The sequence below is a fragment of the Chiloscyllium plagiosum genome, unplaced genomic scaffold, assembly GCF_037043375.1.
Source record: "Chiloscyllium plagiosum isolate Xiang-an unplaced genomic scaffold, Cpla_swu_hap1 HiC_scaffold_14, whole genome shotgun sequence".
Taxonomy (NCBI): Eukaryota; Metazoa; Chordata; class Chondrichthyes; order Orectolobiformes; family Hemiscylliidae; genus Chiloscyllium; species Chiloscyllium plagiosum.
The window spans coordinates 69,612,583-69,756,761 of NW_028270152.1; the positions used below are offsets into that span (position 1 = coordinate 69,612,583).

The 144,179-nt window shown below is 44.3% G+C and overlaps 1 pseudogene; it reads right to left on the reverse strand.

Moving 5' to 3' along the window:
• Positions 1-8,610: 8,610 nt before the first annotated feature.
• LOC148147984 (uncharacterized) lies at positions 8,611-121,361 on the reverse strand (annotated as a pseudogene).
• Between the last annotated feature and the right edge of the window lie 22,818 nt (positions 121,362-144,179).

A 144,179-nucleotide genomic window follows, 5' to 3' on the forward strand; every position in this document is an offset into this window, starting at 1 on the left:
GCACACTGGAGCTCTTCCAGATGTATGGTGTAGTCTTCCTGAAGCTATTGTAACCGGATATGGTGACTTTGGTGTGTGTGCGTATGTCATGCTGTGTATGCAACAGCAATTATATATCAAAGTTATTTTATTGTTTTGGAAGTGCTTTGTGATGTGAGACATGACATGATAGGGTGCCATCTGAATGAAAGAAGATAACATACAAAAGTAAATTGAGGCTTGATGCGCTGAGATGACAAGTGACTCAGGGTCTCTAGTTTTTGAATCTCTTTTCTTCCCTAATATATGTTTTACTAAGATGAGGTCTACAGTCTTTTGGACTCCAGTTCTCATGGTGTCTGGCACTGGGGTTCTCCTTGTTTCATGTTTAGGTTTCATGTCATGTTCTGTGCGAACTGATTGATCACTCTGTTTAGCCAACACCTATATCATTGCATCATTCATTATTGAGATGGCAAACCAGCTGGTCTTTGGTCCTTGTTAATGCAGCAATTCCTATGTGCCTACATTCCAACTTCTTCTGACTGGCAGAATCAGAGTGAACTGAAAATGAATACTCGCCCCAGATACCCAGTGAGCTTTAATTAAATTAAGAGTGGAGAACTTGGACTGCTGAAGAAGTGGGAATGTACTTTCAATTTATTATTTCAGATGAAACATTATGTATCCTACATCGGGATTGTACTCACATTGGACAATTACTTATTGAGGCAGGTGTTCCATTCTGCACTGAGCTTCCCGCTGCTCCCCTGCTTAGTGTGAAAATTAGTTTCCATATCAATTAAATATTCCAGTCGCAAAACAGCTCTATTAACTGTGCTATCATCACAGTTAGACATGAAGGCGAAGATCGAGAGAAAATGAATTCCATTCAGCACAAAGGAGTCAGAAGACAGCTATCATCACACATTAATATTTCCAAACCATCATTGTTAGGTAGCACAAACATTCTTTATTTTGTTATGAGTTAATCAGTAGTCACATAGTGGTTCAGATTTGAATCATTTCATTAGCTGACAAAAATACATAAAGTAACTCTTACAGTCTTCCTCATAAGATGTATGGTGGATCTGTGGATAAATCAGTTGATGCTAATCTTGCACTGAGCCAGAAAGCCCACTCTAGAATCTATTTTCTTCTTTATGTTTTGCTCAGATGAAGTCTATCAACTCACTGGTTGCTAATTGCAGGTTTGTTATTTTTGTCATATAAAAGAGCAAGAAAATGTATTGTCTGTGATTAAAAAGGCATATTTAGCCTCAGCTACAGTCTTAAAACCCAACTGGAAAACCTTGTCTCAAATTAAAAATACAAACTGTTGTTGCTTTGTAACTTTCTCTGGATAATAAAAAAGATTCTCAGACTGCTAGGCTAGAAAATGAACGCTTTCCCTATGTCCATAGCCATCTTTATTTCAGCCAATAGTATTGTACAAGGGCATTCAGACTTCCACAATCCAAATGATGAGGGGCAGACATGTATTCACTGATTGACAAGTCAGAACCTGAGTTCCAGTCTTCACTTGCTGGGACTGCCTTGAGTGCACTTTGAACCCTGCATGTTCCACCCCTGAAGTGGCAGTGCCACAACCTCAGGCAACAGTATAGTCACAGAGGACCATTCGAGTCCTCTAGCACTAGAGAAAGATGAGTGGCAGTGAGTTTAACTGGGAGGGTCACCATAACTCAGGCAAGAGGTGAGATCATAAATAGAAGAAAATAACAAAACTGACCAGATTACTTCAGTGGTTTTCACATTGTGTTGCTCCATATACAGAGATGGTGGTGCCTTGGTTAATTTGCTGAAGATGTCAAACAGGTTCACCTTTTCAGGTAAAGGCAGTAATACTTATAATTTGGTTTTCTACTCTCTGAGCTTCCAAGAGCTGCTCATGGGACTGTGAGGCAGGGACTGTTCAAATCTGTATCAATAGCAAGATTGGCTTTGTTCTCACTGTCTAAACACTGTCCAAAACCAACTCAGCTCTGACTACTCCCTAACAGACTGATAATCTCCTCTACCAGGTCCCAGATACCATTCAATATCTTCCATCTGCTTGAGTGTAAGTGCTTTTCCACACTTGCTGGAACCAATCCCAGGTACTGACCTTGTTAATAACCAACTTCTACTCTCTATTTAAACACTAAACTTTTCCCCAGTGACAAAGCATCTAAAAAAAACTTCTGATCAGGAACTAAACCTGCAATTAACTGTCAGGCCTGGTCTCATGAATAAACAAAAACTTGTTTTATCTGTTTCCCTTGAAGCACAAGCTATTGCTCACAGTCCAAAGTTCTCTTTAACTTACAGTTCCCAGTTCAGAGCTCCAAACCAAAATGGATAAAATAATAAAATCAAAGTGATGAAAAAGCAGCAAGGGTTCTAACAAAGGCTATTCATTCTACAGGCCAGTGGCTTAATTGTCCCAGTTTAGGGAGATTGCACAGCCAGTCCTCAATATTAACGAGAGACTCTACAGCTTGCTGTCTAATAGAGATTTCAGAACACCCAGTGTTGGTGAGACTCCATTGGCTACAGTCTTATAGTGAACAGACCGGGTCTCTTTTACAGTCTGGCCCTGAGGTGTTATCAGCATATATTCTTGCTGTCAATTCTTTTAAAATTAGAAGTACCTTGTTCCTGGCAACATAATGAGTATTAAAGTTAACTAACCACTCTGTCTTTGTCCCACTTGTTATCGCTTCTAAAGGATTTTACATTTACTTCTGGTTTCCCTAATCTAAATTATAAGAAGTTTAATGTAATATGAGCCTTTATTTCAAACTTCTCAGTCAGACAAGCAATTTGTAATTTGATGTGTTTAAATCCCAAGATATGAAATAAACCCATTAAGGTATTAGTCGGTGTCATTGATGAGTGAAACAACAAATTCAATGTATTTTAAATTTCTTTCTCTCTGACAGAGGACTGTGAAGATTTATGTTCTTCATTAATCCTGTGGATAACACCAAAACGATATCTTTGAGTAATTTACGTAGGAGGTACTTTAACACTTACAGCAATGTCTGGACAGGTGACTGGAATGATACCCAACATCTAAGGCAAGGCTTTGCAAACAACTTGTCCAGTCAGAGAATGGCAGTGAGGGACATGACAATAACAGGGTAACTAAGAGTGGGGTGATAGTGAGGGAGGTAACCATGACAGGGTGAAAGTGAGGGGGTGACAGTGAGGGATGTGAAAGTGATGGATGTGATAGTGAGGGACATGACAGTGAGGGATGACTAAAAGGGGAATGGCAATGAGGGGGTAAAATGACAGGGTGAAAGTGAGAGTGTGACAGAGATTGTTGACAGTGATGAGGTGGCACTGAGGAATGACAGCAACAGTGTAACAGTGGGGAATGTGACAATGCGGGATGTGATCGTGAGCAATGTGATAATGCGGGATGTGATAATGATGGACATGATAGCGAGGGATGTGACAGTGAGGGATGTGATAATGAGGGATATTATAATGTGGGATGTGGCAGTGAGGGATGTGATAATGAGGAATGTTATAGTGAGGGATGTGATAATGAGGGGTGTTATAGTGAGGGATGGGATAATGAGGGATGTGACAGTGAGGGAACATGATAATGAGCGATCTGATAGTGAGAGATGTGATAATGAGGGATGTGATAGTGAGGAATGTGATAGTGAGGGATGTGGTAATGAGGGATGTGACAGTGAGGGATATGATAATGAGGGATATGATAATGAGGGATGGGATAATGAGGGATGTGATAGTGAGGGACATGATAATGAGGGATGCGATAATGAAAGACATAATAATGAGGAATGTGTCAGTTCTCGTCTCTGGCACCAGCTCTGATTAGATTAGATTACATTACAGTGTGGAAACAGGCCCTTCGGCCCAACAAGTCCATACCGACCCGCCACCCACCCATACCCCTACATTTACCCCTATACCTAACACCACGGGCAATTGAGCATGGCCAATTCACCTAACCTGCACATCTTTGGACTGTGGGAGGAAACCGGAGCACCCGGAGGAAACCCACACAGACACGGGGACAACGTGCAAACTCCATACAGTCAGTCGCCTGAGGCGGGAATTGAACCCGGGTCTCTGGCGCTGTGAGGCAACAGTGCTAACCACTGTACCACCGTGCCGCCCAGCTAGTTTCTCCTTATCTCCAATCTAAAAGGTCTTCCCTTTACCCTAAGGCTGGGCCCTCGGCTCCTAGTCTCTCCTGCCAATGGAAACAGCTTCCCAACGTCCACTCTGTTCTGCAGCTGGCAATGCAAGTCCCTGCGTAACCCTGCCCTCAGTGGTGACAAGGGAATTCCAGAGTGATTGAGGGGCCTCCTGTTAATTTGGGGTGGGCCTCCAACAGCCTCTCACCCTAGCAGGCTGGAGTCAGAAGCGGTTTGACCGTCTTTAACCACAAAGGCACTGCCTGGACCTCAAGCCTCCCTCTCAAAGTTGTCAAGAGCACTTACTTGTGTTATATTTCCTTTTAAACAAACAGATGAGTTTTCTTTCACATAGTAAACATTGTACAGTGTACACGCACAACTCTATTGACTTATAATAAAATCTTTCAAGATGCATCCTAATGTAGAACCAAGTGATGGAGGTTGATTGAGTTACCTGCTCTTTAAGGCCAATTCATTTTCCTGTTAACGACAGAAAACATTGCTTTTTTTGGCCATCCTTGCAGTGAGTAATTTTGTGCAGTGCAAGGAAGCAATTGAGAGATCAAAAATACTCAGTTAATTAGCAAGTTCATGGAAGCTTTACATAAAGGACCTTCATGTGTCTAAAAATATGACCTAACCACTTTCAAAAAGTCAACTTTGTGCTATCATACCTGATGTTTACTGTGATTCACTAGTGTTCAGTTTTGCAAATAAATATTCATTAAGTGTAGTCATATTTAATAGCAGTGTATAATTATAACACTCGCCTCATACAGGAGGGAGGAACGGATGTCATTTTACACAATAAGTTCTGTAACTCCATTCCTTGATAAGAAAGTGTTGCTATTTTCTTCCTCTATATTCATACTCCTGAGCTTTAGATTCTGTTTTCATTTGCCTTGCTGCAATAAATAATGACTGTGCCATCAACCACAAATTATCGCTTAATGAAGGCGCTGTGGTTAGGTCACAACTTCTCATCTGCGATTGGAGGACTCATCGGCTGTCAACTACCTTCAGCCCCCTGTGGGCCCCAGTCTGAGACACACTCCCCCGTCTGAGGCAAAAACAGAACACAACAATGGACCAGGAGCTGCCTTGCCACTTCATCCTGAACCGACCTGCTTAAGTTGGATGGTGTTTCTGTCTTGGTGCAGCCTTGGCCAGTCAGGATGTTGTCAGGATCAGGATAACAAGCTGGTATACCAGCCTCACCGGGTTAGTCACTGTGAACTGCGAGCAAATCCAGAGGGAGCTGCACAGCCCTTAGCCTCAACTGGCATCAGTGCCATCCCAAGTAGTTAGTGGAATGGAGCGGGGGCAGTAAAAAGGAACTACAGTAACTCATGGGTTTAATGTAGATCTGACAGAGGCTTCCTGCTGTCTCGCACCTATTCTAGAGAATGGCAAATTTACCATTCTGATGGCCACCTCAAACTCTCCCTGGGTTTGATCAGGTGCAAACAAATCTTTGGATATACGGAGGTCCTAGCAGCATCTTCAGGCCTGTGTCCTAAACATTTATCTAGGAGGAGGATTGACCAAATGGCATGGAGCAGGAAATGAGCACAGAAATTGCCTGAAAAATAGTGGCACAGTGACTCAGTGGTTAGCACTGCTGCCTCACAGTGCTACGGACCCGGGTTCAATGGCAGCTTTGGGTGATTCTGTGGAGTTTGCATATTTCCCTGTGTCTGCGTGGGTTTCCTCCGGGTGCTCCAGTTTCCTCCCACAGTCCAACATGTGCAGGTTCGGGTGAATTGGCCATGCTAAATTGCCCATAATATTCAAGGTGTAGGTTAGTTGCATTAGTCAGGGGAAATGTAGAATATAATAAGGTAGGGGAATGGGTCTGGGAGGGTTACTCTTCAGAGGGTCAGTGGGGACCTGTTGGGCCAAATGGCCTGTTTCCACACTGTAGGGATTCTATGAAACACCATCCACAATACTGGATGTTAAGGACTTAAGTACAGTCCAGTACGTCCTCAAGTCTTCAACCTGCATTGAATTTGACAGCCAACTTTCACACTCCTCATTAGGTAAGTCTTGACGTTTTCACCTTTTTAGCTTGGTGCTTCCTGTTTTTAATCAATACCTTGCTTCCAAAACCTCAGCTTTCGCCCCGAAACGATTTGCCAAAAGTAGTTGCTGTGACAGTTTCTGCTACAAATGTTGACATAAAAGGGCGTTTATCACAGAACAAGCAAGACAACTTTCCCTATGATTGTCAGTTATGTGCGTCACTGGCCTCAGAACCATCCTAGACATTGAATGCACCTTCCTACTTTGTATTGTGCCCTGCTAATGTTGATATTGGTTAGACCTCTTTGGGAATACTGTGTGCAATTCTGGTCTCCCTGCTGTAGGAAGGATGTTGTGAAACTTGAAAGGGTTCAGAAAAGATTTACAAGGATGTTGCCAGGGTTGGAGGGTTTGAGCTATAGGGAGATGCTGAATAGGTTGGGGCTGTTTTCCCCGGAGCATCGGAGGCTGAGGGGTGACCTTATAGAGGTTTACAAAATTATGAGGAGCATGGATAGAGTAAATAGTTAAGGTCTTTTCCCTGGGGTGGGGGTAGCCAGAACTAGAGGCCATAGGTTTAAGGTGAGAGGGGAAAGATTTGAAAGGGACCTAAGGGGCAACATTTTCACACAGAGAGTCGTGCGTGTATGGAATGAGCTGCCAGAGGAAGTGGTGGATGCCTGTACAATTACCACATTTAAAAGGCATCTGGATGGGTATATGAATAGACAGGGTTTACAGGGATATGGACCAAGTGCTGGCAAATAGGACTAGATTAATTTAGGATATCTGGTTGGCATGGACAAGTTGGACCAAAGAGTCTGTTTCCATGCTGTACATCTGACTCTATGACTCAACGAATAGGGAGAGCTTAGAGGGATATGTCAAATGCTGGCAAATGGGACTAGATTTATCTGGTCAGCATGGGCGAGTTGGACTGAAGGGTGTGTTCCCATGCTGTACATCTCTAAGATTTCTATGACTCTATGAGATATACAATCTCTAATTTCCCTTGTTATGTCACAGTTGGGTCATCTTTGCCACTTTTCTTTCGTGTCAGACAGGAATGAACCATTACTGCAGTTCGTCCATGGACTCTTTAAATATTTGCCATTGCCACTGACGTCCTTTTAATGCTAGCTGACCATAGCCAGCTAGCATGAACCCCTGGATTAACTAGGCCGTGACCATCCCCAGCCCACCTCGCTCACTCTGTCCCTGTAAGTAACTCAATTATGGACTTTGGCACAGTTTCTGTTGTGTTTCACCAAAGACAATGAGGCAGGTCCCAGCAGGAAGCCTCTAGCTCAACCAGATTGAATCCTGTGCTGTTGGTGCCATTTAAAACCACACACTTGCCACATGAGTTAACCTGCTCCCCCCACCCAACTCCATCCAACATCTAGAGGCAATGACGAGGTGAAATCGAGTACTCTCATTTTCAGGCATGGGTTTCAGGTTTCCGTACATTCAACTGTGGGTGTGGGTGGATTGTTTCATCTAATCTGCATTTCTTAAAAGCAGCCTGCTCCTCTTAAAGGGGTCCTGTAACCTCAAACTGAAACTGCATGCTCACTGTCTGTGAAGGAATTGGCTACATGAGGAAATAGAGCACTGAAGGATAGACAGGCTCACAGGTTTTCAGGTATGGTGCTAGATGCATTAGGACAGAGGTGAATAAAAGGAGACATTGTTTCCACAGCAAGGCAGGACATGTTCAAGGTACCCACATTGCATTAGTATACAGCTCTGAAACAGGCTATTCCGAGGATCAAGTCATCAGGCAGTGGGATTCCTGGAATCTGACCCACGAGTCTGATTTCAGTGTCACAAAAGGTTCAACAATCTCTTTTGAATGGTCAAGGTCAATGGATGTGGCGCCATCACGTGGTTTCAGCTACCCAGTGTTCCAGTCACCTCTAACACTACTCAACAGTAGCGGAATAACGTTCTCCCCCACTCCAACCTCTGAGTATTGCAGAGGGACCTTGGATCAGGTGATCCGAGCTTGGTGTCAAGATTGCTGCCAATGCCAAGGCTTTGGATCTCTGCAACATCCAGGGACCTACCGCCTGGCACAGCCATCCAGAAACTCCAGGATGGCCAGGATTCCAGAGCGGCGGTGACTCCAATATGCACGAGCGCGCCCTGCTCCCTCAGGAATGACAGCGATCATCCCCCCTGCTACTCCAAGACTCTTCTTGCTGGTGGTGCTCAGTCTGACCTGCGGCTCCCTCCAGTGAAAGTCAGGAGCTCTCCATCAGGCAGCTACACTGCAGCAGCCACTGGGGTGGAAGCAGTGGGACAGGCAGAAGTACCCACTGGACAGGCACTAAGGCAAGTGGACATTATTCAGCTTTGTGTGTATTACTGGATAGTTACTCTATAACATTGTCATGGAATGATTGTTTTGTTTGTGATTTCATCTCAGGATGTTGGCCAAAGTGGAACGCTGCAATGAAACATAACAGAGGAATTCAAAAGTGGAGAACTATGGAGAAAGGGTGAAAATGCAATGATGATGTCAACTACAAGATAATCTTCTAGGACTATATCTGGATCAGAACCCTGGAATTCCCTCCCTAAAGATAGTGTGAGCCATGGACTGCAACGGTTCAAGAAGGCATCTCCCCTCCACCGCCTCAAGGGCAACTAGGGACATGCTGGCCCAGCCAGCAATACCCATGCCCATGGGTGATTACATAAAAAAAGGAAGGGACTTTCTTCTCTCATACTGGACCAAACAGGACCTGGAATTTCTTATAATTAAAGCAGATAATGGCAGAGACCCTCATCACAAGCACCAGCTCATAAAGCGTTATGAGCTGACACATGTATATGTCAGACATTGTGCTTGGCTGTGGTGGAGCTATAAATTATGTTCCCTAAAGACTCTGGTTGTATAACCTAAAAATACCCAGTGTCAATAGCCTTAGCACCCATTTTACATTAACAGTGGGCCCACTGCTACTTAGGTAGGTACTAGCTTCCTGAAGGATCTGATTGCTCCGGAGAAGAGCCCTTTTAAACAGGGAAATCACATCCTGTCGGGTAAACGGAAAACAACTGATGTTTTAGGTTGCAAGTGTTCCAATCCTTCACTACCACCAGTGGCACATGTAATAGACCTAAAGACGGTGAGTGCCAACTTAGCTTCACGGGGGGGGCATGGATGAGCAGAACTATTTCATCGGAACCCACAAAACTAATCTGCATGGCAGCCAATTCAGGAGCACCCTCCCAAACGATCACAACACCAATGTAAAGCAGGGATAGGGCTGTGGGGTGGGGTGAGGGAGTGAGTGTGGGCAGGATGGTCGGTGTACATTCGATGGGCCAAACTGGTCTGCTTCCTCACTGTAGGGATTCTATGGTTCTACAATTCTAGAATCATAAAGCTTGGAAACAGACTTTCCGGCCTAACTCATCCATGCCAAGTAGGGGTTTCCGAAACTAAACTAGTCCCATTTGCCTACATTTTGCCTATATCCCTCTAAACCTTTCTTATCCATGTAACTGTCCAAATGTTTTTTAAATGTTGTAATGGTACTTGTCTCGACCACTTCCTCTGGCAGCTTGTTCCATATATTAGATTAGATTATATTAGATTAGATTAGATTACAGTGTGGAAACAGGCCCTTCGGCCCAACAAGTCCACACCGACCCGCGAAGCGAAACCCACCCATACCCCTACGTTTACCCCTTACCTAACACTACGGGCAATTTAGCATGGCCAATTCACCTGACCCTGCACATCTTTGGACTGTGGGAGGAAACCGGAGCACCCGGAGGAAACCCACGCAGACACGGGGAGAATGTGCAAACTCCACACAGTCAGTCGCCTGAGGCGGGAATTGAACCCGGGTCTCTGGCACTGTGAGGCAGCAGTGCTAACCACTGTGCCACCGTGCCGCCCAAAATATGGTCTGTGTGAAACAGATTAATAACCTAGCAATAATACCCACCCTGCCATCACCAACTTTAATAATACCTACTCTCACCATCTCAAGGCATCTCACAGTGTCATACTATCATAGTGAAACAGTAACCTCATTTTTCGAATGTAGGAAGAGAAAGTGTTGAAAATAATTAGCAAGTCCGCTAGCATCTGCGGAAAAAGAAATAGAGTTCGTATGTCAAGCCAAATATGCCTTTTCTTCAGCGCAGTCTACAATTTTTTATTTATTCACAGGACAAGGGCATCACTGGCCAGGCCAGTCAACCACCTTGCTGTGGGTCTGGAGTCACATGTAGGTCAGATCAAGTAAGGAAGGCAGTTTCCTTCCCTAAAGATCATTAGTGAACTAGATGGGTTTTTCTGACAGTGGTTTCATAGTCATCATTAGACTGTTTATTCCAGGTTTCTTTTTAACTGAATTCAAATTCCACCATCTCTTGTGGCAGGATTTGAACCTGGCTTCCCAGAACAGTACTCGGATTAACAGTCTTGTGATAATGCCACTGGCTTGTTCCCTCCCCCCTTTATTTCTCCTTATTCTTCCAATAACTGAAGTGGGACTTGAACCCACAGCCATCTGACTCAGAGCCAAGAATGCCACCCATGGAACTAAAGCTGACAAATAAAGAGAAGGAAGCTTCCCCATGGACTCTTTGGTACACCAGTTAACAAAGAGCAATTTGCATTTTTGACACAAAGTAATGTTAATTTGAGAGTCTTGCTTCTTGCTCTCTGTCATTCTTTATTTTGCATTTTTTGAAAGGAAACCAATTGAGATGCAACCAACGCAGAATAATTGATCAAAGAGAGAAATGGTTGCTGTGCAAAATACCTCTCAGTTGATTGGAAGCTCTACGCAAAACATGCGAGGTGGAATTGTACAGCTAGAGAATGATCCAGTGTATGGGGCCAGGCTCCGAGAGCAGCAGGTCAGGTGTAACTTTTCCAAAGCAGACAGTCCTGGTTGTGAAGTCAGTTCAGGAGCCGACATCCATCATTTGATTGAAGACATGGTGGACAGACAGTTGAGACAAAGGTCAGAGTCTTGTCCTGCCCAGGCTACGTGACTTTAAGAAATTAAAGAGAAATCCAATGAAAGAAATCACTCAACACTTCGGCTCAGCATTGAGAAATGGCAATGTCACTATTTGCTGCCTGAGGGAACAGGTGGAGAAAAAAGTTGTAAAGCTATATTTCCCACTGGATCCTCAGTATCACTGGGATGGTATGCAAGGTGCTCTCCACTCTGCTCTTGCCCATTCTGACAATGGTCAGAAAAACGCTGTGTTAAAGATGCATCCTTCCCACCAAAGCAATCACTTACTCGGATAACATTGTCAAAGTGTTGGTACAAGCACAATTGGCCAAAGGGCCTTCTCTTTGGGTGCTTTAAGATCCTAGGATTTTGAATGAAAGTGCAATAAGGCTGTAAGCAAAAGGGCAGTGGGAAGCCAGAGGATTGGGAAGCCTACAAAGACCAACAGAGGACAACTAAAAAAAAAGAATTAGGAGGGCGCAGATCAAAGATGAGGGTAAGCTAGCCAGTAACATAAAAGAAGATTGCAAGAATTTCTTTAGCTAATTAAAGGGTAAGAGAGAGACAAAAGTGTAGATTCGGCCACTGGAGAATGACACTGGAGAAGTAGTAATGGGGAGCAAAAAAATGGCAGAGGAACTGAACAAGTACTTTGCATCAGTCTTCACTGTGCAAGACATGAGTAACATCTCAAACATTTAAGAGAATGGGTGGGGGGGGGGAGGTGGTGCAGACATGAGTAGGTAGCCATCACCAGGGAGAAGGTGCTAGAAAAACTGAAAGGGCCAATTGGAGTGCACCCCAGAGTACTGTAGGAGATAGCTGAACAACTCGTAAAGGCTTCAGTGGTGTTAGTTCAGGAATTACTGGAGTCAGAGAGGGTCCTAGAGGACTGTAAAATTGCTAATACCACCCTCCCTCCCCAACCACTTAAGAAGGGAGTGAGGCAAAAGACAGGAAATTACAGACTGATTAGCCTGCCCTCACTTGTTGTTAAGATTTTGGAGCCCATTATGAAGGATCAGTTTTATGAATACTTGGATGTGTTTGATAAAATAGGGCAAAGTCAGCGTGGTTTCACCAAGGGGAGATCATGCCTGATAAATCTGTTAGACTATTTTGAGGACATGATGAGTTGGTTGGACCAAGGATAGCCAAAGGATGTTATCTACTTGGACTTTCAGAAGGCCTTTGACATGGTGCCTCACAGGAGGCTGCTGAGTAAGATAAGGGCCCATGGTGTCAGAGGCAAGGTGCTCGCATGGACAGAAGCTTGGCTGTCTGGCAGAAAGCAGAGAGTGGGGATAAAAGGGTTCTTCTCAGGATGGCAGCCAGTGAGAAGTGGTGTTCCACAAGGCTCCGTGCTGGGACCACAACTGTTCACTTTATACATTAACAATCTAGATGAAGGAACTGGGGGCATTCTGGTTCAGTTTGATGAGACTAGGATAGGTAGAGGGACAGATAGTACTGAGAAGGCAGGGAAGCTGCAGAAGGATTTAAACAGATTAGGAAGAGGTGAGCAAAGAAGTGGCAGATGGAGTACAACGTGGGAAATTGTGAGGTCACGCACATTGGTAGGAAGAACAGAGGCACGAACTATTTTCTAAATGGGGAGAGAATTCAGAAGACTGAAGTGCAAAGGGACACGGCAGTCCTAGTCCAGGATTCTCTTAAGGTTAACTTGCAGGTTGAGTCAGCAGTTAGGAAGACAAATACAATGTTGTCATTAATCTTGAGAGGACTTGAATATAAAAGCAGGGATGTACTACTGAGACTCTTATAAGGCTCTGGTCAGACCACATTTGGAGTATTATGTGCAGTTTTGGGCATCATATCTCAGGAAGTAGGTCCAAAGATGTCCTAAGAATGAAAAGCTTAACATATGAGGAACGCTTGAGGACTCTGGGTCTATACTTGATGGAGTTTAGAAGGATGGGGGGGGGGGGGGGGGGGGGGGGGGTTTGGAATCTAATTGAAACTTACAGAATACTGAATAGCTTAGGCAGAGTGGTCATTTTGAAGATGTTTCCATTGGTAGGAGAGATTAGAACCCAAGGGTCCAGCCTTAGAGTAAAGGGAAGACATTTTAGAATGTAGATAAGGAGAAACTCCTTCAGCCAGAGAGTGGGGAATGTATGGAACTCATTGCTACAGAAGACTGTGGAGGCCAGGTCATTAAGTATATTTAAGACTGAGATAGATAGGTTCTTCAGTATCAAGGGGATCAATGGTTACAGGGAGAAAGTGGGAGAATGGGGTTGAGAAACTTATCAGCCATGACTGAATGGCAGAGCAGACTCGATGGGTTGAATGGCCTAATTTCTACTCTTATGGTCTTATGGGAGTTGAACCCATTTTCTCAGAGCTTGCACATCCGCAATACAAGTTTGGTGATGTTACTGCGATGCTGCCATTTCATCAACAGCACCTCCTATTCCATTCACCACTATCCTCCCTTCTAACCTGTCACAGGGAGGCCAGAAGGGGTATAGGCAAGTTAGGTCAGTGGGCAAGGATCTGGCAAACGGAGTATTAAGCAACAAAATGTGAAATTGGCAGTATTGTCAGAAACAAGCATGGAAATAATGAGAGATTGCAGAGCTCTGAGTTTAGAGGGACCTATGTGCCCCCGTGCATGAATTGTGGAAGGCTGCAGGTACGGCAAGTAAATAGGAAAGCTGATAGAATGTAATTGTTTATTGTGAGGGGAATTGAATGCAGAACATAGGAAGTTATGCTTCAGTGATACAGAGAAATTGTGAGACCGCATTGGGAGTATTGTGTACAATACTGAGCTCTTTATTTGTGAAAGACTGTAAATGTGGTGGAAGTAGTTCAGAGAAAGCTCATTAAACAAGTGCCTGAAAAGGGCAGGTTGTCTTATGAGGAAAGGTTAGACAGATTGGGCTTGTAACTATTGGCGTTTAGACCAGTAAGAAACAATTTGATTGAAACCTATAAAACCCTGAGGGATGCGTGTAGAAATAAGACCTAAGGAGCAACATTTTCACGCAGAGGGTGGTACGTGTTTGGAATGAGCTGCCAGAGGAAGTGGTGGGAGGCTGGTACAATTGCAACATTTAAGAGACACCTGGATGGACATATGAATAGGAAGGGTTTGGAGGGATATGGGCCGGGTGCTGGCGGGTGGGACAAGATTGGGTTGGGATATCTGATCGGCATGGACGAAGGGTCTGTTTCCATGCTGTACATCCCTATGACTCTATGACTCTTGAGGGATGATCAAAAAGTCACTGTTTAAATAAAAGTTGTCACCCATTTATGAGACAAAGATGAGAAGAATATTTTTCTCACAGAAGAATTCTCTTTCTTGAAAGGGAGCAGAGTCTTTCAGATATTTTAAGACAGGAGTAGATAGATTTTTGATAAGCGGGGGGAGTGAATGATTTATTGTCACTTTTACTCTACAATGAGCAACACAGTAAAATATAGTGAAAAGCTTTGACTGTCGCCACAATCCAGCGTCATTTGAATACTTCAAGAGTAAAAAGAATAAAAAGGAAAAGCCCACCGCAGCCAGGAGTCTCCCTTCTCCAGGCCCACCACAGCCAGGAGTCTCCCTGCTCCAGGCCCACCACAGCCAGGAGTCTCCCTGCTCCAGACCCACCACAGCCAGGAGTCTCCCTGCTCCAGGCCCACCACAGCCAGGAGTCTCCCTGCTCCAGGCCCACCACAGCCAGGAGTCTCCCTGCTCCAGGCCCACCACAGCCAGGAGTCTCCCTGCTCCAGTCCCACCACAGCCAGGAGTCTCCCTGCTCCAGTCCCACCACAGCCAGGAGTCTCCCTGCTCCAGTCCCACCACAGCCAGGTGTCACCTGCTCCAGGCCCACCAGCCAAGAGTCACCTGCTCCAGGCCCACCACAGCCAGGAGTCTCCCTGCTCCAGGCCCACCACAGCCAAGAGTCTCCCTGCTCCAGGCCCACCACAGCCAGGAGTCACCTGCTCCAGGCCCACCACAGCCAGGAGTCACCTGCTCCAGGCCCACCAGCCAAGAGTCACCTGCTCCAGGCCCACCACAGCCAGGAGTCTCCCTGCTCCAGGCCCACCACAGCCAAGAGTCTCCCTGCTCCAGTCCCACCACAGCCAGGAGTCTCCCTGCTCCAGTCCCACCACAGCCAGGAGTCACCTGCTCCAGGCCCACCAGCCAAGAGTCACCTGCTCCAGGCCCACCACAGCCAGGAGTCTCCCTGCTCCAGGCCCACCACAGCCAAGAGTCTCCCTGCTCCAGTCCCACCACAGCCAGGAGTCACCTGCTCCAGGCCCACCACAGCCAGGAGTCTCTCTGCTCCAGGCCCACCACAGCCAAGAGTCACCTGCTCCAGGCCCACCACAGCCAGGAGTCTCTCTGCTCCAGGCCCACCACAGCCAAGAGTCACCTGCTCCAGGCCCACCACAGCCAGGAGTCTCTCTGCTCCAGGCCCACCACAGCCAAGAGTCACCTGCTCCAGGCCCACCACAGCCAAGAGTCACCTGCTCCAGGCCCACCACAGCCAGGAGTCTCCCTGCTCCAGGCCCACCACAGCCAAGAGTCACCTGCTCCAGGCCCACCACAGCCAAGAGTCACCTGCTCCAGGCCCACCACAGCCAAGAGTCACCTGCTCCAGGCCCACCACAGCCAGGAGTCTCCCTGCTCCAGGCCCACCAGCCAAGAATCTCCCTGCTCCAGGCCCACCACAGCCAGGAGTCTCCCTGCTCCAGGCCCACCACAGCCAAGAGTCACCTGCTCCAGGCCCACCACAGCCAGGAGTCTCCCTGCTCCAGGCCCACCACAGCCAAGAGTCACCTGCTCCAGGCCCACCACAGCCAAGAGTCACCTGCTCCAGGCCCACCACAGCCAGGAGTCTCCCTGCTCCAGGCCCACCACAGCCAAGAGTCTCCCTGCTCCAGGCCCACCAGCCAAGAATCTCCCTGCTCCAGGCCCACCACAGCCAAGAGTCACCTGCTCCAGGCCCACCACAGCCAAGAGTCACCCTGCTCCAGGCCCACCACAGCCAGGAGTCTCCCTGCTCCAGGCCCACCACAGCCAGGAGTCTCCCTGCTCCAGGCCCACCACAGCCAGGAGTCTCCCTGCTCCAGGCCCACCACAGCCAGGAGTCTCCCTGCTCCAGGCCCACCACAGCCAGGAGTCTCCCTGCTCCAGGCCCACCACAGCCAGGAGTCTCCCTGCTCCAGGCCCACCACAGCCAGGAGTCTCCCTGCTCCAGGCCCACCACAGCCAGGAGTCTCCCTGCTCCAGGCCCACCACAGCCAGGAGTCACCCTGCTCCAGGCCCACCACAGCCAGGAGTCTCCCTGCTCCAGGCCCACCACAGCCAAGAGTCCCCCTGCTCCAGGCCCACCACAGCCAGGAGTCTCCCTGCTCCAGTCCCACCACAGCCAAGAGTCACCTGCTCCAGGCCCACCACAGCCAGGAGTCTCCCTGCTCCAGGCCCACCACAGCCAAGAGTCACCTGCTCCAGGCCCACCACAGCCAGGAGTCACCTGCTCCAGGCCCACCACAGCCAGGAGTCTCCCTGCTCCAGGCCCACCACAGCCAGGAGTCTCCCTGCTCCAGGCCCACCACAGCCAGGAGTCTCCCTGCTCCAGGCCCACCACAGCCAGGCGTCTCCCTGCTCCAGGCCCACCACAGCCAGGAGTCCCCCTGCTCCAGGCCCACCACAGCCAGGAGTCTCCCTGCTCCAGGCCCACCACAGCCAGGAGTCCCCCCCTTCCCGGGCCCACCACAGCCAGGAGTCCTCCCCTTCCCGGGCCCACCACAGCCAGGAGTCCCCCCCTTCCCGGGCCCTCCACAGCCAGGAGTCCCCCCCTTCCCGGGCCCACCACAGCCAGGTGTCTCCATGCTCCAGGCCCTCCACAGGTTCGAGTTCCTAGCTCCCCCACCAGGCCAGGGTGCTGCCTTGGCAAGAGTCACACTGCCCTCTACAATGTCACTCCCTCTGTTGCCACCGACCCATGAAGAAGACGAAGAGAAAGAAAAAGAACGGAGACACAAAGGGTAAGGAAAGATGGGAGGAAGCGGCCGCCTGGAGCGAGCAGACCCAGGAGCCTGAGTGCTGCCTACCTTGCTGGCTCCACCATCTTGTGTGAAAAGTTATTGTGGTAGCTGGGACTGTTGAGTGAACAGGTCAGGTATGATCTTGTTGAATGGGAGACATGAGTTGAGGGATTGATTGGCCTAATCCTGCTCCTAATTAGCATTCTTTACTCTACGCAATTACTGTCCTCAGTAACCTTCTAAAACCCCCACTCCACCTAGCACTGTGCACCCCAATTACACCTGCTGTCACCCTCCGTTACCATCTGAGTACTTATTTGAGGCAAGTGACACCATTTTCAAGGACATTGTCAAGTGAGATGTTCAAACTGTTAAACTGCAAATTACAATGTGACAGGAAAGCTAGGTATATGACACTGTCAATGGAAATATGACACCGTCACTGGAAATATGACACCGTGGCCAGCAACGTTCCACTGTGGCCAACAATCTAGCACTGTAGCTATAAATGTAATGCTGTCCCACGCTCCTGATCTTTGGGCACCCGGTACGGAGGAAGGAGGGCAGGTCTGAAGACCTCCTCGCGGGTCTGCTCCTGGGCCTGGCCAAACTGGCCATCAACAGGTCGAGGCAACGGGCCGTGGAAGGGGTCGTTAGGGCCGACTGCCTGCCCCTCTTCCGCGGTTACGTTAGAGCCCGGGTGTCTTTGGAGAAGGAGCACGCGGTGTCCACCAACACCCTGGAGTTGTTCAGGGAGAGGTGGGCGCCGCAGGGAGTGGAGTGCATCATTTCTCCCTCCAACTCTATTTTGATTTAGTCCCTAACCTCCCCTTCACTGTTTTGATCACACAGCACTGCCCTTTGATGTGAAGGGCAGTGTTTGTCACTGGCCACCCGGGTGTTTTCCTATCTTCCTGGTGGTGGAATTTGAATAAAGATTTGTGCACTTTGTGTCTCTTACTGTGTCTCACACCTACACACACACACCATGGGTGCTGGGGAAAAAATAAGCACTACCGCACTTAGGCGGTAGTGTGGGGGTTAAATAAAAGAGAAAAAAAAATTTAAAAAAATGTAATGCTGTAGTTGGCAACGTGCTAGTCTAACTGCACTGTGACACTGCATATGACAACATGGCACTGTAGCTAGAAATATGACCCCTGGAAAGGTGACACTTACCAGCAATATGACACTGTAGCTAGAAGGCACCTTCAAAAACCACTACCACTACCATCTAGAAGGAAAAGGACAGCAGACTTTTGGAAACATCACCATCTGCAAGTTCCCCTCCAAGCCACTCACCATCCAGATTTGCAAGTTGACTGCCATGGTTCAGGAAGACAGCTTCCCACCACCTTCTCAAGGGCCACTAGCTGTGGGCAATCAGCACTCTCCACATTCCATGAATGAATGAAAAAAATGTGACCTTGCAACTGGCAATGTTCCACTGGAATCAGTAATATAACACCATGACAGGCAATATGTCACTCTAACTGACAATGTGATGCTGCAACTAGTGATGTGACACTGTAATCACGATGAGACAATACAACCAGCGATGTGACATTGTAATTGTAAATGTAACACTGTAGAAATGTAACACTGTAGACGGAGCGCAGCATAGATACACCTGGTCACGGGCAGACGGGTCTATCCGCTCAAGGATAGATTACCTGTTTGTGTCCCGAACGCTCTCGGTCAGATCCACCGACGTCAAGCCGGTGTTCTTTTCCGACCACTGCCTCCTACTGGCCGACTGTCACCTACAGGACGAGCAGCGTGCTGGTAAGGGAACGTGGAAATTGAACATCAAGCTATTGACCCCGGGAAACATTGAGGAGCTCAAGAGGGACTACGCAGGTTGGAGAACCGTGAAGCACTTGTTTGAGTCTCCAGCAGACTGCTGGGAAACAGTAAAAGGGAACATCAAGAGGTTCTTCATCCTCAAAGGTGTTCAGGAAGCGACAGAGAGGTGGAGAAAACTGTCCCAACTCCAGGAAAGTATGCAGAACCTGCTCCTGCTGCAGATGATGGGGGTCGATGTCACGGAGGACCTCAAGGAGGTGAAGGGCCAGCAAGCCTCGCTCTTTGCTTCAGAGGCCTCCAAGAAAATCTTCCGGTCCAGAGTCCACTCCGTGGAGCAGGACAAGACGTGCTCACGCTTCTTCTTCCAGAAGGTGCAGAAAGAGAGCTCTGTGCTCAGCAGCCTCATCGCCAGAACTTTCCAACAAGCACCAAGACATGGCTTGGCTGGTGGTGAGAAGGGCTCTGCCTGTGAGATCCTTTATGCACGCCTGCACTGTCAGCCGCACCGCATGCTGCCCTCGAAGCGGCTGCGGGGGGGACGAGACTGTCACACACCTCCTTCTGGAATGTGCCTACGCAGAGGAAGTCTGGAGAGGAATGCAGTGGTGTTTGTCGAGGTTCGTCCCGAGCAGCGCCGTGACGCGGGACTCAGTGCTCTACGGCCTGTTCCCCGGGACGCACACCGAGACAAACCTCAACTGTGCCTGGAGGATCATCAACTCGGTGAAGGACGCTCTCTGGGCGGTCCGAAACCTGTTGATCTTCCAGCTGAAGGAGTTGACCCCGACTGAGTGTTGCGGACTGGCACATTGCAAGGTCCAGGACTACGTGTTGAGGGACGCCTGAAGCTTGGGGCAGCTGCCGCCAAGGCGCGGTGGGGAAAGACCACCGTGTAATGTATGCCTGCCTAAGAACAGGGGGCCTGCCCAGTTACTGGGCTCCGCTGATGCCTCAGCTAAATATATGCATTGTAAATGTACAGACCTCTATATATGAATGATTACTCTATCTCTGTATGCAAAGAAATGGAATGTTTACGTATGTATGGCATGACCAATTGTACAGATCATCAAAATATTTTTATGAATAAAGTATATTTTTGAAATAAAAAAAACTGTAGAAATGTAACACTGTAACTGGCAATATGACACCAGTAATATTCTATTGCAATTAAAAACGTGACTTGGTAACAAAAGTGTCACAGCAACCAGTAATGTCGCACTATGACCAGCACTGTGACCATATCCAGAGGAACCTCGATTATCCGAATATCAATTATCTGAATTTCGGATTATCCGACGAAGATCACAAGGTCCCAATAGAAACATTACATCAAAGAGGTGTTTCAACACTGATTGTGTCTTTTGTTTATAGTGATTAAAAATGAACTCAGCTTACTGAAATTCTGGATTAGTGGTGCTGGAAGAGCACAGCAGTTCAGGCAGCATCCAAGGAGCAGCGAAATCAACGTTTTGGGCAAAAGCCCTTCATCAGTCCTTCATTATTCCTGATGAAGGGCTTTTGCCCAAAACGTCGATTTCGCTGCTCCTCGGATGCTGCCTGAACTGCTGTGCTCTTCCAGCACCACTGATCCAGAATCTGGTTTTCAGCATCTGCAATCATTGTTTTTACCTCAGCTTACTGAAATGCTCAGCAGGTCAGGCATGATGATTCCTAATGAAGGGCTCCTGCCCGAAACATTGATCCTCCTGCTCCTCGGATGCTGCCTGACCTGCTGTGCTTTTCCAGCATCACTCTAATCTAGATTCTAACCTCCAGCACCTGCAGTACCTACTTCCGCCTTGCTGAAATGCTCGGCTCACGGGTGCTGATGGGGAGGCGGGGGCAGGGGGGCCAGGTCAGATGGAGGGAGGGGCGAGAGAGTGGGTGAGGGGCAATTGGAAGGCAGTGTTGGATGGGGTTGGGGGGGCCGGATGGGGGCAGGGTTGGGTGGGGTTGTGGGGACAGATGGGGGCACGGGGGTGGGGGCCAAAGGCGGGGTGGACATGGGGCAGAGAGGGATGGAGCTGACGGGACAGATATGGGGGCGGGGGTGGGTGCTGAAGGCAGGGTGGGGTTGGGGGTGGAGAGGGTTGGACAGGGTTGTGGCAAGCAGGGAGTGGGGTTGCACAGGGGGCGGGTTTGGACAGGATTGGGGTGGGCAGGGGGACGGGGTTGCAAAGGATTGGGGCAGGCAGGGGGGCGGGGTTGGACAGGAGGTGGGGTTGGACAGGATTGGGGCAGGCAGGGGCGGGGTTTGGTAGGGGGCGGGTTGAACAGGATTGGGGGACAGGCAGGGGGCCGGGTTTGACAGGGGCGGGGTTGGACAGGATTGGGGCAGGCAGTGGGGGGGGTTGGACAGGATTGGGGGCAGGCAGGGGGCTGGGTTAGATGACGTTGAGGCTGGCAGGAGGTAGCTTTGGAGGGGTTTGGGGGCAGATAGGGGCCACTGGGGTTTGGGGGCTTGCGTGCAGTGTGTTGCAGCCTAGGCGCCTGAATGGGGAGCGGACTTTGCAAGTGCTCACTGTATCAATCCCATTGAACTGATTTGGTGGTTGGGGAGGGTGGGGGGTGTGATGCTGCTCAGCAATGCTGCAGGCTCCTTACACACGTGTGTCTGCTCAGAAACAAACTCTGAGACAGAGAGAGGGTGCAAGGTAGGCAGAATGAGGAAAAAGAAAACTTCGGAAAACTCTGAGCCCCAGAGGAGAGGCATTGAATCAATTAACCAAATAATCAATTATTTGAATGAAATAGTGCCTGCCCATCTCATTCGGATAATTGAGGTTCCTCGTCGAATAATGGAAATGTTGATCTCTAAGCAGAAAAGCTACACACTAACTGAAATACCACAGTCTAACTAGAAATGTTGAATCGTAACTAGAAATGTAACCCTATAACCAGTAATATGGTCCTGGAACCAGCAATGTCATGCTATGACTGATAATGTAGAACTGTAACCAACAATATCACACTATGACTGAGAATGTAACACTATAACTAGCAATGAAAAATTGCATTGTTACTGGAAATGTGACACTGTGACTAGAAATGTGACACTTTAACCAGCAATGTGACTCTTTAGGTGACAATATTACACTGTAAATAGCAGTAAAATGTCACATTGAAACCAGAATTGTCAGACTATAACAGGTAATTTCACACAGTAACCATTACTATCGATTTAAGTGATAATGTCCCTCATTCCCGGCAATATCACAGAATAACCAGCAATGCCACATGCTAACTGGCAATGTTGCCTGTAACCAGAAAACCATCCTATAGTGTAATGTCACACTGTAACTGGAAATAAGACACTACAATGACCGATGTCAGCCTGTAACCAGAAATGTCAAATAATGACTTAATGTTACACTTCAAGCAGCATCTAAGATTGGAGAGGCTTAACTCAAACCTCTCTTCTTTCTCCAGGATTCTAGAGCACGTTCGCTATTTAGTTCACTCTTTGAATTTGTCAGCTTCCTTCTCCCTGAACATTTGAAACGATCTTTATGGTGGCCGGACCAATCCTACTGGCACATATACATTCTATTTTCAGATAACAATTAGAAGCGTGAGCATTAACTTGGTGTAACTTTTGCCCAAACCACAGGATGCTGCAACCAAGTGTAAAAACCCCCTTCCCCACCTACTCCCACCCCCTCCCCAACCTTCAGCAACTTCCTAGGATCAGCAAAGTCAGCACAGGCCTTGAATGGATCTCGGAACCTTACGACTTAAGTTACAGGGGCAGTCAGTTGACTTGTGTTGATTCATTTATTTTCACATCTGTGTGATAATAATAGCAAGTCAAAGCATGGGAGCTGAGAGATCACGGGGAACAAATTTGCCCACTGTCCTCAAATTTCTTTGTTCAGTTTATAGATACAAGGAAATACGGCAGCAAAGTACTCAGGGTCTGAACTGCTCTGTGTTTGCAATATGATAAATATGAAACTCATACTGTTCTGGTGAAGTGTGTTCCCCAGTGAGAGCATCAGTTATAATGAAAGTGCAGGCGGTGCACAGACTGTGTGATAGCAGAGGCACCAGAGCTCAACTAGGCGAGTGCACAATTTAGTAGTGTCTAATAAAACGCCTGTCAATCTTCTCGGAGGCAATTATAGAAATGAAGCTCTTCTGAATGTTGTCTGAAGCATTCTTCCTGAACTGTGTTCATTTAATCTTTAGTAACTGAAAGCATAATTGGGAGTGCAGACCAGTTACCTGCAGTTCTGCGAGATCGTAATCCCACTGTGGTAGTCTAACAATCTCAACGAATCTTAGATACAGCACCGAAAGAGACCATTTGGCCCCTCATTGAATCTCCTGCCAGAATTGCCACTTGACCACTGTTTCCACTATCTGCCCTCTGAATGTTGAAGGATGAAGCCCCCTCCAGCCTTTTTAGGCCTACTCATAGACTCACTACCGTGTGGAAACAGGACATTTGGCCCAACAAGTCCACACTGACCCTCTGAAGAGTAACCCACCCAGACCCATTCCCCAACTCTATATTTACCCCTGACTACTGCACCTAGCCCACACATTCCTGAACACTACTGGCAATTTAGCACGGCCAATTCACCTAACCTACGCACCTTTGGACTGTGGGAGGAAACCCATGCAGACATGGGGAGAATGTGCAAACTCCACACAGACAGATGCCCGAGGCTGGAATCGAACCCGGGACCCTGGCACTGTGAGGCAGCAGTGCTAACCACTGAGCGACTGTACCACCCTCATCTCAGCACTGCCTTGGGTGGGGAGGAGGTGGCAGCAGGGCCGGAGTACTGGCAGGGTGTGACAGAGGGCTCCTCTGCCTCTATTCCTACTCCAGAAACATTACCCCTTTGTGGCTCAGTCTGAACTAGGGCCTGGCATTGACTTTCTTTGCCAGGGGTGCTGTTGTCAGTTGGATTCCTGCTGTCGGACGAATACATGTCGTGTGCAAAACAAGATTCATTTTGCTGGGAAGATCACAGAGAGGCAATACAAAACAAAGGTACAGCTCTAAAGAGATTGCAGGAGCACAGGGACTTGGAGGTACAAGTGCCAAAATCATTGAAAATGGCAGGACAGATTGAGAGAGCTGTTACTAAAGTATACAGTACCATAGGCCTTGTTAATAGGGAGCATAGACCAGGTAGCTTAAAATTGTGTAGAGCTCTACAAAACACTGGCCTAGCCTCAACTGGACTATTGAACCTGGTCCTGGGCAGCCCACTTTAGGAAAGGCATTTTAATGAGTGTGTAGAAAAGATTAAAAAAAAGTTGGTCCTGGAATGGAACTTCACATAGGAAGGTAAATTGGAGAACGTAGCACTGTTTTGCTTGCAGAAGGTGAGCGAGAGGAGATTTGACAGAAGTATTCAAAATCAAGGGATAGAAAGAAGCTGTTCCCCTTGGTAGAAGGTTGAAGAATAAGAGGGCCAAGTTTTACAATAATTGGCCAAAGTAGCCATGGCAACACGAGGAAAAAGCTTATTTAACACAGCGAGTAGTTAAGATCTGGACTGCACTGCCTGACAGTATGGTGGAGACAGCTTCAATCGAGACACCCTAAAGAGAATTGGATTATTATCTGAAAAGGGAAAGTATTCAGAATTATGGGGAAAGGTAAGAAGTGGCCCTAGGGGAATTGCTCCTTCAGAAGGCTAGCACAGACATGAGTGGTAGAATGCTCTCCTTCTGAGCTGTAACCATGCTGTGACTCATGGTTCCTAGCTGGAGGATAACAAGATGCTCAGTGGTTAAAATGAAAATGTTTGAAAATCTTTTGATAATGAAGAATTTCCCGAAACTGAGCAATTAGTAAATCTTTTGATAATGAAGAATTTCCCGAAACTGAATCAAATCAATGAACACTGTTGGAGATCAGGCAGCGGGAATGAAAGGCAAGGGAAAAGAGAGGAGGGTATTAGGAAGGACAGAGGAGAGAGAAGGATTTCCACATAACTGAGTCAGGGATAAAAGAAACAAACTTTGTTGTGATGGTAACGGGAATGGGAAGATTGCTATGGCGGGGGTGGCGGAGAATGTTCCAATGGGAAAGACCCTAATAAAGGAAAAGTGGAAGCTGGAGGAATGATAGGCAGAATCTGATCAATTTGTTTGCCCCCATTTCATGGAGCTTGAAGCAACTTGGATTAACACGTAGGCTACTTTCCACCTTGCTAAACCCGAAGTTGGGATGGAAGCATTGCCATCTGCAGGAACACAATAGAAAGTCAGATCAACAAATTGGTTGAGCTAAGTTTGCTTTGATTTATGTACAGATTGTAATGCATATTGTGGAAGAATCTTACATGTACTTGAGACCTGATATACATACTTAACATGAAGTGAGTTTCCCTTGAAACATTTTCTGAATAAAAGTGCATAAACAAGGGAAATTTTCAGTAGTCTTTAGTCCTGATGAAACCATTCAGCTTATATGAGCAGGATCAACTCCTGAGAGAAAGTGAGGATTGAAGATGCTGGAGATCAGAGTCGAAAAGTATGGCACTGGAAAAACACAGCAGGTCAGGCATCATCTGACAGGCAGGAGAATCAACTCCTGAGAACTACAAGTACCATTTTAGCCCAGAAGACAATGACCTAGGAAACAAACCAACTTTCTTGGAAAGAATATCAAGCTGCTGCAAATAACAGTTTTCTGACAAGCCATCTTGAGCTCTTTGTAAAACAATCCCATTTCACTTCCATATTTTGGTGGAGTCACAATGTTTCTTTATATAGCATTGATCTGTAAATAAATTTGGGCAATAGTTTTAGCCTGCATATAACAATCTAGCAGGGTAACATTGTCATGTCAATTGAGCTGATGGGAAATTGCCATTTATTACATCCCAGCAAGCTTTATGCCTCATTTTAGTGTCACATTTTAAACAGGCTAATTTGGATTCTAGTCCCACTCCAGGGAAAATCCAGGCAAGCCCTTCTTATTTGAATAGTTGTCATGTCATTCTTCAAAGAAAAATAGAAGCACCATGCCCAGCGTCTATATCAGTATTTAGCCCTCACAAAATAACATATCATTTGGTCATGAGCATATTTTTGGGAACTGGTTGTGTGCAAATTTAGCCAACACACTTCCTAAATAGCAAGAACAATTACACTTCAAATAATGCTCCACAAGCTGACATTGTGAAAGCTGCGATTTATACAGAAATCTTTTTATTTCTCTTTATATGCAAATAAGGCTGGACTATAATTTTAGCTTGCATGCAGTACTCTAGTGAGTAACATTGCCATACCAACTGAGGGGATGGGAAATTGTGGTGGCGGTTCTTTATAACCTTCCGCAAACAATGCAACATGTTTCAGGGATACATGTTAGGCTCGGGCTAATCTAATGAAAACATGACAAGGAATAAATAAAAACCACAGGGTTCAGTTCATATAAGACTCGGTCAACTTAATTATTGTCAAGTAGGGAGGAAAGGAAGGACCTCGAAAACTTGTTGGTTCATAGGGATGTCTGACACCACTGGGGAGCTGCAGTGGGCTCACTTTGTAAAGCGTGTAATCTCATGAGGTGACATGAACAATGCCAAGGGACGTCCCCTCCAAATCACTACAATAAACCTTACACTTAATCTGCTGCTTATTTGCAATGATGCGACACCTCTCCTCTGTAAATGGGTCAACAAAAAGAGAAAGCAATTACTGTCAGCAGCAAAGAGTCTCTCCACAGTCTCGTGGTTTAATCTACACTTAATTTGCAGAGTTAGGCTCATGAAATTAAATGGCCATGCAGAAAATATCGCCTCTTTGCCTTGAGGTTTGTCTCCATGGAGACGGCATGCTGCAAAGTTTGGATTGTAGCGGCGCACACCATGAATGGCACGCACAGCACAGGAGGTGACATGAACTGAGTAATGGGAATCCGGTTTGTACCTCTGCTGGTCCAGCTTCTTCAAGGATACCTCCCCAAGGCTGGCTAGTGCTTATCTGGGGACAGTCACAAAGGGCTTTTGTACTGGTTGTCCAGACTAGAATCTCATTGATGCGTCATTTATGTGATTCGGTCCAAAGGTTTTCATAGTTGGGTTTTATGAGGGGCAGACTCTACAGCATTGAGCTTTGCATTCCTTTCAAATGGGTGACAAGCAGGAATGGTTGGCACGGACTGGATGTGCCAAAGAGCCTGTTTCAATGCAAATGTCTTACATATCCAAAAAACTGGGGTCAGTCAGTGTTAATGCTTTGGAGACTCAATATTTCAATCCAGCTAACTTCACTCCCTGTGGCAGAGTGGTCGGGGGAAAGCAGTACAAATAACAAGATGTCACCCGATACATGGTAGATTGAAACATCCTCTTTGTGAGCGGCGTCCCCACTAATACCCTGACATCATAGGAAGACATTTGAGACCCTTGCCTTCTTGATCTGTTCAACCGTTCTTTTAGATCAAAGCGAATAAATATTTTAAGCCTTTAGCACGTTTACCGCAACAAAAATCTAGCAATCTCGGTTTTAAAATGTTCATCTGAAACCACCCCAGTCTCAGCAGCCTTTTGTGGGGCCAGAGTTCTAAATCTCCACCGGACTGTGTGTCTGGTGATTCCTGAAACCACCCAGAATGCCTGGCTCTCAGCTGATGGTTTGCTCTATGCTTCCCAACGAGAGGGGCTGGTTTCTCTCTGTCTCCTCTCTGTTTTGAATCACCTTAGCACTCCAACCAGATCATCTCTTTCATACCCAAGGGAATGTATGGAAAGCTCCCACGTGGTGAGGTGATCCCTGGTTTACATGGAAAAGGGAAGTAAAATTCATAAAGTGCCTGTGATGCTCATATCAGAAACTTAGCCTGTCGTGAAGACTGTGGTTACATGGGCTGGTAAGAGGTTGGGTGCTCTGTAGCAAGTGAAGACAAGAGCAACCCACATGCATTTTGCACCTCTTATGACCCCTTCCAGCAGACAATCTGAACTTCTGAATGGTGCAGGGTCCGAGGCGAGTACATTACAATGTTTCAATCCCTGAGTGACACAAGCAAACTTGTTGAGCAAATCTATCCAGTGCTCTGAACTCCTACAGGGTAGAAAAGGTGCTTCCAGCATTTAGCAGCTTCAATCAGGCAACACCAGGAGAGTTAGTCAGTGACAATGATTTGAAGTTAGTCTCCTATTTATTGCTGCACACTCAGCCCTGTCATTTTGCTTGAGTGTGGGTTTGCTGATACGTGTTTTTAAAATTTCGAAGAGGAAACTGTGTTAAAAAAAAGACAGAAGGGAGAACATAGGACAAGTCGTATATGCACTTACCAGAATTCACAAAACAAACTGCAAATTTCTGGAAATTCATCTATAAGTTTTGAAAACTAGTCACAGCTATAATGTGGGAAATACAATAGCCAGCTTGAACACAATAAGCAGCTACAAAAGCTGTTTTATTGATGTTAATTAATACTGAGCGAAGACATCAGGAATAAATCCCCTGCTCTTTGAAATAACACCGCAGAATATGTAACATCCATTCGAAAAGGTAGGCAGGGCTTTGATTTAACATCTCATCCAAAAAGCAACACCTCCACCACTCCTACACTGGGCAGCAATCTTAATGCTTAATGGAAACCACAAACTTCAAAATCCAAGATTAGAGAGGTACCCACTGAGCCTGTGTAACACAATAGATCACTGTTTGACTTCCCAAACTCTGTCCACCATCTGAAAACAAAAGACTGGAGATCACAGTGGGTCAGACAGCGTCCATACAGAAAGAGCATGCTAATGTTCCAATCTAGATGAATTTAAACATCGCACAACACCAGGTTATAGTCCAACAGATTTATTGGGAAGCACTGCTCCTTCAGCAGGTGGTTGTGAAACAGGACAATAGACACAGAATTTATAGCAAAAGGATTACAGTGATACAATGATGCATTGAGCAAACCCAGATTATTAAGTCTTTCATCTTTTCGAATGGATTTGCTGATTTCGGTAATGGAGCAGATATTGCACCTTCTGCAGTTACATGGGAAGGTGCCGTGGGAAGGGGAGGTGTGGTGTTGGTGATCGAGGAATGGACTAGGATGCCCTGGAGGGAATGGTTCCTGCAAAATGCAGTCGGGGGAGTGAGGGGAAGATGTGTTTGGTTGTGGCATTCTGCTGGAGTTGTCTGAAATGATGGGAATAATTCTTTGAATGCAGAGGCTGGTGGGGTGAAAAGTAGGACAAGTGGAACCTGATCACACTGTTGTGAGTGATGGGAAGGGCCAAGGGTGGAAGCACAGGTCATAGTTCAGATGTGGTTGAGGGCACTGTCAACCACAGTGGGTGGGAAGCCATAGGCATGGAAGAAGGAAACCATGTTAGCAGCGTTGATTTGGAAGCTGGCATCATCCAAACAGATGCAATGTAGGCAAAGGAACTGGGCAAATGGGATGGAGTCCTTGCAGGAGGTGAGGTGTGACGAGCTGTAGTGAAGGTAGCTATAGGGGTCAGTGGATGGCAGTGGACAGTTTATTCCCCAACATGGAGACAAAGAGGTCAAGGAAAAGATGGACCATGTGAAAGTTATAGAGGGGTGGAAATTGGAGGCAAAATGAAATAATTTTGCAAGATCCAGATGGGAGCATGAAGTGCATCCAAAACAGTTGTCGATGTACTGATAGAACAGTTGTGGGAGGGGGGGGGGGGAGAACCTGTGTAGGACTTGAACAAGGATTATTCCACATACAGACACAGGCATAACTGGGACCCATGCGGGTGCCCACAGCCACTCCTTTGACTTGGCAGAAGTGAGACGAATGAAAGGAGAAATTATTCAGTGAGAGAACAAGTTCAGCCAGGAGGAGGAGAGTGATGGTAGATGGGGATTGTTCAGGCCTCTGGTCAAGGAAGAAGCCGAGAACTCTCAGCCCATCTTGGTCGGGGAATGTAGTTATAAAGTGATTGGACATCCATGGTGAACAGGAGGCAGTTAGTGCCAGGGAACTGGAAATTGTCAGTATGGCAGACAGCATCAAGGGAATCACGGATGTAGGTGGGCAGAGTTTGGACAAGGGGAGGCAGGATGGAATCAAGGTAGGAGGAAATGAGCTCAGTGGGGCAGGAACAGGCTGATACGATGAGCTTAATGGGACAGCCTGGTTTTGTGATTTTGGGAAGGAGGTCTGTCCACCATCTACAAGAGGCCAGTCAGGAGTGCGATGAGTACTGTTATCTAGCCTGTATCACTGCAGACCTAACAGGAAACATAAACTATAGAACACATCGCAGCCGGTTTGGCTGTCATCACATCCACTGTCTTCAATAATTATTCCCTTTACCTCCAATGCACAGTGTCAACAGTGTGTACCATTTACGAGATGCACTGCAGTAACTCATTCAGACTCCTTTGACAGCACAATCCAATTCCCAATATCTCCTACCTACAAGGAGAAGGACAGTGGATATATGGGAACACCATCAACTTCAAGATCCTCCCCTTCCAAGTCACACCAACTCCTGACTTAGAAATATTTTGCCCTTCATTGTAATGAGGTTAAAAATCATAGGACTCCCTCTTTAATAGCATGGTGGGGGCAACAGCACTGTGTGGACTGCAGTGGATAAGATAGCTCACTACCTTCTCAAAGGTAGGTAAAATGACACCTACATCCCATGAATTAATAGAAATATTTGTCCTTATAATTTAACCCTTTTAACCCCAGTCCATTCTGGTGAATTTGCATTATTTCAGGGCCTGAGATGCAGTAAGCAGAACAGAACAGAGTAGCATCTAACATGAACTTTATATAACTCTAATATAACTTCAATCCTTTGTATTGCAGATCCCTTAAGATAATGCCTCATATTCCATTGCCATTTTAATTTTAATTATTTTTCCACTATTCACTTTAGTTATTTCTGGAGGTGGTTCTCTAAATCCCTTTGTTCCGCCACGGTTCCTGGTTTCTCACAATAAGTTCGTCAAACATGATTCACAAATCCTTGCTGTTTGTGCCCAATCAGATCATTTTGATCCATTTATCACATCTCATATGATAAATTCAAACATTTTCCCTGCTGTTGATTTAAGGCTGACAGCTCAGTCGTTTCCTATTTTATTCCTTTGCTCCGTTCTTAAATAACAAGTTTCAAATCTGCAGGAATCATTCCAGAATCTCAGAAAATTTGGAAGATAAACACCAACATATCAAATGTCTCTATAGTATTCTCCTTCAACACTCTGGAAGAGGACTATCAGGTCCCAGGATTTACCAATTTTAAGTACCATTAACTTCTCCAGTACAATCTTCTCACTAATACTAATTTCCTTTCACTCCTTATTCTCCTTAGTCATTTAATCTCTATTTCTGTGAGATTTCTTGTACTTTCCTCAGTGAATACAGGCACAAAGTAATCATTTAGCTTCTCTGCATGTTCTGTTTTCCATAAATTCTCCTGGTCATTAAGTAGTCTTAACAAGAAGTTGCATTTGTCTTTTTTCTTATATTCAATCATGGTATGTGAACATCACTGGCTGGACCAACATTAATTGCTCATTTCTGGTTGCATTTCAGAAGGTGGTGGTGAGCTGTCTACTTGAACCACCACAGTCCATTTGGTGTAAGAAAACCCACAATGCTGTTGGGGAGGGAGTTCCAGGATTTTGACCTGTGGCAACAAGGAAGGAATGGCAGAATGGTGGCTCAGTGGTTAGCACCGCTGCCTCACAGTGACCGGGACCCGGGTTCAATTCCAGCCTCAGGCAACAGTCTCCCTGTGTCTGTGTGGGTTTCCTCTGGGTGCTCTGGTTTCCTCCCACAATCCAAAGATGTGCAGGTTAGGTGGATTGGCCATGTTCAATTGTCCCATAGTGTTCAGGGATGTGTAGGTTAGGTGCATTAGTCAGGGGTAAATATAGGGTGGGGGCAATGGATCTGGGTCAAGTCAGATCTCTTCAGTCAAAAACAAATAACTGACTTATTGCCAAAAATATACTAATGTAAACAAAGAATGTTGAGAAACAATGTGGATGATGCAAATATGTACATCTGCATTTTACACACACACACATATTAGAAATGCACACACACACATGCATACACACAGAGACATAATACTTACACACTCACACACAGAAACTGATCATGCAAACACACAGGCACATGTGTGTGTATACACACACACCCCATTCACAGATGTATTCTCTTACACACATGATTTCGGGCCCTGGATGTCAATATGGACCTGTTGGGCCGAAGGGTCTGTTTCACACTGTAGGGATGCTATGAATGGTGATACAACAGCAAGAAGTGGTGATTTTGGATGAAGATTTTCAGAGCAAAGTCACATGGTTCAGTTTTTGTGTTGAATATGATTATTGCATTTCGAACTCAGTCATAAAGATTTTGAGACCTGACTGAGAAGCATCAGTCCTTTGCTGCCTTTTTCTTTACTTGCAATCTCTCTCTGCAAAGTGTGTAAGGTAAAAAACCCATCAAAGTCATCTTCACCAGTCTTGGTGGATTGCTGGAGCGGACATGTTGGAATCAACCCCATTGTCTCAGACAGAAGGAATTGAACCAGATGCAACAGTTCCAGGAAGATGCTCCAGTGCCAGCAGCTTGTGTGTGCAGAATAACTTTGGATGCTTTTTGGACAATCTGCAACGTTACCTTTGTTCATCCTTTAAAGTTATCACTCTGCAGAATTTTCATTTGTTTTGTGTTTCTCCCCAGATTTGTGAGCAAGATTCCCCAAAATGCTCCAATGTTTCACGCATGAATACCAATCATGGCATTGACATCCAGTGCCTGAAATTGTGTGTTTGTGAGGATACATCTGCCTATGTGTATGTGTGTGTGCACATGTAGGTGTGCCTGCGCGTTTGCATGCATCTGTGGCTGTGTGTGCGTATGTAAGTATTGTGTCTCTGTGTGTACGCATGTGTGTGTGTGCATTTCTAATACGTGTGTGTTTGTGTGCGTGTGTAAAATATAGATGTACGCATTTACATCATCCAAATTGTTCGTCAACAGTCTTTGTTTACATCAGTATACTTTTGGCAATAAGCCAGTTATTTGTTTTTGCCTGAAAAGAGATCTGACTTGTTTCTTAATATCAAACCCGCAGACTTGATTATGTTTAAAATTGATTTTGATCCTTGGAGAAGGAACCTAGAAAAGGAAACAGTGCACATTTCCAACCGAGGTGGTAAAAATAATAATAGGTACAACTAATATTAATTATTTAGGCATTATTACAAGAGGAACCAAGTGTTTCATATCTGTCTCCTAAGGGCTTCCAGGCAAGACTGGTTATTTTTCCCTGAAAAGACAGCATCAGGCTGTGTGGAGATAAATCAACTTCATCATTAATTCTTTCAGAACAATTATTTTCCACATCATTGACCTCTACCTTTAACTCCCTGTCCATCCTGTGCTGCACTTGCCCAGGCGTGCATGATATCACAGCGACAAGGGAAGCTGCCCCGGGATTAATCTGTCCTATGCACTCACTTTCTTGTGAAATCCAGGCTGGTTCTGGGTTGTCTACCTTCACACTGAGCAATTTCAACAAGAACAATGAAAAGCTAGTTCGCTAATGTTCCGTACTTTTCACGAATGCATTTTAACCCCATCCTTCTTGAGCAGGGAGCCTCAAGTTGAAAACGTTTAACCCTGCAGCTCTGTCAATGGCTGCCCATCTGTTTGGGACTGCTTCCATGCTCTGTTATTTCTGTTGTCTGGTTCTCTTGCAGTTACAACTCCTCTGTGTGCTGCCTGCCAGAGGCTGCACACTCGTCTCTCCCTGCACACCCCACACAGTTACAGACAGCAACTGGAACAACTGGGACAGCTCCATACAGGTTGGGAATGTTACTCTGCATTTTAAGCTCAGTGTAAATTGCGAGTACAGCACAGTGAACTGATTCTGTCAAACCTCCAGATATCACAGTCTTTTTTAGTGGACTGCACTCAGGGAAGAACAATAAAACTGTGGAAGGAAGAAAGAAACTTGCATTCACATAGCGGCTTTCACCGTCTCAGTAAGTCCCAAAAGCATTTCAGAGAGAAAATTAAATACTTTGGAAGTGCTGCAAACCAAGAAGCAGTGCAGCCATGCTCTTACAAGTCGCAGTGAGAAAGTGATCAGATTATGTGCTTTAGGTAGTGTGCAATGTTTAATAGAACAGTCCTGCATTTCTGTTAGCAGTCCTGTGGGATCTTTGATGCCAGTCTGAGAGGCCATACAGAGCTCTGAAAGATGGAAGTTATGACAATGCCACAACTCTTTCACTCGTTCCTGGGATGTAGGTGTTGCTGACTTGGCCAGCCTTAATTTCTCATCCCTCATTGCCCAGAGTTGAGTTATGTCAACTGCGTTGCTGTGGACCTGAACTCACGTGTAGACCAGACTAGATTAGGTTACTCTCCTCATTGAACATTAGTTAACCCAATGGGTTTTTGCAACATGATCGCCATTGTTGGTAGATCTTTATTGAATTCAAATCAGTCACGATGGGATTCGAACCTGTGATCCATGTACCCTAATGTTAACCTAGCATATTACCCTAAAATTAGTCCAGTGACATCACCACTCTGCCATTACCTCCCCCTACTGGATTCCAGGATTTCTGAGGGACCTGCACAATTTGTCTATTGATTACAAAGGGTGAAGTGATACTGTCCGGCTTACCTCTGACGCCTTCCACAGTCAAACAGACAAACTCTCAATATCTGGAATGACACACATGTGAAATGGACATTGCAATGAGTTCTGGAGAGCACGCAGTTGTGGAGCATATGGAGTAGCCCCTATGAAAGAGAACAGAAGCGAATATTCAGATGGAAGGGGAAGTGAACTCAGACTGCAAGGTCAAGAGGAATGGCCGGGCACAGAAACAACAGGGGGACCAGGACTCAACTGGCAGGACATTTGATAAAGGCATTCAAAGAGCCTTAGTCCTTATGGCTTATTGATTAAATGCTTCATTTTAGTAGCTGTTTACCTTAGGTGAGGTAAAAGCTCCATGTGCATGATCTACAAGTCGATCAAATGATTAGCAACCCTCTAGTCCTTGCAGTGTTCTTGGGAGTGTAGGCCATTCTGGGACTTCTGGCAGTGCATGAGGAGAGTCACCATGGCCCCACACTGCGAAGTCAATCTGAGGGTGAATGTGGAAAGGGACCAGTTTCTGTATAAGAGGAGTGGCTGGGCATAGAAACAACAGGGGGACCAGGACTCAACTGGCAGGACATTGAGATTTCCTGCCACAGAGAATGTTTCAAAGGTGGTGGGTGAAGGCCCTTAATAGGCCGTCAATTGCTCTCTTTCAGGCCTCCATTATTCTGGGTAACATTCCAATGCTGATGAGGAGATGATGGCCAACATGGCACCCACTTCTGCACCCACCTCCAGTTACCATCCTGTCCCCATTGGAGACTCCATTGCCTTTGGCCAAGAGTTCTAATCCTGATTGTCAGCAAAAAATATTCATCTTGACTGGTCAGCCTGGCAATTTTATCAGTTCAAAGAATGAAACAGATCTCAGGACATAACTTCATCTAATGGTTTTGCCTTCCTGCTCCTAATTATGATGGTAGACAACAGAAGATAATTGGAGACTAACTCAGTGACTTGCTGATGAATTGAGATATAAGGTCACTGGCAGTCAGGTGCATGATTCCAAACATACCTGTAAAAGCGCTAATGTAATAAACTGCTTCTGAGGTTACCCAAGATGGCATGCCAAACTCGCCCATGCTGGGGGTGCAAGTATGTTTAAATGGGCTTGTAAACTGTAGAAAGTGCAGATACATAACCTGAACTCAGATTTAGCTAATCCTTCACCCTCCTGAATTTCCTCCTCTCAATCTCACTCTGAAATACTACTCCTTATGGCTCCATTGGGCTTTCCAGTCCCTCAGTCAAGTAGCCAATGGATCACTCATCAGGTGATCACTCATCACACAAACACCCACACACGCCCCCGCCCCCCACACACATGTACACACACATACACACACACATGGTACACACACACATGCATGCATTCACACAAACAAATATACACAGATATGCACACATATATAATCATATACACATACACATACAAAAATGCATGCACATGGACCCAGACTCTCCACACATGCTCACCGACACATGAAACAAACGCAGAAGCAGGAACCCAAGCAGCTTATATTCAACTCACAGTCACCAGACTGATAATAATAGCAAGGAGAAAGTGAGGTCTGCAGATGCTGGAGATAATAGCAAACCACACTCCAGCAGGAGTCAAAGCACTGGACTGGGTTAAGTTTTTCCTGATTTGTGTGGCAGAGTACAACACCAGACAATGGAATCCTACTGGCTCTAGGGTGGAGTGTGAGGGTCAGTGGGGGGGAGCTCCTGGGCACTTTGAACTTCATTGACATCCTCAAGCAATAGTCAATCACAAGCATGTATAATAATAAATCACTGGCCAACTACACAGCTCTGTGCCTCATGTCAGCTCTATGATCCTCTTATCTAACATCCTATCTGATTGTGTCAAAGCATGCTTCAAGTTAAGGATCAAATTAAGAATTGGACTCCAGTGGATATCTTCAAACATGAAAGCACAACTGGGGGTTTAATGTGTGAGTGAGGGCTAAAGTTATAAGGCAGTCGTTATGACAAAAGGAATCCAAGAGCAACCTCCCTGTGCAGTGAATGGTTGGAATATAGGACTAGGTAGCACTGAAGTGGTTAAGGCAAGTTTTATCAATGCATTTAAAGAGAAACTAGATGTGCAGATTGGGTGAGATGAAACAGGACTAGAGGGTGTTTCTCTGGAAAATAAGCAATGGTACGGAGCAATGGCCTCTCCATGTGCTATTGATTCAGTACAAAAACATTTCCATTCAAGTTATGGTCTGTGAATGAAGATGGAGAGAACTTTCTCATTTGTGCTGAGTTCCAGGTTCAGAAATGCCAAGGAGACTTCTTGAAGTCATGAGCAATTTTCTTTGAGAGGATTTTTGTTTTGAAAAGGTACCAAACATTCTGCTGCCACTGGCAACATGTCAATTAGAACACTCACTTCAAAACTCTCAAAGGATCATGAGGATTTTTGCTTTTTTGAAATAAAATCATTTTTATTGATGCCATGGCTTCTAAAGGGCTTGCATCTCAGTTATGTTGAAAGAGAAAGAAAAGATTTCCTTTCAATTGATGGTGAAAGTCATAGAAATGTCAGATTGTTAATTCGTCAGCGTCCACCCACAAGTACATGCTCAGTAATGTCAGGGCACTAATGTCCACTCATTGACGTCTGCCCAGTGATGACGATTCAGGGGAAAAATTGGGAATCTTGCAAATTTAGAAAGTGGCTCCTTACTCAAAGGGCTTGTCTGGGCTGTGGGAAGGGGAAGAGATGTGGAGAGGAAAGGTACTTCAGAACCTCATCTGTTTTTCTTATTTCCATTGACAACTTGAGGAACTCAACATGAAAATGCCAAACCTGCCATTGCTGTAAAGGGGGTGCCAGTCGAAGCAGGCAGCTCAGAATTGGATCTCAAGTTAGCCATGCAAAATGTTCTCTCTAGGAAGGAAAACAGTGAATGAAAATCTTCCATAAAATGGTGTTGACTCAATTCTCAATCTGATTGAGAAGAGCAGCAAAAACAAGACTGCTGAATTCTGCAGTAACTGGGGTGTAAGTTAGCAGAAGGCTTGCTCAAGCTATGCTGGGCTTTTCTCAGACCATGCTTCGAGGACTGGTGTCTAGTACAATTTCAATATAACCTCCTTACTCTTTTCCCTTATGCCCCTATTAATAAAGCCAAGGATTGTCTCTGCTTTATTAACTGTTCTTTCAATCCTTCTCACCACCAGCAAAGGCTTATACACATATACACCCAGGTCCTTCTATCGTTACAGTATAAAGATAATTATTGAATCAATGTATTAGTAACAGTATTCTTCAAAGTTCCCTCGCTTGTGCTTGATATCTTTTAAGATCTTGGTCAAGAAAAATTCAGCTGAAATAATTTGAACATAATTAACTGAGCTAGTACAGTTGCTTTTTGTCAGTGAATGTTCCACACTTCCACCTGGTATTGTGTGAGAACGTGTCTCTGACTGTACTCTGAAAAGCCCCTGCTCTGATTTTAGGCTTATGGCCTCTTGTCCCAGCTACAAGCAGGAAAAATTCTCTCTATCTACTGAAAGACATCATTCAAAATCCTATAACCCCAATTAAATCAGTCCTTAATTGCTTTTATTTCAAGATTCCTAGACACACTGTCAATATCGGCAAATGTAGCAACTGAGAAAGGACTCATGGCAGACATTCAGAGACTGAGTTAGAATTTATTGGAGCTGATAGGAATTGGTTCTTGCTCTAATGAAAGGATCTGCTTGGCGAGTCTCTGGTGAGGTCTTTAGAGTGATAGAGATGTACAGCGCAGAAACAAACCATTCGGTTCAACTTGATCATGCCGACCATATATCTTAAATTAATCAAGTCCCTTTTGCCAGTATTTGGTCCATATCCCTCTAAACCCTTCCTATTCATGTACCCATCCAGATGCCTTTTAAATGTTGTAATTGTGCCAGCCTCCACCACTTCCTCTGGCAGCTCATTCCATAAACACATTACCCTCTGCATGAAAAAGTTGCCCCTTAAGTCCCTTTTAAATCTGATCCCCTTACCTTAAACCTATGCCTTCTTGTTTTGGGCACCCTTACCCTGGGGAAAAGACCTTGGCTATTCATCCTATCCATGCCCTTCATGATTTCATGAACCTCTATAAGGTCACCCCTCAGCCTCTGATGCACGAGGGGAAAGTAGCCCCAGCCTGTTCAGCCTCTCCCTCTAGCTCAAGCCCTCCAAGCCTGGCAACATCCTTGTAAATCTTTTCTGAACTCTTTCAAGTTTCACAACATCTTTCCTGTAGCAGGGAGACCGGAATTCAATGCAGTATTCCAAAAGTGACCTAACCAATGTCCTGGACAGCCACAACATAACCTCCCAACTCCTTTATTCAATGCACTTCCCTATTCTTATAGTTTACACTGACTGATTTTCAAGGTATTTAACCTATAAAAAGCAACATAAGTAAGTAAATAACATAATAGTAGTTAGGTTAGTTATTAAGAATGGCAGTCATGATTAGATTAGATTACCTACAGTGTGGAAACAGGCCCTTCGGCACAACAATTCCACACTGACCCTCTGAAGAGCAATCCACCCAGACCCATTTCCCTCTGACTAATGCATCTAACACTACGGGCAATTTAGCATGGCCAATTCACCTAACCTGCACACCTTTGGACTGTGGGAGGAAACCGGAGCATCCGGAGGAAGCCCTTGCAGATATGGGGAGAATGTGCAAACTCCACACAGACAGTTGCCTGAGGCGGGAAGTGAACCCAGGTCCCTGGCGCTGTGAGGCAGCAGTGCTAACCATTGAGCCACCGTGCCACCCTCATGGTGTGGGGGAGGGTCTAACATATTTGCATGATTAGAATATTGGTTGGCAATGCATAAATGAGTCTTTGGTTGCCAGAATATGATGAGTGGAGTCTCACAGGTGTCTGTGCAGAGGTCTCAATCTTTTTTCCTTTTACATCAATGCTGAGAGTGGAGGCTTGGTGCTGAATTTGCAGACCTCAGCAAGATAGGTCAGGAGCTATGTTTGGAATTTGAGGCAGATAAATGGTTTTATGGCAATGTCCCTGGATCAGAAACCCAAGCAAATGCTCTGGGACACAGGTTTGAATCCCACCATGGTGAAACTTGAATTTAATAAAAATCTGGGGGAAGGGAGCAGAAAAAGTTGGCCTTGTGGTGACCGTGTAGCCACATTTTTGTTTGTTTAAAAACCCATCAGTTCATTAATACCCTTCAGGGAAGGAAAGCTGACTGGTGAGTCCATATCCACAGCAATGTGGATGACTCCTTGTTGCCCCTTGGTCAATTGGGATGGACAGTAAGTGCTGGCCTAGACAATGAGGCCTACATCCCATGAGTCAATCAAAATATTTATAGACGGAGTGAGTGCAGAAACATCTGGCTGATGGAGCATAATGTGGGAAAATGTCAAAATGTTTCCTTTTGAAAGGAAGAATGAAAGAGCAGAGTGCTATTTAAATGGAGAATGACTGCAGAATTCTGAGGTGTAGAGGGATTTAGGAATTCTGGTGCATGAGTACAACGGGTTAATATGCAGGTTGCAGTGAGTAATTTAGAATGCTAAATGGATTTTATGCATTTTACAAGAGGATATGAACATAAAAGTAATTATAAAAACCGAAATAAATATGGTTGTTGTAAAAACAGAAATTGCTAGAAAAAAGTGACAGGTCTGGCAGTATCTGTAGGAAGAAATCAGAATTAACGTTTCGGGTCAAGTGACCCTTCTTCAAAACTGATGATCACTAGGAAAATGTCATTTTATATGCAGAAAATAGGTTGGGGGGTGGGGGGGGGGTGGAGTAAGGAGTAAATGTTAGGTAGGGAGAGACCGCAAAGAGAGAGAAGAACAAAGGAATGGATAACAAGCTGGCTAGGAGGGTGAATAGCTATTCGTGGGGACTGTTAGTGGCTAACAATGGATTGTGTGTATTAGCAGACTATGTGGGAACAAGGCTTAAATGTGGGAACAGGGTTTAAATGTTTTAGTAGGGTCAGAGGTGGGGGTAAAAGAGGGGGAGGTGTGGCATTGCTTGTCAAAGATAGTATTACAGCTGTGGAAAGGACGATGGATGAAGACTCGCCATCTGAGGTAGTTTGGGCTGAGGTTAGGAATAGGAAAGGTGAGCTCACCCTGTTAGGAGATTTTTACAGGCCTCCTAATAGTCCTAGAAACGTAGAAGAAAGGATTGCGAGGATGATTCAAGAGAAGAGTGAAAGTAATAGGGTGGTTGTTATGGGGGACTTTAACTTTCCTGATATTAATTGGGAAAGCTATAGCTCAAGTTCGTTAGATGGGTCAGTGTTTGTCCAATGTGTGCAGGAGGGTGTCCTGACACAATATGTAGATAGGCCAACAAGAGGTGAGGCCATACTGGATTTGGTTCTGGGTAATGAACCAGGCCAGGTGTTAGAATTAGAGGTACGTGAGCACTTTGGGGACAGTGACCACAATTCGGTGACCTTTACTCTAGTGATGGAGAGGGATAAGTGTGTACTACAGGGCAAGAGTTATAGATGGGGGCAGGGAAATTATGATGCTGTGAGGCATGACTTAGGATGTGTGGCCTGGAAAAGTAAGCTTCAAGGCAAGGGTATAATTGATATGTGGAGCTTGTTCAAGGAGCAACTATTGAGTGTCCTTGATAAGTATGTACCGTCAGGCAGGGAGGAAAGGGTCGTGTGAGGGAGCCGTGGTTTAATAAGGAATTGGAATCCCTTGTTAAATGGAAGAGGGCGGCCTATGTAAAGATGAGGCGTGAAGGTTCAATTGGGGCGATTGAGAGTTATAAGGTAGCCAGGAAGGACCTGAAGAGAGAGCTAAGAGCAGCAAGGAGGGGTCATGAAAGGTCCTTAGTTGGTAGGATTAGGGAAAACCCTAAGGCTTTCTATAGGTATGTCAGGAATAAAATAATGACTAGGGTAGGAATAGGTCCAGTCAAGGATAGTAGTGGGAAGTTGCGTGTGGAGGCTGAAGAGATTGGGGAGACACTGAATGAATACTTTTCGTCAGTATTCAATCAGGAACAGGACATTGTTGTCAATGTGAGTACTGAGTCACAATTAAGTAGAATGGATGGCTTTGAGGTATGTAGAGAAGAGGTGTTGGAAATTCTGGAAAGGGTGAAAATAGATAAGTCTCCTGGGCCTGATGGCATTTATCCTAGGATTCTCTGGGAAGCAAGGGAGGAGATTGCAGAGCCATTGGCCTTGATTTTTATGTCCTCGTTGTCTACAGGAGTAGTGCCAGAAGATTGGAGGCTAGCAAATGTGGTTACATTGTTCAAGAAGGGGAGTAGGGATAAGTTGAAACTTTATTGCTGGAACAGCACAGCAGGTCAGGCAGCATCCAGGGAACAGGAGATTCGACGTTTCGGGCACAGGCCCTTCTTCAGGAATGAGCAGAGAGTGTTCAGCAGGAGAAGATAAAAGGTAGGGAGGAGGGACTTGGAGGAGGGGCGTTGGACCGGTGAGTCTCACTTCTGTTGTGGGCAAAATCTTAGAGAGAATTGTAAGGGATAGGATTTATGAACATCTGGATATGAATAATGTGATCAAGGATAGTCAGCATGGTTTTGTGAAGGGCAGGTCGTGCCTCACAAACCTTATTGAATTCTTTGAGAAGGTGACTAAGGAGGTGGACGAGGGGAAAGCAGTAGATGTGGTGTATATGGATTTTAGTAAGGCGTTTGATAAGGTTCCCCATGGTAGACTACTGCAAAAAATACGGAGGTATGGCATTGAGGGTGAATTGGAGGTTTGGATTAGGAGTTGGCTGGCTGGAAGAAGACAGAGGGTAGTAGTTGATGGCAAAGGTTCATCTTGGAGTGCCGTTACTAGCGGTGTTCCGCAAGGATCTGTTTTGGGACCATTGTTGTTTGTCATTTTTATAAATGACCTGGAGGAGGGGTTAGAAGGTTGGGTGTGTAAGTTTGCGGATGATACGAAAGTCGGACGAGTTGTAGACAGTGAGGAAGGATGTGGCAGGTTACAGCGGGATATAGATAAGCTGCAGAACTGGGCAGAATGGTGGCAAATGGAGTTCAATGTAGCTAAGTGTGTGGTGATTCACTTTGGTAAGAGTAATAAAAAGATGAGGTACTGGGCTAACGGTCGGATACTTGGTAGTGTGGATGAGCAGAGGGATCTTGGTGTCCATGTACACAAATCTTTGAAAGTTGCCACCCAGGTAAATAGTGCGGTGAAGAAGGCATATGGCGTACTGGCTTTTATTGGTAGAGGAATTGAGTTCCGGAGTACTGAGGTCATGTTGCAGTTGTATAAGACTCTGGTGCGGCCACATCTGGAGTATTGTGTGCAGTTTTGGTCGCCATACTATAGGAAGGATGTGGAGGCACTGGAACGGGTGCAGAGGAGGTTTACCAGGATGTTGCCTGGTATGGTAGAAAGATCGTATGAGGAAAGGCTGAGGCACTTGGGGTTGTTTTCATTGGAGAAAAGAAGGTTTAGGGGTGACTTGATAGAGGTGTATAAGATGATTAGGGGTTTAGATAGGGTCGACAATGAGAATCTTTTTCCACGTATGGAGTCAGCTATTACAAGGGGGCATAGCTTTAAATTAAGGGGGGGTAGGTATAGGACAGATGTTAGGGGTAGGTTCTTTACTCAGCGAGTCGTGAGTTCATGGAATGCCCTGCCAGTAGCAGTGGTGGACTCTCCCTCATTATGGGCATTTAAGCGGGCATTGGATAGGCATATGGAGGATAGTGGGCTAGTGTAGGTTAGGTGGGCTTGGATCGGCGCAACATCGAGGGCCGAAGGGCCTGTACTGCGCTGTATTCTTCTATGTTCTATGTTCTAAGGCCTGGTGAGTGGGTGTTGGGGTAAAGAAATGGGAAACTCAAGCCTTAAAACTGGGTTGAGATGTTCTTCAGAGGGTCGATGTAGACTCGATGGGCTGAATAGCCTGCTTACCCACTGTAAGCATTCTACGATTCTATGATTCATTGCAAAGCTGACACAACAAAGCTGTTTGTGGAATACTGCAAGTCACTTCCTTTCAATTTGATATCCTACTTTCTGTCTTCCATTATGTAACCAATCACATATGCAGATCAATAATGAATTGTAAGGCAGCTGATTGCATGATTCTAATATCAGGAAGAGAGAAGACACAAGTCTACAACAAGCATGTGAACAACAAGGTCTTAGCTCTTGTGCTTGTGAGCTGTATTTAATAACTTGTTGTATATATATGTGAAAAAAAAACGTTAAAAATTTAAGGAGTTGAAAACCCTTAATTAAAGATAAGGTGGAAATAGTCTTAAAGACAGTGTATGTGCAGGCACCCACAGCCTGAGATACTCCAGCCTGGTTTCTCAATGTTCAGGTAGCATTGTTACCTTGAAGGAAACAGACAACAATTTGCTGTCAATTGCATGGGCTTTAATTTCTTTTAAAAGAAATGGTCTTTTCTGTCGAAATTTACCTTATGCTTTCTGGAAGTTCATATGACCTACATCTAGAGACATTCCCCAGTCTTCTGTTTCTTATAATCCTCAAAATTTTAATTAATTCATTAGGTATAACATATATTTTACAAAACCATGTTGTTACTCCTTGATCAGCTCATATTTCTCGAAGTGTATATTTATAGATTCCAATAATTTGCTATTCTGGTAGAAGCTGAGGAGTTCTGTCCAATCATGTTTGGTGAGATCCTGTAGTGCTTTCTGTACATTACATATATACTGCAACCTTAGTGCAGTGATGGTGAAGAATAGAGTTGATTGTGGAGGTTCATAATGTGGAGGTGTTAGTAATTCTGGAAAGTGTGAAAATAGATAAGTCCCCTGGGCCAGATGGGATTTATCCTAGGATTCTCTGTAAATCTAGGGAGGAGATTGCAAAGCCTTTGGCTTTGATCTTTATGTTGTCATTGTCTACAGGAATACTGGACGATAGCAAATGTTGTCCCCTTGTTCAAGAAGGAGGGTAGAAACAACACTGGCAATTATAGATCAGTGAGCCTTATTTCACTTGTGGGTAAAGCATTCAGAGGATTGTTTCACTTAAAAGTAGTCTACCCCACTAGTCTTTACTCCTTCCTCTTGCAGCCTTTCCCATGTTACGAGAAGTTGCCATAATGCTGGGACTTTCAAATGTGTATATGACAGAGGATTTATTCCTCTCAATAACCCTACCCATTTTTCCAGGCTGGGTAACAGCACCAAGTTACACTGGCTTGTTTGCAGTAGTGGGGTTCTTTCAGAGCCAAGAGACTCTGCAGTAGGACTTGAACTGTGGGTCTTCCAGCTCATAGATAATACAGCTACCCACTGCCCTACTCCAGCTCCTTGTCTTTGATAATGCAGTAGTCAGAGTAAATGTTAAAGATGCAGTAATAAGGGTAATTTTAGAAATGCAGCAATTTGAGTAACGTTAATGTGAATCCTATGTCTAGAAAATGAACTATTTGAATAACAAACTATTTTAGAGAGGCGTTTATGATTGATGATGAGTCTAAACTATCAACTTATAATAGCAACTGCCATTCTGTATCATAAATTGCTCATTGAGATTTTAGCTATTACAGTGGATGATTGGGTAATTGTTGAACTGGATAGACCAGGGTTGACAAGGTGCAGAGAGAGGAGAAAAGCACAGTCCCTCTTAAATTGGAAAGAGGGAAGTGGTAAAAGCATTAGTGCGCATGGGTAAGGGACCTCAAACAGGTAACTGCATGATTAGATTCACTGGGTTACATGACCAGCAGAAAGGGGTATGGAGGAGAAGGAATTTTAATGAATTCTACCTGAATTAGAAGATGGTGGAAAGAGTTCCTTCGCATGAGTATGTCAGGAATAAAAGAATAAAAGAGTAGGATTAGGGCCAGTCAAGGACAGTAGTGGGAAGTTATGTGTGGAGTCCGAGGAGACAGGAGAGGGACTAAATGAATATTTTCCGTCAATATTTACAAAGGCAAGAAACAATGTTGTCAAAGAGAATACTGAGATACAGGCAACTAGACTAGATGGGATTGAAGTTCATAATGAGGAGGTGTTAGCAATTCTGGAAAGTGTGAAAATAGATAAGACCCCTGGGCTGGATAGGATTTATCCTAGGATTCTCTGGGAATTTATGGAGGAGATTGCAGAGCCTTTGGCTTTGATCTTTATGTTGCCATTTTCTACAGGAATAGTGCAAGAAGACTGGAGGATAGTAAATGTTGTCCCCTTGTTCAAGAAGGGGAGTAGGGACAACACTGACAATTATAGAGCAGTGAGCCTTACTTTGGTTGTGGGTAAAGTGTTGAAAATGATTAAAAGCGATAGGATTTATAATCATCTAGAAAGGATTAAGTTGATTAGAGATAGTCAACAGGGTTTTGTGAAGGGTAGGTTGTGTCTCACAAACCTTACTGAGTTCTTTGAGAAGATTACCAAACAGGTGGATAAGGGTAAAGTGGTTGATGTGATGTATATGGATTTCAGTAAAGCATTTGATAAGGCTCCTCCCTTGCAGAAAATATAGAGGCATGGGATTGAGGGTGATTTAGGGGTTTGGATCAGAAATTGGTTAGCTGAAAGAAGACAGAGGGTGGTGTTTGATGGGAAATGTTCATCCTGAAGTTCAGTTACTAGTGGTGGTATATTGCAAGGGTCTGTTTTGGGGCCACTGCCATTTGTCATTTTTATAAATGACCTGGATGAGGGTGTAGAAAGATGGGTTAGTAAATTTGCCGATGACACTAAGGTAGGTGGAGTTGTGGACAGTGCAGAAGGATTTTGCAGGACATAGATAAGCTGCAGAGCTCAGCTGAGAGATGGCAAATGAAGTTTAATGTGGAAAAGTCTGAAGTGATTCACTTTGGAAGGAGTAACAGGAATAAAGAGCACTGGGCTAATGGTAAGATTCTTGGTAGTGTGGATGAGCAGAGAGATCTCGGTGTCCAGGTACATAGATCCTTGAAAGTTGCCACCCAGGTTGATAGGGTTGTTAAGAAGGCACACACTGTGTTCATTTTTATTGGTAGAAGGACTAATTTTTGGAACCATAACATCAGCTGTACAACACTTTAGTAAGGCCGCACTTGGAATATTGCATACAGTTCTAGTCGCCGCATTATAGGAAGGATGTGGAAGCATTGGAAAGGGTGCAGAGGACATTTACGAGGATGTTGCCTGGTATGGAGGGAAGGTGTTATGAGGAAAGGCTGAGGGACTTGAGGCTGTTTTTGTTAGAGAGAAGAAGGTTGAGAGGTGACCTAATGAGACATATAAGATAATTAAAGGATCCAATAGGATGGACAGTGAGAGGCCTTTTCCTCAGATGGTGATTGCTAGCACATGGGGACACAGCTTTAAATTGAGGGGTGATAGATAAAGGACAGACGTCAGAGATAGATTCTTTACCTAGAGAGTAGTAAGAATGTGGAATACCCTGCCTGCAACAGTAGTAGACTCGCCAGATTTAAGGGCATATAAATGATCTTTGGATAAATATATGGATGATTATGGAAGGGTGTAGGTTAGATGGGCTTCAGATTGGTTTCACAGGTCAACACAACATCAAGGACTGGAGGGTCCGCACTGCATTGTAATGTTCTATGTCCTATGAGTGGGTGGGAGTAAATACTGGCTAGATTGCTGACTAACTACAAAGATGAAGAAGAAAATATGAAGTAGGGAAAACAAGAGAAGAAAAAAATACTACTCTATCCATTAACTGAATGGGGAATAAATAAGGTTTGGAATTGAAGCTTATTGTCTGAACACTGAAATGGGTTGATCTCTATTGTGTTGAAAATGTGTTGCTGGAAAAGCGCAGCAGGTCAGGCAGGAAAGGCTGAAGAAGGGCTTATGCCAGAAACGTCGATTCTCCTGCTCCTTGGATGCTGCCTGACCTGCTGCGCTTTTCCAGCAACACATTTTCAGCTCTGATCTCCAGCATCTGCAGCCCTCACTTTCTCCTCGATCTCTATTGTGTGACAATCAATTGTTGTTATAACTGATTGGTGTCAGGTCCTAATCCTTTCCATTTCTAACAGCGGCATGGAGCTTAGTCTAGTGAACTATTTTATCCCAGTCAGTGTTATTCACCTTGAGTGTTGTTATGGCTGCCCCTAACTAGGTGAGTGGTGAGTATACAATTAGGGTCCTGTGTTGGGTCTCAATGATGGTGGAAAGTTTCCGAGGAGTCAAGAGATGAGTATCGTCAATGAGGGGAGGCAATGGCCTAGTGCCATCATCATTGGACGGTTAATCCAGCGACCCAGGTAATGTTCCAAGGACCCGAGTTCAATTCCCACCATGGCAGCTGGAGCAATTGAATTCCATAATTTAAAAAGTTATGGCTCGGTGGCTCAGTGGTTAGCACTGCTGCTTCACAGCACCAGGGCCCCGGGTTCTATTCTAGCCTCAGTGGAGGTCTGTCTGTGTGGAGTTTGTATGTTCTCGCTGTGTCTGCGTGGGTTTCCTCCCACAATCCAAAGATGTGCAGATTAGGTGATTTGGACATGCTAGTGTTCAGGAGTGTGTCAATTAGGTGCATTGGTCAAGGGTAAATATAGGATATATATATAGGGTAGGGGAATGGGTCTGGGTGGGTTAATCTTCTGAGGGTCGGTGTGGATTTGTTGGGCCAAAGGGCCTGTTTCCACACTGTCAGGATTCAATGAAATAATCAGAATTAAGAGTCAAATGATAACCATGAATCCATTGTTGATTGTCAGAAATGAAGGAAACTGCCATCCTTACTTGCTCTGGACTACAAGTGACTCCAGACCCACAGCTAAGTGGTTGACTCTTAACTGCCCTATTAGGAATGGGCAATAAACATTGGCCTAGATAGCGACACCCTCATCATGCCAATGAATAAAAAATGGATTTGCTGTTCTATCTATGATGTTGAGATTGATGGTGGTGTCACAGAGAGTCATTACTGTGCTGAGGCTGGGTATTGTCCAAGTACTGATATTAAAAGACATAAAGTGTTGGATTATGAGTTGGCAAGAGCTAATCACTGTGGCATCATCAGCAAAGGTGAAAGAGAGGGTGAGGCAATGGATTGCATTCTGGCTGGGAGAGCATCTGTAAACCTGCAATCCAATACCTGACGCCCAAAGACCCACCGAACAACAGAGTTACATGTGAAGGGGTGGTCAGCTTCAAATCATCCCCGTGAAAGTTAAAGAATCACTTTCAGGAAGAAGATGTGACATTTGTTTCTAAGCATTGAATTTGAACCCAAGATGACCTCAGCATTTATCAAGGCCCAGTTTTCCAATGACAAAACTGTTGCGATTATTTCTACTGATTGGTCACAGGAGTCTTAAGTGCATATTCACAATTGTTTAGTCAAGTGTACACTGGGAGAAACTTTCCTAGGCTAGCTAGAGCTCCCAAATGTAAGAAACCAATCTTTTTTATACACAAGGATTCACATTCACAACTCAATATTTGAAATTCAACCTTGTCAGTACATAATCACATCAACGGCAAAGCCTCTTATCTGGACGGAGCCTGGCTCCGTTCCTGGTAGTGTTTGCTTCAGCACTCATCTGCTTATCATCCTCCACCTTCTGTCTCCAAGCCAGTTAATCCTTTATGGTTCCCAAGGCTTTTCTGGAGAATTCTGTTGATCTCAGCTGCTTTGGTGTACAAGATTCATCTGGAGAATTGTGTTCCTTTGGTTTTACTGTGAACATAGAACGCCTTATTTAAAGACGGGAGTACTTAACTCCTCCAAGCCCCTCTTTGGACCTTGGTCTAAAACCAAGGTAGCCAGTTTAGTATCCTTAGCTCCCACCCTGGGTACCTCAGGGTCGTTTGCTCTTGCCTCTGTCTCTGTCTAAGAACTGCTGGTCCTTAGTCTCCAACTCATTTCATTCAGCCACTAGCACAGCTTCTGCCCAGATTGCTTCACTCTCTCTCTCTCTCAGCCATCCAACTTCCTCACTCCCCGTCACAATGCCTCCTATCATCAACTTGCGTGGACTCAGTCCAGTCGTTCTGCAGGATGTTGCCCTGATTCCCATCAGGACACTAGCTGCCAGGATCACACTAGAGGATCATCACCCGCCATTTCCACAACTTCCAGCAGGATATCATCACCAAATGTATATTCCTTTTCCTTCCCTTGTCAGCATTCTGCAAGGGCTATTCCCCTGGGACAACCTGGTGCACTCCACCTCCTCTCCCAACAGCCCCCCTCACAGCCTCATGGCACCTTCCCCTGCAAACACAAAAGGTGTAACACCTGCCCATTTACTTGCTCCCTTCTCAGTATCCAAGGGCCCAAACACACCTTTCAGGTGAAACAGCATCTTACCTGCATTTCATGCAATCTAGCCCACTGCATTCGCTGCTCACAGCGTGGTTTCCTCTACAGCGGGGAAACGAAGCACAGACTGGGTGACCACTTCACAGAACACCTACGTTTTGTCCACAAAAAAAGACCCTGAACTTCCAGTTACCTGCCACTTTAACACCCCACCCTGTTCCCCGGCCAACATCTCTGTCTCAGGCTTGCTGCAGTGCTCCAGCGAAGCTCAGCACAAGCTGAAAGGACAGCACCTCATTTTCTGTTTGGGAACCCTGCAGTCCCCTGGATTTAACATCGCGTTCAATAATTTTAGGGTTTGAGGCACCTTCTCCCTTGTCCTTACCCAAATCCCACACACAAAACTTTATTATCACATGGTCACTTGTTCTTATACACAGCCCAATGTTAGCCACTAACAGTCCCCATTAACAGTTATTCATTCTCCTAGGCTGACCATTAGCCACTCCTCTGTCTTCCAACTGTTCTTCTCTCTCTCTCTCTCTCTCTTTGGGCTCTATCTCCACCTATCAGTTACTCCCTGCCCCCTCCCTCACCCTATCTCCTGCATAAAAACAATATTTTCCTTGCTACCATGAGTTCTGAAGAAGGGTCACTGGACCTTAAACATTAACTCTGATTTCTCTCCACAGACGATGCAATTTCTGTTTTTATTTCAAATTTTAGACTTGTTGCACTTTGCTTAATGTCTATTACCTTAATCTCTAGATCTTCATTTTTTTCCCTTGCATTGGGCCCTCAGCATCATTTGTCCTCTTGAGCTGTGTTCCATTCCGGTGTATAGCCTCAGACTTCCCTTCAAGGGCTTCACTTTTTGGGTCACCACTCTGAGCAATTTCACACACATCTGCAAAGCTCATGAGATTGCACAAAGCACTGCTGTCTATCTGACACTGCATGTTAACTTTATGTTTTTCTTATACAGTTATCATTCCACTTATCATCTTGAGGCCAGACAGTGACAATCTATTTATTTTTATTCAATGTGGGAAATGGGCATCGCTGGCTGGCCAACATATATTGCCTGCCCATAATTGCCATTGAGAGGGTGGTGGTGAGCTGCCCTCTTGAATTGCTGCTGTCCATGTGGGAGGAAATGCCAGGATTTTTGTCCACAATGCCATGTGGGAGGAAATGCCAGGATTTTTGTCCACAATGCCATGTGGGAGGAAATGCCAGGATTTTTGTCCACAATGCCATGAGGGAGGAAATGCCAGGATTTTGACCCATGAACACAGTGTGGTGTAGAGTGATTTATCAGAATCATTGCCCAGAATCTGCCCAGCAATCATCTTTATAGGCTTGCTTTGCTTCTGTCCAGCAAAGCACTTGTGTCAGCTTCTTACAGTTAGAGTACAGATTTCCCAACTGTGTGTGTGCTTCCTTGTCTTTCATGTGGGGTCTTTTGCAATATTTACGTCCTGTGCTCTGACTTTGATTTTTTTTGCAGGATCTTCAGCCAATCTTTCTTCCTTTTATCTTGTACTTTCTTGTTAGGCCTGGACTGGCTCTCAGTATAGTGCAAAGTTTCACTGGCTCTCCAATTAGTACCAGGCAAAGGTGAGTACTGCAGATGCTGGGGATTAGAATCAAGAGTGTAGTGCTCCTCCTCTCTCTATAAGTACCTTGAAGAAGTTCTCCTTCTCCCTCTACAAGCCCACCCCTCCTCCCAGTTATCTCTCCATCCCCGAGGCTCCCTGCCTCATTCCTGATGAAAAGCTTTTTCCCAAAACGTCGATTTTTCTGCTCCTCGGATGCTGCCCGACCACTGTGCTTTTCCAGCACCACACTTTCAACTCCAATTAACACTCTGTAGTTGGTGTTTGACAGCCTCCACACTTCTGCAGATGTCAATCTTTTTCTGGAAAGTAAGTTTCTCTTTCTCATTGTGGGATCTCTTATCCTAAGGCAATACTACCTCTGATAAGACCATCTTTCAATGGGCCAAATTCATTGCAGCCACATACAGATCAATGATCTCCTGAATTCTGATGTTAAAAACATACTGTTCAGAAGTAATATTAATGGAGACATTGAAATGTGTCTTTGAGGTCTTCAGTATTTCTCCAGTCTAGTCTTTCTGCTGCTCAGTGAGGTAAAGGGTGAAAGCTAACCTTTCTCCTTCCCTTCCCAGCACCGATAACACTGCTGCTACTGTTTTTCTGTTGTGGTACTGAAGAGATAGACATAGAATCCCTACAGTATAGAAGCAGGCCATTTGGCCCAGTGAGTCCACACCAACCCTCCGAAGAGCATCCCACCCAGATTCACCCCCCCCCCCCCCCCACCCGACTCTAACCCTGCATTTCCCATGGCTAATCCACCTAGTCTGCACATCCCTGGACTGTGGGAAGAAACCGGAATGTCCGGAGGAAACCCACGCTGACACGGGGAGAATGTGCAAACTCCACACAGAACCCAGGTCCACAATGCAATGAGCCAGCAATGCTAACCACTGAGCCAATGGGCCACCGAAACCAGACTCAAAACATCAACTTTGTTTCTCTCTCCCCAGATGCCGTTAGAACTTATGACTTTCTCTAACATTCTCTGTGCTTGTTTCGGATTTCTCAGCATCCACAGCTTTTTGACTTTCCTCTTACTTTGTCCATTCATGGCTTTTTCCTTTATTCCTTGGCTGTCTCATACTCGTGCCACTGAGGTTCACAACCACAATTACTCAACCAGTAACACACAGAATAAAATTTTGAATTACTCTTACAGCTCACAAACTCCATATAATTTCTGCTACGCACTCCTAAGACTGTGGTCCATTTGTTGGCCTTAAAGGCATCTGCCGCTAAACTACAAGTAATTATATCAAAAGTCACTAACTATCAGAAATCACTGTGGACAGTATATAAATTGATTTCCTTAGCCAGTGGTGCAGTTCAATGAAACATTAAACCAAGACCCCATAGATCTTCTGAGGTGAATGAAAAAGATTCTATGGTCCATTTTGGTGATGAGCAGAGGAGTTTCCTTTCATATTCCAGTCAATCCTGATCCATCAGCCATCAATTAAAAACAGACAACAGGTATCTGGTATTATCTTTTCATTCATTCACAGAATGTGGGCCAGTATTTATTGTCCATGCCTAAGTGCCCTTGGTAGTGGTCAACTGCTTTCTTGAACCACTGCAGTCTATTTCCTGTAAGCAGACCGAGTTTCATCAGTAACAGAAAATAACTTCATTTACTGAAAGACACTTGGAAAAGAGAAAAAGAAAGGATTCCTAATCTATTATTGCGTGACTTAAACTGTACCCCTTCAAAAACCCCAAATATGCACACACATATTCACAATTAACACAAAGGAGAATCAGATGGTTTGGCACAATTATGAAGGGTAGAAAATATGGACAGGGAAAATAAATTTCTCAACATCAAAATTCCAAGTCCGAGCTACACAGTTTCTTTTGCTATGATCAATGATGAAAAGCTGCTGGCTGTAAAATGTTGCTCTTTCTTTACTTCGGTTGTTGACCTGGTAGTCTTCCATTGTTAGAATTCTTTCTTTTAAGCTTTCATAGTTTTCCCTTGCTATGGACTGTGCCAGACCACTCAAAACATTCTTAAGCAGGCAATCCAGACCATAACTTTGCAATTTGTTTTGATAAGTGTACAGTGAAAATTACCCAGAGTAAGTGAGCTAGGTTGACTATCAGATTTTAAAACAGACAAAAAGTTATTCACAAAATTACACAATGAAATACAAAGAACAGAATAAAGAATCCCTACAGAACTCAGTCTATCCAAACTAGACTTAATTATGCTGTTCTGAATATACACAACAGTCCCAATAAGCAAACCCCCTTAAAAAACAGTAAAAATGGAACAAATGCTTACAGGTTGAAGTTAGAAGGGCAGAAGGAGAGAGAAAGTCTGTTTCCACACAGCTGAACTCTTCACAACTTAACTTTTTCTTCCAGAGCTGACCACTTCCCTTTCATTATACAGATCACTTCTAAAACATGGCTACTTTGGCCTGAAGTCTCATCTGTTTACATATGAACAAAAAGGCCTCTCAATACCCTTTAATCTCTGTACCCAATCAGCCTAATGGGAACTGGGAGCTGTGTGCGACCCCTCTGAAGAAACCAAGGACACAATATCTTTGAGAAAAAGGAACAGCTTTTAGAAAAAAAGGGGCCAGCTTTGTGACACCTCCCCCCTTAAAAATAAATGAACCATCAATATCAAAAGATGGCTTCATTTTTAAAACCTTTCAAAAACCCAGTTAGTAGTCTAAACACACATATACACCATACTAACTATAAACGAGCAAACATGCATAGCCACATGCAAATTCAGACAGTGGCACAGATGGCACCGAATGGTTCTGTATCACATTCGTGCCTTGATAACGCATCGGCAATCACGTTTTCACGACCTGCCACATGAACAATTGTCAAATTGAATGGCTGCAACAACAAGCTTCATCTAAACAGCCTGTCAATTTTTTGTCCTTAAATTTTTCTACAAGTGTCAATGGGTTATGATCAGTGAACATGATTGTCTCAGATGCATTGCTGGTAATATTAATGCTGAAATGTTGTAATGCCAACACCACGCTTTATTGAATATTTCTGTTGATGAACATTCAACTTCCTGCAAAAATACCCAATGGTTTTTCTATCCACTCATCATCCTCCTGTAGGAGCACCGCACTGACACTTACATCACTGGCATCGATAGCCACCTTGAAAGGCTTCATGTAATCCAGTATGTCTAATACTGGGGCACTAGCTAACACAGTTTTTAGGCTGTCAAATGCCTTTTGACAATTCGCTGTTCACTGAAACCTCTTGCCTTTTCTAAACAATTTGGTGAGTGGAGCAGCCACGCTGCTAAATTTCAGCACAAACTTTCGGTAAAATCCACTCAACCCCAGGGACTGTAGTACTGCATTTTTTGTCAACGGTGTGGGAAATTCCCCAATTACTTTTGTTTTTGCACACCGTGGGGTAACTTCTTCATGTCCCATAACATGGCCCAGGAAGGTGACTTGGGCTTTGGCAAATTCACTTTTAGCCAGGTTTACCAGCAAGCCTGCCTCCTGATGTCGATGGAACAAGTCCAATAAATGTTGTAAATGCCCCTTCCACGAGTGACTAAAAATCACCAAGTCATCAATGTACACAACACAACTGGGTTACCCGGCAGTGACCTTATTAGTCGCTGTTTGAAATGTAGCTGGAGCATTTTTCATACCAAATGGCATGACTTTGAACTGATATAGTCCATTTGGCGTTACGAAAGCCAAAATTGCCTTTGCCTTCTCTGAGAGAGGTATTTGCCAGTAACCCCTGAGCAAGTCCAACTTAGAAATGTAAGTAGCTTGTCCCATTTTATCGAAACAGTCCTCTAACCATTGAATTGGATAGGCGTCAATCTTTGTAATGGCGTTGACTGTTTGATAGTCTACACATAACTGTTGGGTACCAGTTGACTTTGGCACCATGACTATGGGTGAGCTCCAGTCACTGTAACTCACTTCGATTATGCTACCTTGGTGCATATGGTCTATCGCCTTCTGAACTTGTGCCAACTTTAGGGGGTGATGCCTATAAGGATGTTGCTTAATCGGAACAGCATCTCCTGTCTCTACATCATGCACAATTAGGTTAGTATTTCCCAGTTTATTTTCGCATATCTCCCCATGTGATAGGAATAACTCTTTCAGGTCATTTTAATTTTATTGTGGAAGGTAACTCAATAATTTATCCCAATTTGTTACACTTTCCTCATTGTCCAATTTGATTTGAGGAATGTCCAATTCAGAATCCTCTGAAATTGGTTCTTCCCTCTGTGCTGTAATCATTAACACCTTCTCCTCTTGCTTTCCTTCCCTGTCAAAACACCTTTTGAGCTTATTCACATGACATACTCTGTGAGATTTCTTCCTGTCTGGAGTCCTTATCAAGTAGTTCACCTCACTCAATTTTTTCTCCATTTGATGTGGTCCACTAAACCCTGCTTTTAAAGGCTCACCTGTTACTGGAAGTGATACCAAGACCTTATCCCCAATTGCAAAATTGTGAATTTGTGATTTTTTTAATCCAATTCCAGTTTCATTGTCTGCTGTGATACTTTTAAATGCTGTCTAGCTAAATCCCCAGGTCTATTTAATCATTCTCTAAAATTTGACACATAACCAAATGTGTGGTCTCTGAAATCTGGCTCATTAATTTCTCTTTAATCAATTTTATCGGTGCTCTTACTTCATGCCCAAAAATTAATTCAAATGGACTGAATTTGGTCAGTCCATCTCTGATCGCAAAAGTACAGACGGAACTCCCTTATCCCAATCATCTGGATAATCCTGACCTTAAACCCTCAACATGGTCTTTAGTGTTTGATGCCAACTCTCTAGTGCTCCCTGCGATTCTGGATGGTATGCAATAGATTTTAATTGCTTTATTCCCAAGTTATCCATAACCCACTTGAATAGTTTGGACATGAGGTTTGATCCTTGATCTGACTGGATCGCTATTGGTAGTCTGTATCTAGTAAAAAATGTGAGTAATTCTTCTATAACACTTTTAGCGGTGACATTGCGTAATGAGATTGTCTCTGGAAATCTAGCTGACCCATCCATTATTGTTAATAAATACTTATTCCCACTTTTTGTTTGAGGCAGGGGACCTCCGCAATCAATCAAGACTCTTGTGAAAGGTTCCTCAAATGCTGGAATAGGTATTAAAGGTGCTGGTTTTATTACTGCCAGTGGTTTTCCAATTAGCTGACATGTATGACACGTCTGGCAAAATTCAACTACATCTTTGAATACTCTAGGCCAGTAAAAATGTCTTTGCATTTTAGCCTGTGTTTTCCTCACCCCGAAATGACCTCCAAGTGGCAGTTCATGTGTCACTCGCAGCACCTCCTTTCTATACCCTACTTGCAAAACAATTTGATGAATCTCTGCCTATTATCATCTGCTTGAAAGGGTGATGGTCTCCATTTTCTCATTAAGACATCATTTGTTAACTAATAACACACAGGATGCATTCAGTCTCCTCTTTATATGCCTTTTGATACAACTGGTTTAACTTCTCATCTTTCAGTGTAATTCAATAAGCTTTGCAGAGCTAAAGATACTTGCATATTTACTTAGTTGCTCCGTCTGTCCCACTTATCTGAACAAAAAAGGTCCCTGATAAATCTACATCAGCTTCCTTATCTGTGCCTTTTAAACTCTCCTGCTTCAACTTGTGTTTCTGTGATCTTGTGATCACACAATCTGGGAAAATTCCTGGATCAACATCCTTCAGTTGCCTGCATCATCACTAGCTTTTCAACTAGAGTAGGCAGCACGCCTACCGGTGAATCAGCTATATCATTTGCAAGGACAAATTGTATTCCTGGAACTGAGAATTTGTTCAGTACTCCTACCACAAATTCTCCAAACTTCTCCAGACTCTTTAGCCTCTCTTTATATGATTGAGCGCTTTTGGTCTAACCACAAATTCCTGTTACCAGTACTTTTTCTGGCAATAGTCCCTCACGAGTACATATCTCCTCATCCTTCAGCATTACAGACTGAGAGGATCCTGTGTCCCTTAATATTGTAACCTCTTTACCTGCAACTCCTGGCCTATGTGAATAAACTTTACCTTTGCATGTGTATTTTTTAAGCAGGTCTGGCACTTCCTCCTCTGACCATCTTGTACAGTCTTGAGGCAATTGTTTAATTTCCCTTGTGCTTTTTGTTACTAGTCCAACAAAACTCCCAGGCTTGTCCAGTTTTCCTACATCTGGCTTTCTTCTAGTCCACCAACACTGTGATTTCGTGTGACCCACTTTATTACAATGGAAACACTGGAGCTGTTTAATTTCTTTGTACCCCTCAAAGGTTTCCTTTTTACCCTGTGGCAAGTTATCCTTATGATTTTTAGTGAAATCTACCTTTCCCTTTCCACGTCAGGATTTCTCTTTGCCCCAATTTCTATTCCTCATGGACTGAAATTGATTCTGGAAGCCAAACTGTGTTTTATGGACCAGCTCATAACCATCAGCCACTTCAACTGCTAACCTTGCCTTTTAACTCTCCGCTCTTCCACATGAGTTCATACTACGTCCTTGCTAAGGTTACCTTCAGCCTTTAGCCCTGGCCTTTTCAGCTGATTTTCCTTCTAAGTGTCAGTTTTTGAAGTTCAAAAGCTCTCCCTTTCTCTTTTCCCTCGCTTCTGTTTTTAACCGTAACTCAAACTGCTCCATTTCTGCTGCCCTTTCCTTACCTCTTGCCTCTAACTCAAGCTGTTTCATTTGCAATTGAATTCTTGCCATCTCTATAGATCCTGATGGTTTCTCCAGCAAGTTTAAATGTTGAGCTATTGCTGTAATTATCTCTCCTTTCCTCACAGAAGCAGGCAGGTCCAATCCCAGCTGGTCTGCAGCTTGGTCTTATTCCAAAGTCACCGCATCCACTTCCAGAAAACTTTAGACTACTGAAAGAGCCAATACTATCCCAAGCTTTGTCTACCAACCAAACCAACCCCCAAAGTAAAGGCACAAGCACCCACCCCTCGCTGTTTAAAATCCTGCAAAGAGCCCCCATTCTGTAGGCCAGACCACTCAAAACATTCTTAAGCAGGCAACCCAGACTATAAATTTGAAATTTGATTTGATAAGTGTATAGGGAAAATTACCCAGAGTAAGTTAGCTAGGTTGACTATCAGGTTTTAAAACGGACAAAACTTTACTCACGAAATTACACAATGAAATACAAAGAACAGAATAAAGAATCCCTACAGAACTCAGTCTATCCAAACTAGACTTAATTATGCTGTTCTAAATATACGCAACAGTCACAATAAGCAAACCCCCTTAAAAACAGTAAAAATGGAACAAATGTTTACAGGTTGAAGTTAGAAGGGCAGAAGGAGAGAGAGAGCCTGTTTCCATACAGCTGAGCTCCGCACAACTTAACTTTTTCTTCCAGAGCTGACCACTCTCCTTTCATTATACAGGTCACTTCTAAAATATGACCACTTTGGCCTGAAGTTTCACCCATTTACATATAAACAAAAAGGCTTCTCAATACCCTTCAATCTCTGTACCAAATCAGTCTAAAGGGAACTGGGAGCTGGTTACGCCCTGTCTGAAAATAAACCAAGGACCCAGTATCCTTGAGAAAAGGAACAGCCTTTAGAAAAAAAGGGACCAGCTTTGTGACATCCTAAGGAGACAAGCAGGAGGCCAGAAGAACACAGCAAGCTTGTCCCTAACGTCTTGGTTTTCCTGTAGGCCCTTTGTCGATGCAGTGCCTTAGATGACCTTGGTGGAATTCATATGAAATTGGGCAACAGGAATGGATTGACCTTTAACTTGGGGTTTTCTCTCTCCACCTAATGTGCGGATAGGTTTTGGGGGAGAGATATGGGGAAGGTATATCTCTTCACATCAGTTCACTCACAGTCTTAAGGTTCTATCCCACACTCCCTCATGTGTTCCCTCACTGACACTGGCTTACTTTCCCACCCTGTTTCAGTCTCACACTATCTAATGTACTTCCACTCATACTATCTCAGTCTGTCACAGTATCACTCTCACACACTCTAAAGCTCTCACTCTCTCACATTCTCACTATCTATGCTCTCTCTGACACTACCCTTCTCTCCTATTTTCATATCATCTCACTCTCAATCTCAAACTCACACTCTTATACTATTTCACCCTCTCAGTCTCAGTCTATCCCACACTCTCATGCTCACATTATCTTACCTTCCCGACTTCATACACTCTCTCTACCACTCTCCCACTCTCACATTCTCACATCTCACTCTTTCACACTCTGTCTCACATTATCTCACTCTCACTTACATTCACACACTCACCCTGTCACTCTCAATCTTTCTCTCATGCCGTCTTTCTCTCAATCACTCACTCTCACATACACTGTCACACTGTCTCACACACTCTCACCCTCTCTCTCTCTCACTCTCACGCTAGCTCTCTGTCTTGCTCTAATGCTCACTTTCTGTCACTCGCTCTCACACATACTCTTTCACTCACACTTTCGCACTCTCACCCTCACTTTCTCTCACTCTCACACTCACACTCTCATTCTGTGCTCACAACATATTACCGAGGGAGGAACTGATCAGGTGTACTCTAGAACTCTGTGGGAAGCTAGAGAAGTGATTGCTGGGCCTCTTGCTGAGATATTTGTATCATCAATAGTCACAGGTGAGGTGCCAGAAGACTGGAGGTTGGCTAACGTGGTGCACTATTTGAGAAGGGTAGTAAGGACAAACCAGGGAACTACAGACCAGTGAGCCTGACGGTGGTGGTGGGCAAGTTGTTGGAGGGAATCCTGAGGGACAGGATGTACATGTATTTGGAAAGGCAGGGACTGATTTGGGATAGTCAACATGGCTTTGTGCGTGGGAAATCATATCTCACATTCTTGATTGAGCTTTTTGAAGAAGTAACAAAGAGGATTGATGAGGGCAGAGCGGTAGATGTGATCTGTATGGACTTCATTAAGGCGTTCGACAAGATTCCCCATAGGAGACTGATTAGCAAGGTTAGATCTTATGGAATACAGGGGGAACTAGCCATTTGGATACAGAAGTGGCTCAAAGGTAGAAGACAGAGGGTGGTGGTGGAGGGTTGTTTTTCAGACTGGGAGACTTGTGACCAGTGGAGTGCCACAAGGAACGGTGCTAGGTCCAATACTTTTCATCATTTATGTAAATGATTTAGATGCGAGCATAAGAGGTACAGTTAGTAAGTTTGCAGATGACACCAAAATTGGAGGTGTAGTGGACAGCGAAGAAGGTTACCTCAGATTACAACAGGATCTTGTTCAGATGGGCCACTGGGCCGACACTGAATGAATACTTTTCGTCAGTATTCAATCAGGAACAGGACATTGTTGTCAATGTGAATACTGAGTCACAATTAAGTAGAATGGATGGCTTTGAGGTATGTAGAGAAGAGGTGTTGGAAATTCTGGAAAGGGTGAAAATAGATAAGTCCCCTGGGCCTGATGGCATTTATCCTAGGATTCTCTGGGAAGCAAGGGAGGAGATTGCAGAGCCATTGGCCTTGATTTTTATGTCCTCGTTGTCTACAGGAGTAGTGCCAGAAGATTGGAGGCTAGCAAATGTGGTTCCCTTGTTCAAGAAGGGGAGTAGGGATAACCCTAGTAACTATAGGCCGGTGAGTCTCACTTCTGTTGTGGGCAAAATCTTAGAGAGAATTGTAACGGATAGGATTTATGAACATCTGGATAGGAATAATTTGATCAAGGATAGTCAGCATGGTTTTGTGAAGGACAGGTCGTGCCTCACAAACTTTATTGAATTCTTTGAGAAGGTGACTAAGGAGGTGGACGAGGGGAAAGCAGTAGATGTGGTGTATATGGATTTTAGTAAGGCGTTTGATAAGGTTCCCCATGGTAGACTACTGCAAAATATACGGAGGTATGGCATTGAGGGTGAGTTGGAGGTTTGGATTAGGAGTTGGCTGGCTGGAAGAAGACAGAGGGTAGTAGTTGATGGCAAAGGTTCATCTTGGAGTGCCGTCACTAGCGGTGTTCCGCAAGGATCTGTTTTGGGACCATTGTTGTTTGTCATTTTTATAAATGACCTGGAGGAGGGGTGAGAAGGTTGGGTGAGCAAGTTTGCGGATGATACGAAAGTCGGAGGAGTTGTAGAAAGTGAGGAAGGATGTGGCAGGTTACAGCGGGATATAGATAAACTGCAGAACTGGGCAGAAAGGTGGCAAATGGAGTTCAATGTAGCTAAGTGTGAGGTGATTCACTTTGGTAAGAGTAATAAAAAGATGGGGTACTGGGCTAACGGTCGGATACTTGGTAGTGTGGATGAGCAGAGGGATCTTGGATTCCATGTACACAAATCTTTGAAAGTTGCCACCCAGGTAAATAGTGCGGTGAAGAAGGCATATGGCGTACTGGCTTTTATTGGTAGAGGAATTGAGTTCCGGAGTACTGAGGTCATGTTGCAGTTGTATAAGACTCTGGTGCGGCCGCATCTGGAGTATTGTGTGCAGTTTTGGTCGCCATACTATAGGAAGGATGTGGAGGCACTGGAACGGGTGCAGAGGAGGTTTACCAGGATGTTGCCTGGTATGGTAGAAAGATCGTATGAGGAAAGGCTGAGGCACTTGGGGTTGTTTTCATTGGAGAAAAGAAGGTTTAGGGGTGACTTGATAGAGGTGTACAAGATGATTAGGGGTTTAGATAGGGTCGACAGTGAGAATCTTTTTCCACGTATGGAGTCAGCTATTCCAAGGGGGCATAGCTTTAAATTAAGGGGGGGGTAGGTATAGGACAGATGTTAGGGGTAGGTTCTTTACTCAGCGAGTCGTGAGTTCATGGAATGCCCTGCCAGTAGCAGTGGTGGACTCTCCCTCATTATGGGCATTTAAGCGGGCATTGGATAGGCATATGGAGGATAGTGGGCTAGTGTAGGTTAGGTGGGCTTGGATCGGCGCAACATCGAGGGCCGAAGGGCCTGTACTGCGCTGTATTCTTCTATGTTCTATGTTCTAAGTGGCAGATGGAGTTTAATTCAGATAAATGTGAGGTGCTGCATTTTGGGAAAGCAAATCTTAGCAGGACTTATACACTTAATGGTAAGGTCCTAGGGAGTGTTGCTGAACAAAGAGACCTTGGAGTGCAGGTTCATAGCTCTTTGAAAGTGGAGTCGCAGGTAGATAGGATAGTGAAGAAGGTGAATAGCATGCTTTCCTTTAATGGTCAGAGTATTGAGTACAGGAGTTGGGAGGTCATGTTAGGCCACTGTTGGAATATTGCGTTCAGTTCTGGTCTCCTTCCTATCGGAAAGACGTTGTGAAACTTGAAAGGGTTCAGAAAAGATTTACAAGGATGTTGCCAGGGCTGGAGGATTTGAGCTACAGGGAGAGGCTGAACAGGCTGGGGCTGTTTTCCCTGGAGCGTCAGAGGCTGAGGGGTGACCTTATAGAGGTTTACAAAATTATGAGGGGCATGGATAGGATAAAAAGGCAAAGTCTTTTCCCTGGGGTGGGCGAGTCCAGAACTAGAGGGCATAGGTTTAGGGTGAGAGGGGAAAGATATAAAAGAGACCTAAGGGGCAACTTTTTCACGCAGAGGGTGATACGTGAATGGAATGAGCTGCCAGAGGAAGTGGTGGAGGCTGGTACAATTGCAACATTTAAAAGGCATTTGGATGGGTATATAAATAGGAAGGATTTGGAGGGATATGGGCCGGGTGCTGGCAGGTGGGACTAGATTGGGTTGGGATATCTGGTCGGCATGGACGGATTGGACCGAAGGGTCTGTTTCCATGCTGTACACCTCTATGACTCTGTGAGGACTGAGGTCTGGAGGGAATATAGGAACAAAGAACCTTGAGAGAATACATTCAGAAATAGATCCAAAGCCAATTGTAGAGGAAATAAACCCAGAGCGTATAATGAAGGAGGTAGTTGTTGAGACCTCTGTGGTAAAATCTACAACCCTTCCAACACCATTGTCGTCATCTTCCTGAGCTTCAGTAACACATTCTAATCTGCCCTTAGTAACATTGTCCCCACCACTAGAATTGCACCACATCTTGTCAAAGTCTCAACACCATCACCCTGACTAGAGGCAAAACAAGAAATTTTATCCCCTCAAGGTCTCATGATCAATGAGTTAACAAACAGCAGGGTATATCACCAAAAATGGAAATGTGTTGCTGGAGAAGCGCATCAGGTCAGGCAGCATCTAGGGAACAGGAGAATCGACGTTTCGGGCATTAGCCCTTCTTCAGGAATGAGGAAAGTTTGTCCAGCAGGCTAAGATAAAAGATAGGGAGGAGGGACTTGGGGGAGGGGCGTCGGAAATGTGATAGGTGGAAAAAGGACAAGGTGAGGGTGATAGGACAGATTGGGGTGGGGGCGGAGAGGTCGGGAAGAAGATTGCAGGTTAGGAAGGCGGTGCTGAATTTGATGGATTTGACTGAGACAGGCTGGGGGGAGGGGAAATGAGGAAACTGGTGAAATCCGAGTTCATCCCTTGTGGTTGGAGGGTTCCTAGCTGGAAGATGAGGCGTTCTTCCTCCAACCGTCGTTTCGCTGTGGTCTGACGATGGAGGGGTCCAAAGACCTGCATATCCTTGGTGGAGTGGGAGGGGGAATTGAAATATTGAGCTACAGGGTGGTTGGGTTGGTTGGTCCGGGTGTCCCAGAGGTGTTCTCTGAAACGCTCCGCAAGTAGGCGGCCTGTCTCCCCAATATAGAGGAGGCCACATCGGGTACAGAGGATGCAATAGATGATATGTGTGGAGGTACAGGTGAATCTGTGGCGGATATGGAAGTTTCCTTTGGGGCCTTGAAGGGAGGTGAGAGGGGAGGTGTGGGCGCAAGTCTTGCACCTCCTGCGGTTGCAGGGGAAGGTGCCGGGAGTGGAGGTTGGGTTGGTGGGGGGTGTGGATCTGACGAGGGAGTCACGGAGGGAGTGGTCTTTACGGAATGCTGATAGGGGAGGGGAGGGAAATATATCCTTGGTGGTGGGGTCCGTTCGGAGGTGGCGGAAATGACGGCGGATGATGCGCTGTACATGGAGGTTAGTGGGGTGGTAGGTGAGGACCAGTGGGGTTCTGTCCTGGTGGCGGTTGGAGGGGCGGGGTTCAAGGGCGGAGGATCGGGAAGTGGAAGAGATGCGGTGGAGGGCATCATCGATCATGTCGGGGGGGAAATTGCGGTCCTTGAAGAAGGAGGCCATCTGGGATGTGCGTTTTTGGAACTGGTCCTCCTGGGAGCAGATGCGGCGGAGTCGAAGGAATTGGGAGAATGGGATGGCGTTTTTGCAGGGGGCAGGATGGGAGGAGGTGTAGTCCAGGTAGCTGTGGGAGTCGGTCGGTTTGTAGTAGATGTCCGTGTTGATTCGGTCGCCTGAGATGGAAATAGAAAGGTCGAGGAAGGGGAGGGAGGAATCTGAGACTGTCCAGGTGAATTTGAGGTCGGGGTGGAAGGTGTTGGTGAAGTGGATGAACTGTTCCACCTCCTCGTGGGAGCACGAGGCGGCGCCGATACAGTCATCGATGTAGCGGAGGAAAAGGTGGGGGGTGGGGCCAATGTAGTTGCGGAAGATGGATTGTTCCACATATCCTACGAAGAGGCAGGCATAGCTGGGGCCCATGCTACTCCTTTCGTTTGGAGGAAGTGGGAGGATTGGAAAGAGAAGTTGTTCAGGGTGAGGACCAGTTCAGTCAGTCGAAGGAGGGTGTCAGTGGAAGCTTGGTGGAGTGGGAGGGGGAATTGAAATGTTGAGCTACAGGGTGGTTGGGTTGGTTGGTCCTACAGGGTGGTTTGGTTGGTTGGTCCTACAGGCAGACCACAGCGAAACGACGGTTGGAGGAAGAACGCCTCATCTTCCGGCTAGGAACCCTCCAACCACAAGGGATGAACTCGGATTTCACCAGTTTCCTCATTTCCCCTCCCCCCAGCCTGTCTCAGTCAAATCCATCAAATTCAGCACCGCCTCCCTAACCTGCAATCTTCTTCCCGACCTCTCCGCCCCCACCCCAGTCTGACCTATCACCCTCACCTTGTCCTTTTTCCACCTATCACATTTCCGACGCCCCTCCCCCAAGTCCCTCCTCCCTATCTTTTATCTTAGCCTGCTGAACAAACTTTCCTCATTCCTGAAGAAGGGCTAATGCCCGAAACGTCGATTCTCCTGTTCCCTAGATGCTGCCTGACCTGCTGCGCTTCTCCAGCAACACATTTCCATCTCTGATCTCCAGCATCTGCAGACCTCATTTTCTCTTCAAATATATCACCAAAAGCCAGGTTACAGAGAAACTGAACCAAGGGAACTGAAACACTGTGCGCAATCCCATAACTAGATATTATCAGTCAATTGTCAGGAACCTGTCTCATGTTAACGATGAGACAAAGCTGAAAGGTCCCTTCACAGGTTATAGTAAAACTGAGTACATTAGCACCATGAGTATTGGCCACTCAGGGTCAGGACAGACCAGCATGGTGAGACACTTCATGTCTGACATTACACTCCAATAGCTTCCAGTCATCGCTGAAGAGTGAAGATTAAAGAAACAGCACTTGAGATCAACAAACACAGGTCCATGAGGTAGGTATGAAAGCCAAGGAATCTGTGTGAACTATTAATATAACGCTCTTAACTTCCCCAGCGCTGGCTCATGTCCTGTACTTTTGGACCTTACCTCATCACCTTGAATTCTCAATCATGTAAAAATCACTCAAGTTCCAGGACTGATGGTGTGTTACTGGTTCCATGCACTTGTGCAGATTGAATCCATTTCATTTTTATCTTCTCGGAACTCCGTGACCTGGGTGTCAACAGCAATCAGCCTCAATTAATAGCAATAGGCTGAGTTGGAATAAACAGGCTCCTTTTGAGTTACTTGTCTTTTTGTTCTTATATGAACAGGCATTATCTGAGATGTGATCAATGCACGGACCCTGTCCAGCTTCTTATAAATGCTGACAGATTAATCGAGACAATATCAAATTTCATTCAGATTCTTTCGTTAAGTCCAATGTAATTACCATTAAATAATTAAATTTTACTGTCATTTTCTTGGTTTAAAAGCTTCATTCTGTCTTCACACTCTCTGCTCAGGAACTGACAGATCAAATCATATTGGTGAAAGTCCTCAATTTGGCAAGTAGCTATAACTCACAGTGAAAACAAAGGCAAGAAATAATCATAACTGTCTTTCAGCAGTACATCTAATTCAATCATAGTTTCCATTAAATTATGTTATGGAAGGATGAGGTGTAGTAAAGGAATATTATTCCTCTTTGAATTCAGCTTACTGGCATTGGTGACCTCTAAAAGATGTTGAAGACTCTAGTCAATGTGTGTGACAGCAATCGCTCAGGATAGAAGAAGCCTTCCAGAACTAAAATCCTACAGCGTATCACTTGCACTCACAAACCCCAATAGTTGTTCTGGTACTTTACATTCCAGTGTGAGTTTCCTCTGGGTGCTCCGGTTTCCTCCCACAGTCCAAAAATGTGCAGGTTAGGTGGATTGGCCATGCTAAATTGCCCAGAGTGTTAGGTGAAGGGGTAAATATAGGGGAATGGGTCTGGGTGGGTTGCTCTTCGGAATGTCGGTGTGGACTTGTTGGGCCGAAGGGCCTGTTTCCACACTATAAGTAATCTAATCTAACCTAAGTATTGTCAGTGCAAGTTTGAATCCTTGGTTAGATATGGTAGCACCTCTAAGATTGACATTTGCAGTTTGTATTCAACTAAGGAGCAGGCAGATATAAATAAGACATTTGAGTATAGGATTGGAGACATCATGTGGAGGTTGTACAGGATGTTGGTAAGGCCTCTCCTCGAGTACTCAATAGAGTACTGTGTGTAATTCTGGTTGCCCTCCTATAAGAAGGATACAGAGGAACCTCAATTATCTGAATGAGATAGGAGGGCACTGTTTCGTTCAGATATTTGATTATTTGGATAATCGATTTCATCTTAAATAAAGGAAGCCATACTGATCTAATGCTGTGCTCTACCGGTGAATTGGTTTAAATCTATAATTTCAATGAGTCTGCTATTTAAACAAACTAATCTTTGCATTCTGCAAATTACAGGTTAAACTGAGAAGGACTAAACCCTTACCATCACATAAATACTGTATACAAAATCACAGCATTAAACAAGGTCCTGAACAGCTTCTATGATCGCAAGAGCATTTGTCAGTTTCCAGGAACTCAGTGTTGTGATAGAAAGACAGAAGCACTGTATCGCGCATGCGTTTACTTTCTCGGTCAATTTTTTCCTGAGCAGCCCTTTAAAATGACGGGAATACTATAAAACACTTACTTTTGCAAAGAGCTGTGTAATTAACCCTTACCTAAAAAATATCCAGTCGCTGATGCTTGATGTGCCTGTGTTTCTTTGTTTTTGTCAGCGTTTCCATATGTTCTTCAGTACAGATATATCGAATACACTTACCTCTTTGATGTGACAATTTTTGCAGGACCTTGAGATCTTCTTTGGATAATCCAAAATTTGGATAATTGATGTTCGGGTAATCGAGGTTCCTCTGTATTATTAAATTGGAGAAGATTTGGACGACATTTACATGGGTGTTGCTGGAAATGGAGGGTTGAGTTATAAGGAGAGGCTTGATAGGCTGTGACTTTTTTTCACTGGAGCATAGAAGGTTGAGGGGTGTCATAGTCATAGAGTCATAGAGATATACAACACGGAACAGACCCTTCAGTGAGGTTTATAAAATCATGACGGGCACAGATAAGGTGAATAGCAAAGGTTATTTATCCTAAAGTGGGAGAGTTCAAAACTAGCGGATATATTTTTAATGTGAGAGGATAAAGTTGAGAATGGTTCATGAGTGCAATGAACTGTCAGAGAAAATGATGGATGCAGTTATAGTTTATAATGTTTAAAAGACATTTGGATATGCATATGAATAGGAAATGTTTAGAGGGATATGGACCAAACACAGGCAGGTGGAACTAGTTTTGCTTGGGAACATGGTCGGCATGGACTATTTGGACTATAGGGTTTGTTTCTGTGCTGGATGACTTTCTGACTCTGTGACTCAACAAGTTTAGAAACCTTGCAGTATTCTTTGTTTGAACTGCAAAACAAACACGAGTATTCCTTCCACTGCACCACGACTTTTGAACTGGTTAGGAAGCAGAGTGGATTTTAACCTGGCAGAACACTTGGGTGACGGGAGTTGACAACATGTCACTGTGCTAGAACCAACCTGCCACCTTCGCTTGTCAGCAGTGGTGGGTCAGCCTGTGGGGAACCAAACTCCTTCGGTAGAGGCTGATTGTCACGTTCAACTTGTTGATCATTCAGTTACAGTGGTATAAACACACCTCATCTATTTTAGTAGCTAAGATTTGTGACTAAGATGGCATCTTGTGTAGCAACATTGGAAGCTTTTCACTGTGCTTTGTACTTGAGTACACAATAAAGCTGGGGACTTAACTGTAAGGTCCAGGGGGTTCCTGGAGTTTGTCTGGACTGTTATTAGGGTGACAGCAGTCGAGAAGATTGGAGACACGACGGGCAACTTGAGCACTGAAGACTGACAGCTCGCGGCTGGAACTGCGCTTGTCTGGTCTCCGCGTTGGAGCGGTGACCTGTCAGACCAGGTATGTTACTTTCTGGATAAGGAGCAAGAAGGCAGAGAGCAGCAGTCAGTGGAGTATCATCAGGGTCACTCTTCACAGGCCTGTCCCTCCATGGGAGGGAGAGCAGGGTCTGCAAAGGGTCTACGGACAGAGGAGCACCAGGTTACACCATGACAAGATCTGGTAAGGCTATCAAACCATTAACACGATATGTGGAGTATTAGAACAGGATATTCCCATCCCTGGCATTACATGAGCAATAGTGAGAAAGCTGGAAAATAAATAATCAGAACTCAATGTCAAGAATTTTTTTTCACAGAACCCTTACAGTGTGGAATCAGGCCCTTCAGCCCAGCAAGTCCATACTGACCCTCTGAAGAGTATCCCATCCTCCTACATTTACCCCTGACCAATGCACCTAACCAACACAGCCCTGAAGACAATGGGCAATTGAGCGTGGCCAATTCACCTAACCGGCCCATCTTTAGACTGTGGGAAGAAACCAGAGCACCCAGAGGAAACCCACACAGACACAGGGAGAACGTACAAATTCCACACAGACAGTTGCCCAAGGCTGGAATCGAACCTGGGTCCCTGGTGCTGTGGGGCAGCATTGCTAACCATTGAGCCACAGTGCTACCCTAAAGCCTTAAAAGAGTCTCACCTTATTTCCTTATTTAAGCATCTCATTAAAACCACATCTCACCTTATGTATGACCCATCTCCAATGGCTGTTAACTCCTGACTTGGAAATCAGAGCAGGTACTCAGGGCTGCAGCTTGCTGAACGCTGGTCATCATCCAACTGCCTCTTCACAACATTGTCCCTACACGCTCCACAGCTACTATCCACCTCAACCTTCATCCGGGCCTCGCCACCACTCCAGCTCTCAGACCTACTCTCAAACTTCTTCACAACCCCTCACCACTCAACAACGGAGCACAGGAAACCCTCATGTGCTCCTGCCAGGCTGCTTGTCCATGGCAATTTCCCATTTCTGGTTCAAGCGTTTTTGTGAGTGGGGCACACACAGACACCTGTGAGCAGCCTAACCAGGCCAAGGAATCCTCTCGGTACACAGCAGCCAGGCTCTTCCCACTCCTCAGTGCTGTGTGCTGTACTGCATTGCACAGCATTGATGGGTCACAGCTGCAGGCCTCAGAGACCTTTCAGAGGATTGAGGAGGAGGAGGAGGAGGAGGAGAATAATCTGACAGATGCACCTTTTAACATTACACACTGATTCTAGAGTCAATGCAGTCTCCCCTATTCGAACTCATGCCATTCGGAAAAATCCAGATCTCCTTCGGTTTTCCTTTCAACACGCAGCCATAACGCTGGGCTAACGATTGCTCAATTATCTTCTCTCCCATTTCTTCTAGGACTTCCGAATGCACCGAGGCATTCAAATTAAAATCACAGTAAAACGGCATGTAACGTTAGTGGCATATTTAGTACTTTGTGAAATACATATTTCTTTAATATCAGAAGATTATGCGAGACGTATAAACAGACTGAGGAGTGAAGGAAGACTTAAGAGCATCTTTGGCACAAAGTTTGGGTGAATTAATCAGTTTGCCGCCCCCTCTGTTGTGGAAATGAGAATGTAAGAAATAGCAACAACAGTAGGCCATTCAGTCCTTCCCCCAAATACAATCAAAACTACAGCCTCGCTGATTCCAGCATCCGTGGGGAGGAGCAGAGGAATTCATTCTGCAAAAGTGAGCACTTATACCTCATACACTCGCTGGCCTCGCATGTGTGCCTTGATTTGCCGTCTTTTGCTCACTTGTCTCACTCCAGGTCTGACAGGCTGAATCCTTGACATTTATTTGAGCCAGCCAGCCTGCCTCTGCGTGCTGCAAACGGTGATACTTGGACCGGATCGGGCTTGGAGTCCTGATAATATCCATTAAATCTGGGTCCAGTTGATGGACCGAAGCTGCCGTTCTCATTATTGCCTGATGTCGTTAGTAATCACAGGGGACAGAGCGACAGACTCTGAACTCCCCGCTGGAGTCATCAAGTAATTTCCCACAGTGCAGCGAAGAAGTGCAAAGGAGGGGAGTGCAGTGGATAAAGAAAGCTATTTATATCGAGATCCATATGTTTCAAATACTGAACGATGACATGCATAGCCTCACATAGAATTACACAGGATTGACAGAACATAAACAGCCCATGCGTGTTATGCACCACATGAGCCCCCTCATTTTCCACTTGTTTGACTCCATCAAAGTCTTATTCTGCTTGTCTCTCTCACATGTACTTAAGAAGAGGGCATAGGTTTAGGGTGGGAGGGGAAAGATATAAATGAGACCAAAGGGGCAAATTTTTCACGCAGAGGGTAGTACATGTATGGAATGAGCTGCCAGAGGATGTGATGGAGGCTGGTACAATTGCAACATTTAAGAGGCATTTGGATGGGTATATGAATAGGAAGGGTTTGGAGGGATATGGGCCGGGCGCTGGCAGGTGGGACTAGATTGGGTTGGGATATCTGGTCGACATGGACGGGTTGGACCGAAGGGTCTGTTTCCATGCTGTACATCTCTATGACTCTATGACTCTAAGTGACCTCTTAAATATATCTATGCTAATTGCCTCAGCCACTCTGTGTAGTAACAAGTCTCATTGGATTCTATCAGTGATCATCTTTTCCTTTATGGACCTGAGTCCTAAAGTGAAAACATTGAACCTTTCGAACCCTTCAGGGTTTAAATATCACTGTCTGGTCAGCTCTCAACCTTCCAGTTTTCTAGGGAGAAGTTAATCTAAGTTGATCTACTCATCCAAGGAAATGATAGACTGCCCAACGTTTGCCCCAGGAGGAGAGGATCCTGCTCCTGACTGCCCGAAGTGGCCAACTGACCGTGTCCAGGTCCCTGGAGTGATATGGGAGGCTGTCCTTGACTTATTGCACCAGGATCCCCTGATTGAAGGCTACACTCACTGATTCAACTGAGGACTGCTGACAACTATGACAAGCCTCCTAACGTGTCTACACCAAACGCTAAGGCAAGACCAAGCCTGGTAACTCAGGCTGAAGGGGCTAAGTGCAAAGAGGCAATGGAAGGGAAGGCAAGGCAGGAATGCTGTGAGAATCCATTCAAAGTAAGTGAGTGAGTGTGAAGAGAACAAGCAAGCAACCCTGAGTTACAGCCTGCTCCTATTCAGGGTGCCTGTCCCTCTGTGCAAAACATCCTTGCAGCAGAGCATTTCAATGCTAGTTACTGGTGTGCCCCTACTGCTTTAAAATGCAACAATGTCCTGTAAGTGGATGCAAGAGGGGCTCTGATGGTTCTGAGGATCTGGGAGATGTTGGATGCCAGCATCCATAAACAGGGTGGAAGGTGAGTGTGGTGGGTGGCCCAGAGCACACCCTGAGATGGTGTTGCTGGTAGAAACTTGATGGCCCAGAGGAGCAGGCAGGGAGCTAAAGTCACCAAGCAGGTGTTCTGACTTTTGTGGTAGGAATTATTGACATCCATAGCTGTTACAGAGGCTGATAACATGAAATAATCCACATTAATACCGAGTGAGAACTTCATTTCAACACCCAAAACTTGGTTGAAAAATGCAGCTACGGTTTCCCAGCATTGAGAAAGGGCTTGCCTCACTTCTCACACAAAGTTAAGGTTTCTCACTATAGTCCCCTTCATTCAGGCCAATATCAGACTCCATCCTAAGAGACATGACAGATTGTAACATTTATCTTTAAGCTTTATTTCTTTATTTTCTTAATTTATACTATGAAGAACAATCATGTCAAACTTTTAGCTTTTTTCTTTATTTCTCTATTTTAATACCTAATCTATTTTAGCAACTAAGATTTGTACCTAGGTACTTTGTACCCAAGATGGCACCAACATTGTACACATTTCACTGTATTCCTGTACTATGTACTTGAGTATATGTGACAATAAACCTAATTCTATTTCTAATTCTAATTTTTTTTAAAATCCTAAAAAAGAAACAAAGGGCTTTTAGAAAGTGAATGGGTCACAGCAAGTTGCGTTAAAGTTTAAGAGAAACATTTTGTTCAAATTCAGGGCTCGTATCACAATAATAAAGTTGTTCTTGATGTTTGAGTAGATTTATTACTGAACTGTAACTATTTGTAATGTTCCACTGCAAGGCAATAAATAAAATCAATTCAGTCTGTGGGCCCAGGGAGACTGAATGTTCTGGAACTCTGAGGAATTGAAGCAAGTCCCTCATCAGCGTGAAGATGAAGAACTCAAAGGTTGATCCTCCCTGGAATTCGGAATCTCTGAGAACCTCCTCTGAGTCTCCTCTGTTCAAAAGTAAGGTGTAAAAGTCAATACCCATTGTGATCAGTAACTTAAGAAGCCTATGAGATTCTAAATAAAGAATTAGAGCCTTTCCTAACTGGTGTCTTGTGGGTCTGACTGTGCACATAGACGTTACTGAAATAGAACACAAGACCACGATATATCAGACTTTTTTTTATCACCCCACCTTCCCTGGTTCCACAGATCCACGTTGGACTCCACTTGCAAGGGAAGTTGTTCGCCCTCCCCTTCCCTGAGGGTTCATGCGGGCTGTCGGAGCCGAAAGAGGAGTTGACTGTGGATGGGCCTCTCACCAGTTCTGGTCCCTCGTGATCAGGGAGAGGAGGTTCACCCTAAAACAGAAGCATTTGCTGCGTCTACTCTTCTCCCATTCCATTAGCTAAGAATACTGTCACCCACGGTGGTGTATCAGCGTTCCCCCCCACTCCCGAAGCACAGACTAGGAAGGGCTGAGTCTGTACTCCAGTAATAGGGCAATGCATTATGCCACAAAATATTCTTCTACACTGTCCCCATTAAACATTCCCAGGACAGGGACAGCACAGGGATAGATACAGAATAAAGCTCACTCTACACTGTCCCCATTAAACATTCCCAGGACAGGGACAGCACAGGGATAGATACAGAGTAAAGCTCGCTCTACACTGTCCCCATTAAACGTTCCCAGGACAGGAACAGCAGAGGGTTACATACAGAGTGAAGCTCTTTTTACACTGTTCTCATCAATCATTCCCAGGACTGGGACAGCACAGAGTTAGACACAAAGTAAAGCTCGCTCCATGTTGTCCACATTCCCAGGACAGGGACAGCGCGGGGTGCTGTAAACAAGGCTTTTCCTTATCGATATGCAGTTAACAGCTGCTCCTTTGAACATTTCCTTTTACACAGAAGAAAATTTCAGTCTACTTCCTCACAGAACATCCAAAATGAATCTTTTCTTGAGCTACATGTGTGCCATAATGGAGTTTCAGGCCTATTGTATAAATCATCTAGGAGAAAGTGAGGACTGCAGATGCTGAGGATCAGAGTCGAGAGTGTGGTGCTGGAAAAGCACAGCAGGTCAGGCAGCATCCGAGGAGCAGGAGAATTGATTTTTCGGGCATAAGCCCTTCATCAGGATATAAATGCCAACTTTAGGATGCTTAACTGGACAAAGATCATTTTGCTAATCATTTAAAAATGCCTTGAAACAAAATATATAAAAAATATATCATTAATAATGATATTAGGTGTTTTACTGTTTAGAGATGTTAAAGGTAAGGCATGCCTCAAAAATGCAGCTCCAATTACACTGTGATTTAGTGATACAGTAAAGTCATGGTGACAACATGGTAAGGTGACTAGGCTTGTAATCTAAGGGCTCAGGTTAATTCTGTTGAGATATGGGTTCAAATCCCATAGTGGGAGCTGGTGTGTTATTAACTGAATTTATAAAATGCATAATTTAAAAAGTGGTCACTAGTCATGATGACTATTGTTGATAACCCATCTGGTTAGCTTGGGTCCTTCAGGGAAGAAAGTCTGTCAGTCTTACTTGGTCTGGTTTACATCTGACTCCAGATCCATAGCACTGTGATTGACTCTTAACTGGCCTCTGAAATGACCCAGCTCAAGTTGCAAAATGACTCAGTTCAAAGGTAATTAGGGATGGACAATAAATGCTGACTTTGCCATCTCATGAATGAATTTTTTAAAAATCTCGTCTTGGTTAATCATACAAAACTGGCCAAACATAGGCTGATCAGTACCAGGAAATAACTCTTACATCTTAGAAGTTTCACTTAAATATCATTCATGGTTCAGAGAGTTAGTCTGTAAATCAATCATTGTCTGAGATCGAGTGCATTCAAAGGCAGTGCAGAAGGAGTACTGCTCTGGAAGAGGTGACATCTCAGGGATGACAGTGACAAACCAAGACACCTAATAAAAGCAGAAAGATGCTCGATGGGTCTGCCTGCATCTACAGAGAGAGAAACAGATTCAATATTTCAGCTCGCAACCTGTCATCAGAACTCTTCTTGTAGGGATTGGGAAGAAAATAACAGCTTTGGCAGCAGAATCCACTGAGATTACAAAGATCAATAGATGGTCACTAATAGTGAGATGATACATGAACAAACTTAAGAATTCTTCCAAACTGGGAAGTAGAAAGAAGAACACATGAAGCAAGTGATCCTGCTCTTCAGGAATGGACAAGTTTCTCCAGCATTCACTACATTATTGCAAAGTGTGAGACATCAGAACAAGTCAGATCCTGAAAACAAGGCTGGGGATGGGGGGGAGTCTTCAACATTGGTGGGCTGTTTCCCTGGTGATTTGGGACTGGGAGTGGTGGTTACAGTCTTCCCTTGGATGTAAATACACAAGGATTGGTGAGACAAAAATGTGGAAACTTTATTTGAAATTAAGACATTTTGAAGATAAATTCATTGGGGGTCTAAGTATAGTACATCTGAGCTCTATCTTTACTGCTTCACACTGATTAATGGGTCATGGGTATTCAATCCATCCAAGTATGTAATGACTAGCAGCAATTTACAGTATATCTCCTTAAAGATCATACCACAGCTAAAACGTACGGTAGATGTGGTTTGCAAATGAGAATCCCCAGAAAGTGAATTTTACTTGAGTATTTTTCATAATGATTTCTACATCAGTGGAGCAAATCAGGGTAAAAGATGGTACTATTGTCAAGATGAAGACATATTGAGATTTATTAGGTCAGGCAGGGATGAAATTTAGCACTGCACTGTCAGAAGCAATAATAATCATTGAAGATCAGCTCATAACTTAAATACTATTTTCTTTTCTTGGAAAAATATTTTTCCAAGGTACAAGATTCAATAATGCTCATGCTATACACTCTCTCTCTCTCACACACACAAACGCACACGCGCACACACGCACACACACAAGCCCACATACATACATACACACTCTTACATACTCACACACACCCTCTCTCATACACATGCCCTCTCTCTCATAAACACACATGTACACCCCCCGCCCCATACTCACACCCACGCATTTACCCTCTCACAGGCTTATACCCGTCACATTCACACAGTCAATGCCTGCACATGCACTCACACTCACACACTCACACTCACACATGCACACATTTACACTCTATCTCTCTCGCTCTCTCTCTCTCATGCACACGCACAGACATATCGGTCTATGGGGTGAATTTGCATTTGCAGAATTATATTTGCAGATACATTCTATTTTGCTCAAAAAATGCACAACCTGCAGGCAATCAATCCGTGTAATATTTTGTAAATTCCACTTTGGATATAGAACCAGTCTGACTCAAGACTGGTAAACAGACAGACTCTAACCTCATGCCTTTAATATATTGTTGTAGCTGAGATGTCACCTTTATTTATAAAATCTTAAGTTATCTGGAGAAGGTGATTAAAAAGAAGTTCTGGGATTTTAATGAACTGAAACCTGCAACCCACTCTAAAAGATGAAAGACTTAACAACAATCTAGGTTTGTTCAATACAGAGGAACTGTGCTTATCCAAATGCCTCAGGCAGGGAGTATCTTGTTTGGATATTCGAATGCCGGATAATTCCGTTTAACCAAGCATCGGGACCTTGCGATTTTGTCTGGATAATCTAAAATTTGGATAATTGAGGTTCCTCTGTGTATCATTTCAGTTGCATGACACTGTAATCTTTTGCTATAAATTCTGCGTCTTATGGTCCTGTTCCACAACCACCTGATGAAGGAGCAGTGCTCCGAAAGCTAGTGCTTCCAAATAAACCTGTTGGACTATAACTTGATGTTGTGTGATTTTTAACATCCAGGAGTCACTACTTGTGGGAAATGAGACAGAGACGTGAGGTACCAGAGTGGAGGAGGCGGTTAATGGGCCATAGTTATTACGGCTCTGACGTCAGTGCAATGAACACAAGCCGGGGGTCTCGGTCAATGAAGATAGTCCAGTCACAAGGTGAGCAAGAATGAGAGCTGGGGACTGGGACAGCACTGCAGAGCCAATGTCGGAGGGCGCAGGATACCAGTATGCTGGCTGTGGCTGCAGAGCTTTGGTGAAAGAGGCAGTCTACAGTGAGGACTATTCCTGAATAGCAGACGTGGGAATTAGGTTCTATCGGAGTTTCCATTGACACTTTGCACAGTCAGAGGGAGATGAGACAAACCCATCTCCATTAGAAATACTGCAACGTCTTCAGTCATTGCACCGATATCCATCTCCATGGAACTGATGACCACATGCCTGGAGAGTTGGATGTAACAACAACAAAGGCCATGCTGGGCCCTGCCCAATGGCATGTACATTACCCCTGCTACTTCTCCTTTAAAAGCACAGAGAGACCATTAATTCCCTTAGTTCCCAGACTCTGCTGTGCTATGTTTTCTAAAGATTAAGGAAATCGCACCCACTCTACAAAGGCTAGCTGCTGCACACTGAGGTTTACTCCTCAGCATATCCAGCCATCTTCAGTGCCTGGCCTGCTGATCCAGCCAGCCTTGTACTCATGTGGCTACAACTGGACCTTTCCTCTCTGTCAGTGGTGGTGTCATCAGCCACATTTGGAAGATCTGTGAAGAAAAGTCACATCAGACTCCAAACGTTATGCTGTTTCTCTCTCCCTGGAGGATGCCAGGCCTGCTGAGTTTCTCCAGCATATTCTGTCTGTGTTTCAAGTTTCCTGCATCTACAGTATTTAGCTTTTAATCATAAGAGTTCTTCCCTTATCTCCAGGAAGACACCATGAAACTCGACATGGTGGATGACCTATTTGGACTAGGTTGGAAGGACTGTTTTTCTGAACTTTTATTTCTCTATTTGCTAATTTATTCCTATGATCTGTAATGCTGAGATTTTTATTTCTTTATTTCTCTTTTTTTTTCCGAAGAATTTGTACTGAAGGACCTGTACCTAGGTATCTAAGGTGGCACTGTAAGTGGCGATTTGTCAACTTTTTACTCATATTACAATAAAGTTAATTCAATTCAATGTGAAGAGCAGTGGCAAACGTTCCTGTTCCGTTATTCCCTCACGGATTGTGGGCAAGGTCAGTACTCCCTAGCCCTCCCTAACTGCCTTTGAATTGAATTACAAGACATTTAAGGGGGCAGGTAGGAGTGAATTGTATTGATCTGGCTCTGGAGTCACATGTAGACCAGCAGTTTCCTCTCCCAAAGGGAGGGCATTAGGGAGTCAGATCAGTTTTTTTTTTGTAACAACAATCAATGATAGCTTCATAGTAACCATCAATGAGATTCACTTTCAATTCCAGATTTTATTAATGCCAGCTGCCACAGTAGATTTGAACCTGTGTGCCCAGAGCATTAACCTCAGCCTCTGATTTATTAAGCTAATTACATTAGCAAGTGCCACAATCTTATAATAGCCTTTCCATTTGAATATAAACAGAGTTTAAACCCTTCCCTTCCAAATGATGGAAGCTGCCTGTTGACCTATGGACCGCAATGTCCTATAAATTAACCAAACCACTCAGTTAGATTCCAGGTTGCATCTCGAGGCGACACAGGCAAAAAAATCGATGAGGGTATTCAAAATGAAGTTGAAGGTGGTGAAGGCAGGCAGGAGAGGTGAGTTTATCACAATGGTCATTTCTACTAGATTCGCAAATGTCCAACACTTGAAGTTTTAATTTTGTTGATCTGCCCACCACTGAATAAAGGTCAGCTTGTTCTGTTGTATTCTTGAAAAAACAACCTTAAAATGCGAGATTAGCTTTGGACACCTAAAGATTTCTCAGCTATCTGATTGATTCTTCGTAATGTAGGCAGATCAGGCGAGAGATGAGAGTAATGTGGATATTGTGATCGGCTGTTCAATGCATCCATTAAGTTAGCTCAGTGTGATGAAGACTCCATTCAGAAACACAGGGAGACCGACTCGTGACCATGACTATGGAGCCTAGCAGCTCATTATTCACTGGAAGTTGAGATTAATCCACATTAGACTACCCTGCCTTTGTTAAGTGAATACAGACTCAGAGCCTGCATCTTCATCTTCCACTGGGAGAATTTAACAGGGGCTAAATTGGGCTGTCGCTCCTGCTAGCATCTTTTTCTTTTCTGGCTACCTGACATGCAAAATGGGATTGGAGGCCTATTCACACAGTTCAAACTTGACATCCTGCAGGGTCCCTTCTTGGTAAAGAGAGTTGCTCTTGATCACTGAATGACCACTGGGAGCACACAGACTCCAAAGTGAATCTGTACACAACAACACCAAAGCAGTCTTTGTCGGCAGCGCAGTAACCAATTTAAACTCATACAGCTGAATATAGTGTTAAACAGCATGAACCACCCCAGTGCTAGTTGCTGCATTTTCTTTTCTGGCAAATATCCAGAAATGAAGCACATGGTGCCCTATCTCACAGCTAGTGTGTAATGTGCGAGGAGCAGGAGAGTTGACGCTTTGGGCATAAGCCATCAACAGAAATGATGAAGGGCCAAAACATCGACTCTGCTGCTCCTCAGATGCTGCCTGACCTGCTGTGCTTTTCCAGCGCCACACTTTTCGTCTCTGACTCTCCAGCGTCTGCAGTCTTCACTTTCTACTAGCATGTAGGACACCTATAAGAGACATATGGATATAACATCTCACCATTTCATAGCATGTAAACTGAGGGCATAAAGTTCTCAGCCTCTGTCTTACCTAGTACCACTTGAAGCATGTCATCCTGATGGAAGTATGCTATTATTTGTAACCAAAGAGCTTGGCATTCAACCAAACATTGAAGTGCCTGCGACTGTATATATCAAGAGCTGTAATATACATCTGTTGAATCTTTCTTACTACGTGTTTCTTACCATGTTTAATTCTTATGTTATGGGAGCCATCACAAATGTTGCATCGGTGCGCCATTGTGCCTGATCAGAACAGTAAGCTGGCTTCTGTTTATAAGACTCCAGGGACCAATGAGCATTAACTGGCACATCCTGATGTCAAGCCAAAGATCATTCTCATTCTCAGGGCAATGGAATGTCAATTGTTTCCTACTTAGATTAGAAAAAAAAACAGTCCTGCCAGTGGGACAGAGATGGTGATGGCAGACTCCAGGTTTTTGGCTATAAGGCATTATTCTCAGAATAGGCTATCAGACTGTTGTTTGACCAGTCAACGGGACAGCTCTCCCAATTTTAACAACAAACTTGGACATTGTGCCGTTGACTGTGCAAGCTGGCCTGCCTTTCTCATATCCAGTACCTAGGTCTACCCAGTTTTAATCTTACTAGATGCTTTCTTAGAAGCATCTGAATAGTTTGCTTAGCTGTTTTGGAGGTCAGTAAAGAGTCAGGCACATTTTTCTTCCTTAAGAATTTTACAACAATCTGTAGTTTTATAATCAGCATGGCCAAGGCAGCTTTTTAATATCAAATTTAGTTATAGAGTCATACAGTCATACAGTATGGAAACAGATCCTTCGGTCCAATGAGTTCATGCTGACCATGTTCCCAAACTAAAGTAGCTCCACTGGCCTGCATTTGACCCAAATCCCTCCAAACCTTTCCTATTCATGTACTTATCCAAATTTCTTTTAAATGTTGTAAGTGCACTTGTATCTATCACTTCCTCTGGTAGTTCATTCCACATACAAACCACTCTCTGTGTAAAAAGGTTGCCCCACGGGTCCCATTTAAAACGCTTTCCTCTCACCTTACAAACACGCCTCTTAGTTTTGAACCCCCCTTCCCTAGGGAAAGACCCATGCTATTCACTTTATCTATACCCCTCATGATTTTATTAACCTCTACAACATAGTCTGTTAACTCCTACTCTGCAGTGATAGAAGTCCCAGCCTATCCAACCTCTCCTTACAACTCAAACCCTCCTTTCCCAGCAGCATTACAGAAATGTTAAATGTTTTTGAATCTTTATAGGTTTTCTCTAAATTGGATAGCTTACGTCTTCTCAGTACAAGATGCCTCAGCAAGCATGCAGATCTTGACCTCATCTTTAGTTACTGTCCTCTCTGCAAATTGATTCTCAGTGAAGTGCAATTGAGGCTTCATTCAAAACAATTGCAAGAATTTCAATTATTTGCTAAAGAATAGTGTGACTTAATTATAACAACCTGTTGGAAAGCTCGCCAAGGCTGATAATATCAGGAGGGAGTTAGTCAGGTGTAAATGAAACACCTCTCAGCAATCAGTACACACATCGCCAGCCCAATTCTCACCATAAGATTCTTAATGACAGAATTTCCAGGACAGTTGGCCGCCCCTGTTTCAATCAATATTATTGGCCAGCTCATGTGTGAAAGGATGTTTGCTCACTCCAGCAGAAGTGCATGGCTGAGCCTGCAGGGAGCTTAAATGATCGAACCAATCTAATGATGGCCACTGGGCATATTTGTCAGGAGAGTAGCTTAGCACAAACTGCAAAAGTGCTGATGAAAAGATAATTTGTTTCGGTGATGTTTCATTTTTGGATACATATTGGCCGGCTCTACTTCCACTAGTATAATGGGATCTTTAATGTCCAACCCAAGAGAACAGAGGGGCCCTTTGGCTTCATGACGTATCTTAAAGACAGCAACTCCAATAGTGTGGAGCTCCTACAGTACTGCATGGATGTGGCAGCCTCAATCTGAACGAAAGGACAATTACTTGGTAACAATGTTCTGACTGGCTCCTGACCAAGTGGCCCTGATTTGTATGAGGGTTAGCGCAGCAGTGACTCAACCTGCCTAGTTACTGAATTATACAAACTTTGTTGCAGCCAGCTCAGTGATGGCACGGTAGCTCAGTGGCTAGCACTGCTGCCTCAGACTGCCAGTGGCCCAGGTTCGACTCCACCCTTGGTGATTGTCTGCGTGGAGTCTGCGCATTCTCCTTGTGTCTGCACAAGTTTCCATCTAGAATAGGTGGATTGGCCACACTAAATTGTCCATAGTGCCTGGGAATGTGCAGGCTAGGTAGGTTAGCCATGGAAAATGTGGGGCTGTGGAGGGGCTGGGTCTGAGTGGGAATCATTTAGGACGGTTAGTGAAGACCTGATGGGCTGGAACAAAGAACAAAGAACAAAGAAAATTTACAGCCCAGGAACAGCCCCTTTGCCCCTCCAAGCCTGAGCTGATCCAAATCTACTGTTTAAACCTGGCGCCCAATTCCTAAGCATCTGTATCCCTCTGCTTCCCACCTACTCATGCATCTGTCCAGATGCATCCTAAATGAATCTACCATGCCTGCCTCCACCACCTCTGCTGGCAATGCGTTCCAGATACCCACCACCCTCTGTGTGAAGTACTTGCTGCATGTATCCGCCTTAAACTTTTCACCTCTCACCTTGAAAGCTTGACCTCTCGTTAATGAATCCTTCACCCTGGGAAAAAGCTTATCGCTATCTACCCTGTCTATACCTTCATGATTTTGTAAATCTCAATCAGGTCCCCCCTCAGTCTCCTTTTTTCGAATGAAAACAAACCTAACCTACTCAACCTCTCTTCATAGCTAGCACCTTCCATATCAGGCAACATCCTCGTAAACCTTCTCTGCACCCTCTCCAAAACGTCCACATCCTTTTGGTAATGTGGTGACCAGAACTGTACACAGTATTCTATATGTGGCCAAACCAACATCGTGGACAATTTTAACATGACGTACCAGCTCTTATACTCAATATCGTGTCCAATGAAGGCAAGCATACCATATGCCTTCTTGACGACTCTTTCCACCTGTGCACCAACCTACAGGGTACAATGGACCTGAACTTCCAGATCTCTCTGCCCATCAACTTTTCCCAAGTCTCTTCCGTTCATTGTATAATTCGTTCTAGAATTAGACTTGCCTAAATGCATCACTTCACATTTGTCTGGATTGAACTCCATCTGCCACTTTTCCGCCCAACTCTCCAGTCTATCTATATCCTCCTGTATTAATTGACAGTCCCTTATGCTTTCTGCTACTCCACCAACCTTCGTGTCATCTGCAAACTTGCTGATCATACCAACAGTGCCCTCTTCCAGATCATTTATGTTATTACAAACAACAGTGGCCCCAACACTGACCCCTGTGGAACACCACTGGTCACCTTTCTCCATTTTGAGAAACTCCCTTCAACTACTAATCTCTGTCTCCTGCTGTTCAACCAGTTCTTTATCCACCTAGCTAGAACATCCTGTACACCATGTGACTTCACTTTCTCTATTAGTTTATCATGGGGAACTTTATCAAACGCCTTACTAAAGTCCATGTATATAACATCAACAGTCCTTCCTTCATCTATCAACTTGGCCGCTTCCTCAAAGAACTCTATTAAGTCGGTAAGGCACAATCTCACCTGCACAAAACCATCTTACCTATCACTGATAAGCCCATTCTTTTCTAAATATAAATAGATCCTATCTCTCGGTATCTTCTCCAGCTTTTTTCCTACCACTGACGTCAGACTCACTGGTCTGTAATTACCCAGAATATCCCTAATACCCTTCTTGTACAGGGGGGGACAACATGAGCAACCTTCCAGTCCTCCAGCACCTCACCTATGTTTAAGGATGCCACAAAAGGCCCCAGCTATTTCCTCTCTCGCCTCCCTCAGTGACCTGGGATAGATCCCAACCGGTCCTGGGGATTTGTCCACCTTAATAACCTCTAGCCTACCCAACTCATCTTCCCTACTTATGTCAACGTGATCCAGACTAATCAAACTTTTATCTCTAATCTCAGCATTCATCATCTTCCTCTTCTCAGTGAACACTGATGCAAAGTAATCATTCAGAATCTCACCCATTCTCTCAGGTTCGACACAGAGCCTTCCTTCATTATCCTTTAGTGGACCAATCCTTTCTCTAGTTACCTGCTTGCACCTTATATAAGAATAAAATGCTTTGGAATTCTCCTTAATTCTGCTCACTAAAGCTATTTCTTGACCCCTTTTAGCCCGCTTGTTTCCTCGTTAAGACTGGTCCTACTCTTCCGATATTTCTCCAGTGCCAATTCTGTTCTTAGCTGCCTAGACCTTATGTACGCTTCCCTTTTCCTCTTGGCTAGTTGTACAATTTCTCCTGTCATCCACGGTTCATGAATCTTGCCTTTCCTATCCTTTGCCTTCAACGGGACATGCCTATCCTGCATTATCTTTAACCTATCCCACATATCAAATGTGGACTTCTCTTCAAATAGCTGTGTCCAATCCACATTTTCCAGTTTCTGCCAAATTTTGATATAATTGGCCTTTGCTGAGGACCACTCTCATCTTTGTCTATGAATATTCTAAAACTTACATAATTGTGGTCCCTGTTCCCAAAGAAATCCCCCACTGCAACTTCTACCACTTGGCCTGGCTCATTCCCCAACACTAGGTCCAATATGACACCTTCCCTCATCAGACTATTGACGTACTGCTCTAGAAAGGTCTCCTGGACGCTTCTTACAAATTCTACCCCATCCAGACCTCTGACGCTAAGTGTATCCCAGTCAATGTTGGGAAAATTAAAATCTCCCATCACCACTACCCTATTACCTCTATATCTTTCCATAATCTGGTTACCTATTTGCTTTTCTACCTCACGCTCACTGTTGGGAGGCCTGTGATACAGCTCCAACAATATAACTGCACCCTTCTTATTTCTCAGCTCCACCCATAATGCCTTACTACCCAAGCCTTCCATAGTGTCCTCCTTTATCATCCCTGACCAGCAATGTATCTCCATGCCCCCCCCCCCCACACCTTTTACTTCCCTACCTGTCCTGTCTGAAGCGTCTATATCTTGGAACATTTAGTTGCCAATCATGCCCTTCCTTCATTCAAGTCTCTGTGATTGCAATAATGTCATACTCTCTTAATGGCCTTTTCCCAAACTGTAGGGATTCTATGATTGTTGTGAACTGACAGTCTTGAAAAACCACCTCAAGAATCACAAGGTTTACTGTATTACTCTGTCTAATTATTACAGTTTTTAAATTTATTTACCTCAATGTAGATACAATACACATGTTGTTCAATCAAATGGCCACACGAAATATCGACAGTTGATTCAATTTTGAGTCAATTTCTCCTCAAATACTGCAATCCTCTGCTATGTCTGAGTCGCCAGTTGAGGGTGTGAGTGGGAAAGGTCTGAGCCGGCATATTTTATTTAAGATAAAAATGCATTATTATTTAAGTGATGTATGCCGCAAATAAAGCACAATGGTGATGTGCATACCCGCTGCATTACATTTATGTTACTTAGTGTGTGTTTTTACATTGATTTTGCAGATCCCTGTATTATCTGGAATATTTCATCAACTTGCACACTCCTTGGTTCCAAGGTTAATAAAAAGTTTGCTAGCAACTGAACAATGGTAGAAAGGTAAATTAGCAGGTCAATGCTTTGACAGGATGCTTTGTTTGTTATCAGAATATAACACAATCCTTCATAAAAGCTATACTTTGACGAGCTCAGGGTTGAGTTCACTCTTGATATTTATAGACTATCATCCACATTGGTAAACAAAATTCTAAACCACAATAAACAACTGCTGTGAATCTGTTTTTCTGCTGGAGGGAGAGTATAGGGTGAGGGGCGCAATGGCCTACTGGTATTATCACTGGACTGTTAATCCAGCAGATCCAAATCCTGCTGGGGCAGATCGTGGAATTTTAATCCAATAAAAGTCTGGAATTAGAACCTAATGATGAGCGCAAAATCATTGCCAATTCTAATGCACTTTAACGAAGGAAACTGCTATCCTTAACTGATCTGGATCATGTGACTCCAGACCCACAGTAATGTGGTTGACTCTTAATTGAGCAATTAGGGAAGGGTAATACATGCCGGCCTAGCCAGTAATGCCCATGACCCATGAATGCATTTTTAAAAATTTAAATACTGAATATCTATATCCAGTACCTCCTCCCAGATTCCTTTGATTTATGAGCTACTTGTTGTTTGGCTCAACAAAGGTTTGATACAAAATTGGTTGTTCCCTCTCCATCCCTAAGTAAAAGCAGAGACATTTTTACCAAATCACACAAACAGGCAGCAGAATGCCACTGTTCTTCAGCTCCACTGCTATAGTGTCACAAATTGTCTTTCTCAAGTAAGGTCTACTCATTACTTTATTCTGAAAATTTGAAAGGGTGCAGAAAAGATTTATGGGATGTTGCCGGGACTGGAGGGTTTGAGTTATAGGGAATGGCTGTACAGGCTGGGGCTTTTCTCCCTGGAGCATCAGAGGCTGAGCAATGACCTGGTAGAAGTTCACAAAATCATAACAGGCACGGATAGGGTGAATAGCCAAGGCCTTTTTCCTAGGGTGGGTGAGTCCAAAACTAAAGGCTATAGGTTTAAAGTGAGAGGGGAAAGATTCAAAAAGGATCTGAGGGATAGCTTTTTCACACAGAGGATGGTGCGTGCATGGAATGAGCTGCCAGATGAAATGGTGGAGACTGGTACAATTAGAACATTTAGAAGGCACCTGGATGGGTACGTGAATGAGAAGGGTTGAGAGAGATATGGACTAAATGCTGGCAAATGGAATTAGGTCAGACTGGGATGTCTGATCAGTGCAGATGAGTTGGACTGAAAGGTCTGTTTCCGTGCTGTATGACTCTGTAACTCTATGACTGCAGAACATAGGGAATTTGTCATGCCTCTGTCTGAAGTTCAGACACATCTGAAGCAGAAAGAAAATCTGAAGATGTAAATTCTTCTCCCCTAAGCAAAACACATAAGACAAAAGGCAAACAATCCTCTCCCTGTTATTGTGGGCACATGTGCTAAAAGACTTGTTAAAGTGTATTAAATTTGTCAAATGCTTAGTTAAGTTTTGCCCATGCTTATGAAATTTGTCACAGGACTAAATTAGTCGTAGACATGTCAATACACAGCTCATGGAATCACTCTGCACAGAAAGAGGTCCTTCAATTCATTGTGTCTGTGTCGGATCTTTGAAAGAGCTAGTCAATTAATCCCACTCCATTGCTTATAGCTCCACAGAACTTTATTCCCCTTTTCAACTATATATCCATTTTCTTTAAAAGTTACAATTTAATCTTGCTCCACAAACCTTTCAGACAGTGTATTCAAGATCGTAACAACTGGCTGTGCAGTGAAGATTTCTCTTTATCTCCCCCTCTGGTTCTTTCACCATTAATCTGGCACTAATGCTTTTTTTGTTGAGTGTGCCTGTGGACTGCTTATCAGCAGCATTTAATAGATATATTAAAATCATACTCTAGATTCTGACAATAATGGGGTGAGAGCCTCCCGTGCTCTCTGGTAATTGTAAAACCCACATGCAATGTGTTTGAAATATTTTAACCCAATAAGGTATCATAATTTACAACTGAGGTGCAATCCTGGCCATTGTGAGACACTGAGCTTTCACTCAGTCCTAATTGCTCTCTGTCTCTGAATGAACAGGGAACAAATGGATGTGCAAAGCAAAGCTGTCAATGCCTGGAAAACTAGCAGCGACATTTTTAAATGATTAAAATCTGGTCAGAGCAGGTAAAGGACTTCTTACGAGACTAATCAAAAGTGAGCAGAGAAGAAGAAATTATGTGCCAAACATGATATCCCAGGGCTTTTGTAACCCACCCAGCAGGAAGGGAGTGGGTTCATGTCAAACACTCATTTTATACTTCCCCTGGCTTCACACTTCATTGATAGAAATAAGGATTAAGATTGGATTGGCTGTAAAATTTTGTTTTGGGTAATGTGTTTTCATGGCTATTGTATGTTCAACTGAAAACACTTACAGTAGAGATAAAGATCACATGGCTAGAGTAAGCCAGTTGATTAGCCAAAATGTACAACTAACGCCTTTCATAAAGTTAATTGCATGCACTACCCTTTGTAATTGAAATTATACAACTTACATGGTCAATGAAGAAACTATCATTCATTAACAAAACTAAGTGTTCGTTTTAGTCAGTCCCACTTCCATCAATTTCAGCACAGGCAATTCATCCATTATCTCTAAAGCATTCTGGACATTTAATGACATTGTTTGAGTTGTTGTTGTCAGTTAATCTCGTACTTGCTCATTCCTAAAGCGACCTTCCTTCCTCGAGAAGTATTATTCCTATGGTGAGTGTTTGATCCAGAGCAAGTCACTTGTCTTTCAGATTTGGTGTTGCTGCTGGTTTCATAACTTCCTGAACATGTAAAACTCTTATTACTAGTTTTTGGATTGGAGTGAAAGCTGCTTTTCCCATGTGCCCCATTATTACTGCATTTCCTTTGCAGTGAGCTTCTGTAGATAGAGTCATAGTCATAGAGTCATAAAGTGATACAGCACAGAAACAGACCCTTCAATCCAACCAGTCATGCTGACCAGAATCCCAAACTAAACTAGTGCCCCACCTGTCTACGCTTGGCCCACATCCCCCCAAACCTTTCCCATTCATGTATTTATCCAAACGTCTTTTAACTTATCCTGTGTCAACCAGTTGTTCCAGAATTTTATTCCACACAAAAATCACTCCCTGTGTAAAAAAGTTGCCCCTCGTGTCTTTTTTAAATCTTTCTCCTCTCACCTTAAAAATACATCTCCCAGTCTTGAAATCCCCCAACAGAGGGAAAAGACACCTGTCATTCGTCTTATCTATACCTCTCATAATTTTAAAACACCCTTAACCTCCTACACTCCAGTGAAGAAAGTATCAGAGTGTCCAGCATAACTTTATAACTCAAACCTTCCATTCCTGGCAACATCCTGGTAAGCATTTTCTGAATCCTCTCCAGCTTGATAATACCCTTCCTGTAATAGGATGACTAGAACTACAAACAGTATTCCAGAAGAGACCTCACTAACATTCTGTACAGCCTCAATGTGACTTCTCAACTCTCACACTCAAAGGTCTGAGCAATGAAGGCAAGCATGTTAAATATCTTCTTAACCACCCTACCTACATGTGTCACAAGCTTCAAAGAATTATGCAACTGAACCCCCAGGTCTGTCTGTTCTACAGCTCTACCCAAGGCCCTACTTTTCATTGGATAAGTCCTGCCTTTGTTTGTTTTAGTAAAATGCAATACCTTGCATTTATCCAAATTAACTCCATCTGTCATTCCTGAGTCCATTGATCCAACTGTTCAAGGTCTCTTTGTATTCTTAGATAACTTTTCCACTGTCCCCTATCCTACCAATTTTGGTCTCATCTGCAAACTTACTAACCATGTCTTCTATATTCTCATCTAAATCACTGATATAAATGAGAAACAAAAGCGGACCCAGCACCGATCCCTGTAGAACACTGCTGGTCACAGGCATCATATTCCTGTTTTTCCAATCAGTGCCTGGGCAGGTGGTAGCTCTTGGGTATCAGAAAGGAGAAATGCCCAAGATTTGAGTGGTGTTGAAGGAAAGGGCAGAAATAGTGGGATGTACATTATCAGCAGTTTGTAAATCAGCAAAGAACATGGATGAAAGGAAAGAAGGTTGTGATGTAGTGGATTAGTTATGAGGGAGCTTTCATCATTGATGTTGCTGCTGCCTTGCTGCTGGCCACAGTCTGCTCCAATGATGATGAACATTGTCTCCTCATTGAAGGTGAGGGGCATGCAGAACTGCTGCCTGTTCATTGCTGCTGCTTGTGGTTGTGCACCACCCTGTCATTCAAGGGAGAGGGAAGTGTATCAGTGAGTGTGGTGCCAATGTGTGGGGCAGTGTGGCTGTCAATTGAAGAGCTTGCAGTGTGTACAAGCTGTCGGACATGGGTCTGAGAACCTGCCGCAGTGCTATGACCATGAGGTGAGGTAAAAGAATTGATGTGAGTAATGATCGATAAAGATCGTGGGCAGGCAGTGAAGTAATGAGTGGAGTTCAGAGCAGAGCTCTGAATTTACAATTCAGAGGTGTAAAGGGATTTGGCTGTGCATTCATTGACCATTCTGGCACTGCATCCAGGGACGAAGGACTACATTATACAGTGGCCAACCATGCCCTTAGAGCTTGTCTGAAGAGCCCCCTGACCCCAGAGGAAAGTGGTTATCTCCCCTCCTGGCCAGCTCCTGCACTAACCTCTGGTGGTGCAATTAAGAATATTTTCTCTTCACTCTTTACCCTTTACCCTTTACCCTGGCACTTATGGCATCAGCTTCAGCAAGAATTCACCTCCCCCTCTCAGTGATGTGAGCTGTATTTAAGTGGTGTGGACCAGCTTTAGTAAATGGCTTGGCTTACACATGCTTGGCCCCCAGCTGATGCATGAAGCAAATAAACAGCAAATGCAGCCATTGTGAAAATCAGCTGGCTGCAAGACGTGTGTGCACTGTCTGCGTCGGATGGAAGTGGCTCCATTTAGTCACCCATGCAGTTCCCTGGGCATGGTTCCAGCCACTGTAGCATCTTACCCAGAGTAGTTTTTAAGCACAGAGAAATTAAAATAGTAGGAGTATTGTTTGAGGATTTCACAACAATCATCAGACCATAAGATCTAGGGGCAGAATTAGGCCATTCAGTCCATTGGGTCTGTTCTGATATTCGATCATGGCTGATATGTTTCTCAACCCCAATCTCCTGCCTTTTCCCCATAACCCAATCTCCTTACTAATCAAGGACCTAGCTATATCTGACATATTTTCTGATGTCAGTCTTGAAAGTGCCCTTGTCTCATGTCCACACTCTGGTGTCAATTTAGGCAAAAACTTGTGAGACCAGCTGGAACTCTCCTCAGCACATACTGCATTGGTCTCGCACCGACACCTGTCTTGAGACCATTTTAACCAGAAAGAATCCAAGACCTGTAATAATATCATGATAATTGCAAAGGATCTATTGAGCTAGCAACGATTTAGTGGCCTGTATAACATTACAACTGCTGAAAATGTGTTGCTGGAAAAGCGCAGCAGGTCAGGCAGCATCCAAGGAACAGGAGAATCGACATTTCGAGCATAAGCCCTTCTTCAGAAATGCCCGAAACGTCGATTCTCCTGTTCCTTGGATGCTGCCTGACCTGCTGCGCTTTTCCAGCAACACATTTTCAGCTCTGATCTCCAGCATCTGCAGTCCTCACTTTCTCCCTGTATAACATTACAAGTCTCTTTTGACATATGAAGGGTTACCAGTGTAAGAGTTTGACTTTCTTTAGCTCAGCCAAGTGGATGTTGCTTCTCATCCACTGTCTGAAACTCCAGATCTTCAGTCTTACCATTGCACTCGGCTCTCTGCTTTATTTGTCCTCTTGAGATAAGCATTGTTCCATTATATAGCCTCAACCTTATCTTCAAGGATTACATTTTTGGATTCAGCCACCTTGACACAGCCTTCAAAGCTCATGACGTTGCATAAAGCATTTGTGTCTATTCGACACTTCATATTCACTTGATGTTCTCCTTCTGCAGTCTTCATTCTGACAGTCACAAACCATGTATCACCCAAAATCCTGATAATGGCAACCTGTTAAATGGTGTCAAGTGATTTGAGGGTCTGAGGGCCAGGGGTCTGAGTTATACGGAGAGGTTGGACAAGCTAGGACATTTTTCTTTACAGCATAGGAGTCTAAGGGGGAATCTTACAGAAGTGTATACGATCATGAGAGCCATGGATAGGGTAAATGCACTCAGTCTGTTTCCCAGGGTTGGGAAATCGAGGACTAGAGGGCATCAGTTTAAGATTAGAGGGGAAAGAATAAAAAGGAATCTGAGGGATGACTTTTTTACACAGAGGGTGGTGAGCATATGGAATGAGTTGACAGTGGAAGTGGTTGAGGTGGGTACATTAACAACATTTAAAAGGCATTTGGACAAATACATGGATAGGAAAGGATTAGAAGGGTATGGGCCAAGTGCAGGAAATGGGGTTAACATGGATGGACATTTTGGCCGGCGTGGAGCAGTTTGGGCCAAAGGGCCTGTTTTCTTGCTGTAGGACTCCATGATTCTATGACTCTATTTATCAAACTCATCATCTAGTATCTGTCTGACAGAGCCTTTATCCACTTGCTTTGTTTCTTCTTAACTAGACACATGCGTGAAAACTGATTCATCTTCTTGTAGTTTAGACACTACTTTCGAGGAGAAAGTGAGGTCTGCAGATGCTGGAGATCAAAGTTGAAACTTTATTGCTGGAACAGCACAGCAGGTCAGGCAGCATCCAGGGAACAGGAGATTCGACGTTTCGGGCACAGGCCCTTCTTCCTGAAGAAGGGCCTGTGCCCGAAACGTCGAATCTCCTGTTCCCTAGATGCTGCCTGACCTGCTGTGCTGTTCCAGCAATAAAGTTTCAACCTAGACACTACTTTCCCCACACTAGATTAGAGATATGCTTATTTTACTTTTATGTGGTATTCTCCACAATACTTACATCCTGTCCCTCTGGTCTTGATTTTTCTGCAAATACTTCATCCTCTTTCCAATGTGTTCTTTTGGAATTGAAAGTTTCTCAATTAAATGTAAAGCCTCGTCTGTTTTCTTTGTTACTGTGTCCTAAATGATGACCGACAACATGAGCAATCCCGCACATGTCGATAGCTTTCTTGACAATACGTTTCCCCTCTCCCAGAATGATTGGATTTCATATGCCTAAGTCAATCCTATCTCTGCTGATATCATCTTTTAGTTGTCGAACCTCCAAGAATTCAGCCAGTTGTGTTAATACCATAACATATTGAACAATAATCTCCCCCTGCCCTCCGAGCTTTGATGTCGGACATACACCATTTGTAAGTAAGATTAATATGGGGTTCAAGTCCTTCAAAATCTCTACAGTCTAGTTTTTCTGCTCCACACTGGGTTGTAGCCTGCAAATAACTTGTAGCACTCTTCATCCAGTGCTGATTGTCACGCAAATTTGCACAGTCCTTTCATTTAATTCTGTCGGCATTTCATAATTTTTTCCACTGAGAATCAGAAAGGTTCCCACTCTGTTTCTTGTCTTCTTTCATTTCCACAGCAGCAGAGAGTGTAAAGTTCACAGCCATTCTGATTCACCCAGTATTTCAAAGTGGCAGACTGGGTTTTTCATTTTTCCTCGCAGTTTTCTTACAGTAGCTGGCACTGCTACAGCTCTGAAAATTCGCCCAATCTCAGTTTCTGACATGATGTTCTGTGGAATGCATTTTAACAGCTGCCCGCAACTTAAAGTGAAAGCACTTACAGCAGAGGTAGAGGTCACGTGAATGAAAGGAGCTGGTATCTGATGTACCCAATGCATTTCTCCAAACAAAACATCATGGAGTCCTACAGCACAGTGACAGGCCCTTTGGCCCCAACTGGGCCGTGCCGACCAAACTGTCCATCCATGCAAACCCCACTTCTCTGCACTTGGTCCATATCCTTCTAATCCTTTCCTTTCCATGTATTTGTCCAAATGCCTTTTGAACGTTAATGTACCCACCTCAACCACTTCTGCTGGCAGCTCATTCCACATGCTCAAAACCTTCTGTGTAAAAATGTTGCCCCTCACAGGTTCCTTTTTATTCTTTCCCCTCTAATCTTAAACAAATGCCCTCTAGTCCTCGATTCCCCAACCCTGGGAAAAAGACCAAGTGCATTCACCCTATCCATGCCTCTCATGATCTTGTACATTTCTATAAGATGCCCCACTCAGTCTCCTATGCTCTAAAGAGAATAATTCATGCTTGTCCAACCTCTCCCTACAAGTCGGACCCTTGAGTCTGCCAATATCCTTGTAAATTTCTTCTGTACTCTTTCCAGTTTAATAACATCCTTCGCAAAGCAAGGTGATCAAAACTGAACACAATACTTCAAGTGCAGCCTCACCAGCGGCCTGTACAATTGCAACATAACTTTCCAACTTCTGTGCTGTACTCAATGCCAATGACTGATGAAAGCCAGTGTGCCAAAAGCCTTCTTTACTGCCCTGTCTACCTGTGACTCCACTTTCAGAGAACCATGCACCTGAACTCCAAGGTGCCTCTGTTCCACTACACTCCTTAAGGCCCCACCATTCACCATGAAACTCCTACCTTGATTTGACTTTCCAAAATGCAAGACCTCACACTTACCTACCAAAACCTCTATTTGCCATTTTTCAGCCCACTTCCCCAGATGATCAAGATCCTGCTGATAACCTTCCTCACTGTCTATTTTAGTGTCATCTGCAAACTTACTAATCATACCTTGTACATTCTCATCCAAATCATTGATGTAGATAACAAACAGTAATGGGTCTAGCGCCGACCCCTGAGGCACTCCAGTAGTCACAGACCTCCAGTCCAACAAGCATCCTTCCACTATTACCCTCAGCTTTCTACTTTCAAGGCAATTGCATATCCAATTTGCCAGCCCCCTCCCTAGATTCAATGTGATCTAACCTTCCAGAGCAGCTTGCCATGTCGAGCCTTATCAAAGGTCTTATGGATCTTTGCATGACTGAATCAAAGACTCTTGCCTCTTGGATGCCAGGATAATGCACTCCGTCCACAGTCCAGAGCTCTGAGTTCCAGTGCAGTCTCCAGGAACTGTTGCGCTGCCCATGGTGCCATTTTTCTGAGTTTTGTGAATCAAAATCCTACCTGCTTTCGCAGCTGAACATAAAGATTCCCATGGGACTATCCTGGAGATGAGTAGAGGAGTTCTCCCCACTGATTTGGCCTATGATTAGCACCAAGCTAACACCAAGAAAACAGATGATCTGCTCATTTATCACATTGGTAGGAACCTGCTGAGCGCATATTGGCTGTTGCGTTTCCTGCATTATATCAGTGACGCATCCTGTTGTGGGACACAACCCCTCTCCTGTACAGACTCACCTTGGGCCTTACCCATCCCGCTGTGGAACAAAAGGACTCTCCGATACAGACTACAATATGCCATTTTTAGAGGTCCCAGTTAAAGGTGCTCCCTATAATGCAAGTTTTTTTTTTAATTTTACTCACGTTCAGACCTTAAAACCCTGGACAATTGATGGATCAGTGCAAAGATCATCTCAATCAGACCATGAAAAGGCTTCTCAATGATAGGACGTGCAGTGGAATGGCAATGTGACGAGTCGAAAGCTGGAGTCTGCTGCGCTCTGTGGTTACTGTCACACAGGGAGTTTTGGATTGCTACCTAGAATGTAAATGCAGAAAATCAGCTTCCTCTGAGTACTGGTCCTCATGTCACAAATATAATAACTCATTTCTCCACCCAAATCCATTCTTCCCAGCACCAGACAGAACCTGCTGCCCAGTAAATCGTGTCTCAGTTTGTCACTATTTATCTCCTCAGTTATAAACAACCTCAGAATGACTTGATTGTAAATGATTAAATCTCATTCACCAGAAAAATAATCCTGGAAATATAGGAGAACAGTAACAGTAGGATGCCATTTATCCTTTGATTATGCTCCATCAGTCAATTAGATCAAAGTTCATTAGTACCTTAACCCCAGCTACCAGCTGTGGCTCTGTAATTTTATATCCAACAATTTATGTTCTGAATTTTTTTTAATTGACCATCTTGCTACACTCAACAGTTTCTGGGGGAAAAGGAGCACCAGATTTACGTTTCCCCATGTATGAGGAGGTGCTTTCCACTATAACCCCTGAATGGCCAGATTCTAATTTGTAGGTTTGCTCTGTTCCATACTCCCCTTCTACAGTTCAGTCTGTGCTACACTACCCAGCTGTCAAAGTTCATTGTACCTCATGATGCTGCCTTTCTCATTTTATATCAATGATTTAGATGAGAATATAGAAGGCATGGCTGGTAAATTTGAGATGACACCAAAATTAGTGGGATAGTGGACAGTGAAGAAGGTTATCTTAGATTACAAAGAGATCTTGATCAATTGGGTCAATGGGCTATAAAGTGGCAGGTGGCATTTAATTTGGATAAATGTGATGTATTGCATTTTGCTAAAGGGCAGGACATTTACAATTAAAAGCATGGCCTTGAGAACAGAGAAACCTTGGGGTTCAAGTATATAATTCTTTAAAGTTTGCATCAGTGTAGACAGAGTGACTAAGGCGGCGTTTAGCATACTTGCCTTCATTGCTCAGATCTTTGAGTATAGGAGTTGGGATGCTGTGTTGAAGTTGTACAAGACAGCTGGAATACTCTGCCCATTTCTGGTCTCACTGTTACAGGAAGAATATTATCGAGCTGGAGAAGGTTCTAAAGAAATTTACCAGGATATTGCCAGGAATGAAAGGCTTGAGTTATAAGGAGAGGCTGGATAGGCTGGGACTTTTTTTCACTGGAGCATTGGAGGTGGAGGGATGATTTATGGAGGTTGATAAAATCATGAGGCATGTAGTTAAGATAAATGTCAGGTGTTTTTTCCCCCAGGGTTGAGTTTCAAGACTAGGGAGCATTTTTTAAGGTGAGAGGAAAAAGCTTAAAGGGTGGCACAGTGGTTAGCACTGCTGCCTCGTAGCACCAGGGACCTGGGTTCAATTCCAGCCTTGGGCGATTGTCTGTGTGGAGTTTGCACATTCTCCCCATGTCTGCGTGGGCCTCCTCCCACAACCCAAAGATGTGCAGGTCAGGTGAACTGGCCATGCTAAATTGCCCATAGTGTTAGGTGCATTAATCAGAGGGGAATAGGTCTGGGTGGGTTACTCTTCGGAGTGTTGGTGTGAACGTGTTGGGCCGAAGGGCCTGTTTCCACACTGTCGGGAACCTAATCAAAACAACATTAGGGTCAATTTTTTTTTACATGAAGAGTGGTTCATGTGTGAAATGAGCTTCTAGAGAAAGTGGTGGATGCAGATACAGGTACAACATTTAAAGAACATTTGATAAGTACATGAATAAGAAATGTTCAGAGGGATTTGGACCATATGCAGGTAGGTGGGACTAGCTTAGTTTGTGATAATGGTCAGCATGGACCAATTGGACTGAAGTGTCTGTATGACTTTATGAGTGTGTGAATGAGTCCTTACTATCCTCACACAATGAAGAGGGTTGCAGTTCCTTATAAAGATCTACCAAACCGATTACCCAATGACAAAAACACAAACTAACGCAGGTTATGTTCAGGGTGTGGTAATTGGTTGCTGAGGTGAATGGAATAAGGAAATTATGGATGAACTTTTTAAAACCTCAGCATGAAAAAGGCGCTAATTCACTCGCAGTCAGCAGTGGAAGGAACCTTAAGGGAATGATGGTAGAACGATGAATTCAGAAATAATCCACAGCCCTGGATGAATACTTCAAATCCCAACAGAGCAAATTAAGAATTTTGATTCAGTTAATTAAATAAATTGGGATGGAAAGCTAGCATTTTTTTCTCAGTCAACCTGCACAGAGATGGAGGAGGTGGGACTTGAACCTAGGCCTCCTGGCCTAGAAGTAGCAACACTACCATTGCACCCAATGTCTAAAAACTAGCCTCAGAAATGGTTACAATGAAAACACTTGATTGTTATTATCCTAGTATCCAGTCGGAGCGACTCACTTTGGGAACACGCTGCATTAATTCTGGACCCTGTGAAATCTTATGGCATAGGGTCTGAAGTTGGATAAATTACCTGGATCAGATGGACCATACCCCAAATTTCTAAAGCAGATAACTGAGGAGATTGCAGAGGCATTAGTGGTGATCTTTCAGGAATCATTAGAGTCAGGGAGCATACTAGAATACTGGAAAAGAGCTGATATAACACCCTGCTTAAGAAGGGAGGGAGGCAGAAGACAGGAAATTACAGGCCGGTTACCCTGACCTCGGTCATTAGTAAGATTTTAGAGTCCATTATTAAGGATGAAATTGCGCAGTATTGGAAGTGCACAGTAACATAGGGCTGAGTCAGCACAGCTTCATCATGGGGAGGTCCTGCCTGACAAATTTGCTAGAATTCTTTGTGGAGGTAATGAGCAAGTTAGACAAAGGGAGGCAAGTGGACTTGATCTATTTGGATTTCCAGAAGGCCTTTGACAAGGTGACGTACAGGAAGCTGCTAAATAGGATAAGACTCCATGGTATTAGAGACAAGGTACTGGCATGTATAGAGGGTTGGCTGACTAGAGGAAGGCAGAGAGTAGGGATAAAGAGGTCTTTTTCAGAACAGCAACTGGTGACTAGTGGAGTTCCACAGAGTTCTGCCTTGGAACCACAACTATTCACTTTATACATTAACAATAGACAATAGACAACAGGTGCAGGAGTAGGCCATTCTGCCCTTTGAGCCAGCACCACCATTCATTATGATCATGGCTGATCATCCTCAATCAGTATCCTGTTCCTGTCTTATCCCCATAACCCTTGATCCCACTATCCTTAAGAACTCTATCCAACTCTTTCTTGAAAGTATCCAGAGACCGGGCCTCCACTGCCTTCTGGGGCAGAGCATTCCACACAGCCACCACTCTCTGGGTGAAGACGTTTCTCCTCAACTCTGTTCTAAGTGGCCTACCCCTTATTTTTAATCTGTGTCCTCTGGTTAGGGACTCACCCATCAGCGGAAACATGCTTCCTGCCTCCAGAGTGTCCAATCCTTGAATAATCTTATACATCTCAATCAGATCCCCTCTCAGCCTTCTAAACTCAAGGGTATACAGGCCCAGTCACTCCAATCTTTCAGCGTAAGATAGTCCCGCCATTCCGGGAATTGACCTTGTGAACCTACGATGCACTCCCTCAATAGCCAGAATGTCTTTCCTCAAACTTGGAGACCAAACCTGCACACAATACTCCAGGTACAGTCTCACCAGGGCCCTATACAGCTATAGAAGGACTTCTTTGCTTCTATACGCAATTCCTCTTGTTATGAAGACCAGCATGCTATTGGCTTTCTTCACTGCCTGCTGTACCTGCATGCTTGCTTTCATTGACTGATGTACAAGAACACCTAGAGCTCGTTGTACTGCCCCTTTACCTAATTTGACTCCATTTAGGTTCCAAGACAAAGGAACTGGGGGCATTGTTGCTAAGTTTGCAGATGACGCAAAGATAGGTGGAGGGACAGGTAGTGTTGAGGAGGTGGGCAGACTGCAGAAAGACTTGGACATGCGAGGGGAGTTGACAAAGGAATGACTGATGGAATACAATGTGGGCAAATGTGAGGTTATGCACTTTGATAGTAGGAGCAGAGGTGTAGACTATTTTCTAAATGGGGAAATCTGGAGCAGAAAAGGAATAAAAAGCAAAAACACCGATCATTTATTTTCTCCAATGAAGCTGCTTCCATTCGGCTGCCTTTCCTCAGGCCTTGTCCCCCGACACCTCATCTTCCCTGCAGACCAGTGGGTGGCTCAGGTGCCGCCATGTCAGGCGCAGTAGCTAGGCCTCACGGTCCCTAACCCCTATTGCCACCATTTCTAGAAATCGTTTCATCTCCCTGACGGGAAGGGTACACATTGAGCCACCGGCCCATGTCCTTGCGGCCTGTGGCCCGTACGAGAGCTCCTTGGCCATGCCAATCCTGCACCTTTGGGATGGTGTGTTCTCCATGTGCTCCCACGTGAACCACCATTTCATCGATATGGGTGTAGCTGCCACTTACTCGACACCGCAACCAACTCCCAGTGGGTGGCACGGTGGCTCAGTGGTTAGCACTCCTGCCTCATAGCGCCAGGGACCCGGGTTCAGTTCCAGCCTCAGGTCACTGTCTGTGTGGAGTTTGCACATTCTTCCTATGTCTGCGTGGGTTCCCTCTGGGCACTCTGGTTTCCTCCTACTGTCCAAAGATGTGCAGGTTAGATGGTTTAGCCATCCTAAATCACCCATAGTGTGTAGGTTAGCCATGGGTTATGGAGGGAGCAGTCTCGGTGGAATGCTCCTTCAGAGGGTCAATGTATTTTCAATGGGCCGAATGGTTTGCTTCCACATTGTTGGGATTCTATGATAGTCTATAAAAACGACTTTTGAATCCTGATTCAGAATTTTGTTAAGGTAACATTGTTAGTATTTAGGAAGGAAAATGCAATATTAACATTCATTTTGAGAAGGCTAGAACACAAGAGCAGAGATGTATTTCTGGAGTCATATAAGGGTATTGTGAGTAATCTTGGACCCTGTATCTAAGGAAGGATGTACTGGCATTGGAGGGGGTCCAGAGAATGTTTACAAAAATAATCCTGGGGATGAAGGCCTTGTCATATGAAGAGCCGTTGAGAACTCTTTGTCTGTACTCAATGGAATTTAGAAGAATGAGGAGCAATCTCATCAAAACGTACAAAATACTGAGAGGCCTGGATTGAGTGGAGAATACATTTGAACTAGTAGAAAAGAGTAGGATTCGAAGCACAGCTTCAGGGTAAAAGGCCAACTATTTAGAACTGAGATGAGAGGATTTTTTTTCACCCAGAGGGTGGTTAATATGTTGAACTCATTGCTGCAGAGGTCTGTGGAGATCAAGTCATTGAGTGTATTTAGTGCAGAGACAGATAGGTTCTTGATTGATAAGAGGATCAAGGGTTACAGAGAGAAAGCAAGAGAATGGGGTTGATCATTAGCCATAACTGAATGGCGGAGCAGACTTGATGGGTCAAATAGCCTAATTCTGCTCCTATAATCTTATGGTCTTAAGGTCAAGCAAGGAAACCATCTATGATGCTCCCTCAATTGATGAATTAGGGGCAGTGATGGCATCATGGCAATATCATGAGGTCACAGATTCAAACCCCACTATCGCAGCTACTGGAATTGAAATTCACTGAATTTTGAAATCAGAAACTAATCTTAGTAATGGCTAGCATGAAATTTCCTTTGATTGTGGTGAATACCTATGTGGTTTACAAATTTTCTAAAAACACGGAAATCTGCCTGGTCCAACCTACTTATGACTCCAGATGCATGTTCAGATGCATCAAGATCGGGACAATATCCAAGCTTGGGATGACTAGTGGCAAGGAATATTCATACCATACATATGCCAGACAATGACCATCTCCAGTAAGATTCAATTTAACCACTGCCCCTTGACATTCAATGGTGTTACCAATATTGAATCTCCCACTACCAATCTTCTTGGGGTTACCATTGACCAGAAACTCAACTGAACTCACCACATAAACACAAGGGCAGACCAGAGACAAGGACAAGCACAAATCAGAGGTGTAATAGAATACTCCCCACTTGCCTGGATGGGTGCAGCTCCATCAACACTGAAGAAGCTTGACATGACACCATCCCAGACAAAGCAGACTGCTTGCTTGGCACTACATCCACAAGCATCCACTCAGTAGCAGCAGTGTATATCATCTACAAGATGCATTGCAGAAATTCACCAAAAATCCTAAGACAGCGCCTTCCAAGCCCACAACCACTTCCATCTAGAAGGACAAGGGCAGCAGATACATGGGAACTTGCTGTTATGGCTGTTTGGCATGTGAGTAATCTTGTTTGGTATCTTCACCAGGCTGGCACCTCCCTTTTGTGTATGCCTGGTGCTGCTCCTGACATGCTCTCCTGCACTGTCCATTGAAGTAGGGTTGATCCCCTCACTTGATGATAATGGTAGAGTGAGGGATATGCCAAGCCATGAGGTTACAGCTTGTGCTGGGATATAATTCTGCTGCTGTTGATGGTGTATGGGGCCTCATGGATGCCCAGTCTTAAGTTGCTAAATCTGTTTGATCTTAACACAGAGACAGTGCCACGTGACATAATGCACAGTACTCTCAATGTGAAGGCAGGAATTCATCTCCACAAGTACTATGCGATGGTCACTCTGACCAATACTGTCATGAGCAGATGCATCTGCAGTGGCAAATTGGTAAGGATGAGGTCAAATTTCTTCCTCTTGTTGGTTCTGTCACTACCTACTACAGACCCACCCTAGCAGCTATGATTTTAGGACCCAACCAGCTCAATAAGTCGTGCTGCTGCTGAGCCACTCTTGTTGGTGGCTATTAAAATCCCCCGCCCAGAGTACATTTTGCTTCCTTGTTATCTTTAGCATTCCGCCACCTCCAAACGGACCCCACCACCAAGGATATATTTCCCTCCCCTCCCCTATCAGCATTCCGTAAAGACCACTCCCTCCGTGACTCCCTCGTCAGATCCACACCACCCACCAACCCAACCTCCACTCCCGGCACCTTCCCCTGCAACCGCAGGAGGTGCAAGACTTGCGCCCACACCTCCCCCCTCACCTCCCTCCAAGGCCCCAAAGGAAACTTCCATATCCGCCACAGATTCACCTGTACCTCCACCCACATCATCTACTGCATCCTTTGCACCTGATGTGGCCTCCTCTATATTGGGGAGACAGGCCGCCTACTTGCGGAGCGTTTCAGAGAACACCTCTGGGACACCCGGACCAACCAACCCAACCACCCTGTAGCTCAACATTTCAATTCCCCCTCCCACTCCACCAAGGATATGCAGGTCTTTGGACTCCTCCATTGTCAGACCACAGCGAAACAACGGTTGGAGGAAGAACGCCTCATCTTCCAGCTAGGAACCCTCCAACCACAAGGGATGAACTCGGATTTCACCAGTTTCCTCATTTCCCCTCCCCCCAGCCTGTCTCAGTCAAATCCATCAAATTCAGCACCGCCTTCCTAACCTGCAATCTTCTTCCCGACCTCTCCGCCCCCACCCCAGTCTGACCTATCACCCTCACCTTGACCTCTTTCCACCTATCACATTTCCGACGCCCCTCCCCCAAGTCCCTCCTCCCTATCTTTTATCTTAGCCTGCTGGACCAACTTTCCTCATTCCTGAAGAAGGGCTAATGCCCGAAACATCGATTCTCCTGTTCCCTAGATGCTGCCTGACCTGCTGCGCTTTTCCAGCAACACATTTCCATCTCTAGCATTCCTCCAAGTGTTGTTCAACATGGAAGTATACTGATTCATCAGTTGAGGGAGCAACCAGGAAGAGGTTTCCTGGCCCATGATTAATCTGAAGCAATGCAACTTCATGGTGTCCAGCTTCAATGTTGAGGACTCCCAGGACAACTCCCTCCTGACTGTATAACCACCACTGCTGTGACTGTCTTACTGGTGGGACAGGACATATCCAGGGAGAGTGATAGTGGTATCTGGGATATTGTCTGGTGATTTTGTGAGTATGACTGTGCTTGCCTAGTCTGTGTGACAGCATCTGGGGACAGTTGTGACAGGAGAGGTGCCCAGGGAGGTAAGGATGTCCACCAATTGCAATGCACAATGAGGACCTTCCTTGCTACTGGAGGATCTGCAGGTGTCAGTGGCCAAGTTTCCAGGGGCAGGATTCTTTCATAATTAGAAACTGCTTTCATGTAAAGGAAAGATTTGCATTCATGTAGCACCTTTTTACAACTTCCGGATGCAGTGAATTACAATCAATGAAGTGCTGTTTGGTATGCAACCAAGTGTGTGACGTAGGGAAACACCATGACCAGATTATGCACAGCAGGATCCCACAAATAACAACACGTTGGTAAATAATCCTTTTCTAGGAAGCAATAAAGAATTTTCCATTTCTCCTTTGACAACCTCAAGACGCCAGAAAGATCTTCACAGCTGATATTGTGTAAAAAACGTGACAGTCAGTTTCTAAGCAGCAGAGTTCCTGAACACCACTTATGCTTTGATAAAATAATATATAAATCAAATTGGGATGCCCCTGCAGGCAGTGAAATATGTTTACACCCACCTTTCCCCAAATAGGTAGATGTTTTGCTGGACCAATGTGAAGTTTATGGCTGGTTGTACGAGATGGCAATTCTGCCCTGCCAACCAAGAGGCTGCTAATGTGGGACTTGGTGCAGCATAATGGTGGCTCAGTGGTTAGCACTGCTGCCTCACAGCGCCAGGGACTCAGGCTTGATTCCACCCTCGGGCAACTGTCTGTGGGGAGCTTGCATATTCTCCCTGTGTCTGCTTGGGTTTCCTCTGGATGCTCCAGTTTCCGCCCATAGGCCAGTGATGTGCAGATTAGGTGGATTGGCAGTGCGAAATTGCCCATAGTGTCCAGGGATATGCATGGTAAATGAGAAGTTATGGGGATGGGTGGGATGTTCTTTGGAGTATTGGTGCAGACTCGATAAACTGAATGGCCTCTTTTATGCACTGCAAGGATTCTATTCAATGAAACTCCCAGCGTTTGGATTTCCCATGTTCTCAGATACTGTCAATTCTTTTTGGGAGAGGGACTGGGGAAGGGATGAGGGCACAGAGGTTTCTGCGCATCCTCAATAGTTGTCAATTCACCTTTATGCTGAAATAGAGTAGATGGGCCTGAGGGATGTCATGCCTTCTTGTGTTATCTATAAGTGACCCACATTGAACAGCGTGGATTAAGTTTACTTGAAAATCTCCAATAGGTTTATGAACAGCTTAGAACTACAATATGCAGTTGCAAACATCTTTGTAATCTCTTACTAGCATGATGTCTGCTGAGTGCACATGGCAGTTAGTCATGTGGATTACACTCTGGCCCTCAGCTTGTTAACATATGAAACTCATAAGACCGCACAGCTCTTACAGCAATAATATTCAAGGTATTGAGCCCCAGACCCCATTTACCTGATGCTAGGAGCCACCAGGCAACTCGTTAATGAATCCTGGAAAAGGAAGGGAAGCCACACAAACAGGACTGACTATACTCTCCAGTGGATCTAGGGTGTATTTTTTTTCATCAGCCTGCCTTTTGCGTAGCAATCTTAACTTGTTCCTTGAAGAACTGCTGGTTTGATCACGTCCAGACCAGGTTCTCTCAAAGCTCCGGTACCATGCAAAACAATTTTGCAAGATAGGGGACCACTAGTTCTCTAAAGGCTCCTTGTTTCTCATACTAGAAACATCCTGATGCCTGTGAAGTGCAGTCTATGGGCACCCCTTTGGCTGCCTTCATTAGGACAACATGCACTGCATTTCTGGGGCACCAGAAACATGCAATTGACTGTGCCCACTGTGTATGTAGGCATCCCATTTCAGTGTCTGATAAATGGGCATAGCAAGATTAAATGTCTAGACCACAGCGTCGGAAATGTGCTTTTCCAGAGGGTTAGCAACAGTAGGATTAGCATTGCCAGTGTGTCCATGCACTGTGAGATCTCTCAGTAATGGGACTTTGGACTGCTCGTTACTGGACGTCTCTCTGCGAGCGATCATATATCTTCCAGATTAATGAAAGGAACTGTGAAAGATGGAGATGCGAGTTGAAAAATGAATGTGAGAAACATCCAATGCAAGTCTGAAAAGTGAAAGACAGATTGCACTTTCAACTAACTTGTAACAAAATGCCTGGTCCATAACGTGAATGCATGCCTTCCCTTTTCTTTGATACATAAGATTTTTTTTTATATATGAAGGAAGGATATACTTTTATGCAGTATGTTTCATAACCTCAGTTTTACAGCCAATGAAATCTATGGGACACACCCCAGAAAAGAAGCAAGTTTTGACTGAGCAGTCTCCTATTACATTGAAAAGTAGTGACTGTTGTTAATGCAGCAAAACACAGTAACTGGATTTTGCATAGCAAGATCCCATAATCAGCACTCTGCTAATGACCAGATAATCATCCCTTCCACTAACGTTGCTTTAACATTTCATCTGAAGGGCAGCAGGTCTGACAGTGCTAGAATCCTTCAGTACCATGCCAAGCTGTCAGTCTCAACTATGTACTCAGGACTCCAGAATGGGGCGTGAACCCACAAGTGTGTGGAGCCTAAAAATGTCCCATTGCGTGTCACAGAGATGTACTGACAAAACATATATGGGTACCTAGCTGAAGGAGGCAATATTGGAAGCTGGAACTAAAAGGTTGGTCCTGAAGGAGCTGGGAAGGTAAATGAGGAGGTATTTCCAGAGCTTGGGTCATAAGCAACTCTCGATATAGGTGACTGGTGAGTTAATGGAGGAATTCAGTTGGTAGTTATGAAGGTACATGAAACGTTAGCATTTATTTCAAGAGGGCTAGAATACAATTGCAGAGATGCATTGCTGAAGCTGTATAAGGGCCTGGTCAGACCGCATTTGGAATATTGTGAGCAGTTTTGGGTCCCATATCTAAGGAAGGATGTGCTGGAGTTGGATAGGTGTCCAAAGGAAGTTTACAAGAATGACCCTGAGGGATGAAAGGCTTGTCCTATGAGGAGCAATTGAGGACTTTGCGTCTGTGTTCTATGGAGTTTAGAAGAATGAGGAGGCATCTCATTAAAACTTATAGAATACTGAGAGGCCTGAATAGAGACTAGGAGAGATGAGCATCAGCTTCAGGGTAAAGGTACGACCCTTTAGAACTGAAACAAAGAGGAATTACTTCAGCCAGGGGTGGTTAATCTGTGGAACTCATTGCCACAGAAGGCTGTAGAAGTCAAGTCATTGAGTGTGTTCAAGATAGAGATAGATAGGTTCTTGATTGGTAAGGTGATTAAAGCTTATGGGGAGAATGGGGATACGAGAGTATGAAAAACATATCAGCCATGTGCGATTGGTAGAGCAGACATGATGGACTAAATGGCCTAATTTTGCTCTGACATCTTAATATTCCTGTTGAAGGGGTTATGCCCAAAACGTCGATTCTCCTGCTCCTCGGATGCTGTCTAACCTGCTGTACTTTTCTAGCACCACATTCTCGACTCTGATCTCCAGTATCTGCAGCCCTCACTTTCTCCTATATCTCATGGTCTTATAACATAGAATAAGAATAGGCCATTCAGCCCCTCAAGCTATTTCCACAATTTAAATCATGAATGAACTGTCTCCTAACTCTATATCCCTTAATAATCTGTTTTGAAAAGTAATCTCAGATTTGAAATTAATAATTAAGTTAAACTTCTGACTTTGTGGGAGAGAATTCCTCAGTCCTTCATGTAGATATTTTTTGCTAAATAACTTTGCTCTGATTTTGAAGTTCCATCTCCTTGTTCCACCAGTGAAACAGTTTCCCTCTAGCTTCCTTATCAAATTATCCCCCTAGTCATCTGTAATTCTGCGAAAATAGTTAATGTCAATTCACCTCAAAATTTAACCCTTGGAACCTGTCAATGTTTTGATGACTCTCTGTTGCAGTCTTTTCAAAGTCAAGTAGGGTCCAGTGGCCAGAACTGTGTACCAGACATGGTCTAACCAGGGACTTGTATAGCTGCAGTAACATTTCTTCTCCTTTATATTCAAACCCTCCATACTGTTAGGTTTCACTGGGGTAGCACAATGGAAATCAAGCCCTGTTATGGCAGAGCCATCATAAAAGATCAAGATCTGAAAAATTATACAAAATTCCCCACTTTACTTCTCTTTCAGACATAGGTTGACAGCGAGCCCAAACCAGGGTTCTGTACTTTACAAAAATCACAGTTTATTACAAAAAAAAAGCTTTTAACTACAGATAACCAATTAAAATTCCTCAAACCATCAGTTAAAACTCTAAATCCCTTCTGAATCCCCCCCCCCACTCCTCCCATATACAGATAGATACAGACAAAAAGAAAACATGGGTGTTACGGGTGAAGGGAAGGACTGGGAAGGTAGTCCACATTAGCCTTTTGTTGACCAGAATGCAGGGCTTGATCATCCTTCTCTAGATGCTTTCACTTGTTTGTAGAAGGCACAGAGTGATTGGTTCCCACTTAGAAAGGTCTCTGACTTATCGATTAAAATCTCAGTTTACAGCAACGTATGTGTGGAAATAAACTAGCAATCTTTAAGCTTGCGATGCATTTTACCATGAAAATAAAACAGCTCTTTCTCCTCCAGAGACTCAATGGTTTCAATCTAAGCATTCACATCTCAAGGTGTTAGCTACCTGGGAGACAGTCGCATATTTGTTGGCAGACAGAAGATCTTTGTCATTGATAAATAGTCATCATTTCACAGACTAATCAGCTACTTCTTGCCAGTCAACTTTCCATTCATACACAGCCTCCCCACTGCTTGAGCCAACAGCAGTGTAAACAGCATTTACAATGAGTGTCAGTTACCCATTTCAGTCCACAATCAAAAATACAAACAAAACTCTTATAGTCCTCACTTTCGCCTACATAACCATAATGACTATAAGAGCAGGTCAGAGACTAGGAAGACTGAGGCGAGTAACTCACCTTCTGACTCTCCCCAAAGTCTGCCCACCATTGGTAAGTCACAAATCAGGGGTATGATGGAATACTCTCCACTTGCCTGGATGGGTGCAGCTCCAAAACACTCTAAAAGCTTGCCACCATCCAGGACAAAGCAAGCAGCTTGATTGACACCACATCCACAAGCATCCACTCACTCCACCACTGACATTTGGCAGCAGCAACGTGGACTATCTACAAGATGCACTGCAAAGTTTCAGCTAAGATCCTCAGACAGCACCTTCCAAACCCACAACCACTTCCATCTAGAAGGACAAAGGCAGTAGATAAATGGAATACCACCAATTGCAAGTTCCTCTCCAAGACTCTCACCAACCTGACTTGGAAATATATTGTTGTTCTTTCGCAGTTGCTGGGTCAAAATCCTGCAGTTCCCTCCCTAACAGCATTGTGGGTCAACCCACAACAAGTGGACTGTAACAGTTCAAGAAGGCAGCTTATCACCTCCTTCTCAAGGGCAAGTAGGGACAGGCAATAAATGCTGGCTAGTCAATGATGCCAACATCCCTCAAATGATTATGAAATGAAATTGGGGCTCATAGACAACTCTACAATGTTTTCCACCTTTTGGTGTTTCCTATCTTCATCCCATTCCATGTCATGAATTTCCCAGCCAATATTTTTCCTCACTATAGAATTGAATACTCCTTTACTAACAACGCCACCCCACTCTTTTTCCCAATTTGTCTAACCTTGCTAAATAATAAATAAACCAGGATGTTCAGTTCCCATTCCTGGTCACCATAGAGCCATGTCTCTGCAATTACAACCACATCATAACCATTTATATCTACTTGTGCTGTGAATTCATATTTATTGTGAATGCTCCATGCATTAAGGTGCAAAGCCTTTGAACTTGTCTTTTTAACCTTGTTAGATGACTCAGCTTTATTTTGCACAATGACCCCCTTTTTGGGGACAGGGAACAATTTATTGGAAATGGGGCGAAGGAAGAAAAAGGTGGGTTGCTTGAATAAGAGACACGGTTTCAGAAGTAAAGTAGTTGTGTGGATTTGCAGATGGGGAGAGTGGGGGAGACAAGGGATGAGAAAAATGTCACCTAGCACACTTCGTCCATGAAGAAATGATCGTAGTTCTGCTGCAGGTTTCAGACAACACCTCCCCAGACCCATATAATCCATGTTAAATATTGCAAGTGTCCCCTTTCTTTCTTGAAAGTAACTTTGTTTACCACTTGTTTTAATTCATGGACTAAAATCCCAGTTTCACACGGCCATAGGGAACTGATAGACACTGAACTTTACAGCAGAGAGAATGAATCTGTTGAAAAGTAAGTCATAAAAATCTGAAGTGAATTAATTTGTCCACGACAGCAGGTCACACCTCCTGGGAGAAGCACTCAATCTCCAGCTTCTCCATCAATCGATTCCCAAGCACCACATTAGGCACCAGAATCGAACTGCAGTCTGTCACAACAGAGCTGGAGTGGATAAACAAGGTGGTTTTCAACTTCAAAGTGGATGTAACCAGGCCCAGGGAGCAGAGGTGTGTTCTGTGACTGTAGTAGTTTTTGAATGAACACCCCACTCCCCCAAATGATGGTTACCCATGCTGCACAAAGGTTTCACGGTGATCTCAGTTAGCAGGCTGTTTCTCCTGGCCTAACCAATGAGAACAAGAGCAGATTATTCAACTGTGGAGAACCTCTCGGCACATATGGTGCCCGATAATTGATTGATTGATTGATTGTTGTAACATGTACCAAGATGCAGTGAAAAGTGTTGTTTTGTGTGCAGTGAAAAGTGTTGTTTTGTACCATACAAAATGCACCAAGGTAGCAGAACAGCGTGCAGAATACAGTTTTAAAGCCCCAGAGAAGGTGCAGACAGAGAGAGAAAGATTAGAATTAACATTTGAGAGGTTCATTCAAATGTTGGATTGCCGCAGGGAAGAAGCTTTTCTTGAATCTTTTCGTACGTGTATTCAAACTTTTATATCTTCTGTCTGATTGAAGAGGATGGAAGAGAGTATGGGAAGGGCTTTTGGTCACTTTTCCAATCTGAGGTGGGAAGTCAATGGATGGAAGGCCATTTTGTATGATGGCGTGGGCTGCATTCATGACTCTCTACAGTTTCTTGCGGTCTTAGGAAGAGCATTGCCAAACCATGCTGTGATGCACCTAGATAGGATGCTTTCTAGGGTGCATCTATAAAAATTGGGCACAGTCCTTGTGGACATGCTGAATTTCTTTAGCTTCCTGAGGAAGTAGATAATGTGCATACAATGGAACTGAGTCTGAGACCAAAGTCAAAGTGTACATTATGGCTGTAATAATGGAATGGACCAGTCAGAGATAGCATGTAATACTGCACGGATCAAGTGGGACAGAAGTGTCAGACTGTACGTTTATAGCGTTATAAATGGAACTTAGTGTGAGTTAGACTATCCAGTAAAACCATACTGGTAGAGTGGAATAGGGTTGAGAGTGGGGTGCTGGAAAAGCACAGCAGGTCAGGCAGCACCCGAAGAGCAGGAGAATTGATGTTTCAGGCATAAGCACTTTATCAGGATGAAGGGTTTATGCCCAAAATGTCAATTCACCTGCTTCTTGGATGCTGCCTGACCTGCTGTGCTTTTCCAGCACCACACTCTCGACTCTAATTGCCAGCATCTGCAATCCTCACTTTCCCCCGGACTGGAATAGGGTCAGACCACACAATGATGCTGCAGTGGGATAATTGTTCCAAGCTGTCAAGTGTTCCTCACCTTCCATAATGAGGTTTGATTTGCTGCTCAGGGAAGCATGTTTTACAAAGCAGTTTGTCTATCAATATTTGCTTCAGGCCTGTAGTTACGGGGTCACGCCACATATAGGATCCAGTAGACTGTCCCTTTCAAGGGGTTATTAATTTGATCATTTTTTGCTAAACCAAGACATACCGGAACAGAGTAGAACTGTACAATGCTGTTGTAATATCAGAATAGAAACACCAAAAGATCGATATTAGTGGGACAAAATGTTTAGAGCAGTAAATTACTTATTCTTGAACAAGAACAGATCTCAATCAATTAGCTTCTCAGAGAGAGAGAGAGACAGGCTGAATTTTAATATCTCTCTCATTACATTGAATATTTCACACATAAGGCAGACCACCTGCATGCTTTATCAAACTGTCCACTAATTCTGTGCCACAGAGATTTGGGAACTTATCAGGAGGAACATGTCTTTGGGAATATATTTACAGTAGCGTGCTCAGGATTTCCCTAGATGACATTGTGGAATAGCGGCAAACAGGATTCATGGCATTACTTCCTGCATGGCCCCAGGAAGGTTATAGCTGGTGATCATTATTAGTGCAATGAAACAGTAGTGCAAGTCACACTAACAGGCCAGCTACACACCACTGTAATGCTGCAATCCAGCAATTGCCCTCACACTCTCCTTTGAAGGGGAAGAAGGAAATTCAATTGCCCCTTTGCCTCCTAGGGAGAGGTGGGATGATGGTCAGTCCTGTTCAGAGAGACCTCCCTCTGCACTGTCTACTCACACTCTGTGGTGGAATTTAGGCTGCTCATTCCCTTTTGAGGATAAGATGGTGGAGCCGACCAGGGAAGCTGTACATGCTGATGAGAAGGCAGTGATGACCAATCAACCCCAGTAAGCTCTACTGTGCTGTGCCACTCTCCCATCAGTGCGAACTCACTCTTGCTTTGCAAAGCTTTTGACCACTTTCCCCAACTAATAGCCTCTCCGCACTGGTGCAGACACCCACAGAACCTCAGCAAGGAAACCCCCCCTCCACCCCTAACTCCCGACTGCCAGCATCAAACACCCCCCCCACCCAACCATGACAACATCTCCCCCAACAGCTCCAGCTCTGAGGAGGAAGCCTGTGAACACTCAGAGGATACACCGACAGGATGTTCATCCGCATCCTCTGTCAGCTCAGAGTCCTTCATCTCGTGGGCAATCTTCTGAGATTGGACTTGGGGGCCACAATCTGGGCAGCACATCACTGACGTATGTCCGCAGGTGGAGGGGGAGAAGAGTGGAGACTTCTGACTGCCAGAGACCAGGCTGAAGTCCCCCAGGAAGAAGACGTGCCATGATTCTTAACCATAAGTGGCATGCTCAAGGTGCAGGCAGGGGGAACATTAAAGTGAAGCAATAGCCTTCAGTAGACAGGAGTGAAAGATGGAGAATCCCTCAACATTCTCACTAATATGGTAGCTTCAAATAGCCAAGATATAGCTGTCTCTATGATAGGTGAGCCAAAGGTGAGAATACACTCAAAATGTCGACATCTCCACCTCCTGATGCTGCCTGGCTTGCTGTGTTCTTCCAGCCTCCTGCCTGTCTACTTTGGATTCCAGCATCTGCAGTTTTTTTGTCTCAATGATATGGGAGACTGTCACCTTGGAGACCAGGTCCAGCGGCACTCTCAAGTGTCCACAGTCGGATTTGTGCATGTTCCTGCACTCCATCATCTTACCATTGGGCACTCGGCACCAGTGGCAATTTGAGAGGGAGGGGATGAGGGTTCTTGCCCTCATTCCAGGTGTCCTTTCCTCTCACAGTGACTGGCTGGTGCCAACAGGGACCGGAGGACACACGGGCACCCCAGAACTTACTTGATAGAATACTCCTCAGCCATCCCACCTCCCTTCTCCAAAAGCCTGTAACAGGTCATTATACAATCACTCAATCTTTCAGGTCAACATTGCAGGGTCGCTCCTAGTTTCAAGCCTGCAATGATGGCTCAGTGGTTAGCACTGCTGCCTCACAGCACCAGGGACCCGGGTTCGATTCCAGCCTCAGGCGACTGCCTGTGTGGAGTTTGCACATTCACCCTATGTCTGCGTGGGTTTCCTCTGGTGCTCCAGTTTCCTCCCACTATCCCAGAATGTGCAGGTTAGGTGGATTGGCCGTGCTAAATTGCCCAAAATGTTCAGGGGTGTGTAGCTTAGGTGCATTAGTCAGAGGTAAATGTCGGGTAATAGGATATGGAGTGGGTTACTCTTCAGAGAGTCAGTGTGGTCTTGTTGGGCTAAATGGCCTGTTTCCACACTATATGGATTCTATGGTTCTAGACATTGTGGGAGTGAGAGGAATCAGAAAACATACTGAGGACACATAAGTGGCATGAGTGACCCATCACTGTCAATAAGACAGGACTTTTGTCAGTATGTTTTCACTTATAATACCTGCTCTTGTATCATTTTCCCTATAAAACCTGTTTAAATCAGACCCACATGCGAGATGAGGTATCCCTTCATATATTTCCAGGATGAGACTTTGCAGTCACCAAACGTTGCTCATCCCTCACAAATAACACCATCTTTGACTGCAGCTAGCCTTGTAGGTCACAAATCCGTAAGGATTCTCGTTCCTTGTCTTTGTGCATGAATGTGGTGGGGAGGGGGGGGCACTGAGTCTTAACATAAACTACAGGAAATGTGACAGAGACCAGCCTGCAAACCATTTAAACCTATTTTATGTCTGACAGCAGACACTTCCACAGCTCTCTGCTGGGAAAAGTTGTTCCTATGGATTTGCTGCAAAGTTCTGAAAAAGAGTCATATTGGACTCAAAACATTAACTCTGTTTCTCTGTCTCTCCACAGACACTGCCACAGCTATATGTTCAACACCTCTCTGTAGAGCAGATGAATCCACAAAGGCTGCTTGCATCCAACGCTAGCTCTAAATCTATAACTAACTCTGATTCTTATTCTGACTCTAACTCACCCTAATTCTAAGTCTATCTCTAATTCCATCTCTAACTCCATTTTATCTTTATCTCCAACTCTATTTCTAATTCTATCGCTAATTCTATCTTTAATTCTAACAAGCAAACTCAGAGACAGGAGATGGAGAAAGTGAGGACTGCAGATGCTGGAGATCAGAGTCGAGAGTGTGGTGCTGGAAAAGCACAGCCGGTCAGGCAGCATCTGAGGAGCAGAGGGAGTTTTCTCACTGTTGGCATTCTGGATAATGGGGCAGAAGGTGAGGAATGTGATGTTCATATGGTGTCCGGAGTTATTAATGAGATGTAAATACATGGAAATAAGCCTTTCCACAGCTGAAGATGAGATTCTGAACTCACCATCTGAGGAGGGTGGCCTTAGTTGGGACAGTTTTCCACAATGTTGAACATTTGACTTTTATTTTTACTTCCTGGACACGTATTGATAGGATGTATTTCTGAAAATATATCTATAGGATTATGTCTCTGAGAATTTATCAGTAGGATTGTGCCAGTGGGAATATATGTAGGAAGGTACCTCTGGGAGTATTATCAACAGGGTTGTGTCTCTGGGAATCTATCATAGTTTTGTGTGTTTGAGAATATGTCTCCAGGAACCTATCTATGGGGATATATCTATAGGAAGGAACCTCTGGAAAAAACATCTCTGGGATTATGTTTACAGAAATGTATCTCTGTCTATGTTTAGGAGACAAATGGATTAATTCTATTTCCTTTTAGGAATCTGTGTCAAATTTGATTTAAAAATGTCATGTTTGCGAATGATACAATTGACGCATGTTGATGGCATTTCAACTTGATGCAAAAAAAAACTATAAGCTGGATAGATTACACACAAAGTAAAACTTTCTCTACACTATCCCATCAATGTCTGTTTGTACTTACAGCGAGGGTTAGATACAAAACAAAGTTCGCACTATTCTATCCCAATCAAACACTCCCAGAGTAATGATAGCACTGTTTTAGATACAAAATAAAGGTCCTATTCCCAGAGCAGGAGCATTGAAGGTAGATGTTGAAAAATAATTTCTTTGCATTTCCAAATGTAAGTTGCAACCCTGGTCTGTGAATTGTTTCTCATACATGCTCTATTATTTATACCAAGTTAAGTATTTAGTGTAGGCGAAAGTGAGGACTGTAGATGCTGGAGATTAGAGTCAATAGAGAGTGTGTGGCTGGAAAAGCACAGCAGGTCAGGCAGCATCCGAGGAGCAGGAGAATTTAGAAGTATTTAGTGTCACTGTCTGAACTGCATATGGAGTGGTCCTAACTGACAGTGATAAAAATAAGTTTAATCTGTCAGACTGGATGTGGAGTGCGGTGGGAAGTGAGGGTTAATAGAACAATAATTAACAGATACGCCACATATTTTTTAAAAAACAACTTGCCTTTCTGAGCTGCCATTTTAACTTATAGGAAGGTTGCTGTGACTCATCTCTGCGTAAATGCTTATTGTATAACTTTCTATCCGTGCATCTAACTTGCACTTTTCTTGTTGGCTGTAGTGAATGGAACACTGAATGCACCTCCTTTCCGGCTCCCTTATGATTCATTGCGCATTAGTGACTTTATGGACACTGTTTAATGAAAGGTTGGCTGTAACCGTGACATATCAAAGAGCAAGTCAAAGCCTCCCTCTTTTGACCAAGAATTAAGAACCAGCATTAACTGGATAGCTTTCAACAAACCTTAGATAATACTCAGTCTGCTCGGGTATATATCTCCAGCAGCACTTAATGCCTGAGTGAAAGAGCACTCTCCACTATGATAGACTTAGCAATTTTGTTGTGAAAGGGCAGACTAGTGTTTAAGCTACATACATACAGTAGATAGACAATTGGCCAAGAGGTAATAAGGCTTTCAAAGCATGCTGTTTGTGAAGAGACCTGGAGAGTAATTAATACCTGAAAAAACATGAGGCTCTAATCTAAAAACCAAAGAAGTGCAGATGTTGAAAATCAGAAACAAAAACAAATTGCCAGGAAACTCAACAGCTTGGCAGCATCTGTGGAGAGAAAGTGGACTTAATGTTTCGGGTCCAGTGACCCTTCTTCCAAACTGATTGTAGCTAGGGAAAGGTTGGTATATATGGTGAAGATGGGTTGAGGTCGATACTGAGTCCTGAAGGCTGCAGGGTCCCCAGGCGGAAAAGGAGATGCTGTTGATCTAGGTTGCGCTGAGCTTCACTGGAGCACTGCAGCAAGCCTGAGACAGAGATGTTGGCCAGGGAACAGGGTGGTGTGTTGAAATGACAGGCAACTGGAAGCTCAAGATCTTTCTCGCTCACAGAACACAAGTGTTTCTGCAAAGCAGTCAGCCAGTCTACGCTTTGTTTCAGTATTGTGAGCAGCAACTGCAGTGGACTAGATTGAATGAAGTGCAGGTAAAGTGCTGCTTTACCTGGAAGGTGTGTCTGGGGTAAGTGTTACACCTTCACCCATTGCATGGGAAGTGGAGGTGTTGGGAATGAAGGAGGGGTGGACCACAGCATCCTGAAGGGAATGGTCCCTGCGGAAGGCTGACAAGAAAGGGGAGGGGAATTTGTGTTGAGTGGTGGCATCCTGCTGGAGGTGGTGGAAATGGCTGCTAATTATCCTCTGGATGTGGATGCTGGTGAGGTGGTAATTGAGGACAAGGGGGACCCTATCACTCCTGTGGGAGAGGAGAGAGGGGTTGAGGGCTGAACTGTGAGAGATGGGTTAGACTTGGCTGAGGTCGGTCAACCACAATTGTTGGGGAATTCTTAGTTGAAAAAGAAGGCCCCCTTATTGAAGCTGGTATCATTGGAACTGTAGTGATTGGAATGAGGTCAGCCAGGTGGATCTTATAGAATACGAGTTCCCTGTTTGGGACTGTTAATCTGGTACAATCAGGGAGCCCTCGATGACAGATATGAACAGGAGTGTCAGAGGTTCTGTTCACTCCGAGAGTTGGCTCTGAGGGAGCTGGATCAGTGTCAAGGACTCTCCGTGTGTAAATAAAGGGTGATTCGGTGACGGGATACCGGCCTCTGTGAAGTAATTTCAGGAATAGTTGAGATGGAGAAACTGAGAGAATGGAATGGAATCTTTACAGGAAGCAGGGTGCCAGGATGTATAGTCAAGGTAGCTATGGGAGACAGTGGGTTTGGAGTGGATATTGGTGGCCAGCCTATCCCCAGAAATGGAAACAGATGGATCAGGTGAAGGTGAGAGCAAGGTGGAAATTGGAAGCAAAATTGATAAATGTTTCCAAATATGGCTAAGAGAGGGAGGCAACACTGATGATGTCATCAATGTACCAGAGAATGAGTGGTGGGTGGGGACCTGAGTCAGACTGGAATGTGGAATATTCCATGTGTCTCACAAAGAGACAGGCAGAACTGGGACTTTTGTACATACCAAAGGCCACACCTTTGACCTATGCAAATTAGGAAGAGTTAACGGAAAAGTTGTTCAAAGTGAAGAGGAGCTCAGCCAGGTGGAGGAGGTTGGCGGTGCATCGGAACAGTTCAGGCTTTTATTTCCAGGAAAAAGTGGAGACCTCTGACACCATCCTGATGGAGGGCTGGACATGCAAATGGATTGCACATCCATGGTGGCCAGAGCACATGAACTATAAATTCTAAAACTGATTCTAAAACGTCAAAGGAGTCTCAGATGTAAGTAGAGAGGGACTGGGCGAGGGGAGAAAAAAATCGAGTCAAGGTAGGAAGAGATGAGTTCTGTGAGGCAGGAGAAACTATGGGTCTGCTCACGTTGTTTGTGAATTTTGGGAAGGAGGTTGAAGCAGGCTGTACAGGTTTGGGAGACTAACAGCTTGGAGGCAGTGGGAGGGGAAGAACACCAGATGAAATGAGGTTAGTGACCGTTGTGGCCTAGTGTTCCATGGTGGGGTCACGCTCCAGGGGAAGATTGGAGGAGGTATCTCAGAGCTGGCTGTCTGCAGAGGCTATGTAGAGGTCAGTACACCACACTGCAACAACACCACTCTTGTTGGCAGGCTTAGTTACAAAGTCAGGGTTGGATCAGAGAGCATGGAGTGCAGTCAATTCAGAGGGAGATAGGTTACAATGGGTCAGGGAGGTTTACTTCCTTCTCCTTCTTCTCCCCAAACATCACCTGAACTAGTTGCGCAGAGTTTGATGTGTAACTTTGTAGAACAGGGGTTGAGGAGAAACTTATTCTACACAGTGAGTTATGTTCGAACATGCATGGCCTGAATGAATGGTGGATGCAGATTCAAAGCTAACTTTCAAAATGTGTCTCTGCTGGAAAATGACACAGTACTGCAATAATGGGGAAAGAGGAGGTGAATTATACTAAACTCTAATGAAGAGCTAGCAGAGTCATCTGCATCGAATGGCCTTCTTTAATGCTGTGAGGTCCAGTAATACAGAAGTAATTAACTGGGCATTGTTGACCTTCTTGCATTGCTTTCTACTGAGGAGATGTTCTTCACCCGAGCAACAAAGGTTTCTAGCCAAACCCCAAGGATGTGTAAGGTAGGGTTGAGAATGAGGCAGAGAGTGGGGTGGAGGGGGAGGGGAAGGGGGGGAGGTGGTGTACATACTCAGCCGGATTTGGAAACAGGATGATAAGTGAGTCTGAAGGGAGGCTGGTCTCTCTGTTCATTGATCGATCAATAAGCACTCACAATGTGTCTGGTTCTTTAAGACTTCATTCTTTATTTACTTCATACAGCCGGGCACAGATCATCCAGACGCACAGATGTTATACCCTTCCATGTTCCTCACAGGAGCTGCGCACATGGCTTAAAACAAAGACATTTTTATACTTTTCTTAAGGAAAGGTACAGTACATATAGTACATTCAGACAATTACCAATCAATCTGCGATATTGTGTTATTTGACAGCTACTCGGTCCAATGATAATTCCTGGGAACCAACTTTGTTTTCCAACACTCAGGCCACCCTTATCTCAGTAACCGAGTCTTTGCACCTACACTTGAAGGTCAGTTAGGATGGCCAGTAATGTCTTATCTAGTCTAGTTATTTCTCTGCTGTAAAGGAAGCATTGTCCGCTAATCTCTATTGAAGCAGACTGTGGTTAGTCAATTATGCAGCTTCAGCAGAGTTAAAAACCATTTTATGCAGCTTTTAGCAGAATTGTCAATTTGCAGCCTAGAAGCCATTTTGTCATGTTATTTGCATTGAGAAGCCATTTTATTGCCACCTAAGTTAGTAAGAGCATGTGTTAACTGGATGTTCCTGACAACAACTAGTTACCTCAGCCTGTATTCAGGTTTCAGATCCTCACCTTCCCCCTTTGGTCATTCCATGACCACACCATAGGATGGGAGGGCATAGGCTAGATCAGGCCAATCGAATGGATGCTAGACACTGCCATATTTCCTTCTCCTCTGAGGAAGAGGAAGCAGGGGTCGGCAACCGCTCCTCTTCACCTTCGTTTGTGCAGAGAAGAAGCATTTTCTCGGGGGAAGCAATGTTGTCAACAGAAGTTGAAACCAAAAGAGAAAATGCTGGAAAATCTCAGCAGGTCTGACAGCATCTGTAAGGAGAGAAAAGAGCTGACGTTTCGAGTCTAAGTGACCCTTTGTCAAAGGGTCAGTTAGACTCGAAACGTCAGCTCTTTTCTCTCCTTACAGATGCTGTCAGACCTGCTGAGATTTTCCAGCATTTTCTCTTTTGCTTTCAGATTCCAGCATCCGCAGTAATTTGCTTTTATTTTGCCAACAGAAGCTATTGGCTTAGCAATAATACATTAAACAATAGCAATGCCAGAAAGGAGGCAAATTAAAACAATGCCAATATACACAGCCAGATTTATCAACCAGTTGTACAATGAGCCAAAACCCCAATCTCCCCATCCAGTGCCTTCTGTCATTTGATCGATGAAGGTGTGGATGTTACCTACATGCTTGGTAATGTTCTCGATGAGGTCAGGAACCATCATACACTTGCCTTTTATTGTGGCGCAAACCCCACCTTCTTTGGTGAGTAGGTAGTTGAGGCCATAGCAGTTTTGCTGGGAAAATAGACACAATTGTGAGAGTATGTCTTTAAATCCAGCTAAGGCCATCTCATTGCCCAAGACGGTGAGACTGCAAATAACAGTTTCGGTTTTGATGGCTAATAATTCCTGCAGGTTCTCCAAAGGAAAAAGTACTAGGAAATGCGTAGCCCACCGACTGAGCTTTCCTGTTGCCCATTGCCTTAGCACCCCTCCAATGTGCACAGAGTTCAGGTGAAACTGAACGTTTGGTAAGGAAACCTTAACCCCATTCCCAGGTAGTTGGACAGGGAACAGTAGTCGGGAAAAGTGTCCCTACAGCTACAGCACGGGGAGCACCTATTTCATCAAGAACAAGGAAGTTGGTCGCTCTGCCTTGGCTGAAAAAAGTAACAGCCGGGTTTAGTATAGATAATGGAGGGAGCTTCCCAATAAGAAGCAGGCCTGACTTTGTGACTATCCTGAATATATGGGTAGTCCATGGCTACGAAGTATGGTTGCCCTGGGCGCTTAGGATGAAAGCTGCTCAATAAAAAGAGATGGGTCTTTTGATAAGAGATGGGGTTATTGCCCCAGACTGGTTCCTTCCATCCCACAATTGGGAAGATGGAGGTGCCGTCAGGGGTCTCATAGGGAGGGTGAGTGATGCTGTTACCCAGACCACAAAGGGCCTGAACACCGATAATAACAGGGACACACTCCTCCCATAGGCATGTGCATGAGATGCAAGGCCCCACAGGGGAGCAGTAGCAGTTGATATATTTGACCAAGACACATGGAATAGGCTTAGTCACATTCACAGAAGTGCACCCCAATCCCTTACTGTCGTAACAATTGGGACAGGTTACCCCGGACTTATTAGAGGGAGTCCACCTGCAACTAGTAGGCGGGGATAAGTCATAGTCAAAAGAAATATTATGTCCGGTAAATGCCTTAGAAGTATTCCATACTCCATCGTTGGGATTCGGGATGGGGAAGGGGGTCAAAGAGTTCTTTGCTGATGTGTGGGCTAACAGACCACTTCATCCCAGCCGAATATTTTATTGTGGCTTTGAAGAAACAAATGGTTAGTGAAAGGTAACATTTCTCCCTTTTCTCCTTTGCGACGTGCCAATTTAGACCTCTTTGAATAGAAGCAAGGCTTGCTAGGGCCGCCCAGAGCACAACTGAAATCAAACTGGCACACAACACCTTGACAGGGTAAAGACGATTGAGACTTGTTCTGGAAACAAGCTGTCTGGTCTTCTTGATGCAGCTGACCATTGAGACAGCCATTCTTGGTAACGTTCCGTGCACCAAAGGAATCAGTCTCTCGGCACACAAGGACATCTTTTCGGCATAAATGGTACACAGTCTCTGGCTGCTCAGGATCATACGGGTAAATAGTCCCTTCTTGAGCATTATTGCCGATGACAACGAGTCCACATAACAGGGTGAGTTTGATCTTCATCATCTCCCCCCTTGCAAGGGGCTCCTCTGATGACCTTGCAATGATGGGGGTGCCCGGCGACCTTATCAGCAGTAGGGGTGGTGAGGAGAACCTGGAAGGGCCCCTCCCATCGAGGTTGGAGGCTGTGGTGTGTCCATTGCAATAGAGTGTAAACCATTCCCTCTTTGCCCAGGTGTGTACAAAATGCACATAATCAACTAAAATAGGCAGCAACAAAGAAGGAACACAAACTTGTCCAGTAGGGGTCACCCACATTTTGGTCTGATCATCGAGGGAGTACCCTATTTGAGGCCAATAGTTTGTGCTCTTCAGCAGGGGCTTCTCTTGTGATTTTGTACCCTACCCAGGCCTGGCATACCTGTTCCCATATTGTCTCTATCCGGGTTTTGCTGGGGGCCAATTGAGACCAGAAATTTGGAGTGGAAGGCTGTCTGCTTGGCAGCTGCATCCACCTGTCCATTCCTTTGGAAACTGTATCAGTTGCCTCAGTGTGAGTCAAACATCTTGATAACTGCCAGATTGCTTGGGCAAACCAGCATTGCTATAACGCCGCTCTGTGGGGATTAAAAATCCTTTATGTTCCCACAAGGCACCAAAATCATGGGTCACACCAAAAGCACAATGCAGAGTCAGTGTATATTAGTAGATTTTCCTTTTGCTGGGGTGCAAGCATGTCGATTCCCACATTAGCTCCCAAGGTAACATTAAAGATACATCACTCCCTAGTGGCCATATTTCCACAGTTAAAGCAAGGGCCAGCCATTTGTCGCCGGGGGATTTTGCTGTCTTGTTCCCAGGTGTAACACTGGGGCCTGCCTGTCCCCATTTTCAGGGTCCACTCGGGAAAAGGTTGCTCAGCAGTGGTCGCTGAGGTAGGTTACGCCCACCTCCCTCCCTCCCCCCAGGTGGGTATCCTGGTCCCAATCAACCCTGTCAGGGCTGGCACACAGCATTGGGGATCGCAAGAGCGCTGGATATAACCGGTTTCATTTGTAACTTGCATCGTGGTTTTCAGTCTGGTTCTGGCCATCCCAATAGAAAACCACCGCTCACCTCATTTGCAACTGGAAATTCCTGGAGTAGTTCATACTGTTGTCTGGATCATGTCAGTGACATCAGGAGGAAAACATTGCAAAAACATAGGGTTAAACAAAGGTGACTGAGTTTCTTGATTATTGATCAACTGTATGTCACTTCCATCAGACAGATTGCCATATATTTCAGTTTTGTAACACAAGCCATTTGTATTCAGGCTACTCCCAGAATTGTGCTGCGTTTACATCCGTATCACCCTTGGACATACTGAGCAAATTGGGCAGGTTTGTTTTTGCGGTCAGGGGCACGCTTCATTAACATTGCTCTACTCAGGATGGGCTCTGGTTTAAGATGCGTAGGCCACTCATCCCCATGATATCGGCTATGAAGACTGGATGCTTCATTTTCAAAAGAAGGAAAGGCTTGTAATAACGGGGGTGTGCTGGGGACAATCAGGAGATGTTATGGGCTCAGTGGGTATCCAGGAATAAAATCCCCATCCTCAAATAGGGTCGATATATTAGACATTGGCTCGGGATTCCAAGTAAACTCTAAGTTCTTTATTTTCCAACGTTGTTGCTTTAACACTGTTTGGATATGCCTCGGCCTTACACTGTTTCTCATGTCCCTTTTATTTTTTTCATCTACCCATTCACAGTCAGCTGCGAACACCTCCCAGCTTTTGGGAGCTCCATCTGCTATACATACCTCAATCCCCCAATCACGTGCAGAATTCCTTCAACTGGCCAGTAATGTATCTTTCCATTCTTTAGTTAGCAACAAATTAATGCAGCCTTGCTTCAAATTAACCATGAGGCAATGAGACAGGTCACTGACAATGTGTAAAGGAATAAAGCCAAGCGATCCTGCCAATTAGTTCTGATTTTGTGAATCAGGGCTAATACAATTGATTATTAAAAAATAATAAATAAAATGGTCATCATCTGTAGTTCAGAGGTTGAAACTGAACAAGTGACTAAGACATTTTAAAAGTCATCAATATAAACTGGAAATTCATTTATTCAGAATTCAATATTTAAAGTGTAAAATGTACACAGTTTCCAACTCTGAAATCCAGTATTATTACCTGGTTCTAGTCTCTTAATTTAAATCCAAGATGAGGTTCCTTAAGTGGTCCTGACCAGTCATTGCTCATTTATAATGCTATAAGCCATGAAAAGACTGCAGCTGCCTTAAAAGGTCATGTCTACTCACATGGTAACAAAAAATCTCTAATGCACGAATAATGGCCAAATCCAAAGACACAGATATTAACCATAGGATGTTAATTTTGTTACATGATATATCACAACTTAATGTTGAACTGAAACTTCAATTATCATTGAGGGAGGGGAATTGATATAAAATAAAACTATGACTGGCACATGATAATCACCAAGGTGACACAGCAGTCTTCAAATTAAGTAGAAACAAACAAGTCTGAAACAAAAATTAAATCTGCGAGGATCATTTTCCTGAAAACAATGTTGTTGGTTTGGGATATTTTGGATATAGCTTTATACTTCCAGTTTTACAAAATTTAACTAAATTAAATAAGGTACATGCAATTCCTCCCCTCAATGAGCAAATGTTAAAGTCTGAAGTGATTTTCCTCAATGTTAGGTTTAGATTATAAGGAAAATTGAGCAGAGACCTGTTCTAATCCTGGAGTAGAATGATTCTGCACCTGAAGTCCAGATTTAGTCTTCCTGCTTTACTTCCTTTAATCAATTCTTTCATTAGTACAACACGTAGGAGCGAGAGGGAGAGGGGTGAAAATGATCTTTGGCAGTAGCATGAAATTATGGGGAATTTGAAAGCAAGTTTATACTGAAGTCAAATGGTGCAGAATTGAAGGAGAAGACATTTTTTAAAGAGATTATAATGTCGTCTTCCTCCATATTAAGCTGATTTGAAGATTGGCTTTCATGTAAGCATAAAAGTAGTTAGTTAGAAACTGACAGTAGGGCAGTCATGGCCTGTAAGAAGAACAGGGGTTAATATTTCATTTCATAATCACGGATGGATCCTTAACCTTAAAAGAAAGCATGTTAAGTTCCCAAAATGCAAATCAAATTCAAAACTGTCCCGGATCTCGAGCTCCAGGGAACAAAACGCAAACATTCAATCACCAACAAGCAAATGTGCATTCAAACCGAATCTGAAAGGGTTAAACTTTCTGCAAGCTGCAGGGAATCAGCACTGAGTCTCTCTCTCTCTCTCTCTCTCTGACACACACACATGAACATTTTAAGGGTAATGAGGCACTCACATTCCAAAACAGTCAAAGTTAGGGCGTTTAGCCCTCATAAATCGTGGCGGTGGCACATAGCTGCTGAACCAAGAGGGTGAGTATTGTATCACTGGGCAGTTTTCTTTTTTTAACCCGTCAAAAGCAGCAACCACCCTCTATATTTCATAAACAAAGAACAAAGACCAAAGCAAACAGGACAAAACCATAGCAGACAAACAAGACAAAGCAGCAAAGCAAGACAAGCCAAATAGACACAACAAAGAAGATAATCTCCGAGCAAAAACTTTCACTAATCAACAACCTGACGACGAACATCAAGACTAATGATTTCTGCAAAACATTCTCGACATTCTAAAACCCTGACAGTCTCGTTACAACATATCGTGATACTTCTTTGTTTCTTCTTTCACAGAATAATTTGGAAATCAACTTAGACAACGCCAATTTGACCGAATTTGAGTCTCCGACTCATTGGAAGTACTTCCTTATGCAGGACCCTGACCTGTTAGTGGAGTCCCCATCTCCCTTTTTTTAAAGAGTCCCCAACTCTATTCGGATCCGCAGGTCCCTGACCTGTTAGTGGGAGTCCACTACTCTTCTCTTTTGAATGAATTCTTACCAAGGCCGATCCTTTTCAGGCTAGACTGAGATGATAAGCAGCGAGGGGTCGAATCAACCACAACTTGAATGAGAGGAAAACCAAACGGAGAAAATACTCACGTCTGACTGGCCAATTCCTCTACACTCAATAGTGGAGGACTCAAGGCTCTTACACTGCTGCCAACAATCTATCCATGCCGAATCCATGTCACAGCACCTGATGAAGATCTGGACCCCCTTCATGGTGGCCTCTGTTCCGTGATTGGTCAATAAGCACTCACAATGTGTCTGGTTCTTTAAGACTTCATTCTTTATTTTCTTCATACAGCCGGGCACAGATCATCCAGACGCACAGAAGTTATACCCTTCCATGTTCCTCACAGGAGCTGCGCACATGGCTTAAAACAAAGACATTTTTATACTTTTCTTAAGGAAAGATACAGTACATATAGTACATTCAGACAATTACCAATCAATCTGCGATATTGTGTTATTTGACAGCTACTCGGTCCAATGATAATTCCTGGGAACCAACTTTGTTTTCCAACACTCAGGCCACCCTTATCTCAGTAACCGAGTCTTTGCACCTGCACTTGTAGGTCAGTTAGGATGGCCAGTAATGTCTTATCTAGTCTAGTTATTTCTATGCTGTAAAGGAAGCATTGTCTGCTAATCTCTATTAAAGCAGACTGTGGTTAGTCAATTATGCAGCTTCAGCAGAGTTAAAAACCATTTTATGCAGCTTTTAGCAGAATTGTCAATTTGCAGCCTAGAAGCCATTTTGTCATGTTATTTGCATTAAGAAACCATTTTATTGCCACCTAAGTTAGTAAGAGCATGTGTTAAGTGATTGTTCCTGACAACAACTAGTTACCTCAGCCTGTATTCAGGTTTCAACTCCTCAAGTCCAGTGAAAGAGGATCGGAGGGGACATTTGAAGTTGAGAATGGTAGTGCTTGGCAATAAAGTACTGAAGAGGATGATCCCAAAGCGTTAGGATCTGAAGCCATTGCCATTGGGAATTAAAACTGGAGAAGGTGCAAGAGAAGTGGAGCTCTCTGGCCAAGGACACTGAGTGAGAAGACCAACAGAAGGAAGTGGCACTGCTTGGGTTTCTTCTCTTCCTGAGCACTTTGCCACTTCTTCTGCAGGATTTGTCCTTGTCCCTCCTCACCTGAAGAGCAGCAGCCTCTGTTGTACGGGGCACACATCTTTCCACTGGTTTGAGAAACAGCTTGGTCCCTTCTTGACCCCTTCCTCGTCTTGACCATCTTTACTCAGCCATTTTCCCTCTGCTGGCTCTTTCTCCATGCTGCAGGGTAGGAGGTTCAGGAAGGTGTTTTGAGAAGGTGTCCTTCGCAGGAATCATGTTCCGCATTTTACCTGCCTGTCCCAGGTGATGTTAGAGGTTCAAGGGTGAGGGTGCAAAGGTAACAAGGAGAGTGTGGATTGCATTTCAAGGGTCGCCAGTTTTTCTTTATGCATTCATGAGGTGTGGGTTGTGTTGGCTGGGCCAGCCCAAATCTAGTATCCTGGAGAACGGTGGTGGTGAGCTTCCTGTTTGAACTGCTAAAGTCCATGTGCTGTCGTACGCACCCAATGCCATTAGAAAAGGAGTTCTAAGATTTTGTCATGTGCCAAACATGAGAGGTGGTATTGTCAATAGACTAGTAATTCAGAACCCCAGGACATTCTGGCAACATGGGCTCAAATCCCACAATGACGGACAGCAAAATCTGATTTCGAAGGGGAGAAAAGGTAGTTTGGAATGAAAAGCCAGTCTCGTGCTGACCACATGTTGATTGTTGTGAAATCCCTCAAGTTCACAAATGTCCTTCAGGGAAAGGAATCTGCTGTCCTGATCTGGTCTGGCCTACATGTGACTCCAGACATACAGTGGTGTGGTTGAATCTTTGGGCAATAAATGCTAGCCTGGCCAGTAATGCTCATGAACGAATAAAAAATAGGTGTTGTGTCATGACAACAGATCATAACCGCAAATTACTCATGGATATGTTCAACTTCTAAGTACAAGATAAGTGTTTGAAGAGAAAAATATACAAGCGAAAAGATATCCCTGAATGTTAATTCAGTGACTGACTGAAATATTCCTGTGTGGTGAACATGGAGTCCAGAGAGGAACCACAGAATATCGCACCCAAAGAGTTAGGCAACAACCAAATTAAAAGGAGAGACACCATACAAAAACTGAACAAAGATCACCTTGGGCTATGAAGGTAATGAGGAACTGATTACCCCCTCTCAACAGAAAGTCATCTCCTGTAGGTTGTATCCAAGACAACAGACATGATGTGAATTGAAAGAAAGGCAGTTCTGGGAGAAAGAATAGCTGGGGTTCCACTGTCTTAAAGTGTGCTGTCAAGGGACAGAGTGAGAACCTCACTAGACATCCCTACACATGAAGATTAAAAAGGAATTAAAGGCTGAATCTTACAAGTTTTTCGCTTAAGTTTTTGTGTTGTTTTTTTGGAAGAGTTTCTTGGCACAGGATTTCTCGTCCTGTCTTACCAAACTCATCTCATTAACTACCCACTGTAGCCCTATGGCAGATCTCTTATATTTGATTTCTGCCCCATCTCACCATGGGTCTCTGAGGAGTGCCCTCCTCAGTCTCCACATACCAAGGTGTCCTGCAGCCCCCTGAGATACAGACATCCCGGGGGGAACCACAGACATAGACAGTGTGGGCACTCAATCTCAGCACTTCACTGCCATGTCTGCTCAGCTGGCTGAGGATGAAAGACCCCAGACCATTGGCGCTCAGAGGACTCTCCACCCCCAAGGCTTCCAGCCTCATTCCTGATGATGGGCTTTTGCCTGAAACATCGATTTTTCTGCTCCTCGGATGTTGCCTGACCTGCTGCGCTTTTCCAGCACCAATCTAATCTTGCCAGAGACCAGGTACCTACTCAGGCTCAGGTAGATGACCCTGCGCTGTCGGCAGTCAGAGATTTCATGCACATGTACAGGGAGGGACAGGAGTGACAGACAGTGATTGCCCAGAAGGTGCAGTGAGTCATGCAACCACACTGCCATGGACAGCCAGGTCCAACACCCCCAGGGGCTGCTGTAGAGATCGACACACACGCCTGCACTTGTATCGCCCCAACCCTAGTCCTCAGGGGGACAGGGAACATTGAGCCCAGTCCAGCTGCCCACTCCTCAGAAGGATCCAGAGCACTGCCAGGAGACACCCCATTAGAGATGGCAGCACGCTCAGGCCCCTCTGCATCACACTATTGCAGAGGTTGCTAGACCATCCACCCACCCACTGGCTCTCCTCTCTCTAACATTTGGAGGTTCAGGCCAAGGAGGATCAACTCAAGTCTGTGCATCTACACCACATTATCAATCACTGTCAAAGCACCAGGATGGTCATGAAAGGTTAGCAGATGCCAGATGCCAATGTCTATGGAGGAGAGATAGATGCAACTGGTGCCCTTTGGTCATGCCCTGGGCTATAGTTTGGCCACAGATTTGATGAAAGTTGTCCGGAGCCAGTGGCGGGTTAAATCCACCCACTCTGGTTTCCTTGTCGGGTTTTCCCAATATCCAACATGTTTAGCGAGTTTGGTAAGGCTGAACATTAATGAAGCGAGTTGTACTCAATTAACAAGCATTAATCCCAGTCAATTAGCATACTGCCACTTGTGAAAAGCATAAAGGTTGGAATGAGATGATTTCAATGCTGAGATGAGCCTTGCCCACATCTTGTTATAGCCTACATTACTCAGGCACCTATGAGATTGCACCCTATGTCTTTCTCTGGGATTACCGAAAGCCAGTCAGGTCAGCAAAGATATTGTTACAGGATACAACTAGACTTTTGCCAATTTTTCATTATTTTTATTCTTTTATCACATTTAGATTGTGAGCTGGAAATGATTGATGGACCTTGGGACAGCTTTTGGTAAAAGGAAAAGAGCAGACCAAGCTTTGTTTGTTTGTGAGGCCAGGCCTGGAGGCTATTTACAGACTGAGCCTTAATTAAAAAGAATTGAACAAACACAGTCCCCTAGGAAGATCTTTGTGCTAAAACAGATAGCAGAAGTTAGCTATGCATGAGATCAGTACTTGGGAATTGGTTCTGACAAGTCTGGAAGAGACCCTTTTTTCCATCAGGTGGCAGCTGTTGAACAGTAATTCAGGCCTCGAGAAGAGTCAATCAGTCTATCAGGACAGAACGGCTGAGGAACCTGGGATTATATTCATTAGAATTTAGAAGGTTGAGGGGAGATCTAATAGAAACTTACAAGATAATGCATGGCTTCAAAAGGGTGGACGCTGGGAAGTTGTTTCCATCAGGCAGGGATAATAGGACCTGTGGGCACAGCCTTAGAATTAGTGGGGGTCAATTTAGAATGGAAATGAAGAGACATTTCTACAGCCAGAGAGTGGTGGGCCTGTGGAATTCGTTGTTATGGAGCGCAGTGGAAGCTGGGACGTTAAATGACTTCAAGGCAGAGATTGATAAGTTCTTAATCACGCAAGGAATTAAGGGATATGGGGAGAGTATGGATAAGTGGCATTGAACTGCCCATCAGCCATGATTGAATGGCAGAGTGGACTCAATGGGCCGAATAGCCTTACTTCCACTCGTTTTTCTTATAGTCTTATGGTCTTATGGAACCAGAATTATTGTTACTTTTGAACTATGGTTTCTGAGTGCTGGTTCTGGGCTGCTGCTGAGACAACACAAAGATTTGAAAGCTCCTTGCTTAATCTGCTTCACTAGCTTCCAGAAGCCCAAAGAGTGGAAAGCTGAGTTAGAAATATTGCTGTGTTTTCCTGGGTGAACTGAGAAGGGGAGCCTAATCAATGTTTCAAAAAAAAAGCTCAGGAGTCAAACATTTATACCTGTGATACAATGCATTGGGAAAGCTATTTAAGTAAGCTGGCCAGTTTTGTTATTTTCTTTTATTTATTCCGTAGCTGCGTATGTTTGATTTTTGTTCAGTGGGGTTTGAAAGCAAACAAATTGGGTTAAAGCATAGACATTAATCATCTTACATCGTTGTTTAATTTTTCTCTCTGCTGAAGTTATTGTGTATTTAATAGATAGTCTTTTGTTTGAAATCTTTTTGTTTGAAGTTCAAAACTGGTGTCTGAAAATTAGTGCTGAATCTAGGGATGGTTATTCAAAAGTCTGGCTAGGAGCCATTGGACTGACTATTTATGGGTCATTGATGGTTTAATTTTACTGTCTTGTGAATACTAGATATTATTCAATTAGAGAGGGTTCAGAAAAGATTTACTAGGATGATGCCAGGACTAGAAGGTTTGAGTTATTAGGAGACACTGGATAGACTGGGACTTTTTTCACTGGAGCACAAGAGATTGAAGGGTGACCTTACAGAGGTTTATATAACCATGAAGAGCATGGATAAGGTGAATAGCAAAGGTCTTTTTTTCCCAAGGGTGGGTGAGTTCAAAGCTAGGGAGTATATTTTTGAGGTACAAAGAGAAAGATTCAGAAGAGACCTAACAGGCAACTCTTTCACACAGAGGATGGCTCATGGGTGGAATGAACTGCCAGAGGAAGTAGAAGACGCAGGTACAGAGACAACATTTGAAAGACATCTCAATAGTCTGTAAATAGTAACGCTTTAGGCGGAGATGAGCCAAAGACAGGCAAGTGGGACTAGTTTAGTTTGGGAAACTTGGTCAACATGAATTAGTTGTAATGGAGGGTCTGTTTCCATGCTGCATGACTCTAAGCCTTTGGCTCTGTGATTCTACAGAGGCAGAAAGCCTTTACTTTAGCTGTCCATATCATAGCAATACCAGAGAAACTACTTTCATTGAACTGCAAAACTAAGAATCTCCAAACAACTGCCCAACTGTCGAAGACCAGAATCACTCCCTATAATGCCCATGCATTTCATGACTTATTTGTCACAGAAAAGACAAAGGCAAAAGCCAGTACAGCGAACACTGCATGGCAATTAGAAATCTGCGACTGGCCAATGTCTCCAAAGGAGATGACTAATAAACAGTTTAGAGTATAAGAAAGAGAGCTGAAATCATTTTTGTTGCAATGGAGAGAAGAAAGATCCAAAGGGAAAGGAGTCCCTGATCTGAGAATCGCAGAAGGCCTGAACAGTTTGCAGCAGCCTGGAGAAATCTGGGCCAAAGAGAAATTTAAAAAGAAATTTGAGAAGCCCACAAGGCAAAACCAGTCTGGATTTCTACTTACTCTGTTACCCATAGCTAAGTCAGAAAGTGCAACCTGCTGAGCTCTGCTTATTACTGAAACACTGAGAATAGTGGAAATCTGAAACAAACACAGAGAAATGCTGGAGAAACTCAGCAGATCTGGCAGCATCTGTGGAGAGAGATAAACAGAGTTAATGTTTCAAATCTGATTTGACTCTTCTTCAGTTCTGGGTAATCTGGTAAAACTCCTACAGTGTGGAAACTGGCCATTAGGCCTGTCAAGTACACACCGACCCTCCAAACAGTAACCCACCCAGACCCATTCCCCTACCCTATTATTCTACACTTCCCCTGACTAATGCAACTAACCTACACATCCCTAAACACTATAGCATGGTCAATTCACCTAACCTGCACATCTTTGGACTGGGAGAGGAAACCAGAGCACCCGGAGGAAACTCACACAGACACGGGGAGAATGTGTAAATTCCACACTGACAGTTGCCTGAGGGTGGAATCAAACCGGGTCCCTGGTGCTGTGAGGCAGTAATGCTAACCACTGAGCTACCATGCAGCCCAATGATCCTCATTGGCTGTAAAGCACTTTGGGGTGTCCCAAGGTTGTGAAAAGTGCTTAAATAAATGTAAGCCTTTATCTCTTTCATTCGTTCATGCTAAGCAGCTCTTCAATTAATCCTTGCTACTTTTACCCTGTGACACCTATGACCTTAAAACTAATAGTGTCTCTATGTCGCACACTAACATTTGTCACTCAGTGATGTAAAAATTAACCTCCTACTACAGCTTTATGTTCATCATGTTTTATTTTAAATCTATTCCATTGTAATGTGCTGCAAACTAACAGAAATCACATTAAGGTACAAATGCTTTTCTACTGTTTCCTTAAATCTGAATTGCCTCTCCGCGAATGACCTCAGAATAGATGATGAACGTTTCAATAACAATACAAGCTTTAGATTGGAATCAATGACTTGAAGTATTTCTGAGAATAAAGTGCGTACTTTCCAATCCTCAGGGACACGTGTGCGGTATTCCAGATACAACGTACAAGGCAGTCTCTAAATCTGTTGCATTTATTGGCGTCTTCAGCTCAAGACTTGCCGTGTAGTGAAGCCAGTCCACCCAATTACTTGACCCATTTCAACAAAGTGGAAGATCAATGCGTTTGCAACTGCCCCACTGTGTGTTTCACTCCTGTTGGAGAGAGAGCCTGACAGCTTTGACACTAACCCTCATTTGTCACCAGCCTGGGCGATCATTTCTTACAGCACTGTCAGTCTTGGAGGCTGTATTCAACTCATTCTGGTCTCAGCTGGGTGTCAGTGTGTTCAGTTCCCATCCTCTCGATCCTGCTCAGAACCGTAATGAGTTTTATTTCAGCCGTTCCACATGGCATGATCTGTGAAATAGGACTACAATTCCATTTCTAAATGAAAATTCGGATTAGAGCCAGACAGCTTGCCTGGAATATTCAGGGCATCCTCTTTCGTTCAGCTCTATTGCCATTGATTTCTCCCCCTTATATCCTACATCCCACTTAAGAAGCTAATTGCCATTCTTTTCCTTCCACTCTTTGTTTTTCTTTCTTTCTACCCATTTTCATTTCTCTTCTTCCCTCAATTTTCCATTCTCTCTCTTCATCTATCCCCCTCACATTTCTCTTTCTGCTTCTCTCTCTTTGCACCCTCTCTCCTTTCCACTTCATACCTCTCTCTCTCTCTTTCTCTCTTTTTCTTTGCCAGTCCCCCATCATGGAGGAGAAAGTGAGGTCTGCAGATGCTGGGGATCAGAGCTTAAAAATGTGTTGCTGGAAAAGTGCAGCAGGTCAGGCAGGCCGGAGAGGGGGTGGGGGTGGAGAGGTCAGGAAGAAGATTGCAGGTTAGGAAGGTGGTGCTGAGTCTGAGGGTTGGGACTGAGAAAAGGTGGGGGGAGGGGAAATCCCAGGAAGCTGGAGAAATCTGCATTCATCCTTTGTGGTTGGAGGGTTCCTAGGCGGAAGATGAGTCGCTCTTCCTCCAGGCGTCGTGTTGCCATGGTGATGAAGGAGGCCAAGGACCTGAGCGACTCATCTTGACCTGCAATCTTCTTCCCGACCTCTCCGTCCCCACCCCCTCTCCGGCCTATCACCCTCACCTTAACCTCCTTCCACCTATCGTATTCCCAACGCCCCCCCCCAAGTCCCTCCTCCCTACCTTTTATCTTAGCCTGCTTGGCACATCCTCCTCATTCCTGAAGAAGGGCTTATGCCCGAAACATCGATTCTCCTTCTCCTTTGATGCTGCCTGACCTGCTGCGCTTTTCCAGCAACACATTTTTAAGCTCAGTCCCCCATCATGTCTTTCTCACTCAGTCCCACCTCTCAGTCTCACCGCTATCTTGTCTGTTTTCTCTCTCACCCTGCCTGGCTTTCTCATTCTCTCTCTCTCCCTTTGCTTTCTGTTTTTCCTTCTCTTTTCCTCAATTTCTCTTGATCTTTCCCTTATGTTTGCTCCTCCCAACTCTCTCTCTCTCTCCCTCTCCTCTTCCCATTCTGCATAGGTTTGTCTCCCATCTTCTTTCAGAAGATGTGCTCAGACATTTTCAACCATGCAACTTATCTGTCGAACTGTTTTCTCTCCCTAGTTCTTGGTGGGTGTGATGCTGGCCTTGGTGGCACTCACATCCTTGTGTCCATAAACCAAAATATGTCAGAGCAGAGAAGACCACTCAGCCCATTGAGTCTGGCCTGCCATTCGCTTACTTCATGGCTGATCTGATAATCCTCACCTCCATTTCCTGCCTTTTCCCCTTAACCTTGATTCCCTCACTGATTGAAAACCTGTCTATCTCAGTCTTGAACAAACATAATGATCCAGCCTCTGCAGCCCTCTATAGAATTCTACAGATTCATTACTCTGTGAAAGGCAAAATTTCTCCTCATTTATGTCATAAATAGACAACCCCTTACTCTGAGGTGATGGCCTCAGGTCCTAGGTCCTCCCACAAAGGGAAACAACCTCTCCACATCTACCCATTCCCGATGAAGGGCTTATGCCCAAAACATTGATTCTCCTGCTCCTCGGATGCCGCCTGACCGACTGTGCTTTTCCAGCACCACAGTCTTCGACTCTGATCTCCAGCATCTGCAGTCCTCACTTCCTCCTACCTTGTCAAGCCCTGTAGGAATCTTATGTTTCTATGAAGTACCCATTCTATTCTCCTAAATTCCAAGCTAACTGTGGTTCTGCAGATCTTTCTCTAACCCACCCATTCACTTGGCTTGGTCATTAGTTGGCATAGGACCGACTGTCCAGTGACCTAATTTTTTTAAAATTACGATCACGTAAGATATACAGAATAGAAACAGGATATTTGACCAAAACAATCAGTGACTCACTTCAGCTCCTTCCTAACCTTCTTCATGTAGTTGCTTTCATTTCCTGATGATCAACCAGCTGTTTCCTTCTCCCTCAATTGCTTGTCTTCCTTCCCCTTTAGGTCAATTCACTTTGAATGCTCCTTGTGGTATGGAGTTCCACACTCGTGGCACTCTGCAGGTGAAGAAATTTCATCTGAATTCCCAATTGGATATATAGACAATAGACAATAGGTGCAGGAGTAGGCCATTCTGCCCTTCGAGCCAGCACCACCATTCATTATGATCATGGCTGATCATCCTCAATCAGTATCCTGTTCCTGTCTTATCCCCATAGCCCTTGATTCCACTATCCTTAAGAGCTCTATCCATCTCTTTCTTGAAAGTATCCAGAGACTTGGCCTCCACTGCCCTCTGGGGCAGAGCATTCCACACACCCACCACTCTCTGGGTAAAGAAGTTTCTCCTCAACTCTGTTCTAAGTGGCCTACCCCTTATTTTTAAACTGTGTCCTCTGGTTTGGGACTCACCCATCAGCGGAAACATGCTTCCTGCCTCCAGAATGTCCAATCCTTTAATAATCTTATACATCTCGATCAGATCCCCTCTCAGCCTTCTAAACTCAAGGGTATACAAGCCCAGCCACTCCAATCTTTCAGCGTAAGATAGTCCCGCCATTCCGGGGATTGACCTCGCGAACCTACAATGCACTCTCTCAATAGCCAGGATGTCTTTCCTCAAATTTGGAGACCAAAACTGCGCACAATATTCCAGGTGCGGTCTCACCAGGGCCCTGTGCAGCTGCAGAAGGACCTCTTTGCTTCTATACTCAATCCCTCTTGTTATGAAGGCCAGCATGCTATTAGCCTTCTTCACTGCCTGCTGTACCTATATGCTTACCTTCATTGACTGGTGTACAAGAACACCCAGATCTCTTTGTACTGCCCCTTTACCTAACTTGATTACATTTAGGTAGTAATCTTGCCACCAAAGTGGATAACCACACATTTATCCACATTAAACTGCATCTGCCATGCATCCATCCACTCAGCTAGCCTGTCTATATCACCCTGTATTTTCCTAACATCCTCCTCACATTTCACCCTGACACCCAGCTTCGTGTCATCAGCAAATTTGCTAATATTACTTTTAATACCTTCATCTACATCATTAATGTACATTGTAAAAAGCTGTGGTCCCAGCACTGATCCCTGCGGCACACCACTGGTCACCGTCTGCCATTCTGAAAGGGAGCCGTTACTTCCCTTACATTGAGCTGCCCCCAAAAAGGGAAAATATTCTGTCTGTATCCCCTTGCTCAAAACCTTTCATGTGTTTAAAGATCTTTGTTCACAGGTTAAGAGACTCAGCATGTCAATCCTTTCCTGAAATATGTACCAATGTATCTCTTGTTGTCAACCTTCTACATATCGTTTGCACATTTTCTCATACCCGTATAACTTTTTATAATTATATTATTTTTACAATAATCAGATATGCATGCAGCCCAAACAGTGTTGGCTTCAATGCGGTTTCATCCAGAATGTTCCTAATTTTTAATTCCACTCCTTTGGATTAAAAGCCTACTGCTCGATTAATGGCTTTTTAGTCAGTGTGTCAACTACTAAAGACTGTGTCTTTCTGTTTTTCCGTATTTTTAAACATCGTCTGAAATGAGAAGAGAACTGTTTTAAAATCCAAGCATTGCTAGAGGATTGCTGGATGTTTTGAAAGCAGTTAACCTGCCACTCATTGCAAGCATCATTTACACAGCTGCTTGTTTGAGCAGTGGGTAAAGTGTGGTTGCAGATGAACGTGAGCTTCGTGGGGGTTCGTATACAGAAGGAACTTTGATTGGCACAAATAGTTGATTGGTCTCTGGACTAGTGAGCAGTTATCAATGACAAAGGTCTACTACTTACCAATGACTACATGTTTGTTTCTCAGGTAGCTGAACAGCTTGGGCTGTGAATAAGATTCAGAGAAGCTATCGGAGCTGTGCCAGCTCAGAAGCTCTCTCTGTTCTCTGCAGTAAAAAAAACACCCTAAACCTGAAGAAAACCAGCTCATCTTTCCTTCAGCAGTTGCTGTAATCTGTGATGTTTAATTTATAAATCAGGGAGACTCTGTGCCTCTTGCAAACCAGTAGAAGTGTCTGGAGAAGGACAACAGAGAAAACAGCATAAGAACCATTTCAGGAATCACTGAACTGCCCTCCCATTCTTTCCCACTGTCCATAACACCCGTGCTTTTTCATGTATCTGTGTGTAAGGAGCTGTTTTATAAGTAGATCGGAGTTTTAATTAGTAAAGTTATATATCGATGGTTCATAATTGTTTGTCTATAGCTGGAATCTATTTATTTGTATTAAATAGTAACTCCGGTGAAGTACAAAAGGGAATAGCATGATTTCCAATACACTAACCCAGTGAGGCATAATAATATTTATTGCTGCATTTGTTCTTCAAGATCCTTTATCATCACACCTAGATTTGCAGTGTACAAGTGATAACTGACCTCCCTATTATTCTGAAAAAATTGTAAGACCTCACATTTATCAAATCTTCACACTGAGATTCACATTTATTCAAAGCTTCACCCCAGATGTATCCTTCATCCAGCAAGAATAAAGGGGGAGGTCAGGGTTTGGGATAATCCCAGGCTTTGCTGAGAGATTTCAAACTGTGTTTTTGAATTTTTTTTCCTGGAAATCAATCCAGTCTCTGGAATCCAAAAGGTCATTTCCTGCACGCTGCTACATTTGGAATGAGTATCACAGCCTAATATTAATATATTGAAGCTTTCATTAATTTGCTTCACACTACCTCAGTGCTGAGTTAATTGGAGCACTTGCACGCAGATACCTTGCTCTCTCTGATACTTGTAGAGCTCACGCTGTCTGATAACTGGTGCACTTACTCTCTCCAGTACCCAGAGCCCTCTCTCTCTCTCACCCATAGCTGTGCTCCTCACCATCTCCAATTGCAGTGTGGGCTGTCAATTAGCTGTTACTGGGAGCTGAGCCAGTTTGTGGGAGAGTTTGAAGTGGGGAGATATGATGAAGATGGTGACTGCAGTCGTAAACTGGTTGAGACCCTGAAGTAAGCACCTCTGGACGAAACCACCCTCCTTTACCTGCAGGTGCCTGTTTATAGCAACAAGTTGGAGGAACCTGTTCAGTTCCCAGTCGCAGAGGACTTTCCCTCGGAGGAGTCTATCAGTGTATGAGGACCGTGAAGAAAGAACACAAAGAATCTGATTTTTGGTCTCTGGTCTCTTATGGTCCTAATGTAAGAATAGGCTCTTACTGGAGCACACTAATAAATCAGAAGAATCAACAGTTCAGCATTAAATGCTGAGGGTAAAGGCTGAAATAAATGCCTTATGTTTTCTGTTTAGTCAAGAGAAGAATGCATATGGAGAAGTATATATGGCATGAAGCCAGAAACAGCATGCAGTGAGGAACTGAATGATAAATCACTCAAGAATGGCAGTAAGTGCTTCAGGTAAATTAGCCACTCAACTCTCAACACTCAGCACTGCCATCTAATCTGATTGACAGAGGACCTGATTAAGACTGGGATTGGGAAATAGATGAAAGATGGGTGAATGCAACCCTTGACTTCAGTCTTCAGAGAAGTAGTGTAGCATCAAGATGAATTATCACTGGGCAATAAATTGTCTCCATCTATTAATAGCCTAGTAGGTGAGACTATTATTACCCTAACTATAACTACCACCTGCCAATTCACCATCTCCTTTGGCCTGTGTGCATTTCTGACCAACAATGTACAACATGTGTTTCACCATATGAAACAGAACCTCATGTTAAATTTTGTTGGGCACACGTATATTAATGGATTTTGACAAGTGGAAGATGGATATTTGGACATTACTGGGTCATAAAGAATTTATCACTCATCTAAAAGAATTCCAGGAGATTATGTTCTATTATGTCTTTACAAAAAAACAAAGTGACTTTGAAAAGCAGTGTCTAGAAAAGTTTTCCAGAGAGAAAAGGGTGGAGTTTTATTGCCTTAATTGTTGAGCAACAAACCTGATAATTAAATAAGATTCCATTTCACCCATCTCGGAAAGTGATGGCCTAATGGTATTATCACTGGACTATTAATCTCGAGACTCAGACTCAGAGACTCTGGGGATCTGGGTTCAAGTGTCTGCCCTGGTAGAATGTGGGAATTCAATTTCAATCAAAATCTGGAACTAAGAATCTAATGAAGCCATTGTTAGGAAAAACCTTCATTTAAGAATCTCCTTTAGGGGAGGAAGCTGCTATCCTTACCTAAAGCAGACAGGCAGGAGTCTGGAAGAACACAGCATGCCAGGCAGCATCAGGAGGTGGCGAAGTCAACGTCTCAGGTGTAACCCTTCTTCAGGACTGGGGGAGGGGGTGGGGGGAGCTGCAGATAGAGGGGGTGGCGGGGCAGGATGGTGAAGTGGGGATAGGGGAAGACAGGTAGAGGGTACGACCTGGTTGGTCAATGGGGGAATGAATCCGGTTGGTGGCATGAAGGAGTGGAAGGGAGAGGGAGCGGCTGGGAAGGGAGTATGGGGATGGGGAGGGAGGTTATTTGAAATTGGAAAAGCGGATTCATTCCTCCCATTGACCAACCAGGTTGTACCCTCTACGTCTTCACCTCTCCCCGCTTCACCACCCTGTCAGACCTGAAGAAGGGTTACACCCGAAACGTCAACATCTCCACCTCCTGATGATGCCTGGCTTGCTGTGTTCTTCCAGTCTCCAGCCTGTTATTTTGGATTCCAGCATCTGTAGTTTTTTTTTGTTGCCATCCTTACCTAGTCTGGCCTGTGTGGGACTCCAAACCTACAGCAATTTGGTTGATTCTTAACTGTCCTCTGGGCAACAAATGCCAGTGATGCCCACAGCCCATGAAATTAAAAAAAAAAGACATTTCCACTTTTCGTATAGTTCTTGGGATAGTGGGGCACCTATCCTGTCAGATTTATAATTGTTTAAAAACTTCAAAACCCAAAGGTGAGAGAGATGAGTAAATTGACACACTAAACAATACAACTGCAAATGTGAGATCTTTAAATTAACCCGTGCATGTCAATAAATTTAATTTCCATAAGACCTTTTTCATCAACTTCTTCAACTTTCTTATCTTATTGTGAGTTTCACTCTTGAGGCGTTCATGTGAAACTTCTAATTATAAGTCTGTATCATTTGATAGTGATCTGTTCCTGTCAGTTTAGCTAATTAGATTATGGTTCTCAGAAACAAATGAAGCATGCATTTTCATTAGGTTTAACTGAAATAACTAAATTGGTGCACGATCTCCTTACTTTACAAGTAAAGGTTAAAGCTGAAAATGTGTTGCTGGAAAAACGCAGCAGGTCAGGCAGCACCCAAGGAGCAGGAGAATCGACGTTTTGGGCATGAGTCCTTCTTCAGGCTCATGCCTGAAACGTCGATTCTCCTGCTCCTTGGATGCAGCCTGACCTGCTGCGCTTTTCCAGCAACACATTTTCAGCTCTGATCTCCCGCATCTGCAGTCCTCACTTTCTCCAAGTAAAGGTTAAAGGTAACCATTGACATGAAATCTTCAGGACAGCCTGATTGATCCTTTCCTCACAGTTATCACAGACATGTTCCTGTTACAGGAAAGTCCTGTCACTAACTCCCCTGTGCTGTATGACAGCAGGAGCTGAATTTACATCAGGCAGTGGCAAAGCAAAGAACTCTCAGAGTTACTGGGGCAGGCGGATGTGTGTTAAACTCTCGATACCGCTCCAGTCCATTTTCTCTACTGTGTGGTTGGTTCAGGGCCAGCAGCACCAGATCCCAGTGGGCTGGAAGCTAAACCATCTCACTCCTCTCTGACCCCACTTAAAGGAGGCGAACTGAGGTGTCCTACATGACTGGCATAGGTCTGTTATGGGACAGAGTTGGTTTCCTAGCAGTAGGCCCAGGGTAGGGGTCCCTGTTCATGCAGCCCACCCTTGGGATGAGAACAGCTCATTTATCCTGTAGAGAGACATTCCTCAGTACAGTAAGGACCTTCCAGCCTTGCCTTTAAGAGACTTCACCTTTAAGACTCCATATGTTGCATGTATACAATATGGAGACTCTGGCTTCATTTTTATTCACTCATTGAGTGCGACCATCACTGGCTAAGCCAACATTCATAACCCAGAGGGCAGCTGAGAATCAACCACCAGTTGCTGTGGCTCTGGAATTATGGGTAGGCCAGGCTGGGTAAGGACGGCAGAATTCCTTCCCTCAAAGACAGTGATGAACCAGATGGATTTCACATCGATCAGTCTTGGTTACAAGAAAAAAAGAACTCTGAATGCTGGAAATCTCAGAATGGAAGCAGAAATAGCTGGAGAAGCTCAGCAGGTCTGGCAGCGCCTGTGCGGGGAAAGCAGAGTTAAGGTTTCCAATCTAGTGATGCTGAGAGTTCTGGAGAAGGGTCACTGGACCTGAAATGTTAAATCAGTGGTGGTTGCATAGTACCAGAACCCCTACTCCTGACTTTTCTTGAACTTTAGTTTCATCATCTACAATGATTCAGAGCCATGTTCCAAGTCTGGGGTTACGAGTCTAATGATATTGCCACTATGCCACCACTATCACTTAGTTTGAACACATGGATGTCAGTTGCTTTAGACTATTATCACACAGATGCTACAGCTCAGACATTTGGGTCATCATAGCTGCACCGGTTCATGAACATCATTACCCCATGACAATTTCTTGCTTTCTCCCCATAACGTTATATATTATTTTCATCCAAAAGCTACCCTAAGCTCTCTAGAATGCCTCAACTGCATCTGCCTCCACTATACTTCCAGGCAATGTGTAAAGCCTTGGTAGTGTGGAACTTGAATTTTGATGAACAGAGGGATATGTGACTGAAGCTTTCTTCCTGCACTCATCAGGACTAACGCAATACTGCCATATTTCAAGCGATCACAATGGGAGGGATGGGTAGCGACAGGACCATCCCACACATCCTGCTCTCTCCTGCTGCCCCTGCCCTCACCCCATGCCCTCACTCCCCTCTATGCCCTCACTAACCCCACCCCTCACTCTGTCCCATTCCTGGCTGCTGAACTCTGTTTCATAAGTGCAGAGCGAGCTTTGGAGAAGTATTTGGTGTGGAATTGTACACATGCACATTTCGGGATTGGTGTGGCTTCACAGTTGTGTGCCAATTGGTTGACAAGTTGACCTTGTTTGGACAAAACACCGCCACAGAGAAAACAATGGGGAACTCTACATTCCTGAAGCTCTGGGGTAAATCCAGAAAGATGGAAGAAGCTACCATATTCCTTTTGTTTCCAGAAAACTGTTCCCTGTGAATGAGCGTGTCATGGAGTGATAGCGACACAGAGTCATAGAGTCATACAGCATGGAAACAGACCCTTCGGTCTAACTTGTCCATGCTGAGCAAGTTTCCCAAACTAAATTACTCTCACTTGCCTGTGTTTGGCTCATATCTCTCTAAACCTTTCCTCTACCTACCAAATGTCTTTTAAATATTGTAACTGTACATGCATCTACCACTTCCTCTGGCAGGTCATTCCACACACAAACCATCCTCCATGTTAAAAAAAAGTTGCCCTCAGGTCTCTTTCAAATCTTTCTCCTCTCACATTAAAAATATTCCGCTTAATTTTGAACTCAACTGCCACTGCAAAAAGACCCTTGGTATTAACCTATCGATTCCACTCATGATTTTATAAACCTAAAATCACTCCTCAACCTCCTAAGCTCCATTGAAAAAAAGTCCCAGCTTATCCAGCCTCTCCTTTTAACTCAAACCCTCTAGTCACAGCAACATCCTGGTGAATCTTTTCTGTGAAACTTCTAGCAAATGTGAATGAGCCTCGTGAAGAGCTTGACTTTGCTGTGACAACACTGCAGCCAATCAGTATAGTTTTCTCCTGCAGTGTTATCTGTGGTGATTGTTTAAATGCGCCCAAGACAAAGATCACCAGTAAAATGTCTTTCTTTGCAGTAACAATGGATGTTATTGAGAATATCAATGAGCAGGCACCTCTGTGTTAGCCTCTGACTGGCCGTACATCATTGAAGGAATGCCTGTTGGTCTTGACCAGACAGGGCATCTGTCTCCATGCTGTTCCCCCTCCTGGGGCCAAATTTGTGGCCTGAGAACAGTCACAGCCTTTTTCCTTCCCGCAGAGAGAAAATCTGGCCCCACATCTTTTGGGAGACCCTTCAGCTCTGAGTGTGTGACATGGTGAGAGGAAGGCACCTTTCCCATTCGAGCCCAAGGTTGCTATAGAAACAGTGCGAGTATTCATGCACTGTGGCATCTTCAGTTCGGTTATAGAAATTACACAAGCACTGAGCTGGTCAACTCTCAGAAGAGCTGTGTAATGTCCAACCTTATATTGCAGACACAGGTTAACAATATCTCCCTTCTTTTGAGTTAATTATATTTTACTCTGTTTTGACAGCTCTTTGCTACTTTGCTCAAATCACTGCTTCATTCAGCTCTCTTTTTTCAATTCTTTTTCTTCCCCTTTCTCTCAGTACCTCTCTTGTTCTCTCTCCCTTTTTACTCTCTCTCCATCTCACACTGTCCCTTTCATAAGCTTGCTGACTTTTAGCTTATCTCATTGTTTTCTTCACTGACTCAGTCTTTCTTTCCCCCCTCATCGCTCTCTGTTCTTTTTTAAATTTCTTGTTGTTTTGTATCTCTCTTTCTCTATCCTGTTTCTTTCTCTATCTCTCTCTGGATCTATGTTTTCCTTTTTATCACTATTTATTGGCTTTCTATTATTTTCTCCCTCTTTCTCTCTATCTTTGTCTAACTCACTTTTCTTCTTTGTCTGACTGTCTGTCTATCTATCTATGTATCTATCTACTAGTCTATGTACCTGCCTAAGTATCTATCTATCTCATGCATACATACACACTCACAAACACAATCATACACTCAACACACACTGATACATCTACACACATACACAAACAGACACTCACACACACATACAGACACACACACAAACACGTGCACATGTACACACACTGGCAAAGACACACTTTCACTCACACACTCACTCACACTGGGTTGGGGACGGTGGTGATAGTGTTTCTTGTCTTCTTGTATGCACCTTGTAAGCAGAGAAATATAGATTTCTGGTGCTCTTCATCACCCCAGCAAATCCTTACCCCTCTGTAGCCTGGAGGGTAAAACTATAGCAAATGCCCTTCTTAGGCCTGATTTAGGATTTAAGACATGCAGATCCTGATTTGCATGTTTAAATAAAAGAAGGCAATGAGTGTAAAGGGTTAAACAGGCTCCAGACTTTCTTGGGACAGGAATCAAGCTAAACAATGCATTCACTAACGAAGCCATTG